Genomic DNA, 140511 nt, shown 5'->3' with positions numbered 1-140511 from the left:
TAGTGCCCCCCCCCCAGTAGTGATGCTCCCGAGGACAGGCCCGTCCAGGACTCCCCTTCTGTGGACTGGCTGCTCAGCGGAAGAATCAGTAGACAGTAAACACCCAGCAAGTGAAGCCAAGCAGGAGACTTGGAAAGCTCTTTGGGCCCTGACATTCTAAGTTGATGACACTCATACCAGAAGCAAAAGGCCTGAGGGAAGGGCAGGGAGAGAAGAAGAGAAAAGTAGTAGTGACTAGGTCTTCAGGGGGGGCATCCTTACCTACTTAGCCCATGAACAGAGGCAACGGGAAAGAACCAGAAAACCCTGACGGTGGTTTCAGGGGGATAGGAGCTGAGTGATGGAGAGTCAGGAAACCATCTATTTTGTGCCACAGACTTCTCTTCATTGTGTTTTTCTAAGACAGAATCTCATGTAGCCCAGGCTGGCCTCAAACTCCCTATGTAGTCAAAAATGTCCTTGGTTTTGAGGCTCCTGCATCTACTTCCCAAGTGCTAGCTAGGATTATGGGTGTATAACTTCATGTCTGTTTCTATGCTGGAGATCCAACTCAGAGCTTCATGCATGCTTGCTAACAGACACTTCACTAACTGTGGTACAACCAGAGTCCCATGCTTCTTAGAAAGCACCTGAAGATGTGGGCTGGGGGTCCCACCATCTTCCATGCCCTCACATTGGAACTCTCTGCCTGCCTCGGTCATGTGCCTGTAACCAGAGGTTCTTCTGTGGTATAGGAGAAAAAAGGGCCGTGACTGACCTCTAACCTGACGGTCACCCCTGCCCAGCCACCTCCGAGCTGATCCTTGCTAGGCCTTGGGGCTTTTTCTGATCTTGGAGTATCTCCAACCATTCAGTCATCACGGGCTCTCAGCTGACAGGTTGTGCAAGGCTCAGACGATAGTCATGTGGGAAGGCCAGGACCCTTGTGGGATGCAGACCCTACAAGCTGAAGAAGTGGTACCCAGAGCGGAGGATGATGCGTGGAGAAGGCATCAATGTACCTCCATCTTGAACTGCTCGCATCACAATATGCCCCTAACAGTCGTCCAGTCACCATCACCCCAGACTCGGAAGCAGCCTCACAGCGACATTTTCCTGGCACACACATGCTCACACCTATGCAACCTCTTACCTACTAGCACATTTGCACATGCTCAGATGTTTCTAGTACCCAGAGCTCAGGATAACGGATGGAGAAGGAATCAACGTGCCTCCATGGTGACTGGCCTACATCACATATACTTGCACATGCTCAGAAGTTCCTCAACTCCCCTTCCTCTTCTGATCCAGCCTCTTCCACTCCACCCTCCCCAGCCTCTCTGCGATAGCCATGTTTCCCAACCCCCAAGGATCTCTTCACAGACAGCCCCAGACAGGGTCCTGACCCACATCGCAGCTGAGCCCTGGCCCCAGGCCAGCCGCAGACAGAGCCCTTGACACTGGCTATAGATTGTCCATCAAAGCTGGGTGATTGCCAGAGGCCTTTACCCCAGCCTGACCCTGGCCCTGACCCCAGCCTCCAGCCTGACCTTAAACCCAAAATGAACACTTACCAGCCTTGATCTTGGTGACAGACATGAACCCTAATCCTGAATCAAAAATGAACACTTTCCTTGGTCCTAGACTGAGCCTCAACCCTAGCCTGAACCATTATCCTAACTCTAGATTAAATACTCACCCTGTCTCTGACAATGTCTATCAACTGAGCCTTTTCCATCCTGTACACTGCCCTGATCCTGGGCCTGGACAGGACCCTTAGCCTGACCCAAGCCTGAGTCTGGATCTTGAGAGGACCCTCGTTCTTTCTTACAGTGAATTTTCCCAGCTACAGACTAAGCAGTGACCCTAGCTATACCCTAAGCCGTGATCCTAATGCTTGACTAAGCCCTGATCCTGATCCCACGCTAAGCCCTGGTTAGCCACAGCCTGAGCCCCTAGTCCTCTTCCTGGCTATATATGGCTTTTACCCCAACCCTCAGCAGGTCTTAAAAAACTGGGTTCTACCTCCAGCATCACAAAAAACAGGTGTGTGATGTATCCCTCCATCTGTGAAAGATCTCCTCCACTCTCCCCAGGACAGCAAGCTCCTAGCCCAGGGTGTTGGAGGATCTTGAACTCTCCACAGATCATCATATGGAATGACAATGGGAACAACTGTCTGCACTTTACAGGTTGGAAGAGTTGGAGTCTCCCAGAGCCTTAACTTGTTCTGTGTTAACTGGTTCCTGAGGCAGAGGTGGGAAGAACTTCCCCCAAAGTCTTCCAACCAAAGACAGAGCAAGCTGCGTTTGAGGAGGAGTGTTGGATATGTCGTGGAGATGGGCCAGCACAGGCAGGTGACTTCCTGGCTGGGGTTACAGAGAAGGCCACATGCACTGGCCCATAGGCTTGAAGGCCCCTCCAGCTCAGAGAGATCCAGGGGCTTCATGTCTCCTTCAGAGATTGTGAACTCACACAGCTGGATAAACCCAGGCTGGAGCTTGACACCCAAGGAGAGGTGACTCAGGAGCCACAAGAAGCCTGTGGCTGAGCCCGTGGCTCAGCCTCTCATGTTCAGGCTCCTCTCTTTCCACTCACATCCATCCAAGGCCCAGATGAGAGACAAGGCCCCCAGAGCCAAGCTGGCATTTGGTGTGTTATTCTGGGGGCAGTTTGGGGCTCTGTCCCAGCATGTGTTTCTGCCTCTGCCTGGGCTCAGACGTACAGCCCCAAGACTAGGGAGGACACCTTCTATTTCCAGAAGGCCAGGCAGTCTTTCACCCCTACACTGCTCATTCCACAGACCTTAGACACAGAGAAACGAGAGGCGAAGCCAGCTGCTCAGGCGGCACAGCCTGGCAGGGCCACATCGGAATGCAGACCCTAACCCTGGCACTAGCTCCACTCCAGCTGCCTCAGGAGGACCGGAGGATGGTGGGGGGACCTGGTGCCAGGCAGCAGAGGCTAGAGTGATGGGGGGGTTGGCTGGCTGACCCCTCAAGCCTCATGCCCCCCAGGCACCCTTCCCTGGCTCCATGCAGCTCTGCTGCCCAGCTGCCAGCACATCCGCCTAGGCCCAGATATCAATCCACACCAGGGCCCTTGCTCGGCTTTCTTTGCTGTTCTTTTCCCTCCCCAGCCGGCTCTCTCTCTCTCTCTCTCTCTCTCTCTCTCTCTCTCTCTCTCTCTCTCTCTCTCTCTCTCTCTCTCAACATGTCATTACAGTAGAAACAAAAAGCGCGGGGACAATGCGGGCATTGACAGCGCCCCCTCCCGCCCCTCCCCCCTCAGTGCGTGCCAGCACTCTTTCCACCCGCCCAGGGCTGGAACCACTGCCAAAGGAGCCCTGCTCATAAACAAGAGGAACCAGATAAACCAGGAACACAATAGAGGGATTTGTTGCACTCAGAATGGTGGGAACAATGTCAACGTCGCGCGCAGCTGCTTCTAAGTCCCCACCCCACCAAGTCCTGCCAAGCAGCCCCTCGCCCCCAGCCCCTCTGATTTATGAAAGGTCAGAGGGCATCATGGCTAAAGGGCCCCTTCCTTGCATCCCTCGTTAACCCTTCGGAGACAATGGTCCCTTCTCTAAGAGGTGGCGCCTGGGGGCGGGTGTCATGCACAGCACTTCCTGGAGTGTCCTGGGGCCGGCTGGTGGCAGGGTATAATATAGGGAGGCGTGGGCTCCAAGATGCCTTTGGGCCAGGCTTCATCCTTTCCCAAGTGACAGTCTCATTGGAGGTCTTCCTAGTGACCCCACATTGGGTTGACAAGATGGCACCCGACATTGTCATCTCACCATGCATTTGGTGGCAACAGTGGTTGTTGACTGTGTACTGACTGTGCACTGTGTACCGAGTCTCTCCAGAGGAGGAGAGAGATAGAGTCCCTAATCTGGGAGGAGACAGGTTATGAGTGAGCGGAAACCCAGGGAAGTGGCCCTGGCACTGCTGGCACTGGGCAGGGAGTTGGGAGGGTGGCAGGGCAGGGTTCCAAGACAGGTGATGCCTGAACAGAGGTGGCAGGAGTCAGAGAACATCAGCCAGTTCCCATTGCCTCCCTGTTCCGGGCCTCAGGGACTGGAGCGTTCTCCACAGTTAGCAAGACAGGGGTTCTAGAAGCCACCACAGGGGGCTTGGAAAGACTGAGGAGTGACCACAAACAAGGCATGCAACGATGCTCAGTGGGTCGTGGCTACTGTTGGAGTCTCATAGGCACCCTGCCTTTCTCACACTCCTCACAGACCTGAGCTGAGACTCCCCTAACACCACACAGCTGACCTGGTGGCAACCCAGTCAGTTGGGGCCCTTGTCCCTGACTCGGTGGCTTTGGGAAGGCATCTGGAATTGAGGAAAGGAAGACCGCTGATTACTGCTTTCAGGCAGAGGCCCAAGCAGACTTTATGGAAAGCATCCATAAAGACCTCTTAGCCCCTCCATAAAGTACAGAAGGGAAACTCAGGAGGTCAGTCTCTTTCTGTCCGTGCTGAGAAGGGGTGCGTTGACAATACCGTGACACCCCTCCTATACAGCTCACCCTCCCCATCAGTGCCACCCTGAATCCCACCCTTTGGTAATTCTGTGATGTCCACCATCACCACACCCGTGGGGCATGGGATGCCTGACCTCACTTCCATTCTGCATCAAAGGAAACATCAGTGTAGTAAGGAGAAGAAATGAAGTAAAAGGTAGGAAAATGGAAAGAAAGAAAAAAATGCCGTTCACAGTTATATGGAAAAGCCTAAACACATGACTTACAAAAAAACGTATAATTAATAAGTTAGTTTAGCAAGGTCACTATACAGAAGTCTTTTCTATTTCCATATGCTGCCAACATTCAGAAATTAAGGCTTTACATATTTAAAGTAGTATTGCTGGAACCAGAGAGGCGGTTCAACAGTTTAGAGGACGTACTGTTTTTGCCAAAGATGGGAGTTTGTTCCCAGTACCCCTGTTGGGCACTTCACAGCACCCCCTAATTTCCTTTCCAGGAGATCTGACTCCCTCTTCTGGCCTCGGTGGGCACTGCACTCATGTGATAGACCCACACACATACATATAAATAAAAATAAAGATGAATCTTAAACAGTATCACCAAATATGAAATCCACGGGGATAAATTTGTATTCTGAATGTATAGCATAATGACACAGAATGATGGTAAGCGGGGGTGCTGACCCAAACAGTGCTGTGTTTGACCCGATACTGGAGACTAAAGGCAAAGAGAACTACGCACAAACCCCGTCTGATAGATGGTAAGTTTGTTTCAGATAAGAGTACGCGCCAGCTATTTTGACACCGTCTTACATTACATTAAGATTTAAACAAATGGGGGAGGGCAACAAGATGGCTCAAGGGATAAAGGCACTAACCACCAAGCCTGATGATCTGAGTTTGATTCCCAGAACCCACATGGTAAAGGCGAGAAGCAGCGCCCTCAAGCTGGCCTCCGCACATGCGCACAAAATTCACAGCAATAAATGAATGGGGAAATTAAGTAAATGGCTAAACTCTCACGATAAGTAACAAGGGGCTGGGGGTGGGAAACGGGCTGTGGAGAAATGCAGCTACACACCCTGCGTTGCTGGGAAAGGAGCTGTTTCCCTCTTGATTGCCCATACCTCTGAAAGCTGAGTCTTTGCGGGAGACAAACCTGGCGCGCGCCATCCTGACTATGGCTGGTTCACAACACTACTGAAACACAAGTTATCACATATCCCCCAGGACCATGTGACGACCCCGAAGACCCCAGGATCGCAGCCATACAACCAGTCTCGGTGGTACCAAATCCACACCTTCCACACAGTGAGGATAAAATGCCAGGAAAAAAAAAAATCAAAATCGGGCTACAAAGTGTTCAACTCTTCAAACATGTCAAAGTCACAACACACTAGAGAAAGCTCTGGAGGCAGGGTCAGCAGATCAGAGAGGACTAAGGACGTGTAACAACTGAACACTGAGTGGGATTCTAGCTCGAATCCTAAAGCAAGGGAGGGAAGGAGGAAAGGAGGGGAAGAGGGAGAGAAGGATGGAGGGAGAAATGAAGGACACTAATAGAAAAAGACTAAAGAAATAAAAGTCAGTAATTCGTTCACTTAGTAATTCTGCACCCGTGGTAATTCCTCCCTCCCTCTCTCCCTCTCCACTTTCTCCTTTCTTCCCTCCCTCCCTTCCTCCCTCCCTTTCTTTCTTATTCATTTTTTTAAGATAGAGTCTCATGTAGCCCAGGCTGGCCTTAAACTTACTATGCAGTTAAGAAGAACCTTGATTTATTTATTTATTTATTTATTTATTTATTTATTTATTAGAGCTGAGGACCGAACTCAGGGCCTTGCCCTTGCTAGGTCAGTGCTCTACCACTGAGCTAAATCCCCAACCCCTTGAATTTTTATTATTTTATGTATATGGCTATTTTCTCTGTGTGTGTGTACCAAATGTGTGCCTGGTTCCTGCAGAGGCCAGAAGAAAGCTTCAGATACCCGCTTCCCCCAGCCCCCAAACTGGAGTTACAGACAGTTGTGAGCTACCATGTGGGTGCTAGGAATTGAACCCAGGTCTTCCGCAAGAGCAACTAGTGCTCTTAACCCCTGAGCCATCTCTCTGGCCCTAAATGAATAATTTTTAAAAAGCAAAGGCTTATGGATAAATTTAACAGAAGATGTGAATACCTAGCATGGAATCTGTACAATACTGGTGAGAGAAAATGAACCACAAACCACTTCGAAGGCCTATGGCATCCATAGAGCAAAAAAGTCCATAGCTGTAAGACATCAAGTCTCTAAACTCCTTCCACAGATTCAAGCCAATTCCAGTCCCAATAAAAACCCAGCAAGGGATCAGTACTATGGCTCAGTGGGTAGAACATTTGCCATGCAAGCTTGAGTGTGAATCCCAGAACCCACGTAGTACAGTAGGCCATGAAGCCTGGATTCAGGGCTGCTACTGAGAGATTGGGGCAGAGACAGCACAATCCCTGGAAGCTCGTGGGCTAGCTAACCTAGTGTAGGCAGTGGCAAAGGAGGCTCTACCTCAAACAAGGGAGAAGGCAGGTACTAGAACCTGAGGTCATCTCTGTCCTCCACACACAGAGACTTAGATCACCTGATGGACCATCAGACAGACACGGCTGCAGTAGTCACTGTAGTGTGCTACTACATTTTTTAAAAACTCAGCTGGGCAGTGGTGGCACACACCTTCAATCCCAACACTAGGGAAGCAGAGGCAGGCAGATCTCTGAGTTTGAAGCCAGCCTGGTCTACAGAGGGAGTTCCAGGACAGCCAGAGATACACAGAGAAACCCTGTCTCGAAAAATGAAAACAAAAACGAAACAAGACAAAAGAAGCAGATCAACGGACAAACAGTACCTAAGGATAAATTCATATGGTTAACTAATTTTCAACAAATGTGCAAGGCAGGGCCAGTGATATGGCTCAGCAGGTGCTTGCCCCCAAATCTGACAGCATGAGTATAGTCCCCAGAGCCCACACGGGTATAAGGAGAGAACTGTATCCCACACGTTGTCTTCTGACTTCTGTATGTTCACTGTGGCACACATGGATCAAAACACATACATGTGCACACACATACACATGATAAATAAAGTAGTATGCTGGTTAGGCTTTTTGTTTCTTTTTTGTTTTTGTTTTTTGTCAACTTGCTGCAATCCAGGGTTATCAAGAGGAGGAGGAGCCTCTACTGAGAAGATGCCACCATCAGATTGGCCCATACGCAAGGCTTTGTGTTTTTCTTGGTTGATGATTGATGTGGGAGGGGCCAACATACAACGGGCAGTGCCACATCTGCCAAGTGGTCCTTAGGTGTGTGACAAAGCAGGTTGATCAAGCTGTGGGGAGCAAGTCAGTAAGCAGCACGTCTCCATGACCTCTGCTTCAGTTCTTGCCTAAGTTCCCTTCCTTCACGATGGGCCGTAAGATGAAATAAACCCCTTCCTTCCCAAAGTGCTTTTGGTTATATGGAGTATATCACAGCAAAAGAAAGCAAACCAGGACAGGTGCTTCAGTTATCAGAGAGAGGGGGGGGAGAAAGAGAGAGAGAGAGAGAGAGAGAGAGAAAGAGAGATCACTGGAGAAAGAACAATAGTGTCTGAGCACCTTGCCACTCACAAAACATTGCCAGACAAAGCAATCGTAACTAACATCATATATAAGAAAAATCCTCAAGTAGGTCACAGGCATAAATAGCACATCTGAAACTCCTGAGTTTCTGTGAGAAAATCTGAGACCTTAGGCAAAGATTTTCTAGATACATTAAATATTCGGTGCATAGAAGGAAAAAACTGATAAGCGAAAACCCACGTATAACGTTTCAAAGGACACCATCAGATGAAATGACATCAACATATACTTAATTAAAATGTTTTATTTTTTTAAAATAGGGTTTCAGGGTGTAGCCCTGGCTGGCCTGGAATTGATAATGTAGACCAGGCTAACCTCGAACACACAGAAATCCACCTGCCTCAGCTTCAAGTACTGGGGCTAAAGGTCTGCGCCACAAACCTGGCCCAATAAAAACTTTTTTAAAATTGAAGACAATCCAAAGGCAGAGAAATATTTATAAGTTGCATAAGTAATGAAGATATGTAATAAAAATATATATAAGGAATTGTTGAAACTCAAGAACTCAAATATTTCTATTTTTATTTTTAATTGTTTTATATTTATTTATTTTACTTTACATAAGTAAATATTTTGCCTGCATGCCTGTGTGTGTACCATGTGTGTGCCAGTTGGATCTTCTAGAACTGGAGTTAAGGATAATTCTGAGCCATCATGTGGGTGCTACGAATCAAACCCAGATCCTCTGCCCAAACAGCAAGTACTCTTAACCACGGAGCCACCATCTTTCCATCGTTTATTAATTATGCTTTTAAATTTCCCTGTGTGTGTGTGTGTGTGTGTGTGTGTGTGTGTGTGTGTGCACATACACAAGTGCGGAAGCAGGGGCGTACACAGGCCAGGGCCTGTGTGTAAGGATGAGAGGATACAAGTTTTGAGAGCCAGATCTTTCCTCCTGTCTTTCTGAGGCAAGGCCGCTCACAGGCCCGCTGTAGTGGGCCCTTGAGCTTCCAGCTGATTCTTCTGTCTCTACCTCCCGTCTTACTGTGGGAGTGCTGGGGCTACAGATGTGTGCCACATCTGGCTCTTTTCATAGGTTCCCAGACTGCAAGCATCTTTACCAGCTCCCACTGATTTATGTTTTGAGGCGTGGTCTCATGTATCCCAGGCTAATCTTGAACTCCGTGTAGCAGAGGGTGACCTTGTATTTCTTGACCTTTCTACTTTCACCTCCACATGCCGGAACACACCTCGTTTCAGTTTCTCCGCAGACGGAACAATGGCTTTGTGGCAAGCACCGTGCCCACTAAGCCACACCCCCAGGCTTTGTGGCAAGCACCGTGCCCACTAAGCCACACCCCCAGGCGCCACAACCCTATTTCTTTTCATGGATAAAAGATCTGTAGATAATTCCAAAAAGAGGCCATGAGCTAGACAGACAAACACAAGAGACCCCAGAACAAGATTCATTAGGGGAAAAGCCAACCAGAACCATGCTGGGGCCACTGCTTGTTTGTTAGGCCAAGGAATCTTGAGTAAAGTGACCACAGCAGGTATCATCCAGTGTGGAGAGAAGCTGAACACACTCACACCCTGCTGCTGGGGACATCAAGCAGTGCAGCCACTTTGTAAAATACAACCGAAAAAAAAAACCAACCAAAGTTCTCGCAAAGTTATATAGACATACCCTCTGACCCAGACTCCACGCTCCTCCGTGTTTACCTACAAGAGAAACCAAAGTCTACACAACGAGAACATGAATGCTCATAGCGGTTTTGTTTGTAATAAGCCCAAATCTGGAAGCAGCCCAAACATCCTTCAACAGACAGATGAAAAAACAAATTACGGTCTATCCATACAGCAGGGTGTTCTTGCACAATGAAAAGAAGAGCTCAGACACACAACAGCAGTGACGGACCTCAAAATAGTTACGCTGGAAGAAAGAAGCCAGGAGCTCTGCTCCCCAAAAGCACATATTATGGGTCCGATGAGGAGATTCTAGAAGATGCAAGTTAAGCCACAGTGAACCAGGCCTGTCAATGGCTCCCTAGGGATGGGGTGGTGGTGGAGAGAGAGATTGCTGAGAAGGAAATTAGGTCGAGTTTGTGGCAATGGTTTTAGGTTTGGGGTTTGGCATGTGTCAGAGCCTGTCTCGGTGTACACTAAGCCTTGTGTGTCAACAATACTCTACTGGAACTGTGAAAAAGAATAAATTTTAAGGTTTGGGGTGTGGCTCAGTGGTAGAGTGAAGCATTGCCAAAGGGAAAGGAAGGGGTCTCGAAGGAGTTGGGGGATGGTTTAGCAGAATATATTGTCTGAAAAAAAATACTTTCAAGAAAAAAGAAAAAAATGACATTAAAAATAGAAGTAATTTTTAAATGAGAAAAACTAACTCACAAATCCAATCAGGGTATTAGGGTCTCAAAATGTAGCTCAGGTTGGCCTCATGTAGTCCAGGCTAGCCATGAACTGGGATCTTCTTGCCCGAGTGCTGGGACAGCAAATGAGCACCACCTGTTAGCTTACCACCCACTCTTCTGGATTATTCCCAGGAGCCTCTTCCAGGCCTCCCTTGGGTGCTTCTCACCACCGAAGACTAGCCACACCCTTGACAATGTAGGTCCTATGCCATCTCTGCTGTCCTCCAACTGTCTACCACCCGGTGTCCTCAGAGCAAAGCCAGATCTATGCAGCATCCATCTGGTGACCTCAGACCTCTATGGCCACTGCAGTCTCTCTCTCCCTCAGCTCCAGCCACATTGGATTGGCCTCTACTGTCCCTAGAATACCCTAGCCACATTGCCCTCCAGGACTTCTACACCCATTCTTCCTCTGTCTGGAGTGTTCCTTCTGAGACACTCCTGTGTCTGACTGCCTGAGAAGCTTCAGGTCTTCAGTCAAGTGCCTAGATCTCAGAACGGCCTGCCTCAATCTCTCCACTCACGGCTCTGGCTGCCCTTCTTTCTGCTTAGGACCCCTCTACCTTGCTCAAGTTCCTCAAAGCAGAGTATGAAAACGATCAATTTGGAGCCCTGTGTGGTGGTTCAGGCCTGTGATTACAACTACTTGAGAGGCTGAGGCAGAAGGACTGCAAGTTCAAGGCCAGCACGGGCAACTTGCTAAAAGGTGGGGAGGGGCTCCATCCCCAGGATAACCCTCCTCCCAAGCAAATTATTTGGGTTTTTGTTTGTTTTCTTTGGGTATGATTGAATTGTTCTATTTCGCCTGAGGGCTTGAGAGCACATGACACATAGTAGGTTCCAAGAAATATCTGTGGAAGGGATGTTTCCTGTGTCCCAGGGTGCACATTCCAAGTGTTCCCATACCTCACAATGACCCCAGAAGCCAGGCTGCATGCAGGTCCAGAAGACTCTGCCACCACCCTACCCAGTGCCAGGCTCAGGTCACCTGGTCACAGTGCCCAGTCATACCTGGCGACTACAGCCAGGTTCCTGCAGGCAGCTATCAGTCAAGCTGGATCAATGAGCTCCAGATTCAATGAGAGATGCTACCTTAAAATAAGGTGGATGATGACCTCTGGCCTCCATATACATCCATTCCCCACACATGTCACATATCACACATGCACACACACACACACATGCACACACACACACCACCACCACCACCACCACCACCACCATCACCACCAAGAACAACAACGGGAGAACAGAAGGCACACTACAAAGAAGGTTGGTTCTGGGGCCACAGCTCAGGGTGGACAGCTCACTAGACAGACAGGAAGACATGGGCAGAGAGAATGGAAACAGGATGCATTATTGTTCAAATGCTTCTGACAGTCCCAAGAACAACGCTAGACAACACTGTCAGTCACCATGTCCATCAAAGCAGTAACCCATGGCTATGACTAATTTTATCCTCCCCCCTTTTGCCAAAGAATACACAAAATAACAAGAAACAGAAATTTAATAAAGTCAGAAGCTAATCCTAACAAAGATATTAAAACATAAGTAAGGCTGGAAGATGTTTCAGTGGTTAAGAGCCTGAACTGCTCTTGCTGAGGCTCTGGGTTCAATTCCCAGTACCCACACCAGGCAGCTCACAACTGCCTATAATATCGGCTCCAGGGGATCTGATGCCCACTAACCACTATGGGGGCATCTGCACATACCAGGGAATAAAAACTCATGCAGGTACACACACATACACATTAGATAGATAGATAGATAGATAGATAGATAGATAGATAGATAGATGGATGGATGGATGGATGGATGGATGGATGGATGGATGGATGGATGGATGGACGGACGGACGGACGGACGGACGGACGGACGGACAGACAGACAGACAGACAGACAGACAGACAGACAGACAGATAGATAGATAGATAGATAGATAAGTACTTTTGGGCCAAATAAATACGCACCAAATAACACAGAATCAAAAAAAACATAAAGCAGAGAAACCATAGATTGAAGAAGAAAATTTTGGTTTTGTTTTTGTTTTTGTTTTTTGTTTTTCGAGACAGGGTTTCTCTTTATAGCCCTGGCTGTCCTGGAACTCACTCTGTAGACCAGGCTGGCCTCGAACTCAGAAATCCACCTGTCTCTGCCTCCCAAGTGCTGGGATTAAAGGCGTGCGCCACCACTGCCCGGCAGAAGAAAATTAATTATGCTGGAAATGGGAAACTGTGGTCCAATTTCCTTGGTCCCTGACAGATAGAGTGAGCAAAGGGGAGATTCTAGAACAGTTTGCTGGCAACAACGTTGATATAAACCTGAAGACAGAGATTGACACACATAGGTAGACACACACACATCAGCTCACACTCAGACTGAACCATCTGCTGTGCATTTTGGTGTCAGGCAGCTACACACAGACACATCCAGGTGTGGCACAGAGACACATTCATATGTGCACAAAGCCACACAGAGACGCATCCAGAGATGTGGCATAGAGACACACGGAGACACATCCAGATGTGCACATAGATACACAAGCACAGGGTTGAAGGTCTGGAGAAGTTCACACCCGACTGTCACAGTCTCTGGATGTTGTCTCTGTCATTTTATTTATTTGTGGAGAATGTCTGTCACATGCTGCTGACACAGTTTTTCAGTGCAAGGCCCAGGATTCCGGCTAGCTAAAAGTTCACATGATGTAAATTCTAACTGAATGGGACCTGTCACCCACTCCTCTCTCATTCAAGTAATTATGAGGGTTCAGTAGGGAAACATGCTTGCTACGGACATAGAAGGTTCCAGGCCCACACTGAACGTCTGAGGAACGACAAGTGTTATCACTACAGCTTCCTGACTCCAGCCAGTGCCACGACTCAAATGTCTCCTCCTGCTCCTGCCCGCCCTGACCTCATCGCTGTCAGCGGGATTGGTACCCCAATCTCCTAACAGCTTTTTATCCCTCAAGATCTTCCAGCGCCTCTTCCCTACTCCTCCAACTAAGAAACTCCCATGATGCTTTAAAAGTAAACTTCAAAAAAGGTTGAGGCTGAGGGATGTGGCTCAGTATAGAACCCTTGTGCAGCCTGTGAGGGACACAGGGCTCCATCTCTAACCACACACACACACACACACACACTAGTGTGTACACATACTTGTGCACACACATACCGGTGCACACACAGATACTCATGTACACACAATTACTCATGCACATACATATGTTCATGTACACACATACCTTGCACACGTATGTACTTATGCACACATGCACATGCTTGTACACATGGACATGAACACACACTCACATGCTGTGACCATATCACCGTGACAGGAGACCATTTATCTGTTCCTGTTAAATAGCTCTATGATCCCTGATTGCCCATAGAATAAAATCCAATCCTGCTATCCGAGACTGTCGCCCTATACACAGACTTCTGCCTAAACTCTCCATGTCTTTTCCTTTCCTTCACCCATTGCTGGACCACATTTCCTTCTGTTCACTCCTAATCTTCCATTATGATTTGACACTAGTATCACCTCCCCTGGGAAGCCCTCCTTGGTTGACCCTGGACATAGCTATGCTTGCTGAAGACCTGTAGACTGGCAAACAGGAGTCCCTCACTCACATTCTGCTGTGTCAAACATCGATAAGTCTCCCCATATCCCATGATAAACAGAATTATCTGCTTATAGTTAAGTTTATTTTTAATTTTAAAAAGATTATTTTTTTTAATTAGCCAGGCATGGTGGCACATGCCTTTAATGCCAGAGTCTGGGAGGTAGAAGCTTTCAGCTCAATGTGAGCTCAAGGCCATCCTGGTCTACATGGTAAATTCTTGGAAGTCTAAATAGTGAGACTCTGTCTCAAAGGAGTTTTTTTAAAAAAGCTTCAAGCCGGGCAGTGGTGGCGCACGCCTTTAATCCCAGCACTTGGGAGGCAGAGGCAGGCGAATTTCTGAGTTCGAGGCCAACCTGGTCTACAGAGTGAGTTCCAGGACAGCCCAGGCTACACAGAGAAACCTGTCTCGAAAAAACCAAAAAAAAAAAAAGCTTCAAAAAATTACACATATGTGAGGGTGTGGATATATGAATACAGGTGCCCTCGGAGACTTCGTGTGTTGTAGTCCCCTGAAGGTGGAGTTCTGGGCAGTTGCAAGCTGTCTGACACAGGTGCTGGGAATCAACTTGTGTTCTCTGAAAGGCTGGATGGGCTCCTAACCACTCAGCCATCTTTCCAGCCCTGTTTATAAATAGTTTAAAAAGATGACCGCGGAGCAGACACAGTAGCACTTTCCTATAACCCCTGCGCTCATGAGGCTGGGAACCCCGGGCTGCCTCCCCTCAGCCCCATGCGGTCTACATAGCATCCATTCCTGCACAGGGTTTGTGGGGGAGCTGAGAACAATCCTGACCCACCTGCTGTCCACCTGAGGCTACCTTTAGGGATCCCTCTGTAGACCACTGAGCCGGATTCTTTATGAGGACCTCAGCTTGGCTTTCTATACTGCCCCATCCTTGTAAACCTCCTCACCCAAGGGGACTGGAGCAGGGTTGAGTTACATAGTAACCTCCAGGTCAGCCTGACTAATGTAGACTCTGACTAAAAAAAATCAGAACAAAACCGTGGGCATGGAATTCTAGTGTTGGGGGGTAAGGGGGTCAGAAGGCTCAAGCATTCGAGGTCAGCCTGGGCTACATGGGGACCTGTTGCAAACAAAATCAAAAATACTTTTGAGGGTTTTCAATAGGAAAAAAAAAAGATTTTGAGACAGAGTTTCTTTGCATAGCCTTTGCTGTCTTGGAACTAGCTCTGTAGACCAGACTGGCTTCAAATGCAGAGATCCACCTGCCTCTGGCTCCTGTGTGCTGGGACTAAAGGCATGTGCTACCACCGCCTGGCTTCAACAGAAATTTTCATTAATTTATATCTTTCTATCTTTGTGTATTTTGTGAGTGCATATGCAGTCCTGTGTTCCTCTGTGTGTGTGTGTGTGTGTGTATACATGTGCACGCACATGCATGCACCAGGGTCATTATTTGGTGTCTTTATCAATCACTCTCCATCTTAGATTTTGAGACAGGATCTCTCATTGAACCTGAAGCTCACTGGCAGACCAGCAAGCCCTAGGGATGCTCCTGCCTCTGCCTCTGAAGCACTGGTATAACAAGTGCCTGCTTCTATGCTCAGCTTTGTATGAGAGTTCTGGGGATCTAACCTCGGGTCCTCACGGTTGTACAACAAGCACCTTATTCACAAAACCATCTCCCCAGCCCCTTCTTTGTGTATCTTATGGCTAGCATTTTTTTTCTTCCAGTCTCAAAAAAAAAAAATGTATAGGCCAATAAGAAATTTACAAGCCCTGGGTTGTGAGGCTCCAGTGTCAAGAATTAGAAGACGTCCAACACAAGCTGGGAGTGGTGGTGCACAACTTTAGTCCCAGCACTGGGGAGGCAGAGGCAGGTGCATCTCTGAGTTCAATGCCAGCCTGGTCTACAGAGTGAGTTCCAGTGCAGCCAAGGATGCACAGGGAAACCCTGACTGAAATAAACAAACAAAAAGCAGCCTAACACTGCTTCTGCCTCTGTGCCAGGCTGACCTCTGCTGTGCAGTCCTTAGCTATCCGTCTCTTCCTTGGATCTGGATACTTTAGAGCAAGACGGAGCCAGGCTCTTGGGTCAGTCGAATAAGTTCGTGATTTCTCAAGCTCCCGATACCTGCTTTTCCTTTCTCTGAATCTAGCAGATTGGAGCCCCTTCGCGTTTCTCTGTCAACCAGATCACTAGAGAGCACTTCTTTCTGAAGTTCTCCGAGCAGGACATGGAACACAGTGGTCAGAACACCCTATGCCCACAAGCCATCCCTTTTGGGCTTTATGGATAAACTCCATCACCCCTACTTTATAGATAAAGCTAGGGCTAAGAAGAGAGAGGCGACAGTGAGTTTGAAGATCACATGGAACAGTGTGATCCCAGCTTTTCTGATCTTCCTCAGCAACCCTACCGGAGACAGTCATCAGGCGTCTCTCGCTCCTTCCCCGTTCTCAACTTCCACTGAGACCCAGCCTTCACCAACTCCTCCATCTTGTCAACATCTGGGCTGGCCCAAGAGCACTAATAAACCCCGAATTCTCAGAGTTCCCGCAGGGCAAACAACATATGCCAAGGCCAAAAGCTTCAGAGCCACTCAAGAAGGGCCAGTGCCGAGCAACAGTGGGACCTTGTAAGCCTCCTTTAGATTGTTCTGTGGCCTGTGTTCCCTGAGGATCGAAAACACCCACAGCAGCTCCAAGCTGAGGAAACACCGAGCATACAGCTCTCCAGCCTTGTGCAATCTGCATCTCCCGTTAGCACCTTGTCCCTATACAGAGACAAGGAGGAGCTCAGCCAGGCCCACTTGCTGACCAACTCTGAGGCTGACACTGGGGATTCCTCTAAAGGCCACTGTGCCAGTGATTTAATGAATAAAAAAAAAAGGCCCTTCTATACTCTTTCATCTTTGTAAACCACAACCCACAATTTGTGAAGGGAAAATCAATTCTTCACTGATCATCTTCACTGATCCTCTTCCCACCCTGGCAGGAATAAGGAACGACCCAGGTCCATTCGGCTCCTGGCAGCAGCTGGGAGTCTGGCTGCAGGCGTCCAGCCTCCCCACCCGGGATGGCTTCTCTTTATCGTCAGGTTGGCGGGATCTACAGTTATAAGAAGGCGAGTCTCTGGGCATCGCTCTGAGGAATGGTCTAGATTAGACTGAGGTGAGAAGACACACCCTCAACGTGGGCGGTGCCGTTCCATGGGCTGGACTGAATAAAAGGAAGAGAAGAAGACCTGGAGGGATGACCCGCTTGATGCTCTTGAGGAGGACCCAAACTCAGTTCCTAGCACCCACTTCAGGCAGCTCACAACTGCCTGTAACTGCTCCAGCATACACCCTCCTCTGGCCTCTGTGGGCATCTATGTGCACATGTGTGCACACACATACATAATAAAAATGAGAGAGCACTTAGGAGGCAGAGGCAGGTGGATTTCTGAGTTCGAGGCCAGCCTGGTCTACAGAGTGAGTTCCAGGGACAGCCAGGGCTACACAGAGAAACCCTGTCTTGAAAAACAAACAAACAAACAAACAAACAAAAAAATGAGATAGAGAGACCAGCATTCATCTTCTTCCTGACAGTGGATGAAATATAGCCCACTGAGTCACGCTTCCTGTGGCCATGAAGCCCCTCCATCATGGGTGGTACCCTCCAAGTATGAGCCCAAATAAATCCTTTCTCCTTACATTGCCTTTATCAAGTATTGTGTTAAAATTCCTAGACAGGTAACTAATACACAGCCCAGTGCAGAAAGGTTGGTAAACTCTGCTTATCTCTTGGTGTTGCAGGGAGTCCTCCGCTTCTCCAGACTCTGGCTCCCGGCTTGCGCACTTTGAAGGTGTTAGTATAAGTCCGAACTCAGTGACATCACATCGTTGCCGAGGCAACCAAGATAACACTCCCACAATTCACCTGGCTACAAGAGCTACATCATCATCTGTATAAATAGGCAGAGCTTCCCCTGACCTCACACTCTTCTTTTCTTCTTTTCCCGCCATCTTCTGTCTCCCTCTCTCTCTCTCCCTCCACCCTTAATAAAACCCCCTCCTGTGAAACCGGTCGGTCTCTGCACTGTAATCTTACAGAGGGTGCAGCCAGGCTTCCCATGCACCAGTCCCCATGATGACTAAGGAGGACAAGGGAGGACACTGAGGCCAGCAGCACTCCAGAGCTGCCATTGTGGCACACAGGGTCCTGTCCCCTGGCTCTTCGCCACACTACGGGCCATCAGAGAGGCAGGAACAGGGTGAGTCATCAGACACTAACACTGAGCTCAGGGCACCAGGAACCTCGACCCATCAAAACTGCAGCCAGCCAGGGAACCGATGGGACTCCAGGTGCTGGGGCTGCCGGATGCAGTTGCAAGCCTTCTAGCTCAAGGGTACTGCCCAGACTTCCAAGAACTGCAATAGTCCTGAGCCAGTGTCTGAGCTAGCGCCCAGTGATGGAGAACCTGCCTCAAAGGCACAAGACTAAATAAATCATTTCTATCTGAATAGCATGGGCTTGCTGGCACACAACAGCCAGTCAGGCATGGTGGCACAGGCCTTTAAACCCAGCACTATGGAAGCAAAGCCAGCTGAACCTGAAGCTCTGTGAGTTTGAGGCCAACCTGTCCTTCCCCAACCCACTGAGCCAAGAAAAGAAGAGAGAGAGAGAGAGAAAGAGAGAGAGAGAGAGAGAGAGAGAGAGAGAGAGAGAGATTGCATTTCATTTTCCCCCAAAATGAAGCTGCCAGCTGAGGGTGACACAGCCACTCTGAGTCACAAAACCAGAGATGAGGTGTCTGACTCAGACAGCCAGGTGTTCTGCACCCTCTGAGACTTAGTTCTTTCTGCCCCAAGTCTGAGTACATTGTATTTGGTGAGACTCCACACAAGGGGTCAAGACACCAATCTGGAGATAGATGACCTGGGCCAACTCCAAGTTCAGCTCTAACCCAGGACAAGCTAGTGCCCTTCCAGGCCTCTGTATGTGTGGCCACAAAATCAGAAGTGTGGCCTGGAGCATCTCCAAGGCCTGCATTGGGCTGTGACATTTCAGATGACTCTGGGGGCTGCTGGTCCTCAACCCCAAGCCAGGCTGTGGGTGACGCTGGAAGACTTGTCTCGGCAGCTGATGAGCTTTGTCCTGTGTTGACTGAGCGCCCCGGTGCTCCCCTCCCATGGAGGCAACTAAAGGAACCTGAAGTCACCTGGTGGGATGCGTCTGAGCTGACCATGGAGCTGGGGCAGAGGAGCTCCTGGGTCCAGGACAGAGGGTACAGCCCAGGAGCACAGGCTGGCCTTCCACAGCAGCCTGGGGGTCCAGGTGAACCTAGGACCCCTAAGCAAAGATAGGGACAGGTGGAGGTCCCCAGAGAGTGGGAGCAGCAGCCAATCCTATGGCGAGTTCAGCCATCTGGGAATGACAAAGACAAAAGAGGGAGACCCTTGTGAGGGATGGTAAGAGCAGGTCTCCCTGCTGCGTGAGGACATAGATATGGCTTTGGAGACAAGATCTGTCCTAGGGCATTATAGCCACATGCCAGGGGTACTGTGACCAGCTGGCCCTCACGCACTACTCTTGATATCTGTGCCTCACACCTCCATTTGTTCTCTCTCTCTCCCTCTCCCTCTCTTTTTCTCTTCTCTTCTCTCTCTCTCTCTCTCTCTCTCTCTCTCTCTCTCTCTCACATTCCTCTGGGAGCTGATCAGGGCTTGAATGACACCCCAGTCGACTCCTTGCTATTAATTCCCACAGAGAGAATAGGGCCCTTGTTCCCTCCTGGAGGAATGGTCAGAGCCATCCCAAGAGTTCTCGACTTAACCCTTCTCCAGAGTGAGCCTCTGCTTGTCTCTCACCAAAGACTAGCAGGAACCAGAGCAGATTGGGAGGACGGGAGCTGCTTCCAGCCCACAGCTTCTGCAATCAAGTCCCAGGATGAGAAAAGAGACCCAGCCCAGCATTTAAGAGCTGGACTCCCTGCTCTACACCCAAAATTCCCATAGGCCCTGTAGACAGAAGGTCTCTATAGTTACACCCAGGCACAATGTCCTCAGCCTCCCCAGGGCCAGGGGGGTACTATCCCCCCCACAGGCCCCAAGAGGCCCATCACAAAAGGATAGCCCTGAGAGGATTAAGTACGAAACACATCAGAATTGGATGGGTGCTGGGGAGAGATACTGCCCTGCCATTTGGATACTCTAAGCTTGGTGCCTGGAGTCCTGAGGGGAGGAACAGAAATCACTCTGTGAATAAAGACTTCAAAGAGAGGCTGAAAGAGAGCGGGGCTTCAAATGCCATCTCAGCCAGCCATTCTCCACTGTATGGAGAAACTGAGGCCCAGAGAGGGAAGAACATGGCCCCATCCCCTTTGCAAGTGAACAGCCTGGCACAGTTCCCAGGGACAAGGCTTCTCCGTCCTCCTGCCTCACTCTCACTCTCCCAGGCTCTCTAACCCCCCCCCCCGTCAACACCCCCTCCACCCTAGAGAAACAGAATCAACCAGAAAGAGACGCAGAGAAAAACAGATAAAGACAGGGAGAAGTGAAGAGAAAAGAGAAGAGCCTGAGGGAGGGGGTGGAAATGCCCGGGAGGGGAATGGGGGGGGGGGAGAAAGAAAAACCTTGAAGGCCATGAGACCAGATAAAAAGATAACTTTAGGCCTGAGAAGGACTGACCACTAAGAAAAGGAAACAAAAACAGGTGGCACAGATCTTTGATCAGGAGGCAGAGGCAGTCAGATCTCTGTGAGTTCAAGCCTGATCTACCTAGGCGGTCCAGGATAGCCAACAGTTACATAATAGAAAGACTGTCTAAAAAAAAAAAAAAAAAAAAAAAAAAGACAGAGAGAGAGACAACAAATTATCGAGTCAAAAATGAAATCGGGCAGAAAGAGGAAGCAGTACAGAGAAAAATCAAAACAGAAAAAAATGGAGAAAGACTCAAGAGGAAGAGTGACTAAGGAGGGGAAGGTAAACAGAGTTAGCTCCAGGCAGTTACCGCTCAGGAGCCTCTGTACCTCTGGCAGGTGACAGCACTCTGTTCAGTGCAGCCTATGTACCTTACAGCCAGGTGGTCAATTACCACAGCCAGTCCCTGTCCCAGATGCCCAGGGGAAGGACCTGGTCCGGTGGGGAAATTTTGAGGCTGGGGAGGGAGACTTTGAAAGCACTATGCTTCTCAAAATATCCCTGCTGGGTATATCTTCAGAGCTGAGCTTTTATCTATTTTTTTTATTTTATTTATTTATTTATTTATTTATTTATTTTGGTTTTTTTGAGACAGGGTTTCTCTGTGTAGCCCTGGCTGTCCTGGAACTCACTCTGTAGACCAGGCTGGCCTCAAACTCAGAAATCCTCCTGCCTCTGCCTCCCAAGTGCTGGGACTAAAGGCGTGAGCCACCACCGCCCGGCCAGAGCTGAGCTTTTAAAATGACAGAGTTCTACCCATATCTGCAATTCCAAGTAGGGCCTGGGAATCTATATTTATAAGCTCCCCAGAGAGACAGTTGTGACAGCAGGTTTTAGGCCACCTTGGCAGCAGTAGCCACAGAAGACCTGTGCCCGCCTCAGATCACAGAGCAATTCTCAACAAGCCCTGGCCTCCTGGGGAAGCTTGGGGGGGGGGGGGCGTTCCAGCCTTTTCTTCCTTCTGCAGGGTGGGCTCCAGGGGGCGGTGCCCACTGGGCTTCCCTCCGGTCCTCTATTTTAAGGTCCAGGGCACAACTCCACGGGTTGCTGGAGCAGTAACCACCCAAAAACCCAGAGAGGAAAAATTTGGGTAGGAATAGGATTTCTGTCATGCATACCCCCCCATCCCCACCCACATCCTCAGAGTGCCAAGGCCTGAGGCTGCAAGCTCTCACCAGAATGGGGTTGGAGTGCGGGACAGGAGGGAGGAGGGGAAGACACAGGGGGCTTCCTGTCCCCCCCCTTGCCCTGACTCCTTGGGTTCAGGGCTGGGTCCCCTGAGGGGGGGGGTGGCATCTGAGGCTGACAGATCTGCCCTGTCCTTCCTGACTGCCTGGGGGAGGAGAAGGGAGCAGCTCAGATCTCTGTCCCTTCCTCCCCATGTTAGATACCAGGGGCCTGGTTCTCCAGTAAACTATGCTCCATTCTAGGGCCGCATCTCCAGGAAAAGAAGAACTTACGATCCCAATCAGCTATGGCCACCACTCTACAAGGGATCCTGGAGAAGCCTAGGTCTCCTCCCGGCTCCCCGCGCCTCTCCCCCTGAGGCTTTATTTAATGACTAATTTCATTCCCTGGGCACCACCCGTCACCACCACCATGCCCCTCCCCTATAAAACTGCTCTTCTAGGGAAAGATGGACCGTGCTAAGTTGCAATATGGTACAAAGGAAAAGTCACATGTGCCATCAGAGGAAAGTGCGGCTCCTGGAGGATCAGGAGTCCTGCCTGTAGACCTGACCATTCATGCTGAACCCTAAGCATGGACCCACCAAGGAGGGCACATGTGGGTCCTTCCCCACAGGGTTGGGAGGACTAGCATGACCCAGACCAAGGAACAAGCCTGCAGGAGATGGAGGGAGGGAGAGGAGGATTTTTAGTGAGATACCTCCATGACCAGTGAGCTGGGCAAACACTTATGAATGCCTGCGGTCTGTTTACACACTGAGCCCTGAGACAGCAGCCTGGGAGAGAGACGAAGCCAGATGCATGCCTTTCCCTGTGGAACTTGAGGATTCCTGATGCTGTGTGTGACACAGCCCCCCCACCCCCCCGGCCAGGGGCATCAGAAGGCACCTCGCTCCTTGCATAAATGAAGGATGCACCTACAAAGGCCAGCTGCCTTCTCTAAGCCTCACAGGGCAGGAGTTGGGACCTTAGCAGAGTCAGGCACGCTTCCTCCCACTGCACCTGCTAAGAAAAAGTCTCCAGGATGAACTCTGGATCTAAGCCCCAAATGGACACTGATACCCCGACTCATGGTGAGGGGTGAGACAAGAGACCCGAACACTGGTCTGGGATGGGTGGGTGGGAGCTTCCGTTAGTCACTCTGAGTGAAGCACTGCTCCTTCTTATATGCATGTTCACCTCTCAGGCCTGTCCCACAGACCCTGCTCTGGACTTAGGGCCTCTTCACTCAGGAAGGGAAAAGATGGCCCCCGTCTATAGCCCATTGGCGAATGCTGTACACTAACCCACAGTCCACGTGACCCAGAGAAGGCAAACCCCTGTCCTGGTTTGTCCCAAGACCGCAGAGTACATGCTGGTCCTTGTGCCTGTCCAACCTTTGCAACAGTCTCATAAGGCAGGTGTTGCCATCCTCGTTTTACGGATGAGAAGATCAAGGCACAGGCAGGGAGATTGGGTGACCTGTCCCAGGAAGTGGGACAAAGGCTACGCTTGAACTCTGGAGACTCTGGCTCTGGTGCCCATGCTTCTATGCCACTCAGCTCCCTTTCTTGTTACAGAGTGACATCATCAAAGTTACACACACACCAAAACCTCTGGCTGATCACCCCACTTTCACTTCTGGGGGACAGAGGTAAGCCATGTCAGAACAAGAAAGAAAACAAGCAAGCATCCTGGGCTTATTCACAGCCAGCCTTGTCTTGGGTAGGACCCTGGGTGACTGAGAAAAGTGTCAAGGAATCCCAGGTGGGGAGTCGTCAGCTGTCCACCTCAACAAGCTCCTTGCCCAGGCTGCTGACAGCTCACACTAGAAAGACTGAAACCTTTGGTGGCCACATGCAGCCTACCCTGTATGAACAGCCCCGTGTCCACAGCCATGTCCTCTTCTCCAGGGCTTTCCTCTCTCTCCACTGTTCCTTTGCCATGCACATCAATATTGTGTTACCTAGAAAGTATATGGGGATCTGCCAATGAGTGAATGAATGAATGAGTGAGTAAATGAGTGAATGAACAAGTGAATGAATGAATGAATGAGTGAATGAATGAATGAGTGAGTGAGTAAATGAATGAATGAATGAGTGAATGAATGAGTGAATGAATGAATGAGTGAGTAAATGAATGAATGAATGAATGAGTGAATGAATGAATGAGTGAGTAAATGAGTGAATGAATGAGTGAGTGAATGAATGAATGAATGAATGAATGAATGAATGAATGAATACCATTCTCAATAAATCTGTACGTTCTTCCCTTACCCTACAGACAGCAGAGCCCTTGGGTATGTCCTCACAAGACCTGGAGGCAAAAGTCTCACACTGATGTCCAGTCCCAAACCAGACAATCACATGACCTCTGTCACCTGCCACCCTTTCTGTGTGGTTCAGTGGGTTGTGACCTACTCTCGCTCTGTCCAGATTAATGGACACAGGGACACCCTGAGGAAGCGCTTTGACAGGACAAACAGTAGTGACCACTGTGAAGCTCAAGATAATCAACAGCCACCTGTGACAGGATTGAGCAAGAGTGACTGCCGCTAACAGGCCCTACCATGATCCAAGGGCTCTGCAAAATGCCAACATGACTTGCTTTGGATCTAACCTCAGCCTAGAAGGTAGTTTAAAGAGACCGAGTCCTTAGGTCACTTGCTGAAAAAGCACAGATAAACAGGGGCACAGAATTCACACCCACAGCTGAGCACTCTGTGTGCTAGCTCAGCTCTTCGCAGGCCCCCAAATGGCCACCACACCTACCTGCAGGTGATTCCCTCTTTCACTTCGGACCTCCATCACATAGCCCCACAGGGGAGGAGGACAGAACCAGTGAGGTCACAACCACAAGAGATTAGGGTCCCGTGAGTGGATGAGCAGAGCAGGAGTTAGGAAACAGGCTGGCCTGTGGGGTGGGAGGGTGGATTTGGCTGTAAGAGAGGCCAAGGGCAGGGGTAAATTGAAATCCAGGGCCTGGGAGCTCGGTGTGGGGATGGGAGAGCTGAGATCCCAGCCCTTCTATCTCTACTCTTGAGTGGAGGATGGGCAGGGGGAGAACAGGAAGCAGGGAGGGTTGAGTGGGAAGGAAAAAGCCTGAGGGGGAGCAGATGCCAGAATTACGGAACGGTGAAGACTTTGAAGGCAGGAGGATCCCCAAGCCCCGTGGACAAGGTCTGCCACCCAGGAGCCACGGAGCCTATGTCACACCAGGCAGAGGTGCCTCCAGGGCCACCCTCGGCAATCTGTCCTCTCTGGAATGGTGAGATTATCACCCACCGAAACAGTGGTAAATGAAAAGAAAGATGGTGGCATGCTGTGGTATGTGCCTGTAACGTCAGCACTCAAGAGGCTGACGCGGAGACAGTGAGTTCAAGATCAGCCTAGGCTACATAGTAAGCAAATCCTGGGCCAGCCAGGGCTTCGAGAGAACAAGAAGAACTAAAAAAAAAAAAAAAAAAAATCGAGGGTTCCTCTGTGAGTTTGAGGCCAGTCTAGTCTATACACAGTAAGTTCCAGGACAGCCAGAACTATATAATAGGAACCTCTCTCCAAAACACAAACCAAAATAATGAAGGGTTCATGTTTTATGCAAAGGCAATTTCTTAACTCTGGAGCCTGAAACTTTTGACATGTCATTAGAAACACATTATTACTGTGCCAGGAGATAGTGCCACACACCGTCAACCCCAGAACTTGGGAGGGAGAAGCAGGTGATTCCCTGAGTTGGAAGCCAGCCTGGTCTACAAGAGTGAGTTCTAAGACAGCCAGGGCTACACAGAAAAACCTTGTCTTGAAAAACTACAAAAAGAAGGAAGGAAAGAAAGAAAGAAGGAAAGAAAGAAAGAAGTCAGACAAACACTTCTTCCACAACTGTAGAAGAGTGCAAAGTCGGCCAATGGCCCTGACCCTCAGGACAGACCCAGGGATGTGGAGCACAAGGGTTAGGCACTAGGCTGGGCACTAGCTTTCTGTTTTGAAGCAAGACATGGGCTATCAAGGCTCTAAGATAAATCTCACCCACCCATCTTTTTACAGAGAACTAAGGCCCAGAGAGGGAGGAAGGTAGCCACGGCAACCCAGGCATCAGCAGCTGTTGGAACATGTGGGCTTCAGGGGCATGTTTCCAGTCTAGACCATCCATGGCAGGCTTGGCTATGCCCAGTTCTGAGGTTCTAGGCTGGTCTGGTTGAACAGACCCAGAACTCCAGTGCCAGGCTTGGCCCCATCACCTCCTGGCCCAGTTCCTGGCCCCATGCCTTGCCCTGCACAGAAGGCAGTCACAAAAGGCCATAGCAACTGAGCTGCTCTGGGCAGAAAGCAGGAAGGACTCTTGGGCAGCTGAGTCTGACGACAGGAACGGGCAGTCTTCGTCTCTGAGAGCTTCTAAGAAGGGGGCAGAGGCCAGGCTGCCCCAGGCAGCACTGGGCACCAACCCCAACTTCCTTGTTCCCGGAGAGGGTGGGGTTGGAAGAAGGAAGATTTGGGCCTCTGGAATGGCCTCAAGCTCAGAGCTGAAACAGGGCAGTGCCAGAGCCCCTGTTGAACTAGGTCTTGGAACATACTCCTCCTGCCTCAGAACTCTGGCCATCCACCACCAGGAAGCTCTCTGCCTACCTGCTCCAGCCTCCCTTTCTCTCCCTCCCTGAGTAGCCACTAAACTCAAGGACAAGCACAGAAGGGTACCTGGGCTGTAGGGCAACCAAGACCAACAAACCCTGTCCTCAGAGAGCTACAATAGGAAGTGACGGCAGGCCTGACCAAGCGGGGCCAGAAGAGAAGACACAGGAAACACACATACACACACATCTCCACTGGAGGAAGGAGGGAGAGAATTCCAGAAAAAGAGTGTCCAGAAGATGGTCTCTCAGCGGGGCTACAAGCTAGGACTAGACCTGGAGCAGGCAGAAGGCTGGGTGGGCACAGTCAATAGCCCAGCGCAGCAGGACAGAAGAAAGGATAGGCCCCGTGGCTATGTCTGGAGTCTAGGAGCAGCCAACAGCCATGGGAGACTGAACTGGAGAAATTAAACCCCAGGCCTCAATTAGGAGTCTTTCAAAACTAGTCAGTTGAGCACAGGCCCCTCCCTCAGACTCTCTATGCCTCAGTTTCCCTGGAGAATAAGGATACCAGATTCAGGCAGAGGGGTTGTAAAGTAGAGTCAAACATCGGAAGCCCTCCGAGCGGGGCAGGTTCGCCCTCTCCTCTGTAGTTAGACTCTGGAAGCATCTGTTATAGAGGTGCGGGGTGAAAGCCTCCTCACAGGTCTGAAGCTGGGATTTGAGAGGCATCTGAGAGGTTCCTGAGGGTGATGGCTGGATAGGGGGTGCTTGCCTGGTGTGTAGGATTCTCTCAGCCCTGGATTCCACCCCTCATTCCCTGACCCTACAAAAAGCAAGCAGAGTCTCTAATTTCAGAAGGTGGGGTCCACAGCTCGATCGATCAGTGCCTGTGCAGTGGGAACAAAGAGACGCCGCCATCTCTCTTAGCATCGGCCCAACACCTACATTATTTTCTTTAGTGAACACATAATGGATTACCAAGTAGGTGTGAGCGTGTGTTACTCGCGTCCTCTCTCATACACACATACTTTACAGATATAGATAGTAAATGTGTGAAGTTGTCAACACTGTACAGACAAAACCAAGTCTCAACCCTCCTAGAATAACCTGCCCAGGGCCACACGGATGTGAACGGCAGACTCTCCCTGACATGGCATCACTGACTGCTATACCCAAACGGAGAAAGACACAGCCTTGCCAAAATGAGTGGTCTAGAAACTACTCAAAGGTACACACGCACTCACCCCCAGACACCCCCAAAAGCAAGCTGGGGCTCCAAGGGATGCTGGGATGCCAGGACTTCTAGCCTTCAGCCTCTACCTTCCACAACCCTTCTCCTGCCTTGCCTTTGAACTCCCTGGACATCTCAATGTAACCTACAAGTTTGGTTACTGACTCTCTGGCCCAGTGTTCAATACCTATCCTCTCTTCTTAGAGATTTTGGATCTGGCAGGGAGTCCTTCCCAGCCTTGGAGCTCCAGGGACCCCTGAAGGAAACCAAAGTCCACCAAGAGAACTATAAAGCTAAAAACAAAGTGTGCCTGCCTCCGCCTTCCAGAAATTCACTCTAAATGGACCTGTCTGGTGTAGACTCTAACTTTCAACATTTGTTTTAACTCCAGGCTACTGATGAGGCGGTGCACACCTGTCTGTAATCCTAGCTACTTGGGAGGCTAAGGCAGGGGGGTGGAGAGTTCAAGGCCAGCTGAGGCTGCATAGTGAGTCCTCTGTAAGTGAGTCCAAGCCTGAGACCAGCCCTGAGCAGGTGCCAGGAATCAAAGCTGGCAGGAATGCAGAGACCCTCAAGCCCCTCCCGACTGAGAATCATCAAGCTTGCCCCCCCATCCCAGGACCCAGAGAAGCGGGTGTACAGACCCCGGACAATGAATGAGAGGGAGCAGGGATTCCAGATGTGATCTACACCTCTGTGGTTAGAGGCGGTAAATCCCGTCCTCCTGTCCCCTCATCTGGTCCTATCCCTGTCCTAAGGAGGGGATCTGGAAGACAGCCGACCACACAAGAAAACTAAAGCTCAAGCAAAGGCTCAAACTTTCCTGGAACCATCCTCTCTCAAGACCCCTGACTCTGCCAAACAGCAGGTTTCCCTGCACTCTATAGCCTCCAAGGCTGGGAGGGATGACATTCCTCTGCGTGTGACAGCTGAGGAACCTGGGGTTCGGGTTGAGCACCACAGGTGGAGCCTGCTGCCAAACACGATAGCACCCCAGGGTACTATTGATCTGAGGTGACTCTGCCTAGCTGTATCACCAGTGAGCTTTGAATCTGACTGGAAGATTTCAGGTCCCCTCTTCCTCCCAAGGGCCATCTTCTGAGGGACTTTGAGACTATCTCGAAGGACCCTGAGCTGGAACCTGGAAGCTCCTGATAGGCCTCTCTGCCTGTGGCAGGAAACCTGGATTCCTCCACATTCAGGCCTTGGCCCTCTGCTGGGGAACAAACACCAGTACCACCCCTCACACATGGTGGGGAGGAGCCCTCCTCTCAGGGCAGCTTTGATAGGGTGTGGGGCATGGGATCACAAGCATCCCTGGGACAGAGTCAGGAATGGAGGGTTAAACAGCCCCTCCCCTCTAGCTGCCAGTTGGGAAAGAAGCAGATGGTAGCTCTGGCCCTCCTGATCACCCTGATGTCCCCAAGGCCTGATGGTGTCTTCACACACACACACACACACACACACACACACATCTCTCTACTCTGTAGAAAAACTGGAGGCAGGGAGGGTTTACCTTCCCTTTCTGGAGAAAACTGGTCCCTAAGGCTTAAAACAAGGCAGAAGCCATCCGGATTGCCAGCCTGCTGCTCACTGATGTCTTGTTCACAGGGGGAATCCCTCAGCTAACACAGCCTTTCCCCTGCCCTTCAGAGGCCTGCCTGCCTCAGCACCACCTCTCAGCAGGTAGGTAGGCAGGGTCCAACCAAGCACAGCACTCAGGAGAACCTGTGTGCTTGCAGAGTGGAGGAGACACAAAGAGGAAGCACAAACCAGGTGTGGTCCTTTATAGACCCCCCACACCACACATACACCCCTTTCTGGCAGCTGGGCCCAAGAGGGTAGTGGCAGAGGACTAGAGACAGGACCGGCTGTGAGACCACCACAGCTTCCTAATCCTGGGCCCACTCTCCCCCTCCCCCGCAGCACTCCTCCATGCCCCAGGGGTCTCAGGCTCAGCCACAGACACACAGAGAGCAGGGGGACCGTCCCTCCAAGAGGAGGGACCAAAGGGTGGAGGGACGAACAGGGACCCACCGGGAGAGAGATGCCAGGCAGGCGGGCAGCGGGCAGACAGCAGTTGGAGACCGCTGCAGGGGAGCCGGGACACGACTGGCCGGATGCTCGCTGCTCTGTCCCTCTGTCCATCCAAGGCGGCTTCTCTCCAGGCGGTTCTGAGGCCGGGCGGGCTCTGTTAAAAAGCTTTTTATGTGTGTGTGTGTGTTAATCACATGATTGCCGTTCACCTGTATTTCGAACAAAGACAGCTCACTGTTTCAAGGCCCCGAACAAGAGTCTGGGCACAGGGAAGAGAAGGGAGGCGGGGGGAGGAGGGTTGGCAGCGCCGGGGGTGGCGTCGAGGAAAACTGGGGGGAGATTGTCCAAGGCCAGCGAGCGAGAGAAAGAGAAAACCCTTATCAAACCTCCTAATTCACTGGGCTCAGCAGCCCCAGACACACTGGCCCGATTGTCTGGCTGGTTGTGTGCGCAAGCATGTGTGAGTGTGTGTTACCAATGTCTGCCACCCCCTTGACATGCCTTTGCCCTGTGTGACTATCTCTTTGTGTCCCACCATCCACCCTGGGGCCTTCCCAATCATCAGGCCTTGATTCTCCAGACCCCGGTTCCAACCCAGCTCCAGAAAGTACCTGTTTGGTGTGGGCCTAGGGACTTGCCTAGCTAAGAGGGACAGAGAAGCCACACATTGTCAGTGGTGTGGCCCATGCTCCTCTGTTTGTCCCTCCATGAGCACCCTAGTTCCACCTAGCCATTCAACCAGGAAAGGCTGCCTTCACTGAGGAGAGAAAGGGACACTAGGGTGTGGAGGTGAGACCAAGGAGGGAAGCCCTGGGGCAGCGGGAGGAAAAACAAAGAATAAGATTTGAGGGGCAGAGAAGGGGGATGGGGGCTGTCAGAGCCAGGGCAGTTCCTGTCTTTTCTCCGTGTGGAAGAGTGAGGGACTTCACCACATCCAGGGCTGGGATTCCTTTCCCAGGAGAGGAAGGGCTCTTCATGGAAGTGAGACCATCCCCCTCTCCCCCCAAAAGTTCTCCTCACCCTTCTTGAAGAGTACCCACTCCCACCTACCTCTCAGCCTCCTGTGTCTCTACCCTGGGCCAGTCCAGCCTTCTGGATGCTAGGATCTTAGAGAGAAGGGACTGAATCTGGGCATATGTATGGGGCAAAGGTTAACCAGCTGCCGTCCTTCTCCTCACGGGGGCTTGGGTCGGCTGTGTTGGAGAAGACAGGAGAGGGTGAAGGTCTGAGACCAACAAGCAGCGGTGCCTAGCACACAGTGGGACTCAGTGCGATTTCTCAAATGAAGCAACACAGGCTGCGACCCTTTCAAGTTACCCACTCTCCTCGCACCTCCAGCCCTTTGTCAACTGCCCATGCCACCACCTGAGGCAGTGGTCTAGGGTCCCAGGCAACAGGTTTCTGACGGTGCCACCTGTATCTCTCCCTTCCCAGACCTAAAATACCCCTGCTCTCATAGCAAACGCCCAAACTCAAGCTTAGTCCAGGGAGACGGGCCTAGGCAGTAGTGCAGGCCGCAGGGCTGGGGTTGGGGGGGGGGGGCTGGGCAGAGTGGAGGCGTCCTGGGTGTTGGGGATGAAGGCAGCGCTGGAGGCTCCACCTTCTGCCCTTCCCTCCCTCCTTTCCCCCTCCCCTCCCCCTCCTTCCTTCCCCAGCCGTCTGCAGCAGCTCAGTCGCTCAGTCAGTCTCGGGCTGTCCAGCCAGGGTGTTTGGTGGTAAGGATTCAGGCTCCTTCCAGACAAGGCAGTGGCCTGAGGCTCAGGGCCCCCCAGCCCCTCCCTCCCAGTCCATCAGCGTCACTCCCCAGCCCCGAGCTGGACCGCACACCTTGGGACACGGTTTTCCACTTCCTCAGGACGAGCCCCAGACTGGAGGAGAGGTCGGAAGAGGTGAGTGCGCACTGCTGCCCCTGGCCCCGGATTGCCAACCGGGGGTCTGGGTCACCCCTGCTTTGCGATGGGAGAATCTGACACCCCGCAGGCAGGCATGCGTCCCCCACCCTGCTCCCCTAGACTGTCAGGGCAGAAGAGGGGAAGGAGAGGTGAGCGAAAAGGTGGGAAATTCCAGGGGCCCGGATTAGAGCCGAATAAAGGGTCCGTTTTTCTTTCTTTCCATCAACAAACCTCCACCCAAAAGGAGGTTTAAGGGGGGAAAAAAACGGAAAGAAAAAAACCACCCACACCTAGAGACGGTTGGGATCATGGGGTGGGAAGACGTGGAGGCGGGACGCACCCACCTAGGGTCTGGCATGTGCACGGGCCCGGGCCCGAGTGGGTTTAGCGCAGACAAGGAGAGCCGCCACTTCGGGGCTGCACCCGCGTGCCCGGGGTGGCGCACAGCGCCTCTCCATCGCTCCCTCCTTCCCGTCCAGGTGAGCGTTGGGCTCTTCACGAGGACCCCGGCGGCGGGCCCGGGGGAGGTGGCCGAAGCGGCGGCAGCCGGGAGCGACATGGCCGAGGAACAAGACCTATCAGAGGTGGAGCTGAGCCCCGTGGGCTCCGAGGAGCCCCGCTGCCTATCCCCGGGCAGCGCGCCGTCGCTGGGACCCGACGGCGGTGGCGGTGGCTCAGGCCTGCGAGCCAGCCCGGGGCCCGGCGAACTGGGCAAGGTCAAGAAGGAACTGCAGGACGGCGAGGCGGACGATGACAAGTTCCCCGTGTGCATCCGCGAGGCGGTCAGCCAGGTGCTCAGCGGCTACGACTGGACGCTGGTGCCTATGCCCGTGCGCGTCAACGGTGCCAGCAAGAGCAAGCCGCACGTCAAGCGGCCCATGAACGCCTTCATGGTGTGGGCACAGGCGGCACGCAGAAAGCTAGCCGACCAGTACCCGCACCTCCACAATGCTGAGCTCAGCAAGACGCTGGGCAAGCTTTGGAGGTGAGCCCTGCCCCGTCCCAATCCCCCCGCAGGCCCTAGCTTCGCGGACATTAGGGCTAGCCTGGGACCCCAGAACAGGATCGCCCAGGCTTCTCTCCCAGGGGAAGCCAAACTATGGAAGTCTGATCTCTTTGGAAGACCAGATTTGGGGATCTTGCCCAGCCATCTACCCAAAGTGCCCCTGTGGGGTTTTCTCTGGCTGCCCACTCTGGAACTCAGAACCCCAGCGGCCTAGGCCTGGCCTCCCCATCCTGGGACGGCGGGCGGGAAGGCGCCCCCTCGTGGTTGGAATTCTGTGGGTGGTGGGCAGGGAAGGCAACATGGAGGGAAGCTTCTCTCCAGACCTCCACTCAAGCCCACATTCACAGTTTGCCGCTGCCACCCGTTTGTGGGGTCGAGAGTGTATGGGAAACTGGGAGAGAGGTGGTCTAGCTGTAGATGCTGGGAAACGGAAGCAACCAGATGGAGAACGGGGGTCGGGGTGAGGGGGCTCTGCGAGGAAAACAAGGAACCCAGAGAGAGGAGAACTTCGGTCCCCGCTACCACAGGGTCTCCTGTTCCAGCTGCCCTGGGGAACCTTCCTGACCCCAGCCTCTGAGACTGAGGGCTTCTCTATCCCCAGGAGAGGGCACACACAAAAAGAGGCCTTCCCCTCCAGCTGTGTCCCTAAGCTACCAAGCTACTCTCTCCTCTCCTTTCTCCAGCGCCATCTTCCCCCCCTGGGCTCCACCCAATGGTTGAGCAACCTCTTCCCCAAGCAGGAGAACTGGAGCTGAGCACCGTGGCCAGGAGGAAGCCTGCTTCCTGCCAGGGTCCCTCAGAGCCCCAGGCTGCCTGGGCTGACCTCAGGGCTCTACGGCAACATTTTCCCAGGGAGCAGTTTTGACACTCCTGCTCTCCTGGCCCAGTCACAGATATGTGGGGCCCTACCCACCACAGGCACCCTGGGCCAGGCCTAAAAGGGACAAGGGCCCCAGCAGATGCTAGACTGCTCAGGTCACCTGATTCCCCACTAGACTGTCCAGGAGAAAGGCCAAAGAGAGAGACGTGGCCTGGGTCAGTCAGCGACAGAACCAGGGCCAGAGTCCAGTCACCAGCCTTCTCGGACTTCCCCACATTGTCCCTAGTGGCTGTGTTGGGTCACTCTTCACTCTCTGGAGTGGTGGGGCTGAGTAAAAGACAGAGGGGTGGAGGGCTCCATGCTTGAGGAGACTTGGAGGTCTGTGAGAGGAGCTGCCTCCCTCCACTTTGCTAGCCCAATATGAAGGCCAAAGGCTTGAAGCAGAAGAAGGAGCAGTTGGTTCCCTGAGAACAGAGGGATCGCAAGCAGCCTCCTGGTCTGCACTGGCCATGTGCTTGCTTTCGGTCCAGCACCCCTCCCCCAGCCCTCTCAGCCCTCAACTCTGACAGGCGGGTAGCTGGGTGGCCAGCCCCTAAGAACTCAGTCCGACTCTGTTCAAGAACAGCAGTGGCAGCTAGCTCCTTTAAGGTCCATCAGGGTGTGTACCAGAGCCATGAGAGATGGACCCCGCTCTCCCTCCACTGTCTGTGGCTGTTTAAGGAGTCCCCCCCACTGCCTCTGTCCCATTTCAACTTAGAACCCTTACCTGAGTTCCCTTCAGGGGGCAGAGAAGGCAGCCTAGCCCCGCTGGCTGAGGATCCAGCCCCAGGGATGGGAGGTGTCAAAACAATGCCAAGGAGTCAAGGCTCTGCCATAGGCTGTGGCTCCCTGGGGTCCTTGGAGCCTGGGTAGGCCAGTGGCTCCAGGGCTCTAAACACGGTTGACTTGAGCTCATGATTCCAAGGACATCAGGAATATAAATGGTTGGGTCGACAGAACTGGATAACAGACCTGTCTCTTGAGCTCTGCCTGAGCTGGGGATCAGTGCACTTGAACACGGGTCCTGGGTGGCTGCGTGAGCTCTTGGCACACTGGCCTTGGATGCCATCTGGGGAGGAACCATTAGACACTGAGCCATGGGATGTTCCTCCTATAAGGGCTCATCCGGCCTGGCCTGCCCTGAGTCTCACGGGCTCTTGCCTGGTCATCTTACGCTGTTGTCCTGACAGGAGAACACTTATAACAGTGTCCCACCAGGAGCTGCCCACGGGGCTGGAAACCAGCCTCCCTTCTCCATCCACCCATTGTAGACGAAGAGGTGGGAGCAAATAAGGACTGCACTGGGGGTTTAAGGGGAGCAGCAGAGGGAGGAGGACAGCCGGGAATGTGAGGACTCGCACCGGAGTGGAGGCTGGCTGTGGGGATGGACTAGAGGGGATGAGGAGACTTGCACAGAGTTGGCATGGAGGGGCAAAGATTGGGGTAGCACCGCAGCATCCCCCGGGAGGTTTCTGTTAGGGCTGACTGGGCACAGTGCAGCTTGGGAAGCGACCGTGGGGCTCACTCTTGGCATCTTCCTGCTCTGGTATGTGTAGTCCTCTCCTCTCCTGCGTTCCTTACTGTTTCTTGGTGATTTCCAGTCATCAGCCATGCAGGGCACACTGAGAACGATAGGGAGAGTGTCTGGTGTCACCAGCCACATCTGGAGCATCTGTGCGTGCGGGAACCCATGCTGGCAGAACCCACCATCCTGCTATATAGTTCTTTCTCAGGCCTAGGCTTGGGGTCTCCATTTGTCCTGAAAGTGCACTGACCCTAAGGAGTCTGGCTCAGCTGGAGGGTCCTCTGGGGACTGCTGGGTGGGTGCAGGGCAGACCAGGAGGCTAAGCTGCAAAGGAATGCTACGACTGGGTAGACAGTGCCTGGCATAACCAGCCCAGAGAGGGGGCTTGGTCTTCTGTTGCCTAGGAGAAGAGGACACTAATTGGGTGTGCTGGAGGGACTTCAGGAGAAAGAGAAACCCCTGAAGTGGACTAGTGGTCCCTGCGTCTAAAATCTAGGGATCTGCTCTGTCCTCTCTTTATGGCACCCGACCTTGTCTTTCTTACCCTGGCACAGCCCAGGCTCACCCCCATCCACCCTCCAACTTTGATGGGGAGCTGCTGTCGGATGGGTGGGGGCACTGCCATGAGGGCCTCTTCATGCCACAGGCTATCCCAGAGTCTGGGAAGAGACTCAAGCTTCCTCTGTTCTGTCACTCCCGGGCCCCAGGTACAGGATCATCTCTCTGCAGACATGGCCCCCCACCACCATCCTGAAGGGGACTCACACCTAAAACCCTCAGTCCTACCATATTAAAATTTCACCAAATCATTAGTATGGAGTTGAAGAGCCACCCCTGGGCTTCCCTGGGCCACTCCTCTCCAAACGCCGTTAGGGTAGCGTCTATTAAGACTTCTCCCTCCCCAGGCCCAGGCACTTCATAGATATACTTTGGTGACCCCACACTCAGGGAAGTAGGCATTATCATCCTCATTTTGTAGGTGAGGAAACTTAGTGAATTAGCATGCACAGCCTGGCACACAGCTAGTAAGTAGCAGAGTCCAGATCCCTCCCCAGCCATCTGCTTCTCTCCCCACACCTCTACTACCAGGGAGCTCATCCTCCAAAGAGGCAGCCAGTCCTACTTACAGAAGACTCCTGTGACAGGAACAGTTCCCTGTCTTGGAACTGAAACCTGCCCCTTGTAACTCCTTTTTGACTGCATGCTCAGGGGCTAGCCCCTGGTGCCCAGGGACACTGATAGGACAGAGATAGGGACCACAACCATCCCAGGCTGAGGCTCCTTGGTCTGGCATCTTCTGGGTGCTAACCATAGGGCACAGCCTTGCACTGGTCCTGCTCTCTGGATGTCCATCCCAGGAACATAACTCAGGGAAGCTCGTGTGGTCGCTCCAGCACTCACACTGGCTCTGGTGTCCGCCACACCCAGGTTACTGAACGAGAGCGACAAGCGCCCCTTCATTGAGGAAGCCGAGCGGCTCCGAATGCAACACAAAAAGGACCATCCGGACTACAAGTACCAGCCTCGGCGGCGGAAGAACGGGAAGGCAGCCCAGGGAGAGGCAGAGTGCCCAGGCGGGGAGGCCGAGCAAGGAGGGGCTGCTGCTATCCAGGCTCACTACAAGAGTGCCCACCTGGACCACCGGCACCCAGAAGAAGGCTCCCCCATGTCAGATGGGAATCCAGAGCACCCCTCAGGTGAGTGCTGGGTTCCAACCAGTGTGCTGCAGTGGGCCTAGAGAAAGTCAGGCAGTGCAGAGTAGTCTAGCCTGAGCTGGGACCTAGGAAATGTTGGCTGTGGGTATAGTTAACCTACCTGGAATACAGAACCCAGAGGCAGCTCAGTGGGGACTCTGATGGCTTACAGCAGTTGGGAGGACAGTGGTGGTGGGCAGAGAAAGCCAGTTCAGAGAGCCATGGCAGCCATGAGGTGAGAAGAGACAGTAGTAGTTACAGGGAAAGTGCTCTTGAGAGACGGGGGACAATGAAGCAGAACAAAACTTAAATCCAACAGCCAAAGAAACAAAGCAAAGCAAAAGCAAAAACCAACAGCCTAGCTGGGCAGTGGTGGCGCATGCCTTTAATCCCAGCACTTGGGAGGCAGAGGCAGGTGGATTTCTGAGTTCGAGGCTAGCCTGGTCTACAGAGTGAGTTCCAGGACAGCCTGGGCTATAAAGAGAAATCCTGTCTCAAAACAAACAAACAAACAAAACAAACAAACAAACCAGCAGCCAAAGAAGCAAAGCAAAAACAAAGGCCAGGAGGGTTTGGCAGGAGGTGTTTGTACACACCTTTAATCCCAGCACCAGCACATAGGGGACAGAGGCAGAAGGTGGGCAGATCTCTGAGTTTGAGGCCAGCCTGGTCTACAGAGTGAGTTCCAGGACAGTCAGAGCTATGCAGAGAAACCCTGTCTTGAAGGGGGGTGGGAGGGAGGGAGAAACAAAAAGCCAAACAAAACAAAAAAACTGAGACAGACAGAGAGACAGAGGGAGGGGGGAGGGGTCAAACATGGGAGAGGAATCTGCCTCTTCCCAGCTCCTGCTCTAAGATGATGCTGGCACATGCCATGGGGGGCCAAACATGGTCCATTCATGTTTTCTTCTCATTAAGGACATGAGCTAGCATTGAACACTCAGTGTACCAGGCACAGGCTGGTGTCCTTGTATGTGCCGATTCCTTCTGCCAACCAGCCAATCAGCCCCAAACTTGCAGCTTAGGTCTGATCACCATAGTCCTATAGATGAGGAAACTGCAAGAGGAGCTTGCTCCAGAGCAGAGGTCTAAGGCCAGGTGGTCGGACCCCAGGACTTGTGGTTGGCTTGTCGGGTGCCTCACTTGTGTTCCTTAAGAGCAGAGAGCTCTGCCATCAGAAGACAAGCTAAGTCCTACTTTTCATCAGGCACTAACTGGAGCAGACACCAGGAGTCCACCAAGAGAAGACGGACCCTAGCTCAGGAGCCTACTGTTTATAGGGAGGAGCAGATAGAAGGAAACGTGTATGAGAAGCCTCTTTTAAGACTCAGCTTCTATCTGTCCAAAAGTGTCTCCAGGAAACATCCCACTCCAGATTGTAATCAAGGACTGCTTCCCAAGATACAGTGTGTGGGCTCCCCAAGATGCAGTGTATAGGTTCCCCAGGATACAGTGTATGGGCTCCCCAGGATGCAGCAGTGTGTGCCCCCCCCAGGATGCAGTGTGTGGGCTCCCCAGGATGCCGTGTGTGGAATCCCCAGAATGTGGCAGTGTGTGCCCCCCGCCCCATGCAGTGTGTGGGCTCTCTGGTTTCATCTCTGCTTTTTTACTGACAAACTGCTTAGGGGAAGGTTGAGGCTTTCCCTAAGGGTCACACAGGAAATGACAGAGCCAGAACCCAGGCCTAGGAAGGTTTCCTGAGGCTCAGAATGCTTGGCTGGGGATGGACTGGACACTGCCTTGGTGGGATGGTAGAGAACTCCAGCAGCTGGTAGCCTCACAGTGCTGTGCATTTGTGTCTCTATGATGGGATGCTCAGTCTAGCCACCTTCCTCACACATAATCCCTTCTTCACAGCCTCTGGGACATTCAGATGCACCTATTGAGACTTCCCCAAATCCCTGGGACAGTGGGTGGCTTCCATCTCTAAGTTTCCAGTCCTTTGCATGTTACCCCATGTAGTACTTTCTGCTCTAGAGCCTGGTTTGCCTCTTATCTCTCCATGGCTCCAAGCTTTTAGAGCCAGGATCCAAATTTATTTCCAGTTATCCCCAGCATCTGGAATACTGCCTGGCACTTAGAAGTGCCCTGAGCATTTGCTGAGCTGTGTGGCAAAGAAATGGGGGCAGTAATCTAAGTGTCTCCTTGAGCAAGGGCTGGCAGGGCAGGGGGTAGGCAGGCTTGAGGTTGCATTGAAGAGGACACAGTGCTGTTTGGACATGGTAAGAGATTAACAATCCAAAGTGGACAGGCCAGGTGGGGCTAGGCAGGGAGAGTCACCAACAGATGTCAAGTGTATTCTGAAGAGCAGGGACAGCCCAGGATGATCGTCCAGCATGTTAAGTAGCATGTACAGGAAACTGGCCTCAGAGATCAGCATCCTGTTGCCTGGAAATGGACCAGAAGACCTTCTAGGGCCCGTTTGCCTTTAACCTGCTCATTCTTGCCCCCCTCCCTTTCTTCTACCCAGGCCAGAGCCATGGCCCTCCTACCCCTCCAACCACCCCAAAGACAGAGCTTCAGTCCGGCAAGGCAGACCCCAAAAGGGATGGGCGCTCCTTGGGGGAGGGCGGGAAGCCCCACATCGACTTCGGCAACGTGGACATCGGGGAGATCAGCCACGAGGTAATGTCCAACATGGAGACCTTTGATGTGACTGAGCTGGACCAATATCTGCCACCCAATGGGCACCCAGGCCACGTGGGTAGCTACTCAGCAGCTGGCTACGGGCTGGGCAGTGCCCTGGCTGTGGCCAGTGGACACTCTGCCTGGATCTCCAAGCCACCAGGTGTGGCTCTGCCCACAGTCTCACCCCCTGGTGTGGATGCCAAAGCCCAGGTGAAGACAGAGACCACAGGCCCCCAGGGACCCCCACACTACACTGACCAGCCGTCCACTTCCCAGATCGCCTACACCTCCCTCAGTCTACCCCACTATGGCTCCGCCTTTCCCTCCATCTCACGCCCCCAGTTTGACTACTCTGACCATCAGCCCTCAGGACCCTACTATGGCCATGCAGGCCAGGCCTCTGGCCTCTACTCAGCCTTTTCCTACATGGGGCCCTCTCAGCGGCCCCTCTACACGGCCATCTCTGACCCCAGCCCCTCAGGGCCCCAATCCCACAGTCCCACACACTGGGAGCAGCCAGTATATACGACTCTATCCCGACCTTAGAGGGTCCCTGTTACCACCAGTCCCCACGGGGCCCCAGGGCCCCTTCCCCTAGCCTGTGTGCCCTGCCCCTCATCAGCCTCAGGCCTGGTAGTGGCAGTGGAGGAGGCTTCAGAGGCTGACAGCAGCAGGAAGGCTTCTGCCAGCTCCTGCCCTGATAACCTCCACCCACCCCGGCTCTGGAGGCCAAGCCCTGACTGAGCTGGCAAACGAGGAGTTTGGTGGCTATCCCAGACTGAGGGTGAGGGGCCACCCATCCCCTGAAATGACCCTCTATCCCAGGACCCAAGAAGTCCTGCTCAGTCCTTCAGGGAGGCAGGAAGGGCTAGGGTAGGAGGCCTTACTGCTCCTGTTATCTCCTTGGAGAGCAAGGGGCTCAAAGGCCCGTGTACTACTGTCTCACTGTGCCTAAGAGCTAGGCTGCCCAGGAACCTGCCTCAAAGTCTGGAGCTGGCTCTGTCCTGTCACTAAGGACTCACTGAGGACAGCTTTGAACAGCTTTGCAAAGAGCAGGGTGGGACACTCAGAAAAGCTCTGATCCTTTCTCTGCCACATCCTCACCTGAATGTGGGAACAGGCCAAGGTCCCCAGATCCAGTTCTGCGTCAATAACCTCATCCCTTGCCTAACTGAGGAGAGTCCTCATGTTCTTCCCCACCATCTCCACACCTCAAGGCCCACCCCAGGTGAGGAGGCAGGGTGCCAGGAAAGAGTCAGAGGCAATTCATCCAGCCTTCTCACCTCTGTCAGCCTCAAGTCCCTAGGCTCAGAGTTAGCACTGCACAGGGCCCCCAGCCCCAGAGCCTAGTACCTGGGTTTGTTGGCAGCAGGCTGGACACGACACCCTGCCATGTACAGTCTACCTTTGCCTTGCACCCTTTGCTCCAGCGATACCTTAATAAAGTGTGTAGCTGTCTCCCCATCTCCTGTCTGCAGCCCGTCCACATGTAACACATCGCTGCCCCGTTATTTATCTCCATAGTCGCCATGTTCCCTCCCCTCTAGCTACTCCAGCCCTCATTAACTTGCATTAAGCACTCCAAGTAATAAAATCGAAGCTTCTGGTTGCCTGCTTGGTAGCCTGACCTGGCCTGTCTCTTGGTCTCTTACCCCTTACCTGTGCTTCCTCAAGGGTTTCCCACAAGCAGCCACAGAGTGCAAAAGTGAGAGATTTCTCAAGATCTTTTTCCCCTAAGGACATGTGGACCTGAAGGAAGTCAGGGCAGCCAGCCCCCTGATGGGTGGACCTATGTCCAGGGTCTAAGTCTCAGAAGAAAGCCACCCGAAGGGGCTACCCACCTCTCCCGGGCCCAGCTCTAACTCCAACCTTCTGCTCAGCTCACTGCTGCCACTTGTCATGTGACAGGAGAGTCGGCCAGGAACTCAGAACAGCTCAAAAAAGAGCAGTGGACTAGTCTCCCTTGTTCCTGAGGTGAGCAGTCAGGCCTGGTTCCATAGAATGTATATCTGTGTGTCACATGTGCGCACACACACACATGCACGCACGCACCCACACACACAGAGCGTTCGTCCATGCCAGCGTCTAGCTGAGCCACCACAGCAGCAGACTGTTCCAGTCTAAGCTAAATTCCATCCACTGTGCTCCCCAAGAGTTTGTCCTCAGTAGGAGCCATGACCTATGCCCCTGCCAAGCTCACATCAACAAGGTCAGGGGAAATCTCTACCAAGTTGTTCTGACAGGAAGTGCCAACAGCTGGTACTTCCCATAGTAGCAAAGCTCCTAGTGTGCTCCTGGTTGCTCCCTTTGCCAGGGGTATCCCTCCTTTTGGCCTCTGAGGGAACAGCTCTCATTGCCTGATGCTTCAGGACGCTGGTGCCCTGACAGCCGTGTCCCCTGAGCTGCTTTCCCGGCTCCACTGCCCCGCACCATCCCTGCATCCCCATCAGCCCACGGGAGGATGGGTACCAGGAACCACGCCCAGCCTTATGATGTAAACTCTGCAACCAGTAAGCTCTTCTGACCACCTGTCCCAACTGCTGGCTGCCTCGAAGCTCGGTATCTGAAACCCTTGCTCTTCTCAGCAGTAGCTGATACAGCATCGGACCACCTGAACCATACAGAAGCTGTTCTTGTGTTTTATTGACCTTTAATAGATTATCTGTTGAATCTGACCCACTGCTCCACCTCTGCTAAACCTTGGGACCTAGCCTTCCCTGAGCTAGGTCCAGTTGATCCACACACGTATCTGAGTATCTTCACTGAAGTCACTAATACACGAGAGGGGAGCCACTACCCCGAGTATCCCTCTACATCAGCTCTCTGCGTCACACATGGTCTGTGTCTTTCACCCATCACATGTGTCAGGAGATTGTCAATTCCCTGGGTAAAACCAAGGGCAGAGGCAGTCCCTCCACCCACCAGACCAGACACCATAAAAACTTTTTTTTAATTTGACAATAGTGACTCCTAAGACCCGCTGCTGGTTGCAGGTTTCCATCTGTGACAGCAGCACTGTCAGATATGAAGCGACCTCATACCAGCCTTTCGTGCTGATGCTTACTTGTCCCCTCTACTGAGAAGCAGGACGTCTGTCCACTTCCAGGCTATGCACAGCTCCTGATCCAAGGGGAACTGTAGACAGAGCTGGCAAGGTGGAGGGGCCCTGAAGAGAGGGGCCTGCTACCTCATCCTGTGTCATCACCACTGGTGTAGGCTGCAGGGAAATGGCCAAGGGGGACGACAAAAACAGAAGCCAGTGTTAGTAGGTCGTCCTCATCCCTTGAACACAGGCTTGCATGTGCTCTGGCACAGCAGAAGCTCTGCTGTTGGGTGTCTTTAAATGACAAGATGACCATAAACCTAAGGAGATGGGAGACTTCACAATGTTGGGGAGTACAGCATATTCCACAGGAGACAACCCCAGGCCAGATCAACGAGGATCTGCCCAAGAACAGAATTCAAAGAGGAAGGTCAGAGGAAAAGCACCCACTTCTCCCATCTCCTTACACCCTATCCCCTAAGGGTTAACCCCCCCTCCTACCCAAGCTTCACCTCCCTTTAATCACATCTGATACTGAGCGGCCCAGCAGGGAACAAAGACACCATTTAGAGAAATGGGGCCGAGAAAGTGACCCCCGCACTCTGGGGCGGCTGCCTGGATGCCAGCACAAAGGCGGCATTTCAGGGCTGAAATTTCAGCACCCAACTTGATTAAAGGATTCCAAAGGCTTGGAGGAGGGCGGCTGGGGTGCGAAGTCTCCGACTCCCAGAATTAACCCTTATCTAGAGCAGTAAGCACCCTCCTACTACTGTGGCCACTCCTCCTTCCCATCCTGACCAAGGTGCCCCATCCCATGTGGCATGCCATGTCTCCTGAGAGTTCCAGTGGGCCAGAGGTCAGGTTGGGCCACTCAAAAGCTGTTCTTCCTTCCAACTGTGGCAGTATCCATGGTTGCGGTCTTTCCACGCTAGACAAGGTCTCAGGTAGCCCAGGCTGACCTTGGGTTCCATGTGCAAACCTCCTGCCTCCACCTCCACAGTACTGGATTATAGTTGTGAAGCAGGAGGAACTCAAGCTCAGGTCTGAGGAGCAGAGGGCACACGGTGGGAGACCCCAAGGTGAGCCGTGGGGGGGGGCGCTGTGTGGCACTGGCCTGGGACAGAGCGAGGACAGGGCTGGAAAGACACTTGGTCCTTGCCCCCTTTGCTGACTTGCCCAACAGGGCTCTGCCTGGGGACAGTGGGAGAGCACCGCACCCCCACGCTTCCTGCTAAAGCACCTCCTGAAAGGGGATCTGAGTCCTCGATAAGAGCTCCAGGCAGGTCCCTAGGAACAATGGCTGGCTTGATGAGACCTGCTCTGTGATACTCCTGAGAAGGGAGAAGCCCCTGCAGCCAGTCCCCACTGGAAAGGAAATTGGGGGTTTCCGTGGCAACCAGCTCCCCGGCACAAAGACTCATCTGTCTGCTGAGAAGGCAGCTGAGGTGTCTCCCCTGCAGCAGCTTTTGCTCTGGTGCGGAGATAGATGAGGGGTGGGGACCCACAGAGCTCAAGGCCCTGGTGCTTCAGAAAGAGCTAACAGTCACAGGTCACCTCGATGTATGGCCACTCCTGCAGCAGGGCAGGTGGCGGCACGCAGGTAACAGGCAGAGGGGTGGGAAGAGTGAAGTTTATTATTTACATGTATAAAACGGGCATGGAGATGGCACCCGGCCGGCCGGCAGAGTCTGAGCACCGCTCAGTCACTGATGATGAGCTCGTCCACACCCCAGTCCTCATAGCTCCCATCCGGCAGGTACCGGCGGATGATGATGGGGATCTTCCGGGCCCTGTGGTGGGAGAAGTCACAGGATGTGAGGCTGGGGCCCTGGCTCTCAGCAGAGAACGGGGTGGGGGGGGTAGCAGCATGTCACATAAGCACTTCCCTCAGCTCCCAGGGAGCTGACCATGAATGAGCCAAAGCGAGGCCTGAGAGAGGCCTGCTGGGCTCTGGAGGAGGAACCTCTATGTTGAGGAGCTTACTTGAGTTCCTTCATGGCGATGAGCAAAGGGTCTGTCTCCCCCTCCAGCTCCACCATCACCGGGGCACACATCCTGCAGGGCAGAGAGAGGTTGGAGAGACCACAGACAAGGCTTAGAGAAGGTGGATCTGGTGTCCTGATCTTCATCTGGCAAGGTCACCAGGACAGGCAGGCATGGTGGCAGTAGTGTTCAGGGAGCCACCACTGAGAAGAGGAAAGGCTGGCATACTGGGTTTAAACTGTGCCTCTAAGCACAAGTCACTGAACTTCTCTCTACATCCCCAGCCTCTTCTAAAAATGAAGATGGGATCCCTGCCTCATTGGGGAAACTGACAAAAACTAGAAACTAGAAGGGACCCCTGCTCGCCAGTCACAGCTCCCTGCCGTGATCTCTACTTCAGTGAGGGAGGTCTACTTTGACTTCCATTTTACTCTCAAGGAAACTGAGGTACAGATAGTGAGTGCTCTGCCCAAGGTCAAGTAGGCAGAGTGGCAGAGCCACGACCTGTTCCCAACCGCAGTGCTAGGATGTGTCCCACGTAACATACTGAAGTCATCTACGTGTAATGCTCCACGAAAAGGCCCTTCACAGCAGCACCCTCAGAAGAGCTACACTCTTGCAGCCTGACCCCTTCATTCAAGCCAGAACAAACTTCTATGCCTGCCCAGTGTTATGGTTCTTAAGTGTCCCTCAAATTCAGATGACGACCATACTGGAGAAGGAGCCCTTGGAAAGCCATGAGGGTGTGACCACCGTGATGGCCTAAGGGGCTCTATTAGAGGAAGAGAAATCCAAGTCAGCAGGGTTGCTCAGTTCCACCAAATGACACCCTGCCATATTGGGATGCAGCTTGAGGCCCCACAGGAGAGGTGTCATGTTTCTGAGTCTTCTAAGCTCCAGGACTGTGAGCCAAATGTACTTAGCCAGAAGCCCGGCCTCAGGACTTCTGTCACATCCCAGACAACAGGCTCCACACAGATTCCATGTCTAATTTCCGTCCTCACACAGCGCTCCTGTCTCTACAAGTATGAGACTCAGATGTCGCCACTTTGGGAATCTCTGACTTCCGTGCCCCCAGTGAGTTAAATATGCCTTTCCTGACATCAAAGCCACCACACTGCCGTCCACAGCAGACCACATGGGCCAGGACCACACATGGGCCACTATGAGGGCCCAGACCCCAGCCAATGCTTGGTCCAAGCAAACGTTCCAACAGCAAACAAGGGCACATCAACTCCAGGCCTGTGTCTTGCAGAGAGACACCTCTAATAACCCTGGACCGGCTGACACCAATAGATTCAGACTTACTAACATGCATCCAAAACCCAGGGCCGATGCCTTCTCCAGACCAACAGGGCAGAATTTTTAAAAGGGTTTTAATTACTTTATCTTATGTGTTTGGTGTTCTGCTTACATGGAGGGAGGTCCATGCCTTTGAAGGCCATGATACACCGGTACTGGAGGGGAGGGGGCTGTGAGCCACCATGTGCAGGGTAGGAACCAAACCTGGCAGGAGCACCGAATGTTCTTAGTTGCTGATCCAGAGCCATGAGACAGAATACCTCATCTCATGAAGGGGTCCGAGAACTATAACTTCAAAGGTGCCCAAGTGACTTTGGGGACCAACCACCCCGAGACTGGTACTTACTAGTTTATGACTAAATATTCCTGTCTCTGCTAATCCTAAAAGCCTGAAATTTTCCCAACGGCAGAAACCAAATGTCTTTCCTGAATAATGAAATGTCCCCAAAGCTTGAGGTGCAGCTCAGCGGAGGATCATGTAAGCTCCTGGGTTTAGTCTGCCACACACAGGGCTCTCCATGAGTAACAACTGCCCTGATCCACCTGTGTCCGCTCTCCCCACACACAACAGGAGTAACTGAAAGGCATCATTCATCAGTGCCCCGTGGACATGCAAGTGCAGGCTCTGAAGTGACTATCCTGTGCTGCAGCCACTACATATAAACATGTCACCCACCCAGTTAGGAAGAGGTGAGTGACATCAGCCAGCAGGTGGTGCTAGTGAGCCACGCTGGATTCAACCAAAAGCTATCCAAGATGGTATTTCATTCAGCACCTAAGCAAAGGCAGAGCCCGGTTGGTCCTTAGTGTACAGGATCCAGCCTGGCTGTGCTTGAGCACAGGGCATGGGGTCCCTCAGGGGAAGGAATACTAAACCCTGGACTAAGCCGGATCCCTCTTCCTCCCACAGAGTATGACCATTCGATCGGCTTAGACTGGGGTTGTTAGGATGCCTCACTTCCTGTGAGTGTTCCACACTGGCTTATCAGACATATGTCAACTTGAACTTGTCCCTGTAGGTTTACTGACATCTTTTACTAATTTTATTTATCAAATTAAAAAAATTGTATTTGTGTGTCTATGTTGGGGTGTGTGCCAGAGTGGAGGTGCCTATGGAGGCCAGAAGTGTCAGATCCCTCTGGAGCTGAAGTTACAGGTGGGCATGACTCAGTTGTCCTAAAAGAACAGGACACACTTAACTTTTCCCAGCCCTTTAAAACAAAAATTTATTTGTTTATTGTGTGAAGAGGTTAAACTGTTTCTATTTTCACTCAAATGCGTTTGTGTTTATGCAGCTTTGTCACAGTGTGTAGATGCCCACAGAGACCAGAAGAGGGTGCTGGGTCCCTAGAAGAGCATCAAGCACTCTATTCTGTGTTCAGGTCTGTACATGTATGATCACATACATGCTACGTATGGCATGAAGATATCAGTTCTCTGCTTCCACCATGTAGGTTTCTGTAAATCAGACATCTGGACCACCTCAGCCATCTTTTTGTTTTGTTTTGTTTTGTTTGTTCTTGTTTTTTCGAGACAGGGTTTCTCTGTGTAGCCCTGGCTATCCTGGAACTCTCTGTAGACCAGGCTGGCCTCAAACTCAGAAATATGCCTGCCTCTGCCTCTCAAGTGTTGGGATTAAAGGCGTGTGCAACCACCGCCCAGCTACACCTCAGCCATCTTGCTGGTTCCTTTTAGTAACATTGTATCTTCTTTGTACCACAAGCTGGCTGTTAGGCTGCACCCACCCACAGCTTTCGACACTAGGGACACATGCGAAACCACTGCCCTGCATCTGTCTCCCTAGATCTGCCCCCCCCCACCCCACGAGGCTGCCCTGCTTTTCTGTATCCTTTGTAAAGCACTGTCCACACCTGCCTCTACATCAGAAGCTACCTGGGGAGCTGTGCTTTCATCACCTCTGCATCCTCAACAGAGGTGAGCACTGCTGATTTGCACAATAAAGGCTCCCTGCCACGCTCAGCAAACTAGAAATGTCTAATACCTGAGATATCCTGTGCTAACTGAGAGTCATAAACAGGCCCCTGAGCGTTTGAGATGTGTCTAGTATTGGGTGTGTGTGTGTGTGGTGTGTGTGCTTTGTTTTAGTTTGTTTGGATAGGTGTTTTGTTGTTGTACTGGTGGTTGTCTGGGGTTTACTGTTATTGTTTTTGAGATGGTGTCTCACTGTGTAGCCAAGGCTGTCCTAGAACTCCTTATGTAGACCAGGTTGGCCGCAAAGTTACATACCTCTGCTTCTTGAGTGCTGGAGTTAAAGGTGTGCACCGACTCACAGGGCCAATCTTTTAATTAATTAATTTAAATGACCACATGGAGCTGATGAGCGCCATAACTAGAAGTACCCCTAGGCCACTAGGACTGAATCCCCTGAAGGCGGCTTTCCTCAACGGAACCAAGAGTGCAGCCATGCTGGAGAAAGATCTATAGCTGAGGGATGGCTGAGGTCAACCCTGTCTCCACATAAAGCCTTCACCAAGGCAGACACTGCATTCTCTTTACTTGGAGCTGTGTGAACCTGTGGGAGGGACACACACACAGCACTCACAGCACTCGGCCTCCTCATGCCCTGGGGGAGCTCCGTCTCTGTGTTCTCCTTCTCCCTAGTGCATCCTGAAGCGTCCACACTCCCCATACCAACATGCATGCCAGCAGTTCCGCTCAGGCTCGGATCCCCCACCAGAGTCCCACTAACACGCTGCCTCCTTTGAGGTCATAGCAATCACTGGATGGGCTGAGCCCACCTGCCTGCCATCCAAATTTAGGAAAACCAAATGCTACTCGATTTCAAGAACCCTGAAGCTGCCGCTGCTCCCAGGCTTTCCCAGGGAAGGGCCTGCTGACTTCTCGGGACTGGCCAGTCTCCCTCACATCAGCATCCGCCTGAAGGAGCTGTCGTAGCCTTGCCTGAAACCACTCTTATTTTGTTTGACCAACTGACAGGAATGATCTGAACTCAGGTAGACACACCCGCTGGGCAGTCCCCGAGCAGAGCTCTGCCTCAGACCTCTTCTCCTCATTCTTTATCTTGGGGCAGTGCCTCACTAGGCACTAGTGCCCAGACTAGCCTTGAACTCACTCCAGCCGGGCCTGTGAACCCACGGTCCTCCTGTTTCTGTCTCCTGAGTGTCTTCAGGTCTGTGCCACCAGGCCTGACCAGGGTTTTTACCGTCACTTCCCATGTCTACTTCTTCCATGACACCAACCAGGGCTGGGCAGGACCAGCAGCCTGGGGCTCACTGTGGCTGAGCTGACAGAGAAGGAGGCCAACGGGCAACACTTACGCAATCTGGAGAGCCCGGGTCCCCAGCACTCGGGCTCGCTCATACTTGGTCATGTAAGGAGTGGTGATCCGCTTCTGGTTGGCCTGTGGTCGCTCACCAGATGGGAGAATCTCGACATTTTCCTGACCTTCCTGGATACCACATAAACAAAGAGGGGAAATCTCAGGGCAAGTTTTAGATCAGGTAGGAAGATGATCACACAGACACTCCCCATCACCCTCCCTATCACCACCAACCCTTTCTGGGTGTCATGGACCAAGCAACCACTCACCGACACCCCACGCAATTCTCAACCCCATGCAAACTTGTAAGGCAAGGATTGTGGTCCCTAGTCCAGGGGCTTCAAGAGTCAGCCAACCTGACCAAAACCTCCAAGCCAGCAGTAAAGACGACTGTGTTCAGACCTCTAGAACCAGCTGCCTTGCCCAAACAGCTGGCCCTGTAAGTGATGAGCACACCCTCAACCAGAAGCTCAGGACAAACACCTGATCATTCATATGGCAAATGACCCAATGGGTCGGTGACCAGAATAGTCACGGTAAGAGAGAAACTAAGCACACTAACCTTGCTGTACTCTGCTATTCAGGCTAGAGACAGAGAACACATAAGGCCGTGGGTTTCAAACCCTGCAGTGAGAGCTCGCACACACACAGACACACCTACACACTCTAATAACAATCTGGCTAGGCTGGCACAGATGCCAAGGCACAAAGCAGAGAGTTTCTGATAGCAGAGCCAGGACCTAGAAAATAAAATAGAAGCGTAGAGCAACGGTTGCCGGAGGTGCACAGCCCATGACAAATTTACATGATTCTAAAACCAAGAATTAAGGGTTAGGGTTTGTCTCAGAGAGTAAAGTGCCTGCTGCCCAAGCTGGAGGACCTAAATTTGGATCTTAGCCTTTATGTAAAAGTCTGGGTCTATAACAGTGTGTGCCTGTAGCCACAGAACTAGTGGTAGAGACAGAAGATTTCTGGGGCTTGAAGGCTGACAGCCTAGCTGAAACATTGAGCCCCAAGTTTTGAGAGACCCTGTCTCAAAAAATAAGATAGAGAACTAGAGAGGATGACCTCTGACCTCCACATGCACTACACAGGTAAGTGCACTTGCACACACAGACATACTGCACACATGCACACACACAAAAAAATACATTAAAAAAAAGTAATTGTTTGCTGAGTGCTTACTATATGCCAAACTGTATTATAAGTGTTAGGATACAGTAGTGAATAAAACAGACCAGTTATTTCTGCCCATGCCTTTAATCCTAGCACTCAGGTGGCAGAGGAAGGCTGGTTTCTCATGAGCCACAAGCCAGCCAGGCTCAAATAGTACATTCCAGGCTATATACTGAGACCAAGTCTCAAAAACCACCACCAAAACCAAACCGTACATAATAAGACACAATAATCTCAAGACCTAGTTAACCTGGGAAGTGGACAGCGAAAGCTCTTGGTGAACACTGCCCGTCCCACAGTGTCCACCAGTGCCCACGCTGAGGCTGGCTACTGACCCTCAGACCATTGTCCTCCTCAGGCAACTCACCTCCTCAGGCTACTGACCTCCTCAGATCACTGTCCTCCTCAGACCACTGTCCTCCTCAGATCACTGTCCTCCTCAGACCACTGACCTCCTCAGACCACTGTCCTCCTCAGAGCACTGTCTTCCTCAGATCACTGACCTCCTCAGATCACTGTCTCCTCAGACCACTGTCCTCCTCAGACCACTGTCCTCCTCAGATCACTGTCCTCCTCAGACCACTGTCTCCTCAGACCACTGTCCTCCTCAGACCACTGACCTCCTCAGATCACTGTCCTCCTCAGGCTACTGACCTCCTCAGCATTTTCCAAGTCGTCAAGTCCTTCGTCCTCCTCCACGTCATCAAAGTCATCGCCATCAAAACTGCCAGAAGAAACTGGTGGTTAGAGCATCACTGGCCAGAACCAGAGACACAGCCCACTATCTCAGCCATGACGGACAAGGAACAAGGGAACCAAACTTTGGGGGGTCACTTTATGCCTCCAATCTTGTCCCATGTGTTTTTTATTGGACTTGTTCATATTTTGCTAGGACTTGTTCATTGTGGTTTCCCTCTCTGTGAACTTCTCCAGTCAGCATGTAAACATGTACTTTTCTGGTCTGGGGATTTTTTTTTTTAAGGTTTATTTTATCTCTGTAAATGTGAGTATACACACATGCAAGTGCCTACCTACCGCTCTGGGGGAGGGGGCCCTTTTCTGGGTTCTCTTTCCCCCCAGTCACTCAGTAGCCATCTCTTCTCTGGTGGCACTCACTGCCCTGGTCAACACTGTCATCTCTGCTTTCATTGTACTTTTTCTTTTCTTGTTTGTTTTTTTTTTTTTTTTTTTTCCTGAGACAGGGTTTCTCTGTGTAGCCCTGGCTGTCCTGGAACTCACTCTGTAGTTCCACCACTGCCCGGCTTTCATTGTACTTTTGCCTGTGTTTTGTTTGCTTGTTTTGAAGTCAGTCTTACTGCATACTATGTAACTCAGGCTGGCCGGAGACTCACTATGTAGCATGGCTTGACCTCTAGTTCACCTCTAGTTCACCGCAATTCTCCTGCCTTAGCCTCCCAAGTGCTAGGATTACAGGTGTGAACTGCCACACTCAGCCTCTGAGTTCTGACTGATATATGTATACTACTGATATATCTGAACTACTATGGTTTATCCTCTCTATGACCTAACACATACAGCCCATCAGGAAATTCTTTAGGTTCTATCTTTAAAATATATCGGGAGCCGGGCACGGTGGCACAGGCCTGTAATTCAGTGCTCAGGAGGCAAAGGCAGGTAGATTTCTGTAAAATTTGAGGACAGCGTAATCTACACAGTGACTTCCAGGACAGCTAGGACTATGTTGAGAGACTCTGTTTCAAAAAAGAAGAGAAATACCCATCACTTGGAAGGCAGAGATAGATGGATCTCTAAGTTCGAACCACCTGTTTTTATTTTGTTTATTTGGTCTCCAAATAAACAAAATAAAAACATGTCCATAATCCTGCCGGGTCTGGTGGCTCATGCCAGATATACCAATACTTGGGAAGCTGAGGCAGAGGACTGTGGGAAATTCAAAGCTAGCCTTACCTACATAGTGAATTCCCGGGCAGCCTGGGTTTCAGACAGCCTCAAACAGCACTAAACTTCATGCTCTCCAGAGTCCATCCCCGCTTCTGCCACCTCTGCTTCTATCACCAAGTCCAAATCTGCTCCCAGCCTTCCAGGCCATTCTCTGGGTTGCTTCTTCCTTCCTACTTCCACGAGTACACAAGCTACACCACGGGCATTCCTTTCCAGAAAGAGAGCGCTCGGAGGGCCGGGGCTACACGGACTGAAATCTCTGCCCAGGGTCCCACTGCTCCGCGAGGTAGGAAGTTCTGTAGACTTCACCCCGCCAACCCAGAAGCTGGGCTAGCCTGTACTTCAAGAGCTCGACTCGCACCACGACCTCCTCCCCTGTGTGCCCCGTGCTCACTTGTCCTCGTTGTCTGACATGATGCCTTCTCCGCACTGGCGGGTCCCGGGCGCAGAACAGAGAAATGCGCGCCTCAGCCCCTCGCGGAACCACGCGTAGTTTGCGCCTGCGCCGTGACCCAGTGCAATTGCTTCCGGGAGTCAGCCGGCTGTGCTAATGCGCATGCGTGGGGGGCGTGTCGCTAGTTACCATGGTAACAAGGAGCTCTTGGTGAGGACGCTGACACTCTGGGTCCCGGGAGGATCTCGGTAAGGAGGGCTCTGCCACGCCCGGGTCTTCGCTTACGGTGAGCGCTCCTCCCCGGACCGTCATGTTAGGGACGGTGGTCACTGCGCTGTCCGGAGCCGAGGGATTGGGCACCAGCTTCTCAGACTCCCAAGTTGCTCGCGATGAGAGGTCCGGACTGCGACGCGGGACGAGGGCGGGTCATTGCTTCTCTCCCTCCTAGGGCCCTCCCATGGCTTCCCAGGAGAGGGTGGACTCAGTGACAAAAGAAACCGGGTTCCGCCGCTGCCGTAAGCAAGCAGCTTACACGCCAGGGACCTGTGAGCTGCTCAGAGGTCAGTGCCTTAGGGAAACAACGACCTGAGCGGTGCGGGTTTTCTCTTCAGAGCTTGGGATTCAGAAAGGTTCGGGGGGAGAGTCAAAGGCCAGAGATGGAGAATTTTGGAATGGTTAGCTCATCTTTTACATGCACTTTCAACGAAGCCTATCTCCTTCCCACCACAGTAGGGCCTTTACAGTACCAAATTCAGTTCCCTTCACCGGGTTTAGCACAATATATAGTCTTACAGGTGTTTAGTGTCCCAGCTATCACCTCCTAAATAGTGAACGCCACCAGGCAAAGAACGTGCCTGTTTCGGCTCACAAGTGTAGCCCCAGACTCTGCTAAGTGAATGAACCTGTATGCATTAATTATTCAACAACTAAAAATCTAATGTATGATTTGGATATTGTTCTAAGTACTAGGAGTAGAGTGTTGAAGGGATTGCAAAAGACAATTCTTGCTCTCATAGAACTAATAGTGCAGGAGGTTAACAAGAAAAATTAACTGGAGAAAATTATCGAGCTGGAGTGTAGCTCAGTGACAGAGTGTGTTCTAGGCAAATGTGAAGTCTCAGTTTCAGTCCCAGCACACCACACACACAAAAAAAGTGTGTGTGTTACGGTTGAGAAATGGCTCAATGGTTAAGAGCATAGACTGCTCTTCAAAAGTTAATTCCCCAGCACCCATATTAGCCAGTCACCAAAAAAGTATGTATGTGTGTGTTGTGTGTGTGTATTAGGCAGATATAATGCTGTGTATGCAAGCTTACTCCTTGGGAGGATTTCCTGAGCCCAGGAAAAGCTAACCTGGATAATATAGTAAGATCCTATCCTTAAAATAAAACAAGGGCCAGAGAGATGGCTCAGAGATTAAGAGCACTTACTGCTATTCTCAAGGACCCAAGTTCAATTCCCTACAACCATGTCAGGTGGGTTAAAACAATCTGTAACTCTAGCTTCCTATGATTCAATGCCTTTTTCTGGCCTCCACAAGGACCCATACACACGAAGATACACTCATACACAGACACACACACAAAATCTTAAGGGGAAAAAAAGCGGCATATAGTGGCTCATGTCTTTGGTTCTAGCACTCTGGAGAGAGGTGGTGGGTGGGTCTTTGTGAGCTTGAGACCTGCCCAGTGTACATACCAAATTTCAGCCAGGTTACACAGTGAGACCATCTCTATAAATAAACCATAAGTTAAAAGCTAGATAAATGAATGAATGAATGAATGAATGAATACAAGAAAAGGAAAAAAGTTAAGTGACAGCCATTAAATGAAGTAGGCACAGAAGAGTGGGGGAGCTCAGTGCAGAAGGGGGGAGACAGTGCTACAGCAGGGTGTTGCAGGGGTGGGGCAGGGGTGGGCAGGGGTGGACAGGGGTGAGGTGAGGGTGTCTGCTGAAGCTCCAGAACTCAGACACGGCTTTATTTTACAGTGATGATGAAGGAGTCCAAACTGACAAACTTCCAGCAACGCCACATCATGGACACCATGAAAAGTAAGGGCAGTCACTCTCACTTGAAAGACTTTCTGGAACCAGGGATACTTTTTTGGGGGGGAGAGGTGGAGGGAAGACAGAGTTACTCTGTGTAACCCTGGCTGTCCTGGAACTTTGTAAACCAGGCTGGCCTCGAGACCTCCCTGCCTCTGCCTCCCAAGTGCTTAGATTAACAGTGTGTGCCACCATGCCCTGCTCAGGGATATGTTTCCAATGCTTCTCTATATGAAGGGGAAAGGGAGTTTATATAGTAAGTTCTAGGCCAGCCATGACTACATAGTGAGATCTTGTCACATAAAAAAGGGTCGGGCAGCTGACGGTGATGGTGCACGCCTTTAATCCCAGCAGTCAGGAGGCAGAGGCGTGCAGATATCTCAAAAAAATAAAAGTAAAAATAAAAATAAAAAAAATATTGTCTCAAAAAAACAAAACAAACAAAAAACAACAACAACAACAAAAAAAAAACCCAATGGGTTGGAGAGATGTGGTTTAGAGCACTAACTGCTCTTCCAGAGGTCCTGAGTTCGCAACCACATGGTGGCTCACAACCATCTGTAATGGGATCTGCTGTCTTCTGGGGTGTCTGAAGACAGCTACCATGTACTCATATAAATAAAATGAACAAATTAAAAAAAAAAAAACAAAAAAAAAATCAACCAAGCTGGGTGGTGGTGGCGCACGCCTTTAATCCCAGCACTTGGGAGGCAGAGACAGGCGGATTTCTGAGTTCGAGGCCAGCCTGGTCTACAGAGTGAGTTCCAGGACAGCCAGAACTACACAGAGAAACCCTGTCTCGAAAAACAAACAAACAAACAAATCAACCAAACCAAAAAGGGTTGAGGAGAGTGAGGCTGGCTGGAGAGAAGGCTCAGTGGTTAAGAACAGGTACTGCTCTTGTAGAGTACCTGAGTTAAGTTCTCAGCTCCCATGTGGGGTGATTCAGTCACCTACAACTCCAGAGCCATCCCACATGGCCTCACTGGGCACTGTGGTTCACAGGCACATATGTGTGTATGTATGTATGTATGTATGTATGTATGTATGTATGTATGTGTGTGTGTATGATGTATACACACATAACTAAAAAGAAAAGTTTTTGTTTCGAGACAGGGTTTCTCTGTGTTGCTCTGGCTGTCCTGGGACTTGCTCTGTAGACCAAACTGGTCTCAGACTCAGAGACCCACCTATAGGTACCAGGCACACACACAGTATACATCCATATATGCAAGCACTCATACACATAAAATGAAAACAAATCGTAAAAAACAAGTCTTCCTCGAAATTTCATGGCTTTGGCTGCTTCCCTGGGAATTTACTCTAGCTGTCTTTTTAACTAAAATCTACTGCTGTTAAAGAAACCAAGTCTCAGAACAAAACAAAAGCAAGTAACCCAAACCAAAAAAACAAAAAACCAAGAACCCTAAGTTGTTTTGGATCTTGATTCAAACAAACAAACAAACAAAACCCTCTCCCCTCTCCTTCACCTGAACACCCAGCATCACTAAGGCCATAACTGGGTGCTGAGTGCACCCAGGGAAGAGGCAGTGCCAGGGCATGGGACCATCCTGAGAACAGTGGCATCTTCTCAGGTCTGTGAGGGGGAAGAAGCCAGGTAGGAAGCAATAGTTGTTGATCCCGTAAGCTATAGCCCAACCCTGATCACTCATCTCATCTGTTGCTGCCCTGGCCAGCTCCCCACCGATGTGTGTTTCCCTTGGCCACGAATAAGACTTTCAACAGCAAGCAAAAGAGGCAACCCTTCCCCAGACCTTACAATGGCTTCCTACATTGCAGAATAAAACTCACCTTTCCAGAAGCTTCCATATGTTCTGATCTCCACCCTCTACCCTGTTAGCCTCTTGACTGCTGCCTAGCTACTTGGATACACCCCCTCAGCACTTCTTCACTGTTTTCTCCATTGTTATCCTCTTAACAGGAACCTTTCCTGACAAACATTGACATCTAGGCTGACATTCCGGCTCAGTTGGTAGAGTCCTCGCCTCACATGCACAAGGCAGTAGACTACATCCCCAGCAGCACTAAAGGTGTGGCAGCACAGAGCTGTAATCCACGTACCTGGAAGGCAGAGGCAGGAAGATCAAAAGTTTGTCATCTCCAGCTCCATAAGAAGTTGGGAGGCCAGTCTGGATGGAGACCCTGCCTTAAACAAAAGGAAACCCCGAAACCCCGAAACCCCGGGCTAGTGAAATGGTTAAACAGGGAAAGGTGCTTGCTGCCAAGTTGTTTTTTGTTTTGTTTTGGGGTTTTTTTGTTTGTTTGCTTTTCAAGACAGGGTTTCTCTGTGTAGCCCTGGCTGTCCTGGAACTCACTCTGTAGACCAGGCTGGCCTCAAACTCAGAAATCCGCCTGTCTCTGCCTCCCGAGTGCTGGGATTAAAGGCGTGTGTCACCACTGCCTGGCTGCTGCGAAGTTTAACAACCCAAGTTTAATTGCTGTGACAAACACGGTTGGAGAGAACTGATTCCCATCAGTTGTCCTCTGATCTCCACAGTAATGCTGTGTCAAATGTGTTCAAATCTGTATTTATTACACACACGCACACACACGCACGCAGTTTTTTTTTTAAAAAACTCAGAAATAAAAGCCCCTGCTGAAGCTTCAGTGTATAAGAATGTTTATTGCAGCATTGTTGGAAAGTAGTAAAAATCCAGCCAACGAAAAAGAAAAAAAATACCAGAGACAACCAGAATGTCCAGAAGTAGACTAGCTGAATAAATAATGTAACCATTCTAACAACTAGTACACAGCTATAAAAAAAAATAAGTTAGGTATGAATGTGCTTATAGGAACTTGGCCATGATAAGTTGGTAAGTGGAAAGGCTGTTACTGACCATATGGTATGATCCAGTGTAAGAACCCTATGTGTACAAACCAAACATCCTTGGATATGTCTTAGAAGCTTCAAGAACAAGGAGCAGCCTCCTAATTCTTACTACAGTTTGTGGGGGAGCGGGCTCCCAGTGACTTGGGGCTGACTTCTGGCAGCTACCTTATTTTCTTTGAAGAGCCAGCAAAACAGGTGCCCCCACTTGCTCCTTGTATTCCTAGGAGGAGCCCCTCTGCCCCTGCAGTGCCACCCAACATCCAGCCAGAGGGGCTCTCCCTCCAAGAAGTCAGCTGCAGCTGTCTACCTGCCTCCCATCCTGGCCACCCACTCTCACCTCCGGCCCGCCAGCTTGTGTCAAGCCAATGGGGCATACAATCGCGAGCAATTCAAGCCTCAGGCCACCAGTAAGTGGTGGGCTCAGGGCTCTCTTCTGGGGTCACATGAGCCCGGGACAGACAGCATCATTCAAGTAAGCTGATAACAAACCCAGGCAGGAAACCAGTCAGGTGGCCCTCTTTATCTTCCTAGAACTTTTTTCCGATTAATCCAGTTTTCCCAGTCCCAGAGGGACATGTGGCTGTCAGCTGCATGCCCTCTTGCTCCTTCAAGTCCATCTCCCCTGCATTTGAGCCCACATCTGGGAGCCCCTCCTCCTCTAACACCGCCTTTGGCCCAGACCCACTAACACCCCCACAGTTCCCTACACACAGGCCACTTCGGAGCCCTGTGTTTCTGGGTTACCCATTAGCTCTGCACTGGTGCTTGTTCTTGGTTGTTTCCAGCGCTAGCCTGACATGTTCTGCTCAGGAACAGCCAGGGAAGCGTAGGATCTGCAGAGGCCCACTCCTCACAAGCCTGACACCCGCAGTGCTCACAGCCGGTGGGGACACGGGAACAGGCCTTGCTCTGCACCCTAGCAAGACTGTTTCTGGGCCCCACAGGAGATCTGGAGAAAGAGAAACGAAGACTCCAAAATATCTTTGCCAATGGGAAGGACATGGCGGAACGGAAAAAGGCTCCCCATGTGCGGCAAGAAGACCCAGCTCCTGAGCTGGACCGCTTTGACGAGCGTGAGCCACTGTGTGTGTGTGTGTGTGTGTGCGCGCGTGTGTGTGCGCGCCCGCATGTGTGTGTATGCACGCACGCATGCGCACGCGCTTGTGTGTAGAACTGACAGGGCTAACAAGAGAGCAACAATGGCTTGATAGACAGCCAGTGTCCCTCAGAGACCATGCCTGGGACCCGGTGCACTCCTCCTGCCCAGTGCATTGATGGCCCCTCCCCTCTGTGCAGTGGTGAAGGAAATCCAGGACAGGAAAGAATTCTTGGCTGCCATGGAGGCTCTGGGACAGGGCAAGCAATACCGAGGAATCATCCTGGCTGAAATCTCCCAGGTAGGAGAGCCCACCAAGGGAAGGGTACAGTCAAATGGAAGGAGCCCCAGCCAGCACTAGGAGAGTTAGTATCTCAGGAGTTCTGGCATGACAGCAGCTCTTCCTGATGGCTCTTTGCAGAAACTGCGGGAGATGGAGGACATTGACCGCAGGAGGAGCAAGGAGCTTAGGAAGGCCCTCGCCACCACTTAACCCAGGACAAGGGCGGGCTTGCCCAGTCAGACTGCCAACCCAGCACAACAGCCAGAACCAGAGCCCTTCACTCGGCCAAGCAGTGTCACCCCCAGGCTTGCCCACCCACAGGGGCCATGCCACATCATGACATGGCACTGTCCTGGGGCATGAGACAGTGTCCTAGACGCTGCCTTGGGATGTAGAGGCCTCAGTGGGACTTCCGAGTATTGTCACAGCTACTGTGTTGAAGCCTTCTCTAGGGGAAGCCCCAGGCACACCATGGTGATGCCCAGGCTCACCACCTTGGACATGTGCCTAAGGGTACCCTCTCTCTGGCTCTCCTGATGTCACAACTGGCCTCAGGTGCTCTCTGTTTTGCCTTTCTAAACCTAAAAGTGAACATGATTCTTCCCTTCCTTAGAACTTCCTCTTAGGATCTAAGTCTTTGGCTTCTTGTAGCCTTGGGCAGATATTTAACCACAATGATTAACTGGCCAATAAAATACATTTCACTTGCCTGTGACAAGTGCCACCTTGTTTCCCCAGGGATAATGCTTATTTGTTCAGAATCAGAACCTGTCCAGCACAGATGGGATCTAACTGTTGTTTGCAAATTTCCAGAAGAAAGGGGAAACAAGGTTCAAGAGCAGCCTGCAGCCAGTGCTAACCTTCAGGACTGTGGTGTGGAATCTCAAGTTCACCAAGACACTCCATCCAGGTGGTTACTGCAGAGTCCCCAGCAGGGCTAAGGTCAGAGACTATGGGAACAAATGTAAATGGAGGACCTGTATGGAAAGGGCCCTGGCAGATGCCACCGTTGCTCTTAAGTGCCCCTGAGACCTCAGCCTGAAGGTCAAGCAGCACCTGACAAGGAAAGCAGCCCTGCTGGACACCTGATCCCCACAGCTGCTCCCCAGCTGGTATACCCACTCCCCACCTGGTGCACCACGTGCTCCCCAGCTGGTACACTGCACATCAGTGTCCTTTCTTTAGGCTGGTAACACTGAACAGCCGGACTTTCACCAGTATTTCCTGTCCCCATAAATGAGGATGAAGTTCCCCATAATTCCAATAGAACATATGACCTGTGTTCTTGTCATAGAATAAACATGTCTACTATGCAGCAGCCAGCAGATAAAGATTCAATCAGTAGGGCAAGCCCTCTAATTTGCAGGCCTAGCACAATGGAAAACCCAGGACAAGTATAGCCTACTGTGACAAACTCAACTTTGATGTCAGCATATACAACTTATATCTGTACGAGAACTGGAGTCTGGATTTCTTCTGAAAAATGGGCAAGATCTGACAAGCCTGGGCCCATGTTCAAAGGACACAGGTGACTATGAGAGACGCTATTCTGTCCCACTGACACATGAATTTTCCTTGACACCCAGACAGCCTGGTAGCGCCCTCTCTTGGGTTACAGCAACTGGGTCATAGGGCTCCTCGGAAAGCTCTCTGAGGTGGTGGCCCTGGCTCCAAGACAGCAAGTGTATCTGGAGAGACTACCAAAGGCTACATGGGTCAGGTTCTCAACTGAGTGGACAGCCTAGACAGGCCAGAGGGCACAGATGTGGCTGTGCCCAAGGCTGCATGGCGCAGGCTACTGAGATACAGTTGAGTTCCTTCCCAGGATGCACAGAGCGAGGAACTCTGAAGTCCCCGAGTGTAAGAACAGTGCTTGGACCATAAGCTGCCTGGCACAGTCCCCAATGAAAAGAGGTATCCCACCACTTCTCCTAGAGCCACTCAGTGGTGAGTGGCCATCAGACCTTGAAGGGAACAGACAACAGAAAAGACAGGTTGCACCAACCACAAAAAGGAATGGGCCCATCCCCTGGGCATAGGGTGGGCAGAAAGCCTGAATTAGAGGACTCCTACTCAAAGCACACCTTCCTAGGCTGACCTGAGTGACTGCCCCAACACAGGTAGCAGGTCCCTGTGTGGTACACAAGGATTCCCACAGAGCGAGGGAGATGAGGGAGAAGAAACAGAACTCGTCAGCAGCCCATTCCCTTCTGACACAACACAGAGCACTCACGGAGAAGCTGGACTTGAGACTTCATAAATACAGCTCCTGAATGAGGTGACATGATTTTCAAGGGCATCTGTGCTAGACAGGAAGGTAGGGACTAAGGGTCAGGGCTGGGAGAAGAATCTAGGCAGCCAACCTTGCTGCTGGCCTGCTACAAGGTCCACAAGCCCTTAGCCAGGCCTGCTGTGAGCAGGGCTGATGAAGACTCCATCTGGCCTGGCTGAGAGAGCAACAGTGAGAGCCACTGCCTCTGCCTGGAGCCTGTATCCCTGCTTACACCCAGGCATGTCACAGCATCTGGTGCCAGACGCCAAGTGGGCAGGGCTAAGTCACAGCTGTCTGGGACACAGGGAAGAGGGAAAAATCTTTAGCCCAGACCAGCTGGAGACCACCGAGGAAGGCAAAGGTCACCCAGAGACTCCCTCCCAAGGTCATAATCCCCCTTGGCAGGTCCACAGGCAGCAGAGTGCTGCTCTGGCCTCAAAGCTCCAGGAGAGGAAAGGAAGGTGGCTTCCTTTGCTGTCAGCTCTTGTCCCCAGGGGCCTTGCTCTTGGCTTCTCGCTTGTTCCCCAGAAGCTTCAGCACCTTCATGGTCTTGAACTTGCCCTTCTTCTTACTGTCAGACTCAGCCTCTCTTTGGAAATCTGCAGCAAAGAACAGACACTGAGGCAGGGAGGGAGGGAGCTCCCAGATAGGATGGGGCAGTGGCCAGTATAACTGAGCGGGTATGCAACCATCAGGCCTCCAGTCCATCCATGCGTCATGTCAGGTCACTACTCAGGCTCCCTTTTCTCCCTGAGATCCACATCTGTGAGAACAATCTTGAACTTCTGAGGGGTAGCCCACATTTTATTTAATAGTTCAGATCACCTGTACTGGAGTACACTGCTCTACTGGCTACAGCAGAAGCAACAACTGTCAGGACTAGAGCACACCTCAGAAGCCATATGCTTCAACCTCAAACTCTCACGAGTAAAACGTGTGCTGTTGAAAAGAACCAACACTGACTATGCTGCTTAGAGGTGCCTCACCTCAGGCTGGTGCTTTATACACTCAATGCTGTAACTCTCAGCCACACAGGAAAGACGCACCATCACAAACAGGAGTGAGGTGAAGGCTGAAGGAATTGGCCCAGGCACTCATGTGCCCAAGCTAGGACCAGAAGCCTGTCTGGCTCCAGCCTCGGCCACAAGGCAACAAGGAGCCACAGGTAGAACTGAGGTCAAACCCCACGCCCCAGCTCCCAGGGCTGAATCCTTTAGCCACGACAGGTACTCTGATCCTGAGCAGGCTCTAGGTTCCCAGACCCCCAAGCCAGTGTGCAGAGCAGAGGGCAAAACCATCCTGGGCCTAGACCGCCTCCCTTCAGAGGCTGGGAGTCTGCATTACAGCCAAACATCCCATGGAGCTGCTCAGCCTTCCATTTGAGGCTGCAAACATGGGCGGAGCTCACAGGCAGGTGCTGGACCCTCCTCTGGATGAGTCTCACCTTTCTTTTTGATCATAGTTTCCAACATCTTGTCTTCCTCTTCTTCCCTGGGTAAAAAAGAGAAGCTGAGTGTCCACAGTAGGAAGGAACCAGGTCATCTGTGAGTCCCAAGTTCCAGGCCCTACAGTACTGGGCACACATGAGGGCAAGCTCTGTCCCAGGCTCTGCAGGAATTTGCTCCCCCCACGGGGTCCTAGGCATGGCACCTCTGCCGGTCCTCATCCAGGCAGTTGACAATAGCATCTCGCTGCTCGATCAGGGTCATGAGTTCCTGCATCAGCACCTTCTCTCTGGCCCGATCCTCGTCTGTCCAGTCCTTCTCTGTCAAAGGAGAAAGCCAGGGTGAGTGGTGAGGAGAACCTCTTCACAGGCAGGACAGACCACCTGAGTCCTGGGAAGACAGCAGGCCAGCCATGCCACAAGATTAAGAGAAGGGCCCAGAGTGCCACTCACAAGGTGGTAGGGAAATGAAGGTAGCTCTAGAAAAAAACGAAGCACTTGGCTCCCCACCGAATACCCTTCAAGAGATGCCCTGCAGGGCCTGCGAGCCTCAAGGGCTTCCTGCAGCAGATATCTGTTGGTGGCTTCCTCTGGGAAGCAGCATGAGACTGGCTTGAGTGCACAAGCACAGGGAAGACAGGAACTAGCAGGGCTCCACCTGCAGAAGCAGTATAGCCCAAGTCACAGAATGGAACATGCTCCCACTGCCATGGAGGAGGGACACTGGAGGGACACTAGGGATAGGAGCCCAGCCAGGGGGCTCCCTGATGTCACTGACACTTGCCACCCCTCCAGCTTCTTCCCTCTTCCAGGCCCCTCAGGATCTCACGGGACCACCCTTAGGGGCTGCTTATGTCTGGGTTTCTCTCAACCTCTGCAGGCTCCAGGGCTGGGTGCCCACATCTGGTACCCATCATGTGCTACACATATAGAAATAAACTTCTTGAAGCTACCAGGAACTGCTCCATTCCCCTAGGACCTCACCTTGCCAAAGCTGAGGGGCAGGAAACCCAGTCCAGTCCTGGGGACAGCATACAGCCACTACCCAAATTCAAATCCTCCTGCATCCTCACATCTGGAGCCTGGGTAGGTTGTGCTTCTAGTCTATGTGCAGGGACATCAAAGCTTTGGAAAACTAAGCCTCTTGCCAGCATTACCCAGAGAAAGTAAGGCCAGTAACTGAGTCCAGGCAGCCAGACCTCCTCCATACATGGTGGACTTTTGTAGCATCTGTGGGCCCACCTCCCCCAGGGTCCCATAAACTAGCCTCATCTTCAAAAGCAGTGTCAGGGACAAGCTGACTAGGACAGGGTGTATAGCCACAGCCTTGGGGCTGCCAGTCAAACCCACTCTAGTCACACTGGGCTCCTCAGAGGTGGCCACACCCCCAGCCTCCTGCTGAGGTGAAAGTGACTCACAGTTGGCAAAAGAAGCCAAGGACATTCTGTGACTTGGGGCCGTTCCAGCTTTCTAAGTTCCCAAGTCAATGAAGAGGCAAGACTTCATTCACAGAGATGGTAAGAACCGGTGTGAGGACAGGCATGGGCAGAGACAAAGCTAGCAGATTCTATACAAATGAAAACCCCCAGGCTCTAGGCCTGTTTTTCTATAACCTCAACTGTAAAATGGCAGTGATGGATGATGACACCACCACACAGGAAAGAGGTCAGAGCCCTGCATCCTTCCATGGTTCTGTGGTCTCTCTAACAGCAGCTACGGATCAGTCCTTGCCACAACCAGGGACAAGCCAAGGCGGGCACTCTTCTAACTCCATTTCCCAGCACAGCCCTCAGCCCACCCGAGGTTCCCGCCATGCCCACAGTCAACAAATATGTAGGTTCTAAGAGTCAGACTTGGAGGCTGGGCAGTGGTGGCCCACACCTTTAGTCTCAGCACTTGGGAGACAAAGGCAGGTGGATCTCTGTGAGTTTGAGACCAGCCTGGTCTACAGAGTAAGTGCCAGAGCACTTACTAAACAACCTCCCTACCCCTATTTTTGAGTTTTTAAGACAGGCTCACGTGGTCTGGGCTAGCCAGGGTCGCCCAGGGTCACCTAGGTCACTGGTCCCAGGCTCACCTGGCTTGTTGAGAAGGCATCGGAGTTCATACTCCACATCAGCCTGCCGCTGCTCCAGGTTCTGCTGCTTGAAGCTGAAGGGTAGGGTGAAGAGGCAGTGAACACTTCTGCTAAGTGCTCATCTGCAGGCAGTGACAGCACTGCCTGCAGATGAGACGGACTGTGACAGACTGCACAGATTCCCCGTTCTCCTCAGACCCCAGTGGGAAGCAGGCAGGGCAGTCAGGACTCACACATAAATGAGCTCAGACTCTCGGCGGACCAGCAGATGCTTCTCGTGGATGAGCTTGAACCAATCCACCAGCATGTCGTCCTCGCTGCCCTCTGGAAGCCAGACCCCACTAAGGCCGGAGCCAGCACCCCTCCTGGCTCCGCACTCCCAGGCGGAGGGGCTCCCCTCAACCCACACCCTCAGCCACCCCTCACCATGTGCCCCACTGCGCAGCTTCTCCTCCAACAGAACCCCACTGTGTTCCAGGGCATCCAGCTGGCGCTCAATAGTGTCCATCTCACCGTAGATGTCCTCCTCAGGAATATACTGGTCAGCCTGGACCTGCCCAGCAATATTCTGGTCACCTAAAGAGCGGTGGCCCTCCCCTCCACAGGCTCTCCTCCAACTCTCAGGGTCCCCTAGCCACTGCAGACTCTAGGAACCCGGGTCCTGTCCCCAAGGAGCATGACAAGAAAGCACCATGGGTGTAGGGAAGGGGCCAGAGTGGGGATGGCCGTGAACCCTCCAAGTCAAGGTCTGACAGACTCCCCCACAAGACGTCCAATGCCCTGCTCCACAGGGAAGCCTCTCCTGCCCTGTCACTGGGGAAGGGGGGGGTGTCTTTTTTGTTGGGCAGTGAACTAGTGGAGCAGGTTAGGAAGAACCCTGGGGGCTCCCTTCTGAGAAGCACAAGTTTCTCCCACGCTCACTCTCTGCACTTGTTAGACACAAACACCCATCCACTGCTCTTGGACACCCAGGATCCCAGGCTAAGTTCAGCCTTCCAGTAGGGCCGTACACAGGTCCCCGAAGCCTAAGGCAGCTAAGAGGAGGGTGCTGGGCCCAGGCCAGCTGAGTTTCAGGGTCTCTGCTGGCACCTTGCGTTTGATGAGTGGAAAGCCGTGTCCGGGGGCAGGAGGCCTCACAGGCCTGGCTCCTTTGGTGGCCTTCCTTACGGTTGGAGACGCAGAGGGAGATGGTTTCCGGTTGAAAGGATTCTCCTTGCAGGAAGACTGAAGGTAGACATGACAGATAGTTAAGCTGGAGAAGTCTGATCACATAAGAATATGGAAAGCAGGCCAGGACCCAAGTGGCAGGTGGGAAGGGCCAGGCAAGAACAGAATCCTCCACGGTCCATCTCTCCACACTCATTCAGCAAATGGCTCCACTTCCAGACTGCTTCCCCAGAGACAGCTCTCACACCTTACACGCCTTTCTGCTCAGGGGCACGGCTGAGTGAAACCGGCTCAGCCATGTGAGCCAGGTGTGGTGACAGAGAGAGAGGCAGGTGGGGAGGGGACAGGGAGAGAGAGAGGCAGCAGATCACTGTGAGACACACTTGACTGCACTTGTTAGACACAAACACCCATCCACTGCTCTTGGACACCCAGGATCCCAGGCTAAGTTCAGTCTTCCAGTAGGGCCGTACACAGGTCCCCGAAGCCTAAGGCAGCTGGCCAGCCTGGTCTACACGGTGTGGGGGGAAAACCCTTTGTCTGAATGTAGGAGCCAGGGCTGAAAGGTTGATCAGGAGGTTAGAGGGTGGGTAATTAAACAGGATGCATTTCCTATGTGTGTGGTACTGTCCAAAAGGCAAAGCTAAATAAAGGGGATGTGTTGTTGTTGGGAGGGGAGGGGGTCCAGACAGGGTTTCTCTGTGTAGCCCTAGCTGTCCTGGAACTCACTCTCTAGACCAGGCTGGCTTGAAACTCAGAGATCCACCTGCCTCTGCCTTCTGAGTGCTGAGATTAAAGGTGTACACCACCACTACCCAGGTGTACACCTGGTTAAATAGTTTTAAAAAAAAATGAAAAAAAAGGGGGGCTGGAGAGATGGCTCAACAGTTAGAGTACTGACTGTTCTCCCAGAGGTCCTGAGTTCAATTCCCAGCAACTACATGGTGGCTTACAACCATCTGCAAAAGGATTCTATGCCCAATAAGTCTTTCTTTAAAAAGGAGTGCTAGTGTAACAAACACAGAGCCTCGGGTTCTAGACCTGGTGCCACGTGCACACAAAGCCTCACTCGCTGCGGACCCTTTTAGAGCCGAGCTGTTTTAGAGAGGTTATGTTCCCAAGGGCCCAGGAGCATGCATCATGGAGAAGCAGCTCCCCACCCAGGGGCAGAGACAGTGTGGTCACCTATAACCCCCATTTCCTGCTCCAGCTGCTTCTGACATTCTCTCTACCCCCAGTAGTGGGACTGGGTTTCTTAGGAGGAGCCCTGGGGCTCTAGCCTTCTCTCTCTCTGTAATATCAACACCCAAAGGCAGCCCAGCCAAGCCCAAGGCCTCTGAGCCCTTCCAGGCTTTTTAGCCCACAAAACAGCCTCAAGACAGCCTCCCATACAACCCGTGCTTGCATTACAGAGCTGGGCAGGCTGCACAGATGGCTTAGTGGTTAAGGGCACATACTGCTACATCAGATGGCTAACAAACATCTGTCACTCTAGCTCTTGGAGATCAGACACACCCTCTGCTGGTGACCATAGGTACTGCATTCTCATGCACAAACCCACACACAGATACACAGAATTTAAAATAAACAGGGAAATGTATGAATATTGGTCCTGAGAGGGTGCATTATGCCACCAAGACAACCAAGAGACTCTTCAGAACAGTCTAGAAACTCGGCAGTCCCCAGTGGCTATTATCAGAGGCAGAGCATCTCAATGTCATGTAGCAGGTGGCAGAGCCTATATGAGTGGGTGTGGCCCAGATGGCCAGACATATAGGTAGGCTGGCCCAACAATGTCAGCTACAAAGACAACTGCCTTACATGTATTGTCTTGTCACAATAGGTGTAAGACTAGACAAGCCCAGGGGCTGAGAAACAAGTGAGCCTAGAACCACAGAACCTGTTACAAGCCACATGCCCAGAGAGAAGCCCAAATAGCCCCTCCTCATGCCCACTTCACCTCTGAGAGGAGACAGAGAGCAGCCTGGTCTGTCCTCCTCCATAAGCAAGCACCTCCCCACAGCCCATAAAAGAGGAACCCAGGAGGGGACGAGGTCCTGAGTCCTAGAGCCTGACGAGGGCGTTAACCTTGGCTCCTACAAAGCAGCGTGGCTACAAATGGGAGCCATTTCAGAACCTGCAACCAGACAATGGGCCCCTCAGAACAGAGAGCTGTGTGTCTTTGGGAGCCCAGGTGTCCCACGCACACAGAAGGTGGTTAGCAAGAGATACAGTCTCTACTGAATGAGCCATCTTTCCTATTTGTACTTCATTCAAGATTACATTCCAGAGCAATCATATGCCTGTCTCCTTGTATACACTGGGCGTCCCCAGAGGGCAAGGACAGCATCTTAATGCAACAGGCCCAAGGCATGGCATCAATGAAGCCAGTGAGTGCAGGGGTAGATGAGGGGTGGGTGACAGGTAGAGGTGACCCAGCCCACTGTTAGTAAACAGGCTGGTGATCAGTCACACTGAGGGGTGAAGAGAGACATACGGATCTGTGTCTCACACACATAGTGATAGCATTCTTGCCCACTACGAGACACACGCACACTAGCTGGAAGGAAGGCTGCTTTGGGCACCCCTGGAGCACTCACCTTGATCTGCAGCTGTGGGGATGAGCTCCCCACGGAAGGTGCAGGGTTCCGGTCTCCAGCCAACAAGAATGGGGTAGGGGTGGCACCACTGAAGGGCTTGGTAGAATGGGTACCTGGGCTGCCCTTTGTCCTGGCCTGTGGCGTTTGTTCACCACTAGGCTGCCCTAGCTCCCCAGAAGATGACAGGGAAGAGTTGGCTGAAGGGGTGACAGAGTTCCCAGATGTGCCAGGGGTACCAGGCACATGCACAGCAGGATCCGAGGAGCTCTTGGGTACAGCAGGCGGCTCCAAAGGCTCTGCATTGGCAGTGTGACTGGAGCTCTCGGATGATAGACTCTCCACGCTAAGGGCTGGTGACGGCGTAGCTGAAGGAGGCTCTGAGTGTGACAGGCGAGAGGCGTGGAGAGCTGTTCAAATGAGTAAACCAGCAACGTCAAGCGGTGGACAGGACTTCTGTCCTGACCCAACACACCCTGCTCCCCGAGCTGAGGGGATCCTTGGACACCAAGCTCTTCCCCATCTGGATGAGCAAGAGGCCAGAGAACACCAAATTCATGCCAGGACCCGTGTTACAGAGGCATTCCACCTTCAGACCCACCTTGTGCCCCCTGATACTCTAGTGTGCCACTTTGTGGCACATCTATATGTAGCCCTGGCTGTCCTCGAACTCCCTCTGTAGACCAGGCTGGCCTTGAACTCACAGATTCACCTGCCTCTGCCTCCTGAGTGCTGGGATTAAAGGCATGTGGCACCGCCGCCCTGCTTGGCCCTAACCTAACTTCTCATCCGACTAGATGACTGCCTCTACTCCCCAGCTTGTCCCACAAGCTGCTGGGTAGGTGAGGACACTAGTATGAGGAAGGCAGGGAGAGTGAGGGTGGCCTCGGTCTCTGGAACAGAGACTGGAAGGAAGGCCCAGCAGAGGGAGGGTTAACACTTGCTGCAGCCGGTGCACTGGCCAGGTACTGCCAGGTGCGGCTTTCCGCTCCTGCAGATGGCACAGACCAGGCCTCCACAGTCATCATCACACTCCTGGAGGAAGCCTCAAACTCAGGAGAGGATTTTCCCTAGCTGGGATCATCTTTGAACCTGTCTTTGTCTAACTTCAGAGTTCACACCCTCATGACCCCAAACGCACCCAGCAAGGAGACTCAGACCACGAGAGCATTTGCCTGTAATTGCTCCTAACAGACGCTTGGTCCCGCTGAGCTTTAAAAGGCAGCCACAGCCTAGGGGTTGGAAGGGGACCAAGAGCTTAAGACAAATTCGAGGTAAAGCCCAAATATATGGTGTGCTGTGCCAAAGGGACTACTGGGCAAGGAGAACAGAGCACCTGGAGCTGAGCCCCACATGTGAGGAGACCAAATAGCCAAGTAGGAGCCATGCTGTTGAGTGGCTGGAGAGACAGAGACCCAGGGAGGCAGGGTTCATGTTAACCCCGGCCTCGTACCTTTCAAGTTCAGGGCCATGCCATGCACCGCCCTGACTCCTCCCGTGGAATTAGCCTAACAGGAAACATTAAAGCTGGGGTTCAAATTCTGCCTCCAGTGTTTCAGCCTTCCCTGTGACGTGGCAGAGATGCTCTTCCACTCCCAGCCTGCTTAACAGGAGGCCTGCACCCCAAGGTGTACACACAGGTAAGGAAGCTCCCTGAACTTACCAAGTGGGGAGGCACTGGGTGCTCTCGGGGCAGGGCGCTTCTTTGTCTTCGGGCTGCTGGTGGGGGTGATGCCATACCAGGGGTGCAGGGACTTGGGGGTGGCCTCTGGTGGGCCTGGGGCAGGGCTGGGTACGGCTGGGGTTGGGGCAGAGCTAGGAACTGGTGGGGCTGGAGCAGGGCTGGGTACTGCTGGGGCAGACTCTTCTTCCTCTTCCTCCTCAAAGGGGTTGTAGGGCTTGGGCTCTGGCTCAGCTACTGGGCTTTTCTGGGCCTTTTCCTTCAGGCCACCGTTCTCCACCTGCCTGCTGGCCTGACTCAGTGGCCCAGGACCGCTGCTGGGGGGCAGTGGGGCAGGCTTCTTCTTTGGCTCTGTCTGCACCAATGTGATCCATGGGGGGTCCTTCCTTTGTGCTGGCATCCTAGGGGGAGGCCGAGGTAAGGGGTCAGCATTCTCTCTAGGAAGTTTCGGTTTGTGTCAATGGGGAGGAGGAGGGGCTGAGCCCTCTGTTCTCCCAAGCCCAGCCCCAGGATCAGGTCAAGCACAAAAGGGGGCTGTGTGGCATTTAGTGACATCACCCTGTGCCTCAGGCTCATCTGTTCCATGGAGATGTTACTGACAGTCTCTATCTCACAGGGCCATGGTTAGGATCCTACACCCTGCCCCTGAGTATGGTCACACACCAGAAGCGTCACAAATGTTCACCAGTAGGATGCTGTAGGCCCTCACAGGGCAGCTACCCTGATGAGGACAGCCCTCAGCCAGAAGCATGTCCTCCACAGAGTGGGGGAGCAGAGAGCCAGGCACAACAGCTAAGCTTTTCCAGGTCTTTCTGTGCTCTATGAATGCAGCCTGGACTCTCCCATGTCATGCAGGATGTCATGCAGGAAGCATGGGCTTGTGGAGGTGAAGTAACTAGAGGGGCTGTCTCCACCTGGAGCATATGTCAGGGATGATACTTTCCTTCCTCACCCACATAGGAGCCTCCATGTGGGCCCAGAAAATCCTTTCTGGACTTGGGCCCTAGAAATGCCCCCTCCCCCACTGAGGCCTTTAGGGCCCAGCATACCTCTCTGACAGCTTGGGTGTCCCTCTTGGCTTGGGAACAGGTGGTTCCTGTAGTCTTCCTAGATATGAAGGGACAGTGAGCCAGGCCTTTATGGCAGCTAGGGTGCTGTGACCTACCTGGCAAGTCACAGACCAGGGTGACCACAGCCCCTCCCTGCCCAGCTCTCAGGGAGATTAGGTAAGACGGAAGGTGAGTGGGAGAACGACCGGTCAGAGGCTGTGGCTAGGCCTCTGGCAGGCCCAATTGCATGTTAGCTAAGTCCCAACCCAAACTCCCTCAGTCACTTCCTCTATACTAGGGCATCTACCCAGGTGCCACCTTCTCCTGGAAGCCTCCCTTGACTCCTACTTCCATCCTCCCCAGTAGAATGTCTGCCCATGCCTGTCACCCTCGGACACTGGTTCCTCCAAGAAAACACGAGGAGGTCCAAACAGTATCTATGTCCCCAGTGCCCAAACCTAAGCCAGCCTCCAGAAGTGCTAAGCAGATTCAAACACACAGAATGTTCTGGCACAAGTCCCAGCTGCTCTCTCTCCCTTGGGCCTGCACTGCCTTCCCTGACTGATAAGGAATACTCAGTGCATCTCAGGTTCCAGAGTGTGATCCCATGAGCTCACAGCACACATGGAAGTCATCTAAGAATACCCTGCAGAGAGCAGGCCACGAGTCTCCACTGCAGGCCAGATAAGCTCAGGAGACCACCCGACCCCACTCCCCTCCCCAGGCCCTTAGCTGCTCAGACCAGTGGATCTCAACCTTCCTAATGCTGTGACCCTTTAATACGGCTCCTCATGCTGTGGTGACCCCCAACCATAAAATTATTTTTGTTGCTACTTCATAACTGTCATTTTGCTACTATTATCAATAATAATATAATTATCTGCTTTCCAATGGTCTTAGGTGACCCTCTTGTGTGAGGGTCGGTTTGACGCCCACAGGTTGAAAACCACTGCCTTGGACTGACACCAGACACACTTGATGGGAGAAGGAGGTTACCTAGAGCGTGCCTGAGGACAAGCCAGGAGACATATGACTGACATCAATACGCAGTCTCGGAGACACTCAGTACACTTCCACACTCCAAACCACAAGACAGAAACAACACACACACACACACACACACACACACACACACACATGGACAGTGCGGGTGGGCTTGTGGTTTGAGCTGTACCAGTCCGGAGAAAGTGGCATGAAAAGGCACAAGGTGGCCGACAGGTGACAGCGTCACACCGCACATACAGGAACTGGCTCAAAAAGCAATTCACAGGGCTGGACAGCAGCTGCTTTCCCAGAGGACCTGAGTTTGGTTTCCAACACCCATATCAGGTGGCTTACAACAACCCATAACCCCAGCTACTGGGTGCGTGCCATGCTTCTGGACATGGTAGGTATCTACACAAGCACAAGCACAAGCACACGCACACGCACATACAGAGAGAGAGAGAGAGAGAGAGAGAGAGAGAGAGAGAGAGAGAGAGAGTTTAAAATAAATCTTTAACAAGGGGAGAAGGGCTGATAACGTTCCTGTCTATTTATATGCCCCTAAGAGAGGACACACCCAGCCAGCATGCCCCAGCCAGCCAGCATGCTCTGTCCAGCTGTACCCTCACTCACCGTTCACAAGGCCACTGCTGACACTCTGCTCCATCATGCCATCTTGCTGCAGGCTAGACCGAGGCCTCGGTGTTGGGGGTGTTAAGGCTGAACTCTCGGAAGCCTTCCTGGGGGCAGGTGTGGGCCTGCCAATAGGGGGACTGGCCAGCTCCTGGGGCTTGCTGGGAAGAGGTGGCTTGGTCAGGGTGTGGGGCTGTACCTCGGAGCTGGCCTGGAGTCCGTCTGCCTCAGCCACCGCAGCCACGCTCGGGCTCAGGTCTCTGTCCTCTCCATCCTTGGCTTCTGCTGCCAGCTGCTGCTTTTGCTGTGAAGGGGGCCTAGTTCCTGACCGGCCTCCAGGACCCAGCCTGGTGCAGCGTTCTGCACACACAAAGGTGCCTTCCTCGGGCCCACTACTGTAAGAGCCTGGGACCAGCGTGCTGGAACACTGCCGACATCTGCAGAGGACAGGGCAGGCGTTTCCTTAGCAGGACAGGCTGGCTAGGCCCTGGGTGAGCCCTCCTTCAGAGACCAGAGTTATCCCCCATTCCCTCCTTCTCCTACCAGGCCCAGCCTGGCTCCATACCCTGCACTTCCCGAAAAAAAGAACAAGGCAACTGTCAGAGTCATAGAGGAACAAGGAACTATGTCAAATTAGCAACAGGAATTGTGAAAGGAGCCTAGGCTGCAAGGGGAAGAGGTGACGGTGGCCCAGGGGAGAGTGCCACCAGCCAGTGATGCAGGAAGTCAGCATGGCTTCCCACCTGCCAGGTTTGTTTCAGTGAAGTTTTTGTTTTTGTTTTTCAGGGCTGGGAACTGTGGCCAGGGCCTTAAAAATTACTAAAGCCTTGTGCTACCCCTGGGCCACAGTGTCTTGTAAATATTAGATAAGCACTGTACCATCAGTCACTCCCCAGTCTGGGGCTGGATTGTTTTTAATGAATACACACATAATAGAATAAAATGCAATGTATCAGAGTGACTGCCAGAAGGAGTCGTCCCTGGCAGCAGGAAGCTCCTGTACTGGCCATGCATCTACTGACACAAGTGTCCTGCCATGCATCTACATCTAGTTAACATCCTGCAAACTTACTTTTTAAGATTTATTTATTTTATGTGTAGGACTGACTGTTTTACCTACATGTATGTCTATGCACCACATGTATGCCTGGTGCCAGAGGACGCCAGAAGAAGGCATCAGATCCCCTGGAACTAGATTACAGAAGACTGCAAGGACACTGGGATGGAATCTGGGTCCGCTTGCTTAACTGCCGACCCTTCTCTTGAGCCCCTCAAATGCGTTTTTTAAAAGTTAGGTATGGTGAGACATACTTTTGGTGTTTTGGGATTTTTTTTGTTGTTGTTGGTTTTGTTTTGTTTTGCTGAGACAAAGTCTCACTATGTGGTCCTGGCTGTTTGTTCTGTAACTCACTCTATAGAGTAGGCTGGCCTAAAACTCACAGAGATCTATCTACCTGTCTCTGCCTCCTGAGTGCTGGGATTAAAGGCATGTGCCACCCTACAAGGTTAAGGTGGTGCACACCTTTATCACAGCACTTAGAAGATTGAGGCCAGAGAATACCAGTTCCAGGTTAGCCTAGGCTACATAATGAGGCTCTGACTGAAAAAAAAAAAAGGAAAAAGACAATCCTTATGCTGGGAGTGTAGCTCAGTGGTAGAGCGTTTGCCTACCAGGCACAAAAGACTGGGTTCAAGTCCCAGCACTACAAAACCAAACAAACTGGCATCCCAGGAAGTCACACTTAAATTTAAGAAAAGTCTTTCTTGTATCCTTTTATGAGCACCAAGTAGTTACATTCAGGAACTTAAGGATGTAGAAGCCCTGAGCCCTGAGCCCCAATGTCCAGTGGGGACCAGACACAAAGCTCAGGTATGGGATGCTCATCTAGCTCACGCCTGGGCCTGGGTTCAAGCCTCAGCACCTCAGAGAAGAAAGGGCAGTGGCAGGAGAGCTGACTCAGCGTTTGAGGGCACCTGTTGCTCTTGCAGAGTTTGGTTCTGAGCACCCACTTCGGGCAGCTCACAACGGACTGTAACTCCAGCTGGCCTCCAAGGCCTCCCACACATGACACCGGCTCCCAGAGTCATATACGCACGCATAAAAATAAATCAATCTTCAAAAATGAGAACTGGAGGGAGATCCTGTGACTGGGTCCGCCTTTTTCTCCTAAGACACAGTTTGTTCCTCTATAAAGTGAGGATACGCTGAGTACTCAGCCAGCAGCCAAGCACAGCAGGTGCTGAGCCCAGGGGAGCTCCCTCCCAGTTGTTGGGGAGACATGCCCTGCCCATAGCACTCACCGGAAGCAGTGCCGGTGGTAGAGCCTGCCCTCCGCCAAGTACCGCTGAACCAGGTGCACCCGCTGCCCACAGGCTGCGCATGCACTGCTGGGGGGCTGTTGTTTGCCCTGCTCGGATAGGCTGTCTGGGGAGAGGTCATCACCCTGCAGGGAATGGGGTACAGTTACCAGCCGTGTTGTTCCTGGCTGTCCCCTCCCCCTCCCCATCACAGCCATGGCCCTCAAATGTACATTAAGCTCCATGATGCTAACACACGAAGGTCAGTCCTAGGAGAAGCAGAAGACAGGACACTGTTGCCTTCTCCCACATCTGGAAGCCAAAGCCCAGAGAAGGGTGACTTGTTTAATTAACATTCCAAGCCAGGACAGAAACAGTGAAGGCCAGACTTCCGGCCTCCAAGGATGGGCCCCTGCCCTAGGGAAGGCAACTCTCAGTGTACAGACCCTTCTAGTAGCTGCTCTAGCCAACCCTCCTTTCTTCTGGGTAGCCTCACACTCCCTCCCTGGGAATTCTCTCTAAAGCTTGTGAAAAGTTGACGTCCTTTGGAGGTGGGACTAGTAAGGTGACCGCCAATATGTGACCTTGGACAAAGGACCAAACCTCACTGAGCCAATGTTAACTATCTGGACAACAGGGCCTGAAAGATGCTGCTGAGGAGGGGCCTCGGTGAAATCACCTTGGACTCCACGAAGGAAAGGGAATATTCCCATCACTATGTGTCATTATGCATGAATCTCCTGACAGTCCCATGATGGCAAGGACACCATGAGGTTTGTCCATTCAGTCACAGTAATGAACCTGACTCACTCAAACTCTGGGGAAAACGATCTGGTTCCCTGCTACAAAATGGGGCTTCGGGCTGGCACTCTGGCCCTGGGAACTAACAGGACAAGAACAGAGAACACCCTCTGAATATCATCAGAGCCAACCAACTTCCTCCCACAAGGGTCACTGTCACAACCCTGTGCCCCTCACCTACTCTTCCACCCAAGAAGTCTGCCTACCTGAGCCTCCTCTCCTGGCTGCACAGCAGGTGATGTGGATGTGGGGGAGGGGGGTGCTGGGTCCTTTCCTGGTTTGGGTGGTGAGGCAGCAGCTACAAGACAGGGAAGACCCTGAGGCAGGCACAGAAGCAGAGCCCGGGGGAGGGGCCAACCCACCCAGAACTCTACAGCCACCACCTCAGGGCAGAGCTGTGCGGGACTCCATGTAACACAGAGCAGGGAACTTTCATTCTGAAGCCTCCCTAAAACGGAGCCAGAGATTCACACTGTACAGGGCACGGATGCAGCAGGCCAGGGCCCAGCTTCCTTCCCACTGAGGCAGAGGGATGAAGTCTGACCTGAAGGAGGGGGCCCTACTCCCAGTGGTCACCTGCCTGTCTCCAAGTGAGAGGCATGGATGGCCTGGAGTTAGTGGAAACCCCACAGACACTCCAGGGCTTCCCCTAAACCCTCTCCCTCCTCCATCAGCACCCAAGGAGTAAAGCAAAACCCAACCTCTAATTTCTGGAGACTGTGTATCACAGAATGGTCCCTGTGTGGTAATTTTAAGAGTCAATTATTAGGTGCACACTTTTAATCTCAGCATTTGAGAGGCAGAGGCAGGCAGATGTCTGATTTCAAAACCAGTCTGGTCTACAAAGTGAGTTCTAAGACAGCCAGGGCTACACAGAGAAACCTTGTCTCAAAAAACCCAAGATGATGACGGTGATGATGATAATAAGCTCGAGAGGTGACTCAGTGGTTAAAAGATGCTTTCACAGAAGACCTGGCCTGAGTTTTCTGCACACACATGGCAGCTCACAACTACCTGTAACCGCAGTTCCAAGGGATCCAATGCCTTTCTGGTCTCCTGCAGGCTACTAAACACACATGATGCACAAATATACACTCAGACACACACACACACACAAAACAAATACTTACAATAATGATAACACAGTTTAATTGAATACAAGTTCCTTATAGAGGTTTGCAGTAACACATTCAGCAAACCTCTAGTTCCAGGCCTCAACAGCCCCCTGCAAGGACAGAGCTGATACGCATCTGAGCAACGGAACAGAAGAGAAACATCAGCTCAATACAAAGGCCATCGTGTCAGACTGTGTCACTTACACACGTGTGACCTTGGGAGTATGGCAGAGAATGCATCTAGTACTTGTTTTGTTTTATTTTATTGACATAGGGTCTCACTATATAACTCTGGCTGTCCTGGACTTCACTCTGTAGACCAGCCTGGCCTGCCTCTGCCCCTCTCATGCTGGGATTATAAGGCTTGGGCCACCATGCTTGGCTGAGTTTGGAAACTCAGCAGCCTAGGCAACTCGCTGCCCAGGTTCTCCTGGAGAGGTCTCTCCCTCCCGGCTCTGCAGCAGCATGGACCCTCTCTGCTTCGGCTGCCACACGCCTGCCCACATCTCGGCAGCTGCCCAGGCTGTCTGCTGTTCACTTCAAATCCCATCGCAAAGGCCCTCCCAGAGCAGAGGAGAGCGGCCACTCCCCGCTCTCCTCTGTACACTCTGCCCTTCGTCCAGCTCCTGAGAAATGTACTGTTAAATGCTTTTTTTCCTGTCCTCCAGCATGATACAACAGTCTCTGAAACTTCCTCTCTTCCCAAAAGTCAACACAGCGCCTGGCACACAGCAAGGATTCTAACAGTACTTGCTAAAGCATGAGAAAGTACCAGCTGCTGGGCAACAGTTGTACACACAGAGATGGTCTGCAGGGGAAGACGGAAGATGGCGGCTGGGACAAGGGCTCAGTATTAGGGTGCATGCTTACATTGTGTACGTCCCTGGGTTGTACATACATAGTATATTCTGTGTGTTCCCCAGGAGAAAGAGGCTACTGAAGCACAGGACAGCAGCTACTGTACAAACAGGAAAGAACTGGCCATACACACGTGCACACGCGCATGCACAGAAACACACACACACACACACAGAAAGTACAATACAGGACCATTTAGGGGAGGGAACAGTCTCCAAGGTTGGAACACCATGGCAATGGCGAATTGGACAAGAATGGTTATTGTGTAGGGGTTGACTGACATAAAAGATACAAACCTTACCTTTATCAATGAGACCCCACTGCACACCCCCACCTTGCAGGCAGGTCTAGGAAGGGCCCTCTAAGGAAGGAAGGGCTAACAAGAGACCTATGACTGTCCACAAAGACCACTGGGAAATCGAGGGAGCAACAGGGCCACACACATCGGCAGCCAAAGTGTCAGGCTAGCCTGGGCTACATGAAGAGAAAGGGGTGGGGCAAGGGTGAGGGAGCAGAGCAGTGCAGCCTGGGAAATAGAATTGCGATCAGCGTCCCAGTCCTTATGTAGTTCCTGACTATTTGGCAAGCCATGTGTACAGACACAATGCTCCCCTATTACAGAGGGCTTCCTCCCAATACAACCATCAGAACAGGAACATACCCTCAGGCTGAAGCTCACCGGGTATAAACCAACACGCAGTACACTGCTGTTGTCTCCTAGACTGTGAAAGTCACAGTCACAGAACTGTGCCACCCAAGCCGGGGACAAATAAACCACAAGTATCCTGAGTCCTAAACCAACAAAGGCAAACATGCTCTGCACAGACCCCTTTTACGCCTCAGAACCACCTTGCATGCGAGGTGGGCTCTGTGCACAACCCCCCCACAAAGAGGAAACTGAGGCCGGAGGTTAAGGAATGGGCTCCCGCTACTCACAGTATAAGATGAAGGGAGAATCCTGAGCCCATACTCTTATTTCCACCGAAGCTAGACTCCTTCCCTCCCACAGTGACTGTGGGGACTTCCAATGCAGTTGTCTTTGGCGTGTGCAGGTTTATGCTTAAGTCAGCTACGTGCATCCCCTGTTTCCCAATTATTTAAGACTTTAAGGCTTTCTTTTACGTTTTGATTATGTGTACGTGTGCGTGCCTACATGTTGGTTTGTGCACATGAGAGCAATGCTTGTGGAGATCACATCATCTGGAGCTAGAGTTACAGACACTGGGAGCTGCCAGGCGTTGGTGCTGCGGACTGAGCCCACAGCTGGTATGCAAGCATGTGCCACCATCCTCAGCCTTTTAAAAAATATGTTTATTATTATCTTATTATGTACACCTGTGTGTCTGTTTATGCCTGACACTTGCAGAGGTCAAAAGAGAACATCCACACACAGTTGTGACCCTCCGTGAGCACATGGGTGCTGGGTCCTCGGAAAGCAGACAGTGCTATTAACCACTGAGCCATCTCTCCAGCCCCATTCCACCCCATTTAAAGAGACAGACTGGATTCTCCCCGTACGGAGCAGATGCAGGAAACATGACCCATGTGAGGCTGCTGAGAGCCCAGTGCAGGACTCAGGACTCCCAGGTCCTCAGCCCCGCCCCTCAGCTTTTGTGCTGGGTTCTTGACCTCCTCAATTCCCCTTCTTTGGACTCACTTCCCCTATGCAGAGGGGAGCCCCAAGCTGTCCTGGGATACTCAGCAACCTGATGGGAACAGAAAGGAAGCCTCCTCTCCAGTACACACTCTTCTCCAGTGTCTCTATTCTCAAGCTGAGGAGACAGGCTCTGCAACGATGCTATGCAACAGCCCAGAAGAGACCAGCGTTGCAGGAAGAAAAACCCTTGGGAAGTGTGAAGACAGGAAACGGCAGACAGGAAGTGCAGTGGGTGAGGGGAGGTGAACTCAGAGATGATCTCACCTAGGCTTGCTGCCTGTCTCCTCTACCAAGGCAAAGCAGATAGGGTGGCCGATCTGATTCTGTGGCCCTGGCTGGCCTCAAACTTGAGGTAATCCTTCTGCCTCAGCCTCCCAATTGTGGAGATTACAGGTGTGAGCACCTTACCTAAGCCAGTGCTTTTAATGCAATAAATATATGAACTAACAAACCCACAGTCAGTGACTGAATGTCAGACTGTTTCCTGGCTATTTCTTTACTGCTCAGAAAAGAAATAAACAGCTCAAGGTAGGCTCCGTGAAGGCCTGGGTCCCCTCTTACCTTGGCCAGAACTGGTGAAGTGGTTATAGTACTGGGACACATAGGTCATGATGCTGAGACAGTCAGGGACACTCATGGAGACCATGTCATTGGGGTCCAGGAGAGCAGGGATGCCCAGTTCCTTTTCAGCCACTTCAAAGGCCTAGGGTAGAGGCAGGCGCAAAGGCGGGAACAGCAGCAGCCACAGGGAAGAGAGGACAGAGAGATGGCAGTGTTAGTGAATACTTCACAGACCAGTCCTGGCTCATTATAATGGGGACAGGGTAACAAAGGTACCATCCCCACTTGGTGACCTGAAGGGGTAACTCTGTTGCTTCAGCGAAGGGCACCCATGGGAAAAGCTGAGGAGGGAGGAGAACCTGCACCAGCCCCCTCACCAAATGCAGTGCCCTCCGCTCCCCTGCCCTCCCCCACCACCCCACACTTGCTTCCATCCCTGTGAGGACTCACCAATCGGTTATTCTCAAAGACATTTTCCTTGGAGAGAGACTGGAAGTCGCTGTAAGAGACAGAAGGACTGGTCAAGAGATGCAAAGATCATGAAAGCGAAGTCAGGAGGGAGGGAGAGATTGACCTCAGCTCTGCGAGTCTCGGGAGGGATCCTACATGTGCCTGAAGAGCTATGGCTGTCAACCTGAAGCAGAGAGAGAGCCTGCAGCCCTGGAGGCACCCAAGCAAGGCTTCTAAGTCATGGATGGCTTCCCTGCCTGGATTCCTAACTCTTCCCCAGAGGCTTTCTCAGTCACGCAGTGTGGGCACCCCCATGTAAGGGAGGCTGAAGGTCACAGCAGCTCATCTGACAGATGCTCGCCCCACTTTACAGGTGAAGGTGCTGAGACTCAAGGTGGGGAGCCAGCCAGCTCTGCCAGCCTGTACTTCTAGAACTTGACTGAATGTCACAGACACACAGGCCACACCTAGCACAGAATCCGAAACCCCACGTAACTCCAAGAGGAGTGTTTCCTTTTCTGTTTTGTTTGTTTGTTTCATTAAGTTTGTAGTATTTATTTTGTGTGTATGTGTGCTGATGTATCTTCTTTATTAACTTAATGTATATGAGTTTTCCCAGCATGTATGTCTGTGCCACTGTCCATGCCTGGTGCTCAAGAAAGCCAGAAGACATTGGGTTTCTTGGGACTCAAGTTACAAACACATGGGTCCTGAGAACTGAGCAGTCTCTTTAGCCCCTATATATGGGATTTCTTGTTTGTTTGATTAGTTTTGGCTTGTTTTGGTTTGTTTGTAATGAAGCAGGGTTTCCTCTTTGTGGCCTTGGGTATCCTGGAACTCGATCTGCAGACCAGGCTGGCCTCGAACTACCTTCAGAGTGCTGGGATTAAAGGCATGTGCTGCTACTGGCCCTTGGCCTACATGTTTCTTAATGAAGCCCAAATACAAGAAGTTAGAAACAGAGTAGAAAGGAACAGAATCCAGAGCTGGCAGTGCCCTGAGGTGCCTGCTCTCGGGGACGGCTTCCCTAGAGTGAGCATCTTCCCTAATACGGGGCATCTCAGCTTCTGAAGTGGGGCAGGTTGAGTGATGGCAAGACAGATCCACAGACTGGTGTGGGAAACACCGGTGCCTGCTGGCTTCATCCATCTGTGGAAACCAGTGGGCTGGAGCATGCACAGGTAGGGCACCTGTGGGTCTGCTCTTTACAGGAGGCTGTGGGCAGGTCAGGAACCCTACCAGCCTCCACTGCCCTGGAAACTCAGGGAAGCCTCAGCCCCTGCTCCCTGGCTGGAGTGGAGGCCAGCAGGATCTGAGAGTGGCAAAGGCCTCCTAGATACAGCAGAATGCACAAGCTTTGCCACTGCCTAACAACTTTTTGCCTCAGTTTCCTGGTGCCCAACATGGAAGACAGAGAGGGGGATACTCCAAAACCAACAAGATCAAGGTAATTCGTCTGGATGGTTCTGTTTGGTTTCCTCAGCAGTGTCTTTAGAGAGAGAGGGGTCATAGCTTATCCCCATTGCTTCTGGGTATTTAGGATGTGCTCTTGTACATGCTTATTGAGAGAATACAAAGTAAAAACGTAAAACTCTAGTAACTGGGACTGGGGAGGCGGCTCACTAGTGAGGTGTGGGAAGTGCTTGCCACACAAACCTAAGGCCCTGAGCTCAAGCCCCAGCACTGTGGTACATGCTAGTAACCCAGATCGCTGAGGCTGGGTTGACAGTCAGCATAGCCAGATTAACCAGTCTCTGGTCTCAATATTTAAAAAAGAAAAAAAAAGTAGAATATCACCCTACACACACACTCACACACACACGCACGCGCACGCACACACACACAATACTACACTTTTCTTTTCCTTCAGTTCCTCCCACTCCATCCTTGTCCCTAAATAACAGCTGGGTTTGGAGAACACAGCTCCTTCTTTCCAGAGCACTCTCAGAGGGTTGAGAAAGTTCCATTTGTCTCTGGAGGAAAAGAAAGCACAGGAATGAATGCCACGTGGGGTCTGATCGCACAGGGATTTAGAAAAGCCTGGAGGAAAGAGAAGGGCATACATGGTCCGGCCTCTTGCCAACATAGCAGATGCACACACACACACATGCACGCGCGCACACACACACGCACGAGCATGGGCAGCCTCAGAGGCTTGAACCACTTTATCAAATGGCTTTTGTCGTTACCCAACCTCTGCTCTTACACAGATCTGCCCCTAAGTGCTGAGGGTATAACTCAGTGGTCGAGAGCTTGCCTAAACACATGGACTTGGGTTCAATCTCTAACAAATAAATACATAAACAGAGGGCAGCTAATGCTCCATCCTTCTCAGGGCTTTATGAAGGACCTGGCCTCTCATGCAATTAGCATGGTCCAGCCCCAGCCTCCCTAACCAAACGGACAACTGGATTGAGTCTAGTGTCTGCTCTGGGGAGAACATCCTTCACACCTGCCTCTCTGGACACCTGTAGGCTTTGAAAGTCCTCAGGTGGGGCCTCGGGCCTCCTCTTTGTCTTTTGCCTTTTCTCCAGGAAGTGTCCCCTGGAAGCCTCCAATTAGGGCCACAGGTGTTAACAGTAAGCTGGTGTTTTATTGTTGTTTTTCAAAACAAAGGTTTCTCTGTGTAGCCCTGGCTGTCCTGGAACTCTCTGTAGACCAGGCTAGCCTGGAACTCAGAGGTCCGCCTGCCTCTGCCTCCCAAGGTCCAGGATTAAAGGCCAACTCTAGTGTGTGCGAGCAGTGACTGTAAACTTGTTGACTAGCTAAAGGGGTTAAACAGTCATTCCCACCCCTCACTGCCTAATAGCACCTCTTCTAGTGGTTACAGCATGCTTATTATCTCAGTTAAAATCCTCACCACAGGGCTGTGAGGTAGGTCTTACCAACCCCACCTTCCAGACACTCTGAGAACCAATGATTTTCTCCAGGGCTTAAACACCAGGCAGCTAGCACTTAGAGCCTGGGCTTCAGCACCTAGCAGCCTGACACTAAGTCTCCTCCCTTGAGGTTCATCCTGACCTTCCCCCTCAGGGTTAGCCCCCAGCAAAAATAGAAGACCTCAAATCCTCAGCTCCAAGACAGGGCCAAGCCCAGCACCCTCCTGCATTACTGTAAATCCAAAGTTCAAGCCCCACTACCCTAGTCTGTTAGCACTGGGTCCCATGGCTGTAAAACCCGGCTCCCTTTTGCATCCACAGGCCCAAAACACCATCTTCCAGAGCTCCCGGGACACTGTACCACTGAACACAGCAAACCAAGTTAGGGTTGGGCAATCCTTTCAGGGCTCCCACACACCCTGTCCTATGGAAACAAGTCTGAGAGGGGAGGGTGGAGGGAGAAGGCTCTAGAGCTGGAGGAGCCCTCCCAAGGGTCTGTCAATCAAACAGGTCCAACCGTTCTGTTTGATTTATGAGATTTGCTACTGAAACTCTGAGCAAAAGGAAGACAGGTGCCAGATGAACTGCCACTCTCAAGTTTGATGAATACATAAACGAACAAATTACAGAGAGAGGTCCCAGGGCTCAGGGAAGAAAGCTGACTAGAAGTCCACCTCAGTTGTTCTGTGGGTCTGAATACATTTTCTGAGGAGGCCCTTCAGAGCAGCTCAGGTAGGAGGGACCCACGTTCCAGTTGGAAGCTACAGACTGGCAGTTGGTTGTCAGCTGTACTAGTCTTCCCCTGCCTGGCTCCTAATCTCTGCCCACCTTTGTGCCCCACTGTGAACAGCAGAGCCATGGGGGCAGGGGCATACACCTAGACAGATTCCTCGTCGAAGTGGTTTGGGGGAAGTAGTGTACCCGCAGTCACCTGACAGCCATTTATCTAGGAGCCTTGTGCCAGAAATGGGGTTGGTGCCCTACAGAGTATCTGCCCAAAGTGCCTTACAGAAGCGTCCCTCCTCCATCCCTCTAGGTTCTTTGAGCTTTAGATGTAAATGGCAAACCAGCTGAAGAGAGAATTAAAACTAATGACCTACATACCCATGGGAGTCCCACAAAATATGGCACTTGCAGTGTCGGATGACAGACGTTTACATTCTAGAAGGGAATGGGGTTAGGCTTCTAGGGGAGGGAAGGATGGGGAAGTGAATAAAGCCCAAGCCCCGCTGCTTCTCTCAGGTAGGAAGTGATCTGGAGCAGCATTCTTTCCAAGGACCCTTTCCCGTAGGTGCCCTTACAGATGTAAATTCCTATTGGAAAGACGACAACCTCCCAGAGCACCCGGGGTTCTGCTCGCACCAGCTCGAACTTAAAGGAAGCCTAACTGGGGGAGTGGCATATTCTCATCCCCTACAGTTAAGTTTGGGGGTACTATGCTCTGACGCCAATGGAAGAAGAGAGGCTCAGTATGTCTGCTGGAGCCTAGAGTAGGGACGTCCCTAAGGAGGGGTCAGAGTTCCCTCTTAGAGGTCAGAGCCTGACACCAGTGGCCCGAGGTGGGGGAAGGGGTGCACGGTCTTAGGGTCTCGGTGGCCCTGCTCCTCGTTCAGAGGCGGCGGATGTGAGGTCCCCGGACCGCTCAGGGCGGCGCGTGCCACCGCGTCACTGAGGGGGGCGGCGGTCCCCAGCCCCGCGTGCTCGCTCGCGCGCCCCGGGCACTCACAGCAGGTCGGGCCGGTGCCGGTGCAGGATGGCGCAGAAAGCCAGGCCGTCCCGGAAGGAACTGCTCAGGTCGCGGATGTCCACGCCGCGGTAGCCCTCGCACTGGCGGCGACACCAGGCCAGAAGCGCGCCCCGCGGCCCCGCCATGGCAGGCCGGGCTCGGACGGCCCGGACTGGGGCTCGGACTCGGACTCCGGTTCGTGTGGCTCCGACTCGGGGTCAGGTGGCACTAGCTTGGCGCTCCGGCTCCGGCGGGGCCAGTTTCCGGCTGTATCTGCGGCGCGGCTCGGAGGTCGGGGCGCCACCGGCGGCCGGGGCGGGGCCTCGGTGTCCTCGCTCCGCTCCGGCGCGGCTAGGGCTGCGGACTCGGCTCCCGACCCCGCCCGGCCAGCCTGCCCCGACCTGCCCGCGCAGCCTCCGCCCCGCGTGGCCCGGCCCGGCCGGCCGCCGCTTACTCACCGCGGCCCGCTGTCCTCATTGTGGGCCGGCCGCGGGCGCCCACCGCCTCCGTCCCCGCCCCTGCCCGCCCGCGTCGCGGGGGAGCGCGAGGAGGACGGGGCCCCACCCTGCGGCCCCGCCCCCGCCGTCGAGCCCCTTCCCCGGAAGGGCGGACGCCCCACATAGCCCCTCTCCTCCACACCGAGTCAAGCCTTCCCATGGGGAGCCCCTCCTGGAAGATGGGACAACTCCTCGCTGGCTAGCCCCTCCCCAACGCCACCCCGCAGGCTCCCCAGGCCCTCCTACCCCAAGAGGCGGGACACTCTCGCTTTGCTGCTAGCCTGCCTCAAGCTCACCCTTAGGAACCTTCAGATTCTCCTGACTTCTCTGAACCACACCCATGCCTGGTCTGAAAGTCGAGGCACTTTCCCTACAGATTCCAAACCTCCAGATGGCCACCAGCTTTCTTCCATGCCCCACCTACAACACTTCGATCGCCCGCCCCCCCCCCCACGGCCTGCCTAGGCGACCCAAACACCTTTATCACCATCAGCCTAGGAGACCCAAAACCCTTTACTACCACCAGTCCAGACAGGCTGGAGACCAGTCCAGACAGGCTGGAGGACCAAGTTGGTCCTTTCTGTGTAAACTAGGGGGTCATATACCCTTCTGGGGCCCTGTCCCTTCAACTTTTAGAATGGAGGTGGGCTGGGCTCTTGCTGAAAGGACCGAGAAACAAACACAGACTACTCTGTCTAATGGTGTGTTCTGGCCACAGCCGGTTTTGAAACCTCTCCTGCTTCAACGCTTGGTTTGCCACGAGGAGACCCCTCCCCCGGAGGCCTCTCCTAACTAAGCCCAGGCTGATGAATCAGTTGCAGAGCCAGTGACATCACTCTGACCTATCTGTAGCTTGTAGGAATGAGTCTACTGCTCCCTCCTGAGGGAATGAACAGGGTCTTAGTCATCTGGAACAGGATTTTGGAGTTCTATCAACCCAGGCTCAAATCCTGGTTTCCTCACTCCCCAGTCACGTGATCTTGTGTCACCTTGAGTTAAAGTTTCCTATCTTGAAAATAAAGATAGAGCCTTCTAGTTTATGCCCAAGAGGTGCTTGCCAACCTGGGCTACAAGAGACTTGTTTCAAAAATAAAAAAAGCTGGGCAGAATGGCTCAAGTGTTCTCACACGGGGGAATCCTGAGGCAGGAAGAACCCTTTGCCCAAGTTTGAAGATAGCCTCTGTTACATAGTACCAGGCCAGCCTGAGCTACAATGTAAAACTGTCTCAAAAATAAACTGGAGCCTGGTATGGTGGCTACCTTTAATCTCAACAGTCAGAAGAGGCAGGTGGATCTCTGGACATTGGAGGCCAGCCTGGATATAGTGAGTTCCAGGACAACCAGGGTTATAGAGACCCTGTGTGAATAAATAGGGCCAGTAAGATGGCTCAACCGGTAAAGGTGGAACTTGCTGATCTGAACTCAATTGTCTAGACCCACATGATGGAAAAAGAGAGCCAATTCCCAGAAGTTGATCTCTGACCTCCACACAGGTGTCCTGGCACACGATGCCTCCACGACCATAAACATACAAAGGGACATAATAAATGTATGGAGCTGTTAAGAGTACCTGCTGCTCTTGTGTCTGCTGGGTTGGATTTTCAGTCTGGAACTAGCCACCGCGGTAAGTCCAGTTCTGGGGACCTGACACCCCCTGATTCCACTGCACCGATGAACACGGTCTGCATATGGTACACAGACATACGTGCAGGCAAAACACCCACACACACAAAATTAATCTTCAAAAAAGTAATGTGTGCCTGCCCGAGGCCCGAGTTAACTGATACTAGTACTCTATAACATGAGACAGATTGAAACTTTTATACCTAACTTGTCACTTGGGCCCCTGGGGTCAATTACCAAAGAAAGAAGTTGAATTCTGCTTCCTCAAAGCCCACAGAATCACATTTCACAATACAGGGCCTGAGGGCTCCTGGGCCAGCTTCACACCTCTGAGTAAGAAAAAGCCAGCAATTTGCCTTCACTGACTTCTCCTGCCAGGTCCCCTGTGGAATCAGGGTTGCAGGCACTTCTGTTCAGTGACTTGGGATTGGATCTTGAAACTAGTTTCTTCAGTCTCAGACATCACCCAGGGTTCTCACTAAAAACCTAGAAGGATCTTGATTCTGAGGGTCAGCCTGAGCTATGTAGCAAAACCTTGTCCAAAATATATAAAATCGCAGAAATGGTTGTACCACTGTCCTTAAGGGCTGCTTTTAGGTCACCCACTGTCATTCGTCTGACCTTGATCTCTCCCATTGCTTTAATAATAGCTTATGCGGCTCAGCCCTTGGCCCCCACCAGCCATCTGTGGGCTTCAGAAACCCATTGCCTGAGTCAGCTTGCTGTGTCATGAAGGATGGACCATGGCAACCAGAGCTGTATGACTGCAGGCCAGACACCTCACCCCAGTGAGCCCCAATTCCCGACCTGTCAAGTGGGGACAGTAATCTTTGCTCTGCCTGCATCCCGGGTCTGTGGGTAACCACATGTGATAACGGTGGTAACAATGCAGTGTAGACGGTCAATCAGCGTGTGGGTAGAGGCTGAGTCTTTGTCTGTAGGTGAGGTTCAGAAGCCACAGATGGGCAGGGCTGGCCTCCCCGCCAAAGTCAAGGTCTTTAGGGCTTTTTTTTTTTTTTTTTGGACACAGTCTCTCTGTATGGCTCTCCCTGTCCTTGGAAGTTGCTCTATAGACCAGGCTGGCCTCAGAGCTCTGACTGCAGAGTCCGGGCTTAAAGGCATGAGCCACTCCACCTAGCTAGTACTTCTGATATGTATATATGCACGTGTTTTATTCTATTTCTGGCGTGTTGGAGACTGAACCCAGGGCCCTGTGTGTTGGCTTTGCAAGCACTCCACCAGATGAGCTACGTCCTCTTATTTTTCATGTCGCTGAGCCTGGGAATGCAGCTCTGTGCTATCATGTTTGCCCAGCATGTGCAAGACATTGAGTTACATTCCCAGACTCAGAAAGGGGGGTGGGGCTTTAAGAGAAAGATCGAGAAATGTGGGTAGAGCGGCCAGAGCCAGAGCCGGTTTCTGGCTGACCTGGGCGGGGAACTGGGGGCTGTGCCTTCCACTTGCCATTCTGCCAGCCAACCTGCTTGGCAGAGGGCTGTGAAGGGTGATGAGAACGAGGTTTTAAAAGCTACAACGGGCACACCTTTAATCCCAGCACTTGGGAGGCAGAGGCAGGCGGATTTCTGAGTTTGAGGCCAGCCTGGTCTACAGAGTGAGTTCCAGGACAGCCAGGACTACACAGAGAAACCCTGTCTTGAAAAAACAAAAATAAAAAGCTACAACTGTGTTATTAGTTACTTTCTCCTTCAGCAGCTTAAGGAAGGGAGGGCGGACATTGGTTAGTTGGTCCGCACACAGAGCAATGGTATAGCCCAGCACTGCAAGGGAGGCATGGTGGCAGAACATGGAGTCACTACCCTTGTGTTCTGAGTAGGAGGCTGACATGTGGGTGCTTTGCTGGTTTTCTGCCTTCTCTTGTCTGTGTGTGGTGTAATGCACGAGTGTGTGCACACATGCACATAGAGGCCAGGGGAGGCAGTTGGTGCCCGCTCTATCCCTTCCCACAGTATTCTTTAGAGACAGGGTCTTCTCCTTATTCTGGAGCTAAGCTGGCAGCCAGGAAACTCCAGTCATCCTCCTGTCTCCATCCACGCCCCCATAGCACTGAGGTGACAGGCACCTGGGCGACACTTGGAGTTTCCCATGCTGCTGGTGATTCAGACTCAGGCCCTCATGCTTGTACAGTAAATACTCTTACCCACTGAGCCACCTCCCCAGCCTCATCTCTTCCTTTTCATACAGTCCTGGATTGTATGGGATGGGATGGTAATCTTAATGAGAATGGCTCCCGCCGGGCGGTGGTGGCGCACGCCTTTAATCCCAGTACTTAGGAGGCAGAGGCAGGCGGATTTCTGAGTTCGAGGCCAGCCTGGTCTACAGAGTGAGTTCCAGGACAGCCAGGGCTACAAAGAGAAACCCTGTCTCGAAAAACCAAAAATAAATAAATATAAAATTATTAAAAAAAAAAGAGAGAGAATGGCTCCCATAGGCTCACATATTGGAATGTTTGGGTCCTAGTTAGTGGAACTATTTAGGAAGGATTTGGAGGTGTGGCCTTGTTGGGGGAAGTATGTTACTGAGGGTTGGCTTTGAGGTTTCAAAAGCCCACGCCAGGCCCAAACTCTTGTTTTCTCTGTCTCCTGCTTGTGGATCAGGTGTAAGCTCTTAGCTACTGTTTCAGTGATGTGATAAACATGGAAAATCCTCTGAAACTGCAAGTCCCCAATTAAATGCTTTCTTCTGTCAGTTGCCTAGGTTGTGGTGTCTCTTCAGCAGCAGAATGACTAAGACAGATGGTATCACTTGCATTAAAGGCATGTCTTCCCACCATTCACGGACGGGCCCAGATGTATGTCTACCAGGTGTTTGTGTGTTGGCAATGAAAACCAACCATCAGAAACAACAGCCAAAACCCCACTGAGCCTGGGAGAGGGGCGCATTTAGTAAACGCTGTCGAGAAGGAATGAACTAATAACCTAGTTCCCAGGGCCCACATTTATTGTCATGCACAAGAGTCAAGGTACATTTCAGAGAGATAAAAGGAGAGGAATGAACTGCAGATGGTCAGTCCAAGGTGGAGGGTTTGTCTAGCAATCAGAAGGCCTTAGGCTCAACCCCAGTCCCTCATCCTCCCCCTGCTCCCAAGAAGAAACCACAAGTTAGATCTTAGAGAGGGCTTAGGGGCAAAGAATATTACTGTGGCCTTTACTCTCAGCACCTGGGAGGAGAGGCAGGCAGATCTCTGTTCGTTCCAGGCCACCTAGGGCTACATGATGAGACCTTGTCTAATAAATAAATAAATAAATAAATAAACACCCTAACAAACAAACCAAAAAAAACCATTCTTGCCACCCAGGAGCCTCTGATCTCTGAACTTAGTGACATGATAATGCAGCTGCTCAGAGGCCCATGGTTCTTCCATCTTAGAGCCAAAGGTAGATCTGTGTGTTGTGTCCCTGGGTGTGGGAACAGGTAACTTGTCTGGCACAGTCACATACCAACTGCTCTCTTGGCTGTGACTTCCTGGAAGACCTTGGATAAAATGTCACCTGTGTAAGGCTCAACGTCAGCCTGAGTAAAAGGGAAGGGTGTTCCGCCTGGGAGACAGCAGGCCGATTTCTAGGACTGACTTCCAGATGTGATACAGTACAGGCGATCCAGTGTGAACACACGCTGATCTTCATTACTTACTAAAGCAAAGCTCTGGAAATGAGCTGATTGCGGTTCAGATTAAATTTCAGCCCAGCTGGATGAAACAAAGACACACAGTGGCTTCAAAAGATGCCATGGGAAGCCAGGCACAGTTCTAGCTGTGTGAGGGGTTAAGGTTGAAGGATTGCAAATTCACAGCCAGACTGAGCTACATCTTGAGACTCAGACTAGGTAAAGCGTTGGATACTAAAGCATGAGGGCCTGTGCTCAAGTCTCCTAAATTAAGAACAAAAAGCCAGATGCCCATAACACCAACACTGATGTGGGCAGAGACAGGGAGATCCCTAGAGCTCATAGGTCAGCCAGTTTAGCCAAAATCAGGGAGAGACCCTGTCTAAAATAAGATGGAGGTCACCGGGCAGTGGTGGCGCACGCCTTTCATCCCAGCACTTGGGAGACAGAGGCAGGTGGATTTCAGAGTTTGAGGCCAGCCTGGTCTACAGAGTGAGTTTCCAGGACAGCCAAGGCTATACAGAAAAACCCTGTCTCGAAAAACCAAAAAAAAAAAAAAAAAAAAGATGGAGGTGTGTGTGTGGCACACATCTTTAATCCTGGCACTCAGGAGGCAGAGGTAGGAGGATCTCTATGAGTTCCAGAACAGCTAGGGCTATGTAGAGACCCCATCTCAGATAGATAGAGAGATAGAGAGATAGAGTAGAGCCAGGGAGATGACACTGTGGATCAAAGCCCTTGCTACCAAGCCTGGTGACCCGAGTTGAGTCCCTGAGCCCCACACAGTGGAAGGAGAGAACTGACTATGTTAGTTGTCCTGATTTCCACACTTGTGCTGTAGCATGCACACCCACTCCACACACAAAATAAAGGAGTAAATACAACAACAACGTAGAGTGGCCAAGGAAGATATTACATATCGACCTCTGGCCTTGCACCCATGTGAATGAGCACCCTCCAGTACACATGAACACAGCACACACATATACACACGACAACGTCATTTTTAACTTTTTCCTATCAATGTAGCGCTGCTTTAGGCTAACGGTCATTGGGAGGAAAGCAGGCGTGTGTACACAGTTGCTGTTACCATGACTGCAGTGCTGAGGATGCCCTCTGGACCTCGCTTTACTCAAGCACAGCACCACTAAGACCCACTCCCAATGCCTCGGCTCTGATTGGAAAATAAAGCCGGGCCCCAAACAAGGAAGCACAAATCTGCCCACTCAGCAACCCAGGGCCTCAGGCAAATCACTGGGAAGATAGGTAACTCAGGAGCAAACACAGCTTTATAAAAAAAAAAATATATATATATATATGGGGGAGGAAGGATCCAGAGAGACAGAGACAGAGACAGAGATTCAGGGAGACAGAAACACACAGAGACAGAGATTCAAAGAGAGAGAGAGAGAGAGAGAGAGAGAGAGAGAGAGAGAGAACCACACATAGAGAGAAAGAAAGACTGATAGAGAGATTCAGAGGGAGACAGAGTAACACAGAGGCAGAAAAAGAGAGACAGAAAGGGGTAAAGGGAGAGGGGGGAGTGGGCTGTGTGCACACAACCATTCCTCTGGGCTGGAGAGACTGGAGCCAGACCACCTGTGGTCTAATCTGTACTGTATTTTCTTTTTTTTTGCCTTTAAAATTCTGTTTACTTAGCATATGTACACATAAAAGAGAAATCACCCTCAGATCCCACCCAGCAGGAAACATGCACAAACCCAAGGTATATGTGAAAGGAAGGGCCCCAACCCCAAGTTAGCAGTTGAGATGGTGCAATCCTGTGAGTCTCAAGCCCATCGCAAGAGGGCTGGACTGAAGTTTTAACATGGCCAAAACCCTTGCTGCTGGCCCTAAAACAAGCGTGCACCATAGCCAAAGGTCTGTTTGATGCCCTCAAAGTAGTACCACTGCCAGCCTTGCAGCATCCGCTCTTCCTCGGGAGCAGGGATGCCGCGGCCTTCCATGCACAGCTCTGTCTCTCCATTCTTGTCAATGAAGGTCAAGATGATGGTAGTGAAATGCCCCTCTGGCCACGACTTAAACCTCCACTTCATAGCAATGTGTTTCTCAGGGACCAGGTCAGTAAATTCCCCAGTGACGTTACCATCGACCATGTGAAACTTCCCACCTCTGTCTGCTTCCAAGGCTACAGGAGCATGGGTAAAAGCCTGCACTAGCTCCTGCGTGGTAAACACTCTATAGAGCTCCTCTGGGAAGGTCAGGAAGGTTTTTTTAAGGGTGATCTTACAAGTGGGGATTTTGACACCAACAGGTTTGGTCTGGCTTTTTGAAGGAGCAGACTTAGCCTTGCACACTTCAGGTTTTAGTGCTGGCTGACCCACTGGGTCTACCGACTCTCCATTCACTGTGGGCAAGATCATACCCTGAGTAAACTCTGTCTTGAGGGTGCTGATGTAAATTCCCACTGCTTCTCTTAGAAGTTTCACCCCGTCTTCCTTCATTAAGGCCATGAGATTTGTGTCAGGCTCATCTTTGGCAAGGCTCACACTAATCTCCACTTCATCCACGCTATTTTCATCAGACAAATTGGGGATTTCCACATGTCCTTTGTATTGCACTTCTGATTTAGAGGTACCTGTCCAGTTCAGTTTGATGGTCCACTCATAGAAGAAGATCAGCTTTCCTTTCCGGTTATTGATGGACGCCTCTCCATCAAGCTTGTTCACTTCGGTCACCTCACACTTGCCCTCCTCATTTTCCACTCGAACAGCCAGGAACAGAGTTTTCAGTTTCTCTGTGGACCAGTTTGAAGCATTTCTCTCTGTCCAGTGCCAGTTGTTGACGTTGGTGGGGTCTGCCCGCTCCTCCACGATCCAGCGTGGGTCTCCCTCACCCCACTTGGCCATCAGCTCACTTATCACACCGCTATCAGCTCCCAAGCAGCCGCAGCCACAGCCTGAGGACCGCTCGGTCCCAGCCGCCTGGGAGCGCCTGGAAACTACTAGAAGCAGCACAGCACCTCCTGGCTTGCTTTTCCCTCCACCCCTGTACTGCATTTTCTAAGGGGCCCTGGCCTTTAGATTCCAGGTTCTTTTTCAAGACAGGGTTTCTCTGTGTAGCCCTGGCTGTCCTGGAACTCACTCTGTAGACCAGGCTGGCCTCGAACTCAGAAATCCACCTGCCTCTGCCTCCCAAGTGCTGGGATTAAAGGCGTGTGCCACCAACGCCCAGCTAGGTTCCAGGTTCTTAGCCTAAGATTCTCCAAGTTCCATAGCTTCTTCTGGTGTGATCCTCAATTTTTCAACCCAAGCTGTCCCACAGGCTCTGAGTTACACCCCGGGAGTCAGCCTGGCAAAGCAATAGACAATGGAAGCCTTGTAGAGCCTGGGGCAGGGTAGGGCTGGGGCCAGCAGCAGGCATGGGGGATGCCTGGGAGCAGGATGGCAGCTTCCTCCCTCTTCTCCATCCTCCTGGGCTACTGCCCATGATTTGCTAGGACACTTGCTAGCCTGCCCTGAGGAAGCCTGAGGCTTGGAATGCCAGATAGGCCTGGCCTCCCAGACCATCCTGCCCCTACCTATGACATTCTAGAAAATCTTCCTGGGACTGGGCAAATGGAGCTACCCTTGAACTAAGCTCTGGGGAGAAGAGAAGAGCCTGTGCTGTCTGTTACTGAGCATGCTTTGTTATCTGGGACTGCCTTGAGTCAAAGAATCTACTGAAAGACCCAACAGGCCAACACTAATTTAGCAAACTCCCCAGCATACTGAACAGAGCAAAGGGAGAAGAGATTTGTTCAGGGGCACAGGGTGCTCATATTGGGAGCCAAGCCCCCTCTCCTATGCAGCAGACTGTTGAGGTTGCAGGATGTTCTGAGATGCCTATTGCTGCTCTCCCAAACTGTATCTGGTCTCTGAGATCTGGCCAGATGTCACCTCTCCCTGAAGCTATCCCTGACAGGCCCAGACTAAAGCCGGGCCTTCAGGTCTTCTCATAGAACTTACCCTCGGAATGAGAAAGGCCCCAAAGGGGATGTTCATGCTGAGTTCAGACAGGAATTTCCACATGCCTACTCTGGAGGAACTGATAGCTGGTGTGGAAGACAGGTCTGTAAGGAGTCACAGACAACTGTCACACAAAGATGATGAGGGATACGATGAGAAAATGGGCGAAGAACTTGAGGGTCCTCTCACTTCTGCAGGAGACTAAGGGTCAACCCTAAAGGTGCATTTCAGTGGTCACCCACACTGGGTTGTTTTTGTACACAGGAATTTGCCCATTGGACAGAGATACTAAATAATGCAGGTGGCTAAACTTTACAAGGTGTCGAGTGTAGTCCAGACACTGCTTATTTCTGTCACTAACATGCATTACCGCACTTTATAATGACTCTGGGCCAGAGTCCTGTCAGCAGATGCAGTTGGGACTCAGCTGGGGTCTTTTGGACCTTACAAGAATTTTCTTCACCACCCAGATGTATTCCTGTGCTATGCGTGTGGTGTGCCCGCTGATCCATTAGCGACATGACTGTTACCAGGAAAAACAACTGCTTTCTGACTGGATTTGAGGCCTGCTTCATGCCTGGTGCTGTAATCCTGTTCAAAAGCCTATGGCTGGGAAGGTCACAGGCCCTGTGGAGAAGCTACTATTGCTGTCCCTTTAAATAGATATAATGTAGCTGTCAAACTGCCTAAGTAGGTATGTTTTTGCCCATAGATGGGTTTCCAGCTTTAGTCAGAACAGCTTCCCACCCCTCACCCCCCCACCCCCAGTGGGCAGCAGTTACTGCAGCTGATCAAAGTGCTGAGACACTCAAGGCTAAACAGACATCTACACCGATCACCCTTTCCAATGCCTGAGTAACATCACAGGAGAGAGGGCAGACAGGATGTGAGAGCCGGATGGCAAATTGCACAACGCTGCCTTCCCTGTGTGTCGTGGCCGTTACACTCATGGACCCACAGTAGCTGGGTTTACCTTTAAGACTTACAGGTTTGGGACTGTTACCGTTTCATCACAGATGGGGCCCTACCCGTCCCTGGGGAGTTAGTGGAGGTTTTCAGAGGTGTGGCCACTGATGAGGGGCTCATGTAAATATCCCTACTCAAGTTCACATGGTTACAGACACATACACGAAAGAGAAGGGGACAAGGTAGGGGCTGGGAAAGTGACCAGGAGTCGGATGGGGGACAAGAGAGGGTGACAAGGGTGAACATGATCAGAATACATTACATACAACCACGAAAACATCATCATGAAATTCATCGTAGCCGGGCAGTGGTAGCACACATGCCTTTAACCCCAGCACTTGGGAGGCAGAGCCAAAAGACCTGTGAGCTTGAGGCTAGCCTGGTCTACAGAGAGAGTTTTAGGATAGCCAAGACTACCCAGAGAAACTCCTTCTTAAAAAAAAAAAAAAAAAAACAAAAGTATTCTTGGTAAAGCACAGCAGACATTGTGTCTAAGTCCCTACTCCATAGCTGCATAGCTGGTTGTCACCATTCAGACTTAGCCTTCAGAATTCTGCTGAACCAGAGTCACCCTGGGCTGCTCCATTTACACAGAAGCCTTACTTTAAGATGTCAAAGGCCAAGCCTGGACAGACATCTCCTAAACCACCAACTGAGGCCTTCTGGTAGCTTCTCTTCCCCTTTTCAGCAGTAATATGTGTTAATGGCACTATTTGCCCTTTGGGCCAGTACGGCCCTCGGAGACAGACTTGTGTGTTCAGTAGATTAGGACAACATTTACCTGGAGGAGAATGAGTCAAAGGACTTGACTTAGCATTGTCTGCAGGGCAAGTTCCCTCATTATGTTCTCACTGTACAGGGGAGCCTTCTGTCTCTCAGTACAGCCTGCCCTCTGTAAATGAAAGGCGGGCAAGCGGAAATGGTTCCCAAGCCTTCCTGACACAGGAAGATGGCCTCTCTGAGGACTCAGTGACAAGGAAAGGGCTGTCACATACAGGAAAGGGTTTGTTTGCTTCCCAATTGCCTGTCTCTGCACAACACGGAGCCAGTAGCTCTTCCTGTTGCAAATAAAAAATGACACTTTTCTGTCCAAGAGCCAGGAGTTAGGGTGGGTTTCAGCCCCAGGTTATTCAGGACACCAGTTAGCTGGCGGGCTATGAAGACTACACACAGCTATGTTGCCTTCCCTGGAGCCAGGAGCTAATAGAAAGGCCTAGGGTTGGGGAGCAACAGGCTCAACTGACTGGGTACAGACGGCAGGGGCTCTGCAGAGTGAATGCACAAGTCTCCTAGTTTGAAGGGGCTGTACCAGGGTGGCGACGCTGGAGGTTCCAGGTCCCCAGCTCTCATCAGAGGAAGAAGCCACCTCTCCAGCTCCAGTTGTGGAGGTTGAGTGGTGGATTCAGGAGGGAAGAACCTGGCCAGGGGTAGGGTGGAGCCAGAAAGGAGCCGAAAGCCTGGCCTCACTAGGCTGACAGGAGTGCAGAGACCACCGAGAGACACTGCTGGTTCCTATCCCTGCCTCCTTCTCTACAAAACCTCAGGAAACTGCTGGTCAGGCTTTGGGCCTTGACATTGGCATGTCCCCTGCCTCCATCTCAGCTGCTTCCTGGAACCTCTCATCATCCCGGAAGGCATCTCTGACCTGTCTGCAGCGCAGTGAGAACGAGCAGCCACTGACACTGAGCAGGCTTGGTTTCCGAGTACATCCCTCTCTCCACAGCTTTCTGGCTCTTGTTTCATGGCTCTGCATTCTCTGCAGGCCTTAGGCACACACCATCACTTGGACTGATCATGGTGTGCTAACTCTTATTTTAGGTTCACAGTACAATGTGGAAGAGGTAGAGAGTGAGGAAAGAAAAAAGGAGAAACACTGAGGCCTGAAGCCTGTCAAGGCCTTCAGAGGCTGCTGAGGAGTCACTAGTGGGCCAGGGAGCCAGCTCTAGTTGCCTGGGTGTTGGGGGGGGGGATCTAATCCAGTCTAGAGCTTGGGACCCTAATCCCAGATATCGGCTCCCTCTCTCCATTTTGTTGTTTCACCTTGCTAGGCTCACACAGGCATTTCCTCCACCACTGTGCTAGCCTCACCTGATCCGTTATCACCTCAGTGAGTCAGGAAACTGGGCTTCCCCGACCTAGAAACCCCTATAGTCAAATCCTGTCCCCTGTAACACCGGAATCCCCTGAATTTTTCTGTCTTCTGCTGGGCTGCTCCAGCGAGTCCCTCAGCCTCTTGGTGAACTGGCCTCTGCACTGGCTGCCGTTCCTTTACTGCAGGAAGTGGAACCCCGACTCTCAAAGGCTCCTCACATGCTATGCTCATGCCCTGGTCCTCCATTTGGTCCTTGGAGACAGACTGGGAAAGTCCTTAGGTGCTTGGAGGGCTCGGGTCCCTGCTCTACCGGGCCATTGCCAGGCTGCTGCACACATGACCTTTCTGGTCAGTCTATGACCGTCAAGTTCACAAGGCGCTAATAATGGACGCTTTCATCCCCTAATTACATAGTGAGGGCCGTTCTAAGAACTTTACATAATTTGCTCATCAGCACAATTGTGGGGCAGGTGCCTTTCCCATTTTACAGACGAGAAACTATGAACAGTAACTTGGGCTGTAATCACACAGCTAGTGACAGGCAGGGCTTAAGCCTGGCCACCACCACACTCTGCTATGCTGCCTTCCCTTACTGATTCAGAACCTTCTGGTAACCAGCCCCACCCAGAGCTCTCATTCCCTGATAACAAAGCACTTGCTCTGGCCATGTATGGAAGGATTCTGAGCCAGCTTGCTCTGCTCCGGGCAAGGCAGAACCAAGCCCCTGCATGTCGGGCGCAGCTGCTCAGCTCGCTGCATTCCTTACTGTGCCAGGCAGAGTTCAGCTGTGCCTGCCCCACACCAGAGCTGCTGCTGACTGCCAAGCACGGACGGCCACTGGGCTGAGGGATGACCTGGAGCCAGACACACACGCACACTGTGTATGTGACCCTGGGTAAGGCAAGGTGAGGGCCAGGAAGCCATGTCAGTCAGCCTACTGCTGATCTGGAAAAAAAACCCAACTGTATCATTTTTATTTATGTATGTGTATGAGGCTTTCAGTTTCTTTTTTTTTTTTTTTTGGTTTTTCGAGACAAGGTTTCTCTGTATAGCCCTGGCTGTCCTGGAACTCACTCTGTAGACCAGGCTGGCCTCGAACTCAGAAATCCGCCTGCCTCTGCCTCCCAAGTGCTGGGATTAAAGGCGTGCGCCACCAACGCCCGGCCTGAGGCTTTCAGTTTCTATGTAACAAGTGACTGCAGGTAGCCAGGGATCCCCCGGTACTGGACTTACAGGGAGTTTTGAGCCACTAGATGTGGGGGTTGGGAAATGAACCTAGATTCTCTGTAAGACAGTATTTTCTCTTAATCACTGAGCCATCTCTCCAGGTCCCTGATCCAGCGTGTGAAAGAAAAGAGAAAACTTGCAACTCCAGCGTTAGCCCAGGGATTATGCTTATTTTTGTTGCTTGCAAGACAGGGTTTCTCTGTGTAGTCCTGTCAGGCTGACCCAAGGGACTGTGTGAAAAGTACTTGCCTGAAAACTTCAATCCCAGCACCCAGATGGTAGGACTCCTACCCAGAAACCATCCTACATAGGTGCCTCCCTAACAAATATAATTGAAAAAAAAAGTTATTTGAGACAAGTTTTCCCTATGTATCCCTGGCTGTCCTGGAACTTGCTCTGTATACCAGGTTAACCTTAAAACTCAGAGATCCACCTGCCTCTATCTCTCAAGTGCTGGGATTAAAGGTGTGCGCCACCACCGCCTGGCAATTTTAAAAACATTTTTAAAAATTTAGAGGGATGAGGAGAAGCTCCCAGGTTATATAATGCCACCATAACCAGCCCTAAAAACTGATTTTTAAAAACAACTGGGGAGGGGCTGGAGAGATGGCTCATTAGTTAAGAGCACTGACTGCTCTTCCAGAGGTCCTCAGTTCAAATCCCAGCAACCACATGGTGGCTCACAACCATCCGTAATGAGATTGAATGCCCTATTCTGGTGTGTCCGAAGACAGCAACAGTGTACTCATACATAAAAATAAATAAATAAATTTAATAAAAAAACAACTGGGGAAAAGATTAATGCAGGGGAACTACCTTTGCTCAGTGCCAGGGTTGCTGGAGGAACAGCAGGAGATACTCAGGACCCTCCCCCAGCCAGGAACTAGCACTGGACAGGAAGACGGGGAGTCCAGAGCCTGACAGATCCTCACTCCAGTCTTAGGCTCCTCCGAGGTCACAGATCAAGAGCCTGGAGAATTCCCAAGGGTTTTACAAGCGCCTGGATATTTTTCTTGTTAAGGGAGAGAATGCTCTTGGCCTTTTTCCTTTGGGAAGTGGGGCTGGGTCCCAGGACAAGAGCCTTTAAAACTGGGCTGACCTGGGTTCATCTCTGAACTCCACCCTTTAGCTCTGGAACTGACAAAGAGCTGTTACCTCTCTGGTGGGGCATCCGCCCAGCCTCACTGAGGCTGTGCCCCCTTACCACCACCACAGAGCCTGCAGTCTGGTCTCCCACACCACACGTCTGCACCAACTGGCTGCCTTCCGCGATCCCTCAGCATCGTGTGCTCTAGTCTCAGGGCCTTTGCTTCCTCTGCAGGTCAATACTTCCCCAGGCATCTGTAATATCCGCCTTCAGGATTCTGCTCAAAGGGACCCCCTATCACTATGTCCCCTCATCTTGTCAAAAATGCAAGGTAGTCTTGAACTGTCACTGACCTGCCACGGCCAGCCTCCCAAATGTGTGGATTACAGACATGCGCTACCATACCTGGGTCAAAACTCCTTGTGGCATTGCCTATAATTCTCCACAGGTCGTATCATCATCCATGGTAAGCATAATTTACCACCCTGTCCAAGTTGAAGCTCCAATGATAGGATCTGTTTGTCCACGCGTGGACCTCCTCCTTGCCTAGTGGTACCTGGCCAGTTTCCTTGTGGATAAAGAACTCTACTAAGTGCTAAGTCTCACTAAGTGCTAAGATGTCCTCAGGGCTACTGTACCAAATCAAAACATACTGGAGGCTTACAGCAGAAGTCACACTTCTCTGGAAGCCAAAACCCCGAAATCAAGATGGAGGTCAGCTCTTCAGCAGAAAGTCTCTTTAGCTCTTGGCTGGGGAACTCCAATGTCTGCACCTCTTACAAGATCCCTGTCACTATATCAGAGCCCATCTAGAGGACCAAGACCCTACGCCCGTCCACACAGACCTCCTCCACATGAGACCCTACCCCCGTCCACACAGACCTCCTCCACATGAGACCCTACCCCCGTCCACACAGACCTCCTCCACATAAGGTTACGTTAATAGCTTGCAGGAACTAGGCAATCAGTAGGAAAGAGAGAGGCACTTATGAAGTCCAAATGTGGGGGAGGAAAAACAAGTGAGCACCGCTGTGTGCCAGGCAGCAAATGGGTATAAACAGCATCCCGCCCGCTCCACCCTTGGCTCAGAGAGCACAAGCTGTCCTGCAGTCACCTTCTGCACTAAGCACAAGCTAAGGTACTGGATCACAAGCCAAGGCACCAAGGTAACATGTCCATCATTAACACCCAGGAACGGCAGGTCACTGCCCCGCTCTAGTGCCTCCAACCATCAGGAGTTACTAAGAAGCATGACTGTAAGTTGGACCGTTCTGGGCTACTTTGCTAGCTAGGTCAGCCCGAGTCACATATCAAGACCCTGTCTCAAAAAGCCAGAAAGGTCAGTTCAGCAGTGAAGAGGAATCTGATGACTTATTCTGGCTTCTGCAGGCACTGTACACATGGTACACAGACATACATGCCAACACCCATACACATAAAACAAAGCTTTGTTGCCGGGCAGTGGTGGCACATGCCTTTAATCCTAGCACTTGGGAGGCAGAGGCAGGCAGATTTCTGAGTTCAAGGCCAGCCTGGTCTACAGAGTGAGTTCCAGGACAGCCAGGGCTACACAGAGAAACCCTGTCTCGAAAAACCAAATAAATAAATAAATAAATAAATAAATAAGGCTTTGTTAATAGTCTCCTCCACCCCCCAAAAATCCACAATGAAAAATCTGTGTGAGGTCATGCTGGGGTACACAGCCCTGTCTCAAACACCGCCTCCACCACATACAAAAGACTGTATGGTCTGCAGAGGAGGTCCAGCACTGTCTGGCAGCAGGTACTGATCTGGACAGAAGAACAACTAATAAAACTAGTTCAGGATACACTTTCTAAACAAAACAATGCAAAACTAGGGCTGGTGAGATGGCTCAGCGGTTAAGAGCACTGACTGCTCTTCTAGAGGTCATGAGTTCAAATCCCAGCAACCACATGGTGGCTCACAACCATCTACAATGAGATCTGATGCCCTCATATGGGTGTCTGAAGACAGCTACAGTGTACTTACATATAATAAATAATCTTTAAAAAAAAAAAAAAAAAAACAATGCGAAACTGTACAAAAGCTGACCTGTTAAGCATGTCCCAGCCCTTGGTGCACAATTCCCGACAGTAAGAGACGCCCCATAGATTCTTCCAAGGGCACAGCACCCACCACTAACATGCTATGCAAATTCTGGTGGGTCATTAAATCTCATGGGATTCACATGGGACACAAGACAGACATAGGACATGCGAACGGTCTATAAAGCATGAAGCATGTTATGAACACAGGGATAAAAGAATTCAGCTTCCACACTGCCTGACGCACCAGGAAAGCAGGATACACAGGAAACAATGGGCTGTTGCCAGAGCCACAGATCTGCCCGTAATAATGAGACCAACAAGCCTAGCTCCAACAAAGACCCTTTACTGAGAGCGCCTTAAGACATCCAGTCCTTCATTTGAACAAGTTTCAATTCAGCTGATGGCTGACTTAGGTAAGGCTTCTTGGTGACAAGAATACTTCCCATCTACAATATCAAAACAGGTTCTTGATGTGTGAGTCATGAGTATCTTCAGGGCCTCTGTCCCATCTTCTTCAGGGTTCGATTAAGCTACATGGGAAAGTAAAGCTAAATTAGATGTGGAATCTTTGGGACCTATCCCAACAGTATACACAATCAAGAAACCAGACTTTTGCCGGGCGGTGGTGGCACACGCCTTTAATCCCAGCACTTGGGAGGCAGAGACAGGTGGATTTCTGAGTTCGAGGCCAGCCTGCTCTACAGAGTGAGTTCCAGGACAGCCAGGGCTACACAGAGAAACCCTGTCTCGAAAAAAACCAAACCAAAAAAAAAAAAAAGAAAAAAAGAAAAGAAACCAGACTCTCAGCAGACCCTCCAAGACCTGGACAGCCACAGAAAGCCTTAGACCCCAAAGCAGTCAGGAATCTTTTCCCTGTCTTCACTTGGCAAACCCACAGCCTAGACCGCTTTGCCCATTTCATAGACAGGACAGGGTTAATGTGGCCAGACTAGTTGAGCTTTAACCTCTTTTTGCTAGAAGACAGTCCCCTCTCGCTGCCTGGCAGCTAGAGGGTTAAAAACAATGTCCAACTGTTAAAATCCTGAAGGAGCATGGCCTCTGTTGGACTCCAGGTATCAGGACAAGGTGGCTCAGAGGTCGACAAAAGGGAGCTTCACAATTTTGTGTTCTTTGGCCTGACAGACAAGGCAATTCCTAGGACAAGAGATGGGAGCACCAGGTCTGTCAAACAGCTTCCAGACACTGGCCAGACCTGTCTGAGCAGGAGAACACCCCAAGTGGGGAAGGAGGGGCGCAGCAGCAAATCCACCCTTATTAGGAAATACCAGGAAGGGCAAGGAGAGTGGCACCCCCCAAAGGGCCACCCACAGACAGAGATCTTGGAAGGAGATACCCTAGAAAGGGTTGACACAGCAGTTTCTGGCCCAATCCTCTCACCAAGCTGCCAGCAGGCGAGCTTACAGAGTTAAAGGGCAAATCACAAGTTTCTTGAAAATAAAGATGAGGAAAAATGTAAAGTACCGTCTCTATCTTCAGACCTACTAGCTAACTCTCAGATATCTTACCTCTTCAAACTTGTGGATCTGTCGGATAAAGAAATCCCCATAGCGTCTGGCAACTTTGGTGTCTGCAATATGGATCATGTCCTATGGGAAAAGGCAGTTAGAAGTGGTGGACGGGAGGGCAGGGACAGAGGAGAGGGCCACCTAGCGTGGAGCCACTTAACTACAAGGCACAATAGTATCAGTGTTAATAACATCTACAGTGCTACCCCCAGTACTGAGGGGCGGAGGCTCAACTACTTAGCTTTATCCCCAACCCTCTTTACTTTTTATTATTAGAGGGTCTAAATTGCCCAGACTAGCCCTGAACTTCAGATGCAGAGCCTGGACTATCACACTCAGCTCCTACACGAATTTTCAAAAGCAACATTAGAGGAAGTGGAGCATTACCAGTTAGTGAGAAACAAAAGCATGTAAGAGCTGTGGGCACACACATGTAATCTTCACACTTGAGAAGCAGATGAAAGAGGACCACCCTGCCCTCAACACTCTCCAAGCAACCAGGCATAATTGGTGTAGGGCCTTTAAACTATGAACGCAGTATTAATTTAATCTGAGTACAGTCCCCTAGCAAAACCTGACTTGTGGGGTATGGAGATGGCTTCAGATGGTGACCATTTGTAATCCAGCACTCCTACTGGGATAGGAGGTGGAGACACAAGAGTCCAGGAGAGCAGTCACAAGACAGGCCCTGTCTCATCACCATGGACGGTGAGAACAACTCCCAAAAGTTGTCTCTGACCTCCTCATGCACCCAGCACACGGATCACACACACAAACAACAAAACATACAAATAAGATTTGACTTGTAGTGACCACATTGGGAGAAGCGTTTTATTAAACTGATCCCAAGGGACTGGCTGCTGAGTCACTGAGAGATGACAGAGTGGGCAGAGCAACTCAACGGTGCTATCCGAGCCCGTGAGTCACACAGTGAGGGTGGACGCAGAAGGGAAGGCAAGGAGTCGGCTCAACAGTGGAGAGAAGGGTGTGTGTGTGTGTGTGTGTGTGTGTGTGTGTGTGTACACAGCATGCACATGTTTGAGTGGATGTGTACAACTTTGCACAGGCTGATAGAGAATGTCTTTATTACTTTCTGTCTCACCACCTCCCTTTAAAGAGATTCTAAAGTGGATGTGTGTGTGTCTGCAAGTGGGTAAGCACCAAAGGAGGCTGACGGCATGGAGCCCACGGAGCCCGGTGGAAGCTCTAGTCCTCCAGAAGAGCAGCAAGTACTCTTTTGTTGTTTTTTTTCAAGACAGGGTTTCTCTGTGTAGCCCTGGGTATCCTGGAACTTGCTTTGAAGATCAGGTCGACCTCGAATTTAGAGAAGGGCCTCCCAAGTGCTGGGATTAAAGGCATGTGCCATCACCCTTGGCTCGAAGGTCTTAAAGCCAAAGTATTGGACAGGAAGATGGCTCAGTGATTAAAGACACCTGCCACACAAGCTTGACAAAGACTATGACCCCAGAGCCCACATAAAGCTGGAAAGAACCAATTCACAAAGCTGTCCTCCAACCTCCCTCACACACCGTGCACCCCTAATAATAATAATAATAATAATAATAAATAATATAATAAAAATTTTAAAAAACAGATAACCCAAGCAGATCCATTTATTCCACAATTGCACACATACCCAAGAGAGGTATATTATGGATGTGCTCCAAGCCTAACACCACTCTTCCCAGGAGTCAGAGAGGGCTGGGACAGAGGGTGTTGGCACTTTCTGCACAAGCCTGATGACAGATTCCACAGCGAAGGAGAACAGATTCCTACCAAGTGTCCTCTGACTTCCACATGTACGTGCTTCTCCACACACAAACAAAATACATCAAGGGCACATCAAATGAAATGACTGCTGAGGGAGAGTCTGCAACACTTGAGATGTAAAATGTTCACTGTTTTGTGCTTCCGAGAGAATATGAATGAAATCTAAAGCATGGCCGTGTGCGGTGGTCGGGATGAAGATGGCCACATAGGCTCATAGACTTCAAGACTGGCTCTTTCATAAACTGCCTTGGTGATGTGACGGTGTTTTCTCATAGCAATAGAAAAGTAACCAAAACAATGGGTACAGTGGCAGAGACCTATAACTGCAACTACTTAGGAAGCTAAGGCAGGAGGATCAAAGTTCAAAACTCCATCCATCCATTACCTGCCTGGGCAACTTCACAAAATGAAAGACTGGGCTGGGAATGTGGCGAAGTATAGAGCGCTTGGCCAACTCGCACAGGCTCAGCTCAGCACCCAGCACCAACAGTGTCCCAGGAAGAAAACACTATTCTGTAGTCTACTTCTTATCCCAAGGAAGCCACTACCATGTTAATACTTCAGAAAGAACTCAGCATATACCCAACATATATACAAATGTATTACATACAAATTATTGATAGCCAACCTACAAGAGCCTTCTGTAAAGCAGACAATGGCAGATGTATATAATCCCAGCAGGTGGGAAGCTGAGGCAGAAGGATCCTAAGTTGAAAATCCCATCCATCTCTCAAAAAAGCCCATGTGTCCTTACGTAACAATCCCAAGTCACAGAAGCCCATCAACAGGAGAGCAGATAGATGAACTGCACAACACTCGCTGTGGGAGGCATGGGGAGGGGACTGATGTGTCTCACGCACCTCAGGACAGGCATGGGTGCACTGAGTATACACAGTGAGTGTTGAACATTCTCTCACAGCTAATGCCAAGCTGTCTCAGCTTACACTTCACTTTCTAAACAAAGCCTTCCATACCATCCTATGCCTGTAACCAGTAGGACGTACACTGTCACACTTAATAGAAACCACAGATGACAGGAACTTGGGGCAGGCATAGCTACAAAGTTCCTCATAGACCTGGGCCTCCCCCTTCTGCACACAGCATCTTGTCCCCGTACATCTCCTGCGGCTGGAGGTGTGTGCTCGCCTCCCACCACCCTTTCCTGTCTCCACTACTCATACTTCTAACCTACTACACATCTGATGGGAGGATATCATCCATCATTCACACCTCTGAGGAGAAGCAGAGTGACATGGTCGATGGTCTGGGGATACCATACCTTATCAATATAGAAGTCCACCTCAGAGGCCGACTGGAATTCCCCATCTAGGGCAGAGATGCCACTGGTCCACACCAGGTTCTTCATCTTGTGCTTGAAGACAAGCAGCTGGATGCGGAACTCCTGCTCTGTGAGATCCAGGAAGCCAGCCAGCTTGGCCACAGGCATGGTGGTGTAGAGCTTGAGGAAGCTGCGGATGGTGGAGAGCTGGGCCTGCTGCTGCACTTCATCGGAAAACACCTTCAGCTGCTGCAGGAAGGGCTCTTTGTGGTAGTTAGGATGGACGTTGTCATAGTTAGGCACCACGGGCGACAGGAACTTGGGGCAGGCATAGCTGAAAAGCTCCTCGTAGACCTGGGGGTCGCCCTTCTGCATGCGCAGCATCTTGTCCCCGTACTTCTCCCGCAGCTGGAGGTGGATGCTCTCGTCAATGCGCATGGGGTACATGGTGAGGGCGATGGCCAGCAGAGCGTGCATCTGCTCATTCTGCTTGTTAATCTGGGGATGGGGGGCAGACACACTTCCTGAACTCCACTGTGGACCTGCAGCCCACCTGTACACACCACTTGCTATATTCTCCTAGACAGCCTGCAACACCAATCCCCAAGCTCCACCCGGCGCCAGGTCTTCTTTGGTTGTCTCTAGAATCCTCCCCAGGACAGTGGCCTCACAGTATGGGAAAGCCAATTCGTAAACACTTGCTAAGATTAAGTTAGTAGAAATCCAAAATCCTTTACTTGGACAACGGAGGACTACCAAAGCTAGAAACCCCACAGTGTACACAGCTGCTGGGTCCGTCCTCTCAGGCCGTCCACGCTGCCTCGGAAACACCTCCCCAGCCCACACGTCTGGAGCCCATCCCCCCCTCCTCACTGCCTCAGAGCATGTGTATTTTCAGTGCTTAGGACTGAATCCCAGACTTTGATCACACCAGGCAAGGGCTCTGCCATCAAGCTCAGCCCCAAATGCCTCTAAATGGCCGGTATCACAAAACTATTAGTAATCTAAGGTAAATGGCATGATAAATGCTTAGCCAGGCAGGTACTAAAAAACGTCCCGCTGAAGGACAAAAGGAAAAAATCCAGCTGAAAAGCAGTACCGTGCTCTAACATGCAGAAACTAAATGAACAGATTTTACAGATGAGTAGAAAAGAGCTGGGGGCTGGAGAGATGGCTCAGTGGTTAAGAGCACTGACTGCACTTCCAGGTCCTAAGTTCAAATCCCAGCAACCACATGGCGGCTCACAACCATCTGTAATGAGATCTGATGCCCTCTTCTGGTGTGTCTGAAGACAGCTACAGTGTATTCATATATAATAAATAAATAAATCTTAAAAAAAAAAATTAAAAAGAAAAGAGCTGATCCTAATGACAGGCTTTTAATCCTAGCTATTCCAGTGGTTAAGGCAGGGGACAAGTTCAATGCCTGGTAGGGCAACAGAGTTAAGTTTAAGCTTAGTCTGGGGAACTTCTTCTGAGACCTTCTCTCAAAATAATTTGGGGGGGGGGCCAGGGAATGTTGCTCAATGACACACTGCTGATCTAAGAAGCACTAGACCCTAATTTTAAGCACCTCACCCAGCAAACACCCCACACATAAGAAGAGAAAGAAGCTTTGAGTCTTGTAAGCTAAAATATGACCAGTATGGCAGTACATACCCACAGGAGCAACAGTGGCATGGGCTTCACAGGAGGAACCAGCCACCTTCTGAGTGGACTTAAGGCCTGCTCCACAGAAGGGAATGCATGCCTGCTACTGTAAATTAGGCAAAGGACCCACAGTAGGGCAGCCCATAAGCCCCAGCAATGAACCAACTACTATTAGTTTGCTAAGTGGGCACAGCATCAAAATCCATCTAAATCTGTATCTTACTGACGTTATCAAAGACGTCCCATTGTAGAATGGACGACAGTTAACACAGAAACTCGTAAGTGGTCAAAATCCAGAGAAATGTTTGTGGACTGCCCAGCCTCAAATGGAGCATCTGTATCACATCCCTGCACCCCAGACCATGGAGAAGGAGGGCCAGAAGACTGTAAGTAAGAGTCAGAGATGGAGAAGGCTCTGGAACACAACAGTGTTCTCTGGACAGGGCAGGATCCCCGTGCTCATGAACTGACAGCAACTGTGGTTTGCTGCCAGTCAGCATCCCAGCATGGACCAGGGAAGAGCTCAGCGCCCTCACCCTTGGTTGAGGGGCACTTAGCAGCTGATGGCTTCTGAGCAGTCAGTTTTCAATGACTCCACACCCATGAGCATATGGGCAGCACAACTATTCCCTGGGATATTAAATAAGTAAATAATAAAATAAAGGTAAGTAAACAAAAGATACAAAGTTAAGAGGGTTAGGGGCTCTGGAAGGAGCTAGAGGGCGGTGTAGGGAGCGAATATGAGGAAGATATATTGCATGCATGCATGAAACTCTCAAGGGATTGGGAAAAGTAGTATACTGTTTTTAAAATGCAGGACAGGCGGGGTGGTGTTGCCTGTAATCCCCGCCCAGAACTGAAGCTGCTGAAGGAGGAAGACTGCTACGAACAGGAAGACAGTAGTGGGCCGTGGCCATCAATACAATTCCTCAACAACGGCCACTATAATCCCTTAGACGTGAGCGAGCTCGGCAGAGGGAGCTCAGAGACTAGGCTTGGAAAAGGCTGAAAGGCATTACTGGGCTCTGTGGTATAGCAGGGCACTATTTTAGGTTTTTGAGACAAAGAAATCTGTCTCAAAAAATGAAAAAGCAAACCAAAGAACTCGAAGAATAGTTTGAAAGTTTTCACCACAAACGAATGATAAATAGTTAAGGATGAGAAATATTCTGATTTTCTTTTTGAGACAGGGTCTCTCTGTGTATCCCTGGCTGTCCTGGAACTCACTCTGTAGACCAGGTTAGCCTTAAACTCAGAGATATATCTGTCTCTACTTCCCAAGTGCAAAGATTAAGATTAAAGGTATGTGATAGCAAATCTAACTCTGATTTCTCTTTCTCTCTCTTTTAAATACCACATATTCCATAAGTATACCCAATTTAAATCGCACTGAAGTGAAGTAGTTTTAAGAGTAGCAAACTTTGGATAGTGTCTATGCAGAACTCCACAGGTGCCGAGTGAGGAGTGGCTGCCTGGTCAGACAGTGGCTGCAGACAGACTTCTCTTACCATTTCATACTTGTATGTGGTCCTCTGGAACATACTCTTGGTCCTCTGGATGTACAGGAGGATGTTGGCAAAGACCCGGATAGCATCCTGGTATCGCCGCATCATTAAATACGCAAAGCCAACATAATAGTAGGTAGTGACCTGGCACTCAGGCACTCGGGAATACATGCTCTGCAAAGGAAGGTGGAAGCAGCAGCCATGAGTCCTGACTCATTCCACACAGGGTGACGCCATCAGAACTCAGTGGCAGCAGAGTAAGTGCATTTCTGTGACTCTGGTCTACATCAAGTTCCAGGACAGTCAAAGCTATACAGTGAGACCTGTCTCCGAAAAATAAAACCAAAGACAAACAGACAAACATTAAAAACCTAAGTCTCAGAAATTCATTTTTGCTTTTGGAGCAGGGTCTTATCATATAAAAGCCTGGCTGGCATTGAACTTGTGGTGCTCCTGCTGCCCTTGTCTCCCCAGAGTGCATACACCACCCATGCCCAGCTTTAACTCTACACCAGTAAGGAGCCCTCACTCTGTGTTCTGAAGACAGGACACAGACTCTAAGAATTCACACCTCACTATCATCAGCCAACCAAGCCATCAAGCGCAGACTCTTCAGGCTAGACCGTCTGTTTCCTGACTACTCATCCTAGGAGGTCAGTGTTCTCTGAGGTCAGAACAGAGCAACAGACGTACTTACTTTCTTGTTCAGCTCAATGTTCTCCAGCACCTTGATAGCCTGGTAGTAATCCCCCAGTAGAGAATGCAGGCGCAGAAGCCCCACTAGGCTGAAGTAGCCTAGCATCTTGTAGAGGGAGTGTCGTCCATACTCCCCAGCCACACTTTCGGGGTCACCTGTGAGGGAGAGATGCTTTGATGCTTCCACAGAGGAACATAAATAAAATAGGCCAGGCCTGACCACTGAATGTCACTCAGTAAGAGTCTCGCCTGCTGACCAAGCTCCCATACACAGGGTGTCTCTGCCCAGGAGTCTCAAGAATCCAGGCAGGTTGAGTTCTCACCTTCTGCTGATTAACAGCTTTGAGAGTGGCAGTTCATTTGTTGTTTCTTTCTCTTTATCCTAACACACCTGTTCCTTCTAAACCTGGGTGTGTTGTTGGAAGTTCCTCTGTGCTCCTCCCAGGTGTAGTGAACAGGCGTGGGTTTACTTCAGATAACCCAGTATCTTACTTTTATTAAATTTTTTGTTGTTAAAAAGTTTCCTGCCTAGCAGTGGTGGCACACTCCAGCACTTAGGAGTCAGAGGCAGACGAATCTCGGAGTTCAAGGACAGCCTGTTCTACAAGGAGAAACCCTATCCTGAAAGATAAACTGCCTGATGCTTCAGATACAGCTGGCTACTGTGGGAGACTTTAGTTTACCTCATTTTCAGGTCCACACCTACAACTCGAGTGATGACATATATATAACTAACTACCACGCAACGGCTCTCAATAATTTAAGTATAAGGAAGAGCAGGGAAGGGCTCAGCACTGGCTGCGTACGTCCAGTGACCTAAGTTTCCGTCAACTTCTGCACGTGTCCACAAGCACACCATCATGCACACCCACAGTCTGAGAGGTATTAATTCAGACAAAGGTCCCGAGACACAGCAGACGAAGCTGGACATGGAGATCCCAGCAGCACTCACCTCCACTGGTGTAGACCTCCAGCTGCCGGTTGATGTTGGATTTGTCCACCAGGGAATGCAGCACATTGAGGACACTGTGGACGTTCCAGATTTTAGGATTGGACCTAAGGAAGTCTATCTCTTCCTCTGACTTCTTGGCTGTCTTGCAGCGGTACTGACTGAATGACTGGAACTATTGAAAAAGGAAACGAGGTGACAGGGCATAAATCCAAGTGACAGTCACATGCAGAGAATAAGGTGACACAGGTAGAAATGACAAAACTATATGGCTCAGGTGGCCTCAAACTCTCATTCATCCTGCTTTTGCCTAAGCACTGGGATGGAGACAAAGTGTGTGTCTTCAGATCACAGCCAGTGGTAAAATAAAGCATCATCATATTGTAGGGCTGGAGAAATGGCTCAGCAGTTAAGAGCACTGTCTGTTCTTCCAGAGGTCTTAAGTTCAATTCCCAGCAACCACATGGTGGCTCACAACCATCTGTAATGGTGTCCGATGCCCTCTTCTGGCACAAAGGTATAAATTCAGAGCACCTGTACATAAAATAAATAAAAACTTAAGAAAAAGCATATTATTTTAAGTGACAGCTCTATAGGAACAAATTCATATAAACACCTATGCACCAATGTCCCCTGAGATTAACTGAAGCAAGCAGGCACTTTCATGTTATCTGAGGATTGAAAACACTTAACTCCCCATAAAATGGTGGTGGCAAATGCCTTAAGCGGCAGAAGGCAGATAGATGTCTGTGGGTTCAAGGCCAGTCTGGTTCACAAAGTGAGTTCCATAGTAAAATCCTGTCTCAATTTAAAAAAAAAAAAAAGAGTGCTGAGTGCTAGGAAGGGTCCGCTCCCACTGTGTCTGGTGCACTGCCTGAAGACTCTCACAGACACTCACGATCCTACTGGCTAATCTCTATGGACTTAGAAAGCCCATAACAGAAGAACAACAGCTAAGCCAAGGAATTACGCTTATCTTAAGAGGGATGCGGCTTGGCCAGAGGATTCTCCTCCTTTCTCCTGAGTCAACATCTCAGATCATGCACAGAGGCTGACACAGCTGAGAAGCCAGGGGACTGCGCAAGGTGACTGTGGCCTGAGATTTGCACCCTGAAAGGCACTGGTGCATCCTTCAGGGAGAGAAGCCTCTTTCACAGAGCAAGGTGAAGGCGCTTTCCCACTATCTCTAACACTCTCTGCTCACAGAGGCCCCTGGTTGTAACACATGTTCAAACAACATTATTACACTACTGACTTCTAACCTTTCTGTTGGCTGTATGCCAGTAACCCCAGGACATGGGAGAAGAGGCAGGAGGATTAGAAGTCTAAAGATACCCAGGGCTACAGAAGACACTATATTAAAGCAAATTAAAACAAAGACACACATTTCCCTAGACTTTTTCTAAAGTCTAAACTTTTTCAAAGACAGCATCTCATGTAGACCTAGCTGGCCTGGAACATGAGATGATCCTCCTGCCTCCCCCCTTCCAATTCCTGGAAGTACATGCGTGTGCCACCATGGCTGGTGGTATATTCTGCTTTTAAGATGACTGAACAAAAGCTAAAGGATCATGGCCACATAAGGAACATGCATGAGCTGTTCTGTGTCTGAGTGTGCAGAACCTCGGGAATCTCCCCAGCAACCCTGGTGCAGGGATGGGAAGTCACACACCCGACATCCAGAGCCAGTCAACAGTCACTGAACTTCTATACCCGCAGGCCACACAGCTGTCACCGACTTGACACTGGCCACATTCTCACTGTAGCCTCAACAAGAGAACCTCAAGGCAAGAGACACTTCCTCCCAGATAAACAATGAGCCACCGAATTCTGATATAGCACATGCCAGGGAAACATAGGATCAAGATACAGAATTCTTTACAGCCTGGCAGTGGTGGCTCCCATCTTTTTGATCCCACCACTTGAGAGGCAGAGGCAGGCAGGTCTCTGAGTTCAAGGTCAGCCTGGTCTACAAAGAGAAACAAACGAACAAAAAGATACAAGAAGCTTCTATTAGAGGGATGAGAGATTAGCAAGGCTGAAACAATGTCAGTTACTAGACCCTAGGCAGCCTCTGGTCTAGAAGCTACTTCTTCCTGACCCTGAAATCTGCAGCTGTCAGCCCAGTTCCTAAGTCCGAAAAGTACCAGGCAGAAAAGAAGAGTTCAAACCCAAGATTTCCATGTTTGCATCTGGGATTCTCTCTCAGGCTTCACTCTTCTCTTCAGAAAACCATTCTAGCCAGAGTCCAGGGCCACAGGGCCACAGGGCCACAGGGCTACACTGGAGACATAACTGAACACCGGCCATGCCCACTGTCTGTGGGAATTACTTATTTGAGGTTAAAGCTGAGGTTGAACAGTCACCTGGTAGATGAACTCATCAATGATGTCCCAGAGCCACTGGTTGGGGAGTTCAAGGGGAGCAGGTCCATCAGCATCTACAGACATAACAAGACTCTATTGGAGCAGGGCTACAGAGTACCCATCACAATCTCCCTCATCAAAAGACTGTAAACCACCAAACCTCCTTTTTCCTACTTGCACATTAAAATTTGGCTAAAAAGAGCTAGCTAGGTGCTTGAAAACACTCCTTTGGCCAAATCTGAGACTTACTGAGGATGTAGTTGAAGAGATTGCAGTAGTTGTAATAGGATTCGAACCTCTGTTCTAAGGAGGGTCCCCCCTGGAAAGAGAACAGGATGTTAGGGCACAGACACAAGCTTTTGTGCTTTGCTCGAAGCTTACCACTATGGCTGAGAAATGAGGCCTGTCCTCTCCACGTACATAAGGGAAAGAAAAAGACAGGGGTTCTACAGTGACTGAACGTCAGGGCAAGGCCAAGTTTTATGGCTACAGATCATAACCAATACACAACAGACATGCAGATCTAGAAGGAGAGAAAGGGAAGATGCTTCTGGAGCTATGTCCCTGACAAAGGGGAAGAGGGAGCATTGGGGCACCTGAAGGTCAGAGTTAAAGGAGACAACCTAGCATTGGGCTACCACAGGTTTCCAATTCCAGAATGTTGTTTGCAAGCAGCTGTATCTATCAGCAAAGAATCCTACCCTGACTTTATTGTACAGACCAGGCTGGTTCAGAATTCAGTTCTCTGTCTCCTGTGTCTGCACCTGTGCACCTAGGCTGACATCTGTCCCCAGCATGCAGAGCTGTGCTTCAGCGGAGTACAGATTAGTGCTCAGGAAGATCCCAGGCTGGCTGGCATTTAAACTTGCTGTTGTAGCTCAGGGGCTCTGCTGCCTGGCCTGAGACTGGTATAGGGAGCGTGGTTGCATTTTAGCTCATGCTTTAACCCCCTAATCGTCTTCAAAAACCTCAGAGACTCACAGAATATGACATTTAAATATAATTCTATTAATTTAAGATCTTTTTTGACATTGAGACATGTCAACTCCTGGCAATACCCCCATTCGACTTTGGAAAGGATAAGCACCAAAAATTTCCAGATGAAATTGCTTCAACTGTGGCGAGCTAGCCACTGGGCAAAGAAAATGCCCTAAACTCCATTTCCAGACAAAAAAACTGTCCAGAAAGGACAATGGACACAGGATAGTTGACTGCAAAGCTCGCAAAGACACAGTAAGCTAGTCCTTCATAACTGCTGCTTCACATAAGGTCTGTCAGATAGTCTGGACCAGAAGGCTGCAGATAGATGGCCCAACATTATAAAGAACAGTGAGGACTGTCCAGGTAGTCAGCTGTCTGTCATTTCTGTAACCTTTGGAAGCTGAATTCCTGCACTTCCTGTGTACTCAGGTGATATTTATTCCTTCTCAGGTCTCTGATGAGGTTGAAAACCAGATAGTTATAGTCTCACAATTAAACTTAAGTTGTTTAGTACTCAGGAAGATGTTTTGGGTATAAGAAAATATTTTTAAGTTAATAATGGTAGGATAAAAATTGATTTAGATTCTGAATGCAGCAAGATAGGATAGATAATACTTTCCCTTGAGTTAACAAATACAAACTGGACTTTTTGAATGTAACTCTTAACTAATAATTTTTATAATTATTTTGTAATTGTTTCTAAATACTGGCCCTCAAGGCCTGGCTGCCCTCAGGGATGAGATCCTCACGGACATGATGCCATGTAACCTTGCTCCTGAATTCAAAACTATTGGTTGAATAAATACGCATACAGCCTATAGCCGGGCAGAAGAGAGGTAGGTGGACTTTCAGTTCCTGAGCTTCAGGTCTGAGGTAGAACCATAGGAAAAGAGAAAGAAGGTAGAGGGGGTGGAAGACGAGAACTGACCATGAGGCCAGCTGAAATAAGAACAGTCCAGGTGGACTACATGGTAAGTCGTATCTTGGGGTTATTGGCAGGAAGGTAGACATAAGAGCACGGAGGGTAGGTATCTGATCAGCTCTAGTGCTGCCTAAGGCTTATAGATACAAAAAGGTTTGTCTTTTATCTGGGATTGAATGACATAAGGTGGGGTAGAAACCCCACTGATGATTAATATTTACCATAACAGGCCAGTAACAGGGGATGAGCAATCAAAGCTAGGTGCGGCATAAAACAAAAAGAAAAGAAGAGAAGAGAAGAGAAGAGAAGAGAAGAGAAGAGAAGAGAAGAGAAGAGAAGAGAAGAGAAGGGAAAAGAAAAGAAACTGGCAGACATGTCAGCCAGACTCAGCAGGGCTATGGATCTGACTTGGGATGCGTTAACCGTGAGGGGCTGTGGGGATATATGTGCCCCCGAAGGAGGCCTGAGATGATGGAGACATTAAGGACAAACAAGCTCGAGTGCTCATGTGTCTACAACAACAAAACCAACTTTGTGAGTCAAATGATTCCTTTTCCCTTTCTTCAAAGAAAGCTAAACACAAAAAACAACGGGAGTAGGGATGGGGGGCTGGCTGGAGAGATGCTTCATGGTTAAGGGCAATTGTTCTTTCGAGGCCAGGGTTAGATTTCCAACATCCACATGGTGGCTCACAACTGTCTGTAACTCCAGTTCCAAATAATTTGATGCCCTCTTCTGACCTCTGTGGGCACCAGGCACACACATGGCATACACGAAAGCAAATCACTCATTTACATAAAATTAAACGTAAAAAGAAACATCAACAACAAAAAAGAAACATACGAAGCATCTTTAGACATGGAACAATTACAACTAGTACAGTACTAGAGATAGAACTGACGTAGACATTTTACAAAGGTATTGGTAATACAAACACTAATGTAAAGTACTCACACTGACTTTGGCGTAAATATGTCTGTAGTACAATTCTTTGTACAAAATTAGGAATACAGCATCTGAAAGACACGGTTGAAGGGGGACTTCATTAATCTACAAACCAACCTGGAGCTGCAGCCTTTCAGGAGAACAGACAGAGGCTAAACTTCTATGATCTTAAGCTTGTGCCCCAAGAAGCTATGCATCTAACACACGATGGCTCAAGACTTTGATCCAAGTACCTGAGAGACTTACTGAGGGAGATCTCTATGAAGTCCAGGCCAGCCTGGTCTACAGAGATAGCTCTAGGACTACCAGGACTAATCTAGAAAAACAAAAACAAACAAAACCCCTAAAAGCAAACTGTGCTGGGAAACACAGATGGTAGCTGCACATGAACCTGCCTTGCACAGGTCACATCCTTAACACCACACGCCAAAGAGAAGCCACATCTGCTGACCTCATCCACATAGAAAATGAAAGCGAGCGGTGAGAGGCAGGGAAGCTGAAGGCAAAGGGACTCAAAGATCACCCCAGACCCAAACAAAAGGAGGAAAGTAAGACTCTAGATCTGGAAAGCTCAAGTCATACAGCTTTCTCTCACTGTGTAACTTCACCAACATCTACATCTTAAGCTCTGGGGAAAGAAAATGCTAAATGACACAAACACAAGCCAGGTGTGGTGGCTCTCAGGAAGCAGAGGCAGAGGCAGGTGGGTATCTGACTTCGAGGCCAGCCTGGTCTACAGAGCAAGTTCCAGTACAACTAGGCGTCCAGTACACAAGGCACAACATTACACCTACCGTTGCCAACTTGGGGTGCAATTGCTTCTGCCTCAGGCCACGGTGTATTCTTGAAGAATCTTTCGGTTAGCTTGGTCCAGCTGAAAGCCAAATGTAAACAATTCACAACTGCAAAACAGGGAAGACTCAAGACCCAACAGCCCTCAAGTTTTATATATTGGGCCTCAGAGACATACAAGAATTCACAGAAACAGAAAGAGCTCAAGGCTTCCACGGATGGCTCTCCTCAAACCAGCTCTCCTCTCCGGACCCTCAGCAATTCGGGAACAGAGGTCAACTCCTGCTCACTGATCCAATAGATGTCTGGTCATTTGGACACATACACCCACCCTTGCTTGAAATATTTCCCATCTCATCCCTAGCTGACCTGTCTATATCCAGCAGTCACCACTATCAGGGCATCTCCTCAATACTACTCTGGAGCTTAGTTCATGCTGGCATACACTGGGCGGTTACAGAGTTCAAAGATTCGGCTCTGGTTCAGGCTTGGAGAATGCAGGTTCAGAACTCGGCATATGCACAGTGCTAGCCATGCAACTCATTTCTATGAGTTTCCTCTGTTGTAAAAGGAGGAAACCAGACAATTTCCATCATGAGATGACTGTTAAGAGCAAAGTAGTAAACACACATGCCAACACTACCTCATCTACATGGTAATATGTGCAAATTGGTACTACTGTCATTATTTGTCATGACATTATTTTAGACTTTGTTTCTGGGATACAAAGTTCAGCTAATTAACAGGGCTCCAGCCCAGTGGTTTCCGACCTGTGGGTCACGACCCCCTTGACAAGCCTTTACCTCCAAAAAATATTTACATTATAATTCATAACAGTAGCAAAATGACAGTTATGAAATAGCAGCAAAAATAATTTTATGCTTGGGGGCATCACAACGTGAGGAACTGTATTAAAGGGGCACAGCATTCGGAAGGCTGAGCCAGTGTTCTGGCCCAAAGGAGTCACAAAGACATAGTGAAACCATCTCCAAAAATAAAACCATAAGCCTCTTTCACACACACTCACACACACATACATACACACACGTTTGCACATGCAGAAGCTGTATCATCTTCACCAGGACAGTTCCACTCAGAAAGACAATATTATGGTCCATACCTGTTCTCATAAATGTCCTGAATCTCATACACCTTCTGGTCAATGACATCACTAGAGACACGGCTGGCCTGAAGCTCATACACTTTCTGGTCAATCAGATCTGAGACGGTCTTGTGGAAGTACTGAATGAAGTTTTTGATCACTTCAGGAATCACCTGATAAGTTTGCTGCTCATACTGTCGTTCATAGGCAAGGTCCTGCTTCGGATCGCCTGGATGAGAGATACAACAGAACCTCTAAAGAGTCCCTGCAGGCTTCTGATGACACGTGAGGGCTGGGAATATAGTTCAGGCTCAGTCACAGAATGCTTGCCCAGCATGAGCAAGGGCCTAAGTTCAACTGTCATCCTCAATCCCATCCCTCAGTCTTTGTGGCTTCAGAACAATCACCCTTAGAGTTATTTCTCAGCTGGGTAGGTGGGTGCATACCGTCAATCCCGACCCTCAGACAACTGAATCTGTGGGGCTAGCATGCTCTATATAGTGAGTTCCAGGATAGCCAGGCCTAGATAATGAGACTCCATCTTAAAAAAAAAAAAAAAAGAAAGCCCACTTTCTAACTAAATGATGCATAGTAAGCTATTTTATTTCACCTTTAAAGACACCCTAACATGAAAATACGTACCGTGAGCAATGCAACACACTTGGTACTTACTTAATCTCAAAGTCACTATAACGTTTTGGTAAACTTCAAAAACCTCCCCAAAACATGTGACTTAGACTTGAGTTTGAACCGAGGAAGATGTTCACACGAAGCTTTCCTTCCTTGGGGCTGGAGTGTGTGGCTCAAGTGGTAAAGAGTGTGCTTAGCACACACCAGACCCCAATCCAATCTCATCCCCAGTACCAAAACAACAGAGCCACACAGGGTTTTCACCTTCACCGACAGTTCAAGGAGGAGGGTTGTAAGTGTGGTTCAGAGATTGTCTACCAGGCATGGGGCTCTGGGTTCCACCTCCAGCATGACAAATAAGATTTGCCACAAGTAAGAAAGGCCTAGCCCGGTCAGTGATCCTCCTCTTCTGACACCAGCAGGTAGACCACAAAAAAGGCCTGGTTTATTAGGCTCTTGAGCCACCCTACCTACCAATCAGACCTAATGACCGACTCCACACTTGGGCCATCAGGGAGCAGTTCTTAACAGGTCTCTGTTGGAAGTCAACACTGAGACATTCAAAAAGGTGCCAACCCTTGGGAGGCACTGAGACAGCAGGACAAATTCAGAGCCTCACCTGTGTGCATATCATAGTCGCCCGGGTAGGCATAGGGATCATAAGCAGCCTGCAAGGAAAGAGACAAAGTTAAGGAGATGCGCCAAATGGGGACTCCAAAATGCTCGTCTTCGGGCGTCCATGTCGAGCAGGAGGCAAAGTACACTACGCAGATAAGACAGTCGCTGCCTCAGAGGGATTCACGTGTGTGTGAGAAAAGGGACTACAAGCAAGCACGAAACATGGTTACAGGTGCAACAAGGTAAGAAAAACATATTCGCCCGTCTGAAGAAGACGCAATGAGAACCAAGAGCTCAGCACCAAACACCCTTCGCTTCGGGTGGCGACTCCACACGGAGACGTACGCCGAGTAGGCTGGCCGAGGAGGGACCGGGGAGAAGACCCGGTGCCGGGGAGGCCGGAATGACTGAGGTCCGCATATTCCGGCCGGATCCGGACGCTGCCTCACCTCGGGGACAGATCCCACCGAATCGGGTCCCCGCCGCGGACCCCGCCACGCGCTCACCGCTTCATTACCTCAGACTCGTAGTCATCAGCGGGATAAGACATGGCTACGGCGCTCCAGAAGCCCGTGAGAGAGAGCGGAAGAAGTACTCCGCGCCTGTAAGGTCAGACCGGAAGTCCCGCCCAGCCCAACCTGCTGGGAAGCCTTTCCGGGTCGCCGGGGAACTGATGGAGCGCTGATTGGAAGGACGGGACTCCCAAGCTGTCGGAGTTCTTTCCTTCCAGCAAACAGGCTTTTCTAAGGCTATTATTCAGGAGTGTTGGTGTACGCGCAAGAAATAGGGGCCGGCAGGACATAAAGGGGAAGCCTAGAGGCCCGGCCTATTCGCTCACGTCTGTAGTCTCATGGATGGCGGAGGCAGGAGGAGCACAAGTTCGAGGATAACCTGAGGTAGTCATTTCCAGACCAGTATGATTATAAAGCGAGATCCCGAAAACAAAACAACAAAAAAGAAAAATGAAAGAAAAGGAATCAGAAGAAAACGGTACAGAAAAGATGGTTAACTGCCGGCTTCAAGTGGCCTGCTAAGATGTAGCGGGCCTGACCTTAGATTTAGATGTAAACGGTTTGCCTGCAGCGAGAAATTTCTTCCCCAAAAAAATTCAACCTGAAGACAAGCAAGACGACCAAGCTGGTGAAAGCCCTTGATGCGAGCCTAACGACCTGAGTTCGACGTGGGAGACCCACATGGTGAAAGGTGAGAACCAACTTCGAAAGTTGTCTTCTGCCGGGCGGTGGTGGCGCACGCCTTTAATCCCAGCACTTGGGAGGCAGAGGCAAGCGGATTTCTGAGTTCGAGGCCAGCCTGGTCTACAGAGTGAGTTCCAGGATAGCCAGAGCTATACAGAGAAACCCTGTCTCGAAGAAAAACAAACAAACAAACAAACAAACAAACGAAAGTTGTCTTCTCACCCCCATGTACACTCAAGGAAACAAAGTAACTGAGTAATCTCATCTAAGGAAATGTGCCTTCCAGTCCCTGCCCAACTGGTTCGCCTTACCTTCTGGGCACCAGCATCTATGTCTCCTGGTCACAGCACCTCTTGCTTATCACAGCCTGGTACACAGCTCTGAGCTTGGCACTCACGGTTACCTCTGACTAGTCTTTAGTACAATTGACCCCAGTATCACTACCAGGCTCTCTGTTGAAGACAGATGTTTGCTGGACAAGTGCTGCCGATTGATACTACTCAAGGCACCCTGTTTAGAATTGCCATTCTCCTCCCTGACTCCTTAAGCCTTAGATCCCTTAAGGCCGTTCCTTTTGTTTGTTTGGTTTGTTTAAACAAGAAAGAATTAGGGTTTAATAAAGACTTAAAGATAATTATTTGTTCCTCTGTGTGAGTGAAGAATGTACACAAGGCATAAATCCTCTGTAGTTACAGCTGATTTTTCAAGACAAGAGTTCTTCTGTGTAGCCCTGGCTGTCCTGGAACTCAGTCTGTAGACCAGACTGGCCTTGAACTCCGAGATGCACCTGCCTGGACCCCCTGCTTACTGGGATTAAAGGCGTGCACCGCTACCTCCCCACTCATTTATTTTTTAGACAGGATCTTTCTATTATGTAATTCTAGGTGTCTGAGGGTCTATTATGTAGACCAGGATGGCCTCAAACTCACAGAGATCCGCCTGCCTCTGCCTCTGCTTCTTCAGTAGGGTTCCAGATGCTATGAGACACAAGGGGAATTACAGAATAAGAGAACACCAAACGGAAAGCGCTTCCTTGAACAGCTGCAGCACAATTATTATTGTGCAAATTTTATAAAAACATGTAACTATCTGAGCACCTTACTTCATCTCAGTACACTCGGAAGTGGTCCTGGGGAGTCTAGGGACTCTAAAGTTAGTCATTGGTCTCAGGATGGAGAGATGGCTCAGCAGTTAAGAGCAATGGCTGCTTTTCCAGAGGTCCTGAGTTCAACTCCCAGCAACCACATGGTGGCTCACAACCATCTGTAATGGGACCCGATGTCCTCTTCTGGTGTGTCTAAAGACATCTACAGTGTACTCATATACATAAAATAAATAAATGATTTTTTTAAAAAGCCAAATATGATAACACATTTCTGTCCCTGCAGCTCTTCAGAGGCTGAGGCAGGAGGCTCACAAGTTTAAGACTGAAAAACAATGTTTTTTGATCTAAAATAGATTCTAGAGGAAACAATTATTTGACCATTTTCAGTTATGACAAATGTTAAAGTTGGGCCTGGGGTTTCAAGCCAGTTACTCAAGTGGCGGAAGCAAGTTCAAGGCCTGACTGGGATATAAACTGAGTTTAAGGTCATCCTGGAGCCGGGCAGTGGTGGCGCACACCTTTAATCCCAGCACTTGGGAGGCAGAGGCAGGCAGATTTCTGAGTTCGAGGCCAGCCTGGTCTACAGAGTGAGTTCCAGGACAGCCAGGGCTACACAGAGAAACCCTGTCTCAAAAAAACAAAACAAAACAAACAAAAAACAAACAAACAAAAAAAGTGAAAAAAATCTGGGAAACAGCCCAGGTCTGGAGCACTTACCTAGCATGTGGGCAATGCTATGTTCAAACCCCAATACTGAAGGGAGGAGGGGAGAGTGAAAGGACACAAAATTGTTTCAGATCCAGAAACAACCAGCATATTTAATCATCAATCAGTATGTGTTTCAGAACATCAAGATGTATATTTGCTCCCTGAGTTCTGAGAATTTTTTGTTGCTTTTGTTTGATTTGGGACAAATTCTTATTCTGCAGACCTGGCTAGCCTGGTTTTTGCTGTGTAGCCTTATCTGGTTCAAACTTATGATAATCCTCCTGCCTTAGCTCCTCTAGTGCTAGGATTACAGGTATGGACTTATGGACCAATACACCCAGCTATAAAGTTTTGTTTTATCTTGTTATTTGAACCCAAGCTGGCTTCCAGCTTTCAGTGGCCAGAGCTTCACAAATCCCTGGAATTTCATGTTTATACATGGAGACCCAGCTTTTTTTTTTTTTTTTTTTTTTAAGATGTATTTATTTGGTATACAGCGTTTTCTCTGCATGTATGCCTGCATGCCAGAAGAGGGCACCAGATCCCATTACAGATGGTTGTGAGCCACCATGTGGTTGCTGGGAATTGAACTCAGGACCTTTGTAAGAGCAGCCAGTGCTCTTAACCTCTGAGCCATCTCTCCAGCCCCCGCCTTATTTTTTTTATTCTTCATGCAAACTTCTGTGTCACAAACTTAGATCCCCTGCTTGTAACTACCTTGCATGTACTTCATTTATATGTTAAGTAGGACTTCTTAGCTCTTCAAGTAAAAAGGCTAGGCTGACTCCATGACAGGCTTCAAATTGGCAATTTAGAAGGCTAGGCCTAAGAACTAGTCAAGTCCAGGCAAGCCCAGGAAAGTCAGTTACTAGAAAAAACCCCAGGCTTCAGGTAGCTAGTCAGAAACTGCCCTGCCCTCAGAAGCTGCCTGGCCACCTGGCCTGAGGCAAAGACAATGGGTCAGCAGCAGTTTCCAGAAACAGAATCTCCTTGGAGATGGAGTAAGATAGAGTTTACCTACCCCAGAACCCCCTAATGTGCTTTAAATCAGGCCTGTGAGCTCACTTGGGTGTCTCTGTATTCTGCTAATGGGAGACCCCAGCATGCTGGACTTCTGCAGAATAAAACACTCCTCGTGTTTACAAAGTATTTGAGTCCGGAGTATCATTCTTTGACAGATCATGGAGCCTTACATTAAAACACACAATTTAAAAGGAGATTTCTTTTACTTTTAATTAAGAATATGTGTGTGTGTTCACATGCACGTTCTCTCACACCTCATTGTATGCATGCTTATGGAAGCCAGAAGATGTTAGAGGGCGAGCTGGAGTTACAGGCAGTGGTGAGTGACCCAGGGTCCCAGGAGCTGAACTCAGGGCCACTGTTGTTATATGAAATGAGCCAATTCGAGGCAGATTAGATTAGATTAAATGCAGGTTGATAGGGAGGCTGCTCTTGGACAAATTCACTGGCTCCAAAGACAGAGCCCAGTGAAGTTACCATGGGGAGAGAGAAGGAGGGATGGGTATTCAGAGAGAGAAGGACAGAGAGAGAGAGAGAGAGCAAAGGGGGAAGAGAGAGGAGGAGAGAGGGAAAGGGAGGGAGAGAGAGAGAGAGAGAGTGAGCGAGCACAAAATGTCTGGATTATATAGGAAAGCTTCTCTGGGGTAGGGACTGAGGGATGCTTCCAGAGCCTGGAGGCCAGGTCTGCTTTGCTATGTAAAATATCCACCTCAGTCCCAGGGCCCCTAAACAAAACACAGAAAGAGCACCAAGTTCTCTTAATGTTATGTTTTACAACGCAGTATAGTTGCAGCATACTGCAACAGTGTTGCATAGTTGCAACAGTGGCGGGAATACCTTGGTGGGTCCATGCCAAGGTATCCCCCTGAGGAATCACACCATAGGACAGACCTATTTTTTTATGGGGAGAAGGGAGGGGAGCAGGGACCTGCAAAGGGGTAGAGGCAGAGATAGGGGGAGAAGGACAGAAAGAGGAAAAGAAGAAGAGAGAAAGCGAGGCTGTCCAGGAACACAGGAGAGGAGAACAGAGAGAGGAGAAAAAGTGAAGGAGGGGAGAGAGTAGGGTAGTGAGCAGTCTCCTTACAAGTTGCCACACCTGGCTAGCACCTGATGATGTCAACTGTTGCTAAGTTGCTGTCCCTAGGTTCCTAGGAGAAACCTTGTGGAATTGTCTGTAAGCCAATGCTTAACCACTGAGCCATCTCTCTAGCACCCAAGAGCATACACCTTAGAGACATACAGAACCAAAGAGAATCATTAAAGCCCTGAAAGGTCCCTCCTCGTTGCCTACTCTTTCTCATTTCCCTCTGTGCTGGCTTGCTTCTTTTCTCTCCAGCCACAAATTCCATGGTTTAATCCCTAATTCCCTTTTCTGTCTACCTGTCTATCTTAACTCCCTGGTAGCTGACCTCGTCCAGTAGGCTTAAGGACTACCTATGTGCTGTAAACCTTCCATTTCTGTATTCATCCCAGACCGCACTATTGAAGCTGGATCATGGGTTATGAAATTGGGTCTGAAAAGGACCTCAAAATTAGCATGCTCAAGGCTAGGGCTGTAGCTTAGGGGAAAGGGCTTCATAGCAGGTGTAAGGCTTGACCCCTAGCATCGGCCAAAGTGACTCACGCCTTTAGTCCTAGTAACACCCTGAGGTAGGGGAGGTGGCTTTCTGAATTCAGGCCAGCCTGGTCTACAGAGTAAGTTCCAGAACAGCCTGGACTAAATAACAACAACAATTCCAAACTGACTTCTGACTTTCAGATTCAACCCCATGTCAACTACAATTTCCCCTTCTCAATTAAGGACAACTTTAGTTTTTTTGACTGCTTGTGGGGGTCCCTGCAAATGCAACTGCCAGCAGGGAAGAGGAAGGTGAGAGTCAGGAAAGGAAATCAGGTTCAACACGACTTAGTTAGCTGGTGCTCGTTCAAACTTCTTTTTTTGTTTGTTTGGGTTTTTTTTTTATTTTTTTGTTTTTTGTTTTTCGAGACAGGGTTTCTCTGTATAGTCCTGGCTGTCTTGGAACTCACTCTGTAGACGAGGCTGGCCTCGAACTCAGAAATCTGCCTGCCTCTGCCTCCCAAGTGCTGGGATTAAAGGCATGCGCCACCACCGCCCAGCTCTCATTCAAACTTCTACAGTCTGACACCAGTGAATTTATTATAGACATTTAAGTATGATACAATTTTGGAAAAGAACTTTCCTGTTAACAGGTATCTCAATCCCACGTGGACAATAAAACTTAGCATGATTAGATCAGAATCTAATCTCTTTGGCAAAGAACATGTGACCTCTACCATGAGGATGGGTTCTATAGTTTAAAAGCCTAGGACATGGGGTGCTCTCTGACCAAGACAGTATAGAGGTCACCAGACTATAAGGTACATGTGACATCTCCCCTAAGGATGGGTTCTATTGACAGAAAAACAGAGCTAAAGATCTAGGGAGGGAGAATCTGGAGAATTGCACTGAAGCCTGGCCTTACAGAGAGCAAAGGTTACCAGGTATGAATCATACCCATTCCCAGCCTTCTGTGTGGAAAACAGGTATGCACACCCTTGAAGAGAGAAGGCCGTGTCCTCACCCTTCCTGGTTTCGCCTGTGCTTACCTGTGAGCACAGGACACTGCCCTCCAGTCACTCATCTCAAAACCCCCATCCCTCCCTTCTCTCCCTCTCTCATACGCCATATTCAATGCATCTGAAAATCTTGCAGGCTCTACTTCCAAAAAGAGTCCTATAAGCTAAGATCTCACCACTTTGTCTCCATCATTTTTGTCCTGGGCCGCCATCTATACTGTAGTAGGTACTTTCTCTCTCTCTCTGGCTTCCATTTAAACCCATATTTGTAAAATTGCATCCGAGTGGAGACTAGGTCCGTTGCTGGACAGCACATACTCAGCTCAGAAAGGCAATGCTGGTGAGCAGAAGAAAGCCCTTACAGACCATGCAGTCTTTCATCACAGGGCATTTGATTTTGCAAGGCTCCTTTACAAATGGAAAAGCAGGACTTCAAAGGCAAAAGAACAGAGCAGCCCCTCGCGCGCTCCTGCAATAGAGGATCTGTTAGCTAAGGTGCTGCCTTTTTCTCTTGATCTGTTGCCTGGGGCTTGGGGTAGGAAATCCTCTGCTTGGGTTACTCTTCACACCGCAGCCTGTCGTGGCTTTTCAGATGGATGTATTTGACGCTTCCTGTAGCCAAACTTTTGGTGATTTCATGGGTTACTTTTTTCTACTTCAAACGCATCCATTCCACCCTCCACCCCACACACTAGATAGGAGAGAAAGAAGATGAAGTGGAAAGGCCGGGACAATATTGCTAGACTACTTCCTGCTGATTAGGGGTGTCCAGTGAGGCAAGTCTGTTCTCTATTATCAGGAGATCTTCAAACAGCAACCAGCTAACAGCAGCAGAAACCAAAACCACCTGCAGCTGGCAAAGTCACACCCCTGCCAGAGCACAAGGTAATCACAGTCCTGTAGATGATCTGAAGCGGCTCCGTATCCCACATCTGGGATTAAACAAAAACGTATTCACATAACTGGGTTTGTAAAGAAATCAAAATTCTCACTACAGCTTCCCTTTCCACAGCCGTGAGGTTTGTAGTTCCCCCATCCCATTGTTTGACTGTCCCAATCACGTCTCAGAAGCCCTTCCCACCCCAGCCTGCACTTGACTTAACCAGTCAGAGCTAGAAGGATCACTGTGGAGCCTCTGGTATAGGTTTCCTCAAGCAAAACCTAAACTGAGGCCAATGAAGGAACAGGATGTCTTCTTATTGCATCTTGAGTATACTACCACTGTCTCAGACACACACCAGAAGAGGGCATCGGAACCCATTACAGATGGTTGTGAGCCATCATGTGGTTGCTGGGATTTGAACTCAGGACCTCTGGCAGAGCAGTCAGTGCTCTTAACCGCTGAGCCATCTCTCCAGCCCTTCTTATTGCATCTTAAATTGTGTCTTTCTCTCTCACCATAGTCTTCAGTGACTATGTTATTTATGGCCACAAATAAATAGTCTACTTACTTGTCTGGGTATTTTTTGTTTTGTTTTACTTCGCTTGAAATTTGTAGATTTATCCATTTTATTTTTTATCTCTCTGGGTGTTTTGCCTATGTTTGTTTTGTGTACCACATGCATGTAGTGCCCTTGGAGGTCAGAAGAGGGCATCAGATCCTCTGAGACTGGTAGAATAGCATTCTTCTAAGCCATCTCTCCAGCCCAGAGGGCTGCTTATTCTCTTCTCTTCTCTTCTCTTCTCTTCTCTTCTCTTCTCTTCTCTTCTCTTCTCTTCTCTTCTCTTCTCTTCTCCTCTCCCTTCCTTTCTTTTTTTTTTTTTTTTGTTTTGTTTTGTTTTTCGAGACAGGGTTTCTCTGTGTAGCCCTGGCTGTCCTGGGACTCACTCTGTGGACCAGTCTGGCCTCGAACTCAGAAATCCACCTGCCTCTGCCTCCCGAGTGCTGGGACGAAAGGCGTGCGCCACCACCGCCCAGCCTCCTTCCTTTCTTTTTAAGATTTATTTATTTTATGTATGCGAATACACTGTTTTTCTCTTTGACACACTAGAAGGCATCAGATGCCACTACAGATGGCTATGAGCCACCATGTGGTTGCTGGGAATTGAACTCAGGACCTTTGGAAGAACAGTCAGTGCTCTTAACCACCAAGCTATCTCTCCAGCTCCTGCTTTTTCTTTTTACTATTTATTTATTTAGTGTGCACAGATGTTTTGCAGTAGTGTATGTCTATGCACCACAAGCATGCCCAGTGCCCTCTTAAACCAGAAAAGAGCGTTAGATTCTCTGGGACTTGAGTTATAGACTGTTGTGAGCTGCCTCATGGGTTCTGGGCCCCACCTAGGTCTTCGGGACCTAATTCATAATTGCTGAGTCATTCAAACTTGCTTTTTAAAAAAAAGATTTAGGTTTAGTGTGCCTTGAGCAGGCCTGAGAGACCTTGTTTACCACAACAGACCAAGTGATAGGATCTAGGTGGAGTTACCCACCTTGGCTGCATCGAACTTAGAAGAACTGCCCCTGGGCTTGCCTTGAGATATCTCCGGCCATGACCTGTGACCAAGAATGGATTATCCCACCCATCTCCAGCTGAAACTAGGAAGGGTTCGGGCGGGGTCTTTCCCTTTAAATTGAGAACTGAACATTAAAGCATTGAGCCTTGATCAGAGAACTTTGTCTTGGCTTCATCTCTTTTTGCCCTCTGTCCGCCTTTCGTTCCCAGCCCCCTTTCAGGTGATCCCAGTTGATTCCTGGCTGCAGGCAGCTACAGTTTAGGGATGCAGCTTAACTATTTCCCACTGACCCTCGCAGCCTTCCCTTTTAAATCCCTCTCCAGTCCATTGTGCCGACCTCGGATACTTAAGAACATTTTCTACCAAGGACCTCCCAGTAGCCACACTGGGCTGGGACTCAGGAAAAAGATTCTCACTACCCTTCCTATACCCTTCATGTTGTGTAACAGCTTGGAGGGAAAGGTATCCTGGCAGTTCAGAGCTAAGGAATCCTACAAAGTCATACTGCACTACAAACCTCACACAAGAGAGGTAAAACCCCAGGAGGGTGATTGCCTCTGTTCAGGAAAGCAGCAGTAGAGAACAGAACAACAGTTTATAGAAGATTGGGGAACAGAGCCTTCCAGGGTGGAGATAGCCAGGGTGGGGATGGGTAGGATTTCAAGTCCAGAGCTTGAAGTCAGCTCACAGACTGATGGGCTTGCATGTCCTGGGCTTCGGCTTCTTGCTCTGCAGGGTTGGGGATGGGTCCAGCCATTAGAGCAAATAAAAGGTTCTATCAGTAGAACCTGGCAGTTGGAAGTTGTGTGGCCCCCATAGACTAGTGTATCTGAATGCTTGACCCTCAGAAAGTGGCACTATTAGGAGGTGTGGTCTTGTTAGAGGAAGTGTGTCACTGTGGGGGTGGGCTTTGAGGTCTCCTATGCTCAAGCTACACTCACTGTGGTACACAGTCTACTCTAGAACTCTCAGCTCCTTCTCTGGTAACATGCCTGCTTGCACACTGCTATATGTTTTGCATCATGGTGATAATGGACTGAACCTCTGAAAGCCGGGCCCAGTTAAATATTTTCCTGCTGTCATGGTGTCTCTTCATAGCAATAAAACTCTGAGAGAGAGGTCCTCAGGGGAGGGGCTGGTTTCTCGTGTGCCTCTAGGGGCTTATACCTGTCCCTCATTAAGATGTGTTCATACTTATTCTTAGGCCTGTAGCAGCCTACTTGCAAGAGCCTCTGCTTGCACCCGAGACCTATTCATCAGGGACTCCATTTGTCCCAGTAGCCCTTTCATCTCTCTCCAGACTTACATTTTGTCCTTCTTCAGCCTACTTGCAGAAGCCCTTCTTCTCACCATACTTCCATTCCCTGGGACTTCCTACTCTTAGTGTGACCTGAGACCCACTAGTGTAAATGTTACAGTTCAGATGGGAAAGGTGTCCTGGCAGTCAGGAGCCAAAGAATACAACAATGTCAAAGTGAACAACAAACCTCACACAAAAGATTTATTGGGAAGAGTCTTAAGGTTTTATTGCTGTGAAGAGACACCATGACCATAGCAACTCTTAGAAAGACAACATTTAATTAGAAGGGGCTTACAGTTTCAGAAGTTTAGTCCATTATCATCATGGTGGGAAGCATGGTAGCATGCAGGCATAGTTCTATACCTTGGTCACCAGGCAGCAGCAGGAGACTGGGTACCATACTGGCATAGCTTGAGTATAAAAGACCTCAAGACCTCAAAGCCCACCCCATAGTGACATACTTCCTCCAACAAGGCCACACCCCCTAACAGTGCCACTCCCTATGGGCCAAGAATTTAAACACACTGTGGAGGCCTTGGTCTATGGAGGCCATTCCTACTCAAATTAGCAGGGGAGGGAAAACTTAGGATGGTGGCTCCCTGTGCTCAGGAGAGAAACAGAAGAGACCTGGGCAGAGTGCAGGGTTTCTATATGGTGACTTAGGGGCAGGGATGAAGTCTTCCAGTGTGGCCTGGGATTAGAGAGATTATGTGGCCTGGTCTTAGGGCAAACTCAGGGACTGATGGGATTTTGTTTTCCTGTAGGGCCAGGCCTGGCCACTCTCCTGCCTTGAGGGGCTGGGAAAGCCATTACCATCCTTAGAAAACAGCCCATCTGCCATTAGGGAAGTCTAAAGGCCTCAGCAGCTGGAGCTCTTCAGGCAGAAGCCAGGCCAGCAGAAGTACGGCCACTTGCATGCCTTAGAGTTTACAGAGTTTACAAGTATGGGAAGTGGATCTCTGCCCACTGCAGGAATGTGGCTTGAATAGCCAACATCTAGCTCTTTCCATAGCACCTCTCAGCCTTTTTTTCCTAGCCAGCTCCTTTCCTTCCTACCACACAATGACATGCAGAATTTGGGACCCTACAGCCACCGCACTTGCCTAGAATCCAGAGAGGACAACCCCAACCAAAAAACACAGTGCCCCTCTGCAAAAGAAAAAGACAAGACAAATACCAAGTAACACCACAAAGTACAATTCTAGAAGCTTAGACCTCAGCATAAAAACACAAAATATGAACAGGCAAAACAATGAGCCTCCATCAGAACCCAGCAACCCGACAGCAGCAGGCCCTGAAGAAATGCAATAGAAACTGGGCAGTGGTGGCACATCCCAGCACTTAGGAGGCAGATCTCTGAGGTTGAGGCCAGCCTGGTCTACACAGTGAGTTCCCTGTCTAGAAAAGCAAAACCAAAAAGAACCATAGGCGATGGATAACTCCAAGTAAACATCGTTCTCCAAACCCAACAGGACTGACTGAGACACAAATGACCTCACAGAGCCTGTGGGCCAGACAGGGTCTCAGTGATGAGAGGTGGGAGAGGACACAGGCTCCATCCAATTCCTACTGGATACCTGATTGCAAAGACACAGTTTTCTTCAATGACATCTCAGAGGTATCTAAAGTATACTTCTGTGTGGGCTCCATACCCAGGAGTGGCTGGCAAACAGAAAATGAATTCAACCCTTTTTTCTTTTTTTTTTTTGAAAACTTTTGTTTTATATTGTTTTGTTTGGGCAGTTTTTGTATCATTGGTCCTTTGCCATTTTTCTGTGGATTTGTTGCTGTTGTAGTTGTATGTGTGTGTTTTGGGTTTTTTTGTTTGTCTTGTTTTTAATAAGAGAAGGAAGGGCATGAAGGTGAGTGGGTTAAGGAGGTGTGGAGGGTCTTGGCGGGATTGGAAGTAGAGAAAAGCATGATCAAAATCTATTATATGAAAATTTTTTCAATTAAAAATACTTTTTAGGCCAGGCAGTGGTGGCGCATGCCTTTAATCCCAGCACTTGGGAGACAGAGACAGGCGGATTTCTGAGTTCGAGGCCAGCCTGGTCTACAGAGTGAGTTCCAGGACAGCCAGAGATACACAGAGAAATCCTGTTTCGAAAAACAAACAAGACAAAAAAAAATTTATTTTAGGAAGGCAGAGGCAGTTGGATCTTTGTAAGTTGGAGGCCAGCCTGGTTGACAGAGCAAGTTCTGGCTCAGTCAGGCTGCACTTAAAAACCCTGTTTCAGAAAACCAAAAGGAAAAAGGGGTGGGGAGGTGGGAAAGAAATGTCAATTCATCCATCCATCCATCTATCTATAATCCCAGCACTCAGGAGGCAGAGGCAAGTGGATCTCTGAGTATGAGGACAGCCTGGTCTACACAATATGTTTCAGTACAGCCAGGGCTACATGGAGAAACCAACCCTTTGAAGTCGGAAAGACCAACTCCAAGAAGCTGCTCTAAAATCACAAACTTGGGCTAGATAGAACAAGACTAGAACCCAAGTCCTTGAATTAGCACAAGGTAGTGCTACAGGTCTCAAATGTTTCCTATTTATTAACTGATAGAATGTGGATGACTTGTGGGGTGTGTGTGGATGAGTGTGTTTGTGTGTGTGCTTGCCCCTCCCTTGGGTCAAATTCAGACCAGTGATCCGTAGAATTTTCAAGGCTGAGTAATTGCTTTTCGCTAATTTGCCTACTGCATGCAGTCATGTATAATTACATGCCTCTTGTATAACTACATAGAATATAGGTCTTTTGTTAAAGCAGTGATTCCCGAAGAGGGAAAGAAAACTCGACGAAGCAAAATCTATTACGTTAGAAGATATCGCCTACTTCGAAATGATATGTCCAAATCATAGTGTTTGGATAGTTCGGTTTTTTCACTTTCCTTCCCGATTGGCTGTAGACCATCTTACCTTGATTCGCTAAAGCAATTGCCAGTCGTCTTTCCGGAGCTACTACAGGAAGAAAAGGAGGAAGGGGGGGAGGTGTCGGAACTCAGCTATTTTATTGGCTCCGGTAGCAACACGGCTGAGTGCAAAAGCAACCCTAATTTGTGATTGGCTTAGTTGCCCGCCAGTCACACTACCAAAAACCAGTGTTCTCCTTGTAATCCGTCTTCCTTACCTGATTGGCTGTGCTGTGCAGGCTGTGCGAACTCTGATTGGTCCGACGCTCTGGCGCGGTCCGGCCCGCCCGCACTCTGTTGCCGTGGTTGCAGGCTCCGCCCGCCCGTTCGCTGACAGCGAGGCTTCTGGAGGGAAGCGGGTCCGTTGGTCGGTTTGGAACGAGGCTGGCGCTGCCAGGCCCGCGCCTAGCCGTTGCCATGGCAGCCACCGGCGGGGGCGCGGACGATGAGTCGCAGTCGGGCCGCTCGAGCTCAGACGGCGAGTGCGCGGTGGCGCCGGAGCCGCTGGCGGAAGCCGAAGGCCTGTTCTCCTTCGCGGACTTTGGCGTTGCGCTGGGCAGCGGCGCAGGCCTCCCGGGCCGGGCGGTGGGCAGGGCCCAGTCCCCGCTGCGCTACCTCCAGGTCCTGTGGCAACAGGACGTCGAGCCTCGCGACGAACTGCGTTGCAAGATTCCCGCCGGGCGGCTGAGGCGTGCCGCCAGGCCCCACCGTCGTCTCGGGCCCACGGGCAAAGAGGTGCACGGTGAGCTCAGCCAGGGACCCTGGGATTACTTGTGAGTGATCGAAGTAGTTGGAGTTGCGCAGGACCGTGGCTTCATCCGCTTGTTCATCCCTGAATAAAAACTTTACACTCCCGAGGGTGGTTATTAGACAATAATGTGGGACAATGGAGAATACTTTTATTAGTAGAGGAGGGAGCCCAGAGCCAGTGGCCACGCTGTACCAACTTGTGTGAATGCAGAGATCTGAATCGGACTGCTCCACACTTGGCCCGTGGGCAACCTATAGTCACTTGTGGCCTCTATTTTCTATTTGTAGAGTGGGTACACTACCAGCCTTACTAGGGTGTTAAAAGTTAGGCAAGGTTCTGAGCGTATATTCTACTTTTGCGAGGGGCCAAACACTTGTTTGATACACTTTTTGTTTTGTTTTGTTTTTTTTCGAGACAAGATTTCTCTGTGTAGCCCTGGCTGTCCTGGAACTCACTCTGTAGACCAGGTTGGCCTCTTAACTCAGAAATCCGCCTGCCTCTGCCTCCCGAGTGCTGGGATTAAAGGTGTACCCTGGCAGGGTACACATTTTTATTATCCTTTCAAGAAATACATACATGTGACTCATGAGAAGTGACCTGTACAGAATTTATTGTAAGCAAGGAAAACAGCCAGGTGTGGTAGTGCACACGAGTAATTCCAGCACTCACAGCACTCAAGAGGCAGAGACAGGGAGATTTCTGTGAGTTCAAGGTTAGCCTCGTCTAAGTAGCAAGTTCCAGGTCCACAATGTGAGTCCTGGCGATCCACTCAGAAGATCAGGCTTTGTAGCAAGCATCTTGTCCCACTGAGCCATCCCAGCCTCCCTAAACCTTACATATTATTGACTGACAATTCCAGTGATTACCATTTAGTCATGTTGACTCCAAGTCACGTAGAAAAAGGCTGTGTGTGCCAACATTCCAACCCAGGTCAGTCAGACTGCCTCGCTGTGTCTTTTATATTGTTTTCTAGAGTTTATGGGTGAGAAGGGAAATGGGGTATAGAAGAATTAAGAAGGGAAAGTTTTAAGGTCTCTTCTTAGAGCTTAGTTTGACCTGGTATACTGGTATTACAAACATTAAAAAAGAATTTCAAACAAAACAGTGGAATATGGACGTATGCGATTGTTATATCTAGTTTTCAACCTTCTGGACCATTCTCTAACAACTAAGGTATTCCTGTTGGTTCTAAAATAGAGGCGTTGCCTTTGAAAGGGAGAAAGTTTCTATGTAGGAATTACCAAGTTTGTTAAGTCATTTAGGAGTGACCCTCTTTCAAGTCAAATAATAAGAGGTTGAATATGATTATCTCACAAAGGACTAAATAAACTGTCTCATTCTTTCTATCTTAAAAAAATGAATCTCAGTTTTTGTTGTAACAGCTTAGAGCTGGCAGAACAATTCAGCCTTATTTTAGAGATAACAGGCTAAGGCCTAGGATAAGTAACTGGCTTGCTCGAGGTCGCAAACTACCACAGGTGGCAGAGATTAGATCTGTCTCAAGAAGTCAGTTTTGCTACAGAAAGTGGCCTCTCCAACTGTGGCCGCATCCAGTTTCTCCTTGTTGCCAGGCCAGTGTGTTCTATCCTGACGCCTTTGCTTCAGTGCTGCTCGGACTAAAGGCGAGAGATGAGGAACGGCTAGGGAGCCTGCACCTTCTGCTTTGTTCTTTTGTTTTTGTTTTGTTTTTTTTTTTTTTAAGTGTCACTTCTCTTTTTATAGCTCTGAAGAGGCTGAGGGACTCGGCCAATGCCAATGATGTAGAAACAGGTGAGTGTGCCCAGGTGGACCTATGGGCTGATGGGGAAGGAAAAAGCCAAATATTCCGTCCCTGGGCCATCTGTCAGCTCACCCTTACTCTCTTGGAGCAGCTCACTGTATTTACTCCTTGACTGTGAAGTCACTGTGCAAAATGGAAGCAAGGTACACCCTCACCATGCTCCTCTATTGCCTGTAGGTTTCCTGGTGTCATAGTGCTTCTCCCTCTGTGTGCTTCCTGATCCAAGCAACCATCTCTGTCTCTCTGTCTCTCTGTCCCTGTTCCCCCCACTCCCACCCCTCTCCTCTGGGACTCAGCATAGCCCTCAGCAAAGAGCAAGTGCCCATTTTGGAACTTGTGGCTCCCAGGAGTGACTGTTCCATCTTGACCGACAGGTGGGAACCCTGACAGCTCAGTAGCTGCTCCTTAGACTTGTTGTCCTGTTTTGTTGTTTTGTTTTCCTGAGATAAGGTCTCTCTGTGTAGCCCTGGCTGTCCTGGGACTCACTGTAGACTAGGCTGGCCTCAAACTCAGAGATCTGCCTGCCTCCTGAGTGCAGTTTTAGACCTGTTATTAACAGGGCATCTGACAAGCATGGGTGGGGCTCCCTTCAGGACACTGAGACTGGCCTTCTGTTGATGCTTCCAAACATTCCGTAACTGAGGTAGAGCATCAAAGGCACAAGGACCACTCTAGGACAAATGCTGCTACTGCTGCTAATAACAATAATAATGATAAAAATAAGGACTTACCCACTGACAGTACTTCCCATGTGTCAGGGGAAATGGGGTGCTATTTACTGTGGCTGCTGGATTGTCAGACTTCTGTCACAGACTAGTTAGACCTAAGCACCTAAGGAGGGAACTCTTTTTTTGTTGTTGTTTTTGTTTTGTTTTTTCCAAGACAGGGTTTCTCTGTGTAGTCCTGGCTGTCCTGGAATTCACTCGGTAGACCAGGTTGGCCTCGAACTCAGAGATCTGCCTGCCTCTGCTTCCCAAGTGCTGGGATTAAAGGCGTGCGCCACCACCGCCCGGCTCGGAGGGAACTCTCTTTTGGCTCATAATTTCAGATCTTTTAGTCTGCAGATTATTTTTTCCATTCATACCTCAGTGTGGTGGAGTATGCCCTCAGTCCCAGCCCTACAGAGACAGGGGGAGTTGGACACAAATTAAGGCCAGTTGGTTCTACACAACAAACTCTAAAACAGCCTGGGGTAGAGCGGGAGATAAAAATAATAGGTGGCCTGGGGAATGGCTCAGTGGGTAAGAACACTTGCTGTCAAAGCAATAGGACCTGAGTTCAAATCCCAAGGACTCATGTCAAAATGTCAGTTATGGCTCCCTGTCCCTGTCACTCCAGCCTTAGGGGGTTGGAGACAGGTGGATTTTTGGAGCTTGATGGGCAGCATCCGAACTGGAACAGGAAGCTGCAGGTGCAATGAGAGAGACCTTATGTTATAAAATAGATGGCAAGTGACACATGACTCCTGATGTCCTCCTCTGGTCTCTGCATGCACACCATAGGCAAGCGCACGTGCACACACCATGGACAAAGAAGCTGTCAATGCTGATGCAGGCACATGGAGCCTGCTTCCAGATGGTTCCCTTACCTTTGGCACAGCAGTTGTCAGCAGGCCCAGGCCCTAGAGGTCTGTCCACTTCTCAGCCTGATCTGTTTGCCGTGAAAGGTAATATTTTAGGATGTTTGAGCATCACCTTAGAAAAAAAAATTTTTTTTTCGAGACATGGTTTCTCTGTGTAGCCCTGGCTATCCTGGAACTCACTCTGTAGACCAGGCTGGCCTTGAACTCAGAAATCCGCCTGCCTCTGCCTCCCAAGTGCTGGGATAAAAGGCATGCACCACCACTGCCTGGCTGTTTTTTGTTTTTTTAAAGGCATTTTTTAATGTGTCTTATTTGGGGGAGCAAGTGTCATGGTGTGCTTGTGGATGTCAGAGGACAACATGTGGATACTTAGTCTCTCCTTCAACCATGTGTGATGGAACTCAGCCCATTGGTCTTGGTGACAAACACCTTTACCCACTGAGCCTTCTTGTCCACCAAGGGCACCCCCTCCCTTTTTAACTGTCTCTAGTACATAGCAAGAAAATAGGGTTCAGGCTAGTAGATTTCAGTTTAGCCTTGAGCTTGTGATTCTCCTGCCTCTGTCTGTAGAGTGCTATGGTTACAGGAGTGTGCCACCACACCCAGCCAGCCAGTCATCAACACTAGCTGAGCAGGCACTTACAGGGAGGGCTCTATGCCTCACACCAAAGCTCTAAGCCTGTAAAATAGGCTGAGGAGGAAGGCCATAAAGTAACTATCAGCTCAAAACCCAGACCAAACACAAAACCCAGCAGTGATATATGTTCCTTCTTGTCTCCTGGGTCAGTGTGGCCTCTGAACCTTACACTGACTCACTGGGCAAAGTGTCCTGATCTGTGAAGTGAATGTGACACCTCACTGGGCTACTGTGAGGCTGATGCCTGGTCAGAACTCTTGAGTACACTGTACAGTGAGAACCATACCCTCTTGCTCAGGAACAGGATGAACATGGGAGAGGTGTGGGAGAGAAAGAAGGGGCTGACTCAGCTCCGGAGAGCCATGCGGACAGGAAGCAGTTCTTCCTCTGGCTGCAAGGACACAAATCTTTGATGGGCTCCTGAGGAAAGAGCCCATAATGTCACTGACTCAAGAATGACTGACAGCAATTTTCCCCACTTTCGTGGACACGGTCATTAGTGCATAATGTCTCCCCTTTACAGGGCCTCGCGCTGTCAGGGATGGAGTACCACATCCATTATCCCATCACGGCAGCGCTGCAGATAGGCAGGGCAGAGACGCTGCTGCCCGTTTTCTGGGGACTGCTTTGCAAGTCCAGGCCTTCGTGCCTGTTCCCAGCCCAGCTCCTGCCACCGTCTCACACTGACGGCTGTGCAGCTCTTCCTTGCTTAGCTTTGGCTGTGATTTTGTATGTCCCTTGGGCTTGTGCTCCCCCCCTTGAAAGTGCTGCTTCTTCTTGAGAACCAAGGAAGTACTAGCCAGTAGCTTGGGCAGCTGTGTCCAGCTGGAATGCATATGTATCCAAGCAGAAACAAAGGGATGGGACCACCACCTATACCAGAATTAGTGTGACTCTTCAGGTCCTACCATGGGGATAGAGAGCCCTAGACACTTAGCTCAAACACAGAATCCATAGCCATTGCAATGAGAGAGGTCCTCACGGGGCTCGAAGTCTCTGGAGGGCCAGCCTCCAGGAGGGACCAACTTTCCTGTGAACTAGGGATGGCTTATCTGGAGGGGCCCTTGAGCATCATCCATCCCTAGGGACTGCAGCATAGCTAACATGCCTGCTCTGTCACCCTTCTCCTCCCTCCCCCATCTTGGTTGTCAGTGCAGCAGCTGCTGGAAGATGGTGCAGATCCCTGCGCAGCTGATGACAAAGGCCGCACAGCTCTCCATTTTGCATCCTGCAATGGCAATGACCAGATTGGTGAGTCCGGGGGTTGGGGGGGACAGGAGCTGGTCAAAGGTGGCAGCAGTTTCTAAGCAGTGGGGAGGGATTGCTGTGTGCATGCCTCAGAGTCTGGAATAAGGAAAGCTTCCTCACGTGCTAGGATTACAGATGTGTCCCACCATGGCAGGCTTGGTACATACTCCTCTAATAAACAGAGGACCTTGCTAAATGAATACAGAGTGAGTGTGTGTGTTTAAAATGGGGTCACATGCAATCCATACTGGCCTCAGACTTGCTGTGATGCTGAGAATGACAAAAACTGATCCCCTTGCCTCCGCCTCCAGAGAACTAGGAATACACAAACCTGGACCAACTTTTTATTTCTTTTGTGGTCCTGGAGATTGAACCCAGGGGCCTCACTCGTTTTAGCAAGTGCTCTACCACTAAGCTACATCCCTGGCTGTCTTAGTTAGGGTGTCATTGCTGAGAAGATACACCATGACCAAGGCAACTCTTATAAAGGACATTTAATTGAGGCTGGTTTACAGGTTCTGAGGTTCAGTCCATTATCATCAAGGCAAGAAACTTGGCAGCATCCAGGCAGGCATGGTGCTGGAGAAGCTGAGAGTTCTAAATCCTGTTCCAAAAGCAAATAGAAGACTGTCTCATGGGCAGCTAGGAGAAGGGTCTCAAAGCCCATCCCCACAGTGACACATTTTGTCCAACAAGGCCACACTCACTCCATTAAGGCCATACCTCCTAATAGTGCCACTCCCTGGGCCAAGCATGTACAAACCACCACACTAGCCCTCTTTTTTTTGTTTGGTTTGGTCTGGTTTTTCGAGACAGGGTTTCTCTGTGTACCTGGCTGTCCGGGAACTCACTCTAGACCAGGCTGGCCTTGAAATCAGACATCTTCCTCCCTCTGCTTCCTGAGTGCTGGGATTAAAGCCATGTGTCGCCACCACCCAGCTTTACTTTTTATTTTAAGAAAGGGTATTAGTAAGTTGTTCGGGCTGGCCTTGAGCTCATGCTACAACCCAAGTAGGCCTTGAACTTGAAATCTTCTAGCCTCAGCCCCCCGAATAGCTAGAATCACAGACCTGAGCCACCAGGCCCAGCTACGGCTCCATGCTGCTCCTTTTCCTATGGTTAGTGGGGTTTTTGTTTTGTTTTTATTTTTATTTATTTATTTATTTATTTTAAGTACACTATAGCTGTCTCCAGACATGAGGGCATCAGATCCCATTACAGATGGTTGTGAGCCACCATGTGGTTGCTGGGATTTGAACTCATGACCTCTAGAAGAACAGTCAGTGCTCTTAACCGCTGAGCCATCTTATCAGCCCAGTGGGTTTTTTTCTGTGTGTGACTCTTTACAAATGTTTGCCTACCC

General features: G+C 50.5%; 6 protein-coding genes and 1 pseudogene across 10 annotated transcripts in view; 3 read left to right on the top strand and 4 right to left on the bottom strand.

The window, feature by feature from the left end:
- The first annotated feature begins 31432 nt into the window (after positions 1-31432).
- On the top strand, positions 31433-40979 carry Sox10 (SRY-box 10). Its single transcript, XM_028789912.1, has 4 exons — positions 31433-31637; positions 32120-32625; positions 36459-36727; positions 39195-40979. The coding sequence occupies exons 2-4, from the start codon at positions 32198-32200 to the stop codon at positions 39896-39898; spliced, it is 1401 nt and encodes a 466-aa protein (XP_028645745.1). The 5' UTR covers positions 31433-31637; positions 32120-32197; the 3' UTR covers positions 39899-40979.
- A 3032-nt stretch (positions 40980-44011) lies between these two features.
- Positions 44012-52589, bottom strand: Polr2f (RNA polymerase II subunit F). The gene is made up of 5 exons (XM_028789913.1): positions 52475-52589; positions 50812-50881; positions 48980-49110; positions 44379-44450; positions 44012-44185 (listed from the first exon to the last, which is right to left on the bottom strand). Exons 1-5 carry the CDS (start codon positions 52492-52494, stop codon positions 44095-44097), a joined length of 384 nt encoding a protein of 127 aa, XP_028645746.1. The 5' UTR covers positions 52495-52589; the 3' UTR covers positions 44012-44094.
- A 74-nt stretch (positions 52590-52663) lies between these two features.
- On the top strand, positions 52664-59465 carry CUNH22orf23 (chromosome unknown C22orf23 homolog). 2 transcript variants are annotated; one of them, XM_028789876.1, is made up of 7 exons: positions 52664-52760; positions 52923-53034; positions 54464-54526; positions 57596-57778; positions 58316-58444; positions 58668-58768; positions 58889-59465. In XM_028789876.1, exons 2-7 carry the CDS (start codon positions 52932-52934, stop codon positions 58958-58960), a joined length of 651 nt encoding a protein of 216 aa, XP_028645709.1. In that variant the 5' UTR covers positions 52664-52760; positions 52923-52931; the 3' UTR covers positions 58961-59465. The 2 variants fall into 2 exon arrangements, with proteins under 2 accessions (XP_028645709.1, XP_028645711.1); XM_028789878.1 differs by having other exon boundaries at positions 52680-52722.
- Positions 57139-85145, bottom strand: Micall1 (MICAL like 1). The gene is made up of 16 exons (XM_028789875.1): positions 85000-85145; positions 80395-80443; positions 79945-80086; positions 75960-76051; positions 74956-75098; positions 72655-73091; positions 71038-71095; positions 69971-70389; positions 68311-68717; positions 65633-65767; positions 64970-65096; positions 64777-64867; positions 64544-64617; positions 62673-62787; positions 62467-62513; positions 57139-61621 (listed from the first exon to the last, which is right to left on the bottom strand). The coding sequence occupies exons 1-16, from the start codon at positions 85143-85145 to the stop codon at positions 61500-61502; spliced, it is 2604 nt and encodes an 867-aa protein (XP_028645708.1). The 3' UTR covers positions 57139-61499.
- A 7451-nt stretch (positions 85146-92596) lies between these two features.
- On the bottom strand, positions 92597-93691 carry LOC114640925 (annotated as a pseudogene).
- An 8788-nt stretch (positions 93692-102479) lies between these two features.
- Eif3l (eukaryotic translation initiation factor 3 subunit L) lies at positions 102480-120464 on the bottom strand. Of its 2 annotated transcripts, XM_028789871.1 has the most exons (13): positions 120401-120464; positions 119885-119933; positions 118654-118864; positions 117536-117615; positions 116751-116812; positions 114143-114212; positions 113894-113967; positions 111531-111702; positions 110580-110734; positions 109886-110056; positions 106728-107225; positions 103679-103759; positions 102480-102682 (listed from the first exon to the last, which is right to left on the bottom strand). In XM_028789871.1, exons 1-13 carry the CDS (start codon positions 120431-120433, stop codon positions 102644-102646), a joined length of 1695 nt encoding a protein of 564 aa, XP_028645704.1. In that variant the 5' UTR covers positions 120434-120464; the 3' UTR covers positions 102480-102643. The 2 variants fall into 2 exon arrangements, with proteins under 2 accessions (XP_028645704.1, XP_028645705.1); XM_028789872.1 differs by lacking the exons at positions 117536-117615; positions 119885-119933; positions 120401-120464 and having other exon boundaries at positions 118654-118732.
- Positions 120465-133402: 12938 nt separating this feature from the next.
- The window catches only part of Ankrd54 (ankyrin repeat domain 54), an 11031-nt gene continuing 3922 nt past the window's right edge, over positions 133403-140511 (top strand). The window contains exons 1-3 of one of the 3 annotated variants that reach the window (XR_003714212.1): positions 133403-133892; positions 135624-135671; positions 139058-139151. Coding sequence is in view for 1 of the 3 variants with exons in the window: in XM_028789903.1 (XP_028645736.1) it covers positions 133568-133892; positions 135624-135671; positions 139053-139151 (472 nt within the window). In the remaining 2 variants the exon portion in view is untranslated. Of the gene's footprint in view, positions 133893-135623; positions 135672-139052; positions 139152-140511 lie in introns of all 3 variants that reach the window. The other 2 variants (XR_003714211.1, XM_028789903.1) reach the window with 2 other exon arrangements.

This window comes from Grammomys surdaster, unplaced genomic scaffold (assembly GCF_004785775.1).
Source record: "Grammomys surdaster isolate TR1022 unplaced genomic scaffold, NIH_TR_1.0 125852, whole genome shotgun sequence".
Classification (NCBI taxonomy): Eukaryota; Metazoa; Chordata; class Mammalia; order Rodentia; family Muridae; genus Grammomys; species Grammomys surdaster.
The sequence above is the reverse complement of the archived record's forward strand: the minus strand, read 5'-3'. Positions and strand labels throughout refer to the sequence as shown.

Coding starts and splice junctions, on each gene's coding strand:
- Sox10 (XM_028789912.1), top strand. CDS start 32,198: ATGGCCGAGGAACAAGACCTATCAGAGGTGGAGCTGAGCCCCGTGGGC. Junction 32,626..36,458: donor ACGCTGGGCAAGCTTTGGAG/GTGAGCCCTGCC, acceptor CGCCACACCCAG/GTTACTGAACGAGAGCGACA. Junction 36,728..39,194: donor GAATCCAGAGCACCCCTCAG/GTGAGTGCTGGG, acceptor TCTTCTACCCAG/GCCAGAGCCATGGCCCTCCT.
- Micall1 (XM_028789875.1), bottom strand. CDS start 85,145: ATGGCGGGGCCGCGGGGCGCGCTTCTGGCCTGGTGTCGCCGCCAGTGC. Junction 68,718..69,970: donor ACCCAGTGCCTCCCCACTTG/GTAAGTTCAGGG, acceptor TCATTTGAACAG/CTCTCCACGCCTCTCGCCTG. Junction 65,097..65,632: donor TTCCACTCATCAAACGCAAG/GTGCCAGCAGAG, acceptor ATTGCTGGGCAG/GTCCAGGCTGACCAGTATAT.
- CUNH22orf23 (XM_028789876.1), top strand. CDS start 52,932: ATGGCTTCCCAGGAGAGGGTGGACTCAGTGACAAAAGAAACCGGGTTC. Junction 57,779..58,315: donor ATTCAAGCCTCAGGCCACCA/GTAAGTGGTGGG, acceptor TGGGCCCCACAG/GAGATCTGGAGAAAGAGAAA. Junction 58,445..58,667: donor GCTGGACCGCTTTGACGAGC/GTGAGCCACTGT, acceptor CCCTCTGTGCAG/TGGTGAAGGAAATCCAGGAC.
- Eif3l (XM_028789871.1), bottom strand. CDS start 120,433: ATGTCTTATCCCGCTGATGACTACGAGTCTGAG. Junction 119,934..120,400: donor CTGATGACTACGAGTCTGAG/GTAATGAAGCGG, acceptor CTTTCCTTGCAG/GCTGCTTATGATCCCTATGC. Junction 113,968..114,142: donor TCTCTTCAACTACATCCTCA/GTAAGTCTCAGA, acceptor TTATGTCTGTAG/ATGCTGATGGACCTGCTCCC.
- Polr2f (XM_028789913.1), bottom strand. CDS start 52,494: ATGTCAGACAACGAGGACAA. Junction 44,451..48,979: donor ACCCGGGCTCTCCAGATTGC/GTAAGTGTTGCC, acceptor TCTGCCCTGCAG/GATGTGTGCCCCGGTGATGG. Junction 44,186..44,378: donor ATCGCCATGAAGGAACTCAA/GTAAGCTCCTCA, acceptor CTCCCACCACAG/GGCCCGGAAGATCCCCATCA.